Source organism: Ranitomeya variabilis, chromosome 2, assembly GCF_051348905.1.
Source record: "Ranitomeya variabilis isolate aRanVar5 chromosome 2, aRanVar5.hap1, whole genome shotgun sequence".
Taxonomy (NCBI): Eukaryota; Metazoa; Chordata; class Amphibia; order Anura; family Dendrobatidae; genus Ranitomeya; species Ranitomeya variabilis.
Window position 1 is genome coordinate 778992519 of NC_135233.1, and position 144179 is coordinate 779136697.

A 144179-nucleotide genomic window follows, 5' to 3' on the forward strand; every position below is an offset into this window, starting at 1 on the left:
AATGGTAAGTTGAGTGAAAGAAAAAGTGTGGTAGAAAAAGGTGCACAAGCAACCGGGATAACTGAAGCCTTGAAAGGATTGTTAAGAAAATGCTATTCAAAAATTTGGGTTAGATTCACAAGGAGTGGACTGCTGCTGGAGTAATTGCTTCAAGAGCCACCACACACAGACAAAGCGTCTTACCTGGGCCATGGAGAAAAAGAACTGGACTGTTGCTTAGTGGTCCAAGGTGTTGTTTTCAGATGAAAATATTTTTTTCATTTCATTAGGAAATCAAGGTCCCAAAGTCTGGAGGAAGAGTGGAGAGGCACACAATCCAAGCTGCTTGAGGTCTAGTGTGAAGTTTCCACAATCAGCTGTCTAGCATCACCGCTAGTCACTGAGGCTGTGCTGGCAGCAGCTCATTCACCAGTGGTTTTCAGCCTGGATGGTCGCATCTTGGTACCGTCCAGGTTGAAAACTGTTTATCTCCCAGACATGGATTACGGTGTGGGACAGAACGATGGACAGGTATGGCATATTGTTGTTTTTTATTTTACTTTTATTACAGGCGATCAAGGGCTTTGCTGGAAGTAGTCATTTAAATAAAAATGGAAAACTGCGTTTAGTCTTATTTCAAATAAAAGACTTTATTCTTGCTGTGTCTTTATTTACCATACATTTATAGGTATAGTAATGGATAGGTGTCTTATAGACATCTCTCCATTGCTAAGCTATGGGCTTGATGTCACCGGAAACTACAAAGGTGACATCAACCCCACAAATATGAACCCCACTTGCCACCGCTACAGGGCAAGTGGGAAGGGCCGGGCAAAGTGCCAGAATTGGTGCATCTAATAGACATGCCTTTTCTGGGAAGCTGTGGGCTGCTATTTTTAGGCTGGGGCCAATATCCATGGTACCTTACCAGCCTTAGAATACCAGCCCCCAACTGTCTGCTTTAGCAAGGTTGGTTGTCAAAAAGGGGGGGGACCTCACTCCATTTTTTAAATAATAATTAAAAAAACAGCATGGGAACCCTTCTATTGATAACTAGCTTTGCTGAAGCTGACAGCTGAGGGTAGCAGCCCTCAGCTGTGAGTTTTGCCTGGCTGGTAAGCAAAACTACAGGGGAACCCACGCCGTTTTTTTTAAATTATTTATTTACAGCGCAGGAGCAACTAATGAATACTCCTATCCGCCGCTCCTGGACTCGCTGTTATTAGCGGTGGCAAGTGTCACCTGGTGGGAGCTGTAGTCCCATCATCTGACACCAGTGACCTGAGGTAAAGTTTATACCTCCGTTCACAGCTGAGTGCTCCCACTGTCATTTGACAGCATGGGAACTGCAGCTCTCTGACCCACAGGGATGATTTCTCCACCGATCAGAAGTGGTGTTTGCTTAGCTGTCATGCACATGACAGCGTGGCAAACACCCGGTGTTCAGGCAGCCGAACCCAAACAGTAACACAAACTTCCTGGTGAAGGCCATGCTCAGTGTTCATGACCAAACAGTAGGTGTTCAGTACGGACACTGAACTTTACTGTTTGGGTTGCCCATCTCTATCCAAGCCGTGTGAGGTGAGCTCAGGCCACTCATCCATTTTGGAAGACCAAAATGTGAAAGGGTCCAAACCCTCCCTGATGGTATTGATATTCAGTTCTAGATACTCCTGCACCATCCTCTCCATTCGTTCACCACATTTAAGACTTGGACTCTGTTGTGCTGGTGCATGAGCTGGTCTAAAAGAAGTCTCAAAGGACTCAGAAATTGCTTCTTCCACTTACACTACTGCTGCTGCTGCTAAATGTTTTGGTATTGACGAATTGATGTGCCGGATGTTGGATGTCTAGAGCTGCGATGCAAACTGTGTGCTTCACTGCAGTCTTGGGGAAAAGCTTTCTTAAGGTTGCATAAAAGCGTGTTTCGATACTCCAGCATGCGCGGATCCCTTTCCAGGGTGGGAAGCATCTGGCAAAATTTGGTTTTATAATATGGATCTAACAGAGTGGCAACCCAGTAGTCAGAACTATTTCTAATCATATCTTTAAGGGGATCATGTTGCAGATATTGCCTCAAGAAGGCACTCATATGTCGGGCTTTACCATGAGGTCCAAGCCCATGCTGTGTTGGTGGCAGGGTAACCTTGATGCTTGTTTCCTCCATCCCCTCCAGTCAACCACAAACAATAGAGAGGGGAGTATTATCCTCTTCATCTCCTGACAGTTGCTCACCCATCACCTCTTCCTCCTCCATTTATTCCTTGGATCTTGCACCTTCACTAACAGTTTGTCTGCTATCACCAGCACCCTCGATTGCAGTAATCCATCCTCCCTTGGCTCATGCCTGTGTGATGACAGTCTGAAACTTTGAGACAATGTTATCCCTTCCTCATCATCCTCTGTGTCCTCCTCTTCTTCTGGGACCATCTTCTCCTCCCGCAGGCTATTCAAAGTCTGCTACAGCATATAGAGGGGAATAATGATGCTGATGACCGCGTCGTCAGCGCTAACCATCTTAGCAGCTATTTCGAAACTGTGCAGAAGGGTGCAGAGGTCGTTAATCTGTGCCCACTCCATATTCGTGAAATGCGCCACATCCGTACTGCATTGGCCCAGGTTATATAATGTGATATACTGTAGAAAAACAGAAAACTGGGCTGGAGTATGACTTGAAAAGATGCAGGACGAGGGGATGTCTAATCTCACCACTGCCGAGTTGACCACCTGAACCACTTTGAAGGGTCCTGCAAACTTAGGCCCCAGTTTTTTTAGAAGGGATTTTCAAACGCAGATTCCTGGAGGACAACCAGACCATGTCCCCAACTGCAAACAACGCCTCCCTTCTTTTCTTGTCAAAATATTTCTTTGACCTCCTATTAGCCTCTTTTAGATTATGGCGTACATTGGTCCAAACCCTGTCCAAATTTCCAGAAAAACTATCCTCCTCAGGCACCGCTGCCCCAATCTTAGAAAATGGAGCAAAAGATGGATGCCTCCCTGTACAGCAAAAAAAAGGAGAACACCCAGCCGAGGAAGACGTATGATTATTAAGGGCAAACTCAGCTAGTGGTAGATATTCCGACCACATCTCCTGATTGCTACAGAACATCTCAAAAATTGCTCGACGTCCTGGTTCTTCCTTTCAGTCTGTCCATTGTCCTTTTTTAGAAAAGAAAGCACAGGGATGCACCCCATCCTCTCCCTCCTGGGACAGAACTGCCCCCACCCCTACTGAAGAGGGATCAACCTCTACCAGAAATGGCTTGGTCTCATCTATCTGGATCAAAACAGGAGCAGAGCTAAACCTCTCATTGAGATGCTCAAAAGCCTTAACAGCCTCAGAGGACCATTGGACAGTATTAGAACCCTTCTTGGTGAGATCAGTTATAGGTTTAGCGATCAAAGAAAAATTCTTTATGAATTTTCTGTAATAATTGGCAAACCCCAAAAATCTCTGAACCGACTTCAAACATTCAGGCCTAGTCCACTCCAGCACTACCTGAACCTTCACCGGGTCCATCTCAAACCCATCACTGGAGACAAGGTACCCCAAAAAACTCATTTTCTGTACTGCAAACTCGCACTTCTCCAATTTAGCAAAGAGTGAGTTTTAACTCAAAATCTGTAGAACTTCGCGGACTCTCGGCCAATGCGACTCCAGATCAGGTGAATATATCAAAATATCGTCCAAATAAACAATAACACTCCTACTGATCAACAACCTCAGAATGTCATTAATGAAATTTTGAAAAAACACAGGCGCATTAGTAAAGCCAAAAGGCATCACCAGACAGTCAAAATGACCTTCCGGGGTATTAAAGGCTGTCTTCTATTCATCGCCCTCCTTCACCCACAGCAAATTATATGCCCCACGAAGGTCAATCTTAGAGAACCACTTTGCTTCAGTTAGTTGGTTAAACAAATCCGGAATCAGCGGCAAAGGGTAAGGATTGCGCACAGTGATCTTATTAATCTCCCGAAAATCCAGACACGGCCTAAGGCCCCCATCCTTCTTTTTGACAAAAAAGAATCCTACAGCCACAGGGGATTTAGAGGGTCTTATATGACCTGCAGCTAAACTAGTCTGTAGGTATTCCTTTAAGGCGTCTCTCTCTCTCGGGAATCATCAGATTAAATAAACGACTCTTAGGAAGTGTGGCACCTGGAACAAACTCAATAGCACAGTCGTAATCTCTATGGGGTGGTAGAGCTAGTGATTCGACCTCTGAAAATACCCTCCAGAAATTCTGAATGGCTTCAGGTAGCTCCTTCTTCACAATGGCAGAAATGTGAACATTACAACAATTACCATAACACCCCTGACCCCATGACCTTATAGTACTAGACGACCAGTCCAGCAAAGGATTGTGCATTTTTAACCAGGGTAAACCCAGGATGACTGGGCAAGCTAATTTAGCAAGAACAAACAAGTCTATACACTCCTGATGTTCCATATTCACAATAAGTGGGAACCCGGAAACCTTTTGAGAAATACACCCATGTTCCAGAGGAGTGTTATCAATAGCCACAACAGGAATAGGAGATGACAATGGTTCAGAATCAAACTTATATTTGTCTAGGAATTGTTGATCAATCAAATTAAGTGCCGAACCACAATCCACCATTACCTGAAAATCAATGGAATGACCATGATATGTGATAATACGAGCTGGAGTGTTACTCCTACTGACCTTTTCTTTTCTTTCCTTATGCGAACCTCACATTGCTTAATAAAATGGTCAGCCTTACCACAATACAAGCATAGCCCTTCAGAAAACCTCTTCTCCCTCTCCTGAGAATGAGAGGACATCGCCCCAAGTTGCATCGGTTCCCCGCTGTCAACAGGGCTATCCTGAGAGACAGGATCCAGCATTATAAGAGTCTTCTCTTCACTCCGCCTGTCTCTTAATCTTCTATCCACATGGATAGCTAACTGCATAGCATTTTCCAAAGTATCAGTTGCAGGATATGCAATGAGCAAATCTTTAACTCTTTCACTCAAACTTGCTAAAAACTGACTCTTGAGCGCTGGATCATTCCACCTGACCTCTGCGGACCATCGTCTGAACAGGGTGCAATACCTCTCAGCATCCAAAGAGCCCTGTTTAAGCTGTCTGAGCTCTGCCTCAGCTGATGTGACCCAATCAAGATCATCATATAACAACCTCATAGCAGAAAAAAAATGCTTCTACTGATGTCAAACAAGGATCTTCAGGATGTAATGAAAATGCCCAGATTTGGGGTTCACCTCGCAGTAAAGACATAATAATCCCCACACGCTGTAATTCACTCCCTGAAGATCTGGGTCTAAGCTGAAAATATAGTAAACATGCATTTTTAAATGTAAAAAAATTCCTGCCGTTTACCAGAAATAAACTCAGGTAATCCTACCTTAGGTTTTTCAGGGTGTGTTCCAGAGCAATTACTCACGTGCTGTTGAAGGTTGGCTACTTCCAAAGTTAACCCTTGCAAGCGTTGAGCAAGTTCCTGGACGCTGCACATATTTAAAGAATACGGGAATTTTTTTTTTTATATGTGTGGTTGGACAAACTGTTATGAAACTGCAGCACAGAACTAGGAGAGGTGGGGGAAAGCTGACCCTGCACTAAGATTAGGCTGAAACCCTACGATGGAGTGAGCGACCCATTCCATGCGAATAGACCCACCGACGATCCTAGTCTAAACTCAGCGAAGACCTATAGATTAGGGAAAGGAGGTCCCTAAAAGATCTAAGGACTGGGTACAAAAAACAGGTCACCTCCTAATAGGAAACACAGAAAAGGCTGCAGAAACCAGCTGAAAACAGAAACAAAAGATAGCAGAACCGGAGATCCCAGAACTGCAAAATATCAAACGCAGAAAGCTGTCTAAGCACCTAGCCAGAAGTCTAGCGGATTAACACTGTTGTCCAGCAAGGAATGGGAGGCAATTGCTGTGTAATAAAGCGTGATACAATCACCTGACCAAGACAACCCAGCACCAGGGGAGAAAGACCAGCAGCCGGAAAACCACAACAAGATGGTGGATGGTCAAAACAAAACAGATTCTAACATTATGCTTTTTTTGATCAAAAACAGTGTTTACTAAATACCCTATGTTATTTAATGCACTTGTTTTTTAACATATTTATTTTCATTAGGGTATATGGACACATTGTCTTTTCTTTGTTTTTGTTTGACATACTGTGTCAGGGCTCGTTGCTGCTGCCACAATCGCTGCAACATGTACAGAGTGGGATTCCATCATGTTGGCACATCACATATCAACCTGTTAACTGGCATGGACAAAGACCTCTGTATTGATGACCTGAAGGGAGCACACAGCTTCCATGCTTTCTGAAGCAGCTCACCCAGGCCAGAATAGTGGAGGAGAAAATGTTAAACCACCAGGTTGAGGACGTGAGCCTTGCAAGGCCAGTGTGTGAGCTTGCCTCGCCATAGGGTCGCCACCAGGCTCACACCGTGAGGGGCAGCACCGGCAGTTAGCGCAGTCTGGGATAGCCACGTAGTCGGTACGCAGGAACAGCAATGTAGTTTGAAGGAATATGCAGTAATTGTAGTCAAGGAAGCGAGAGGTCGTTTACCAGGAGCAGCAGTGTCATTTGAGGGAATAGCAGGTGGAAGGAAGGTTGACTAGAGACACGTAGCTCAATAATCATGCAAGGAAATGAGAGCAAGGACAGGTTTTAATAGGGTGTGCAATCAGGATGAGACAATCAGGAACTCAGGGTGGTGACCAACAGGAGTTCAAGGTGGAGACATCTGCAACAACATAGGTACAAGTATTTGGGTTAGCACAGAACTTTCCAGTGAGCTGAATAGCTCAGAGGGAAGAGTTGCCATCTGGTGCACAGAAGCTGCTGGGTCGAAGACCTGCATCTCAATAGATGGCACGGTAACAGAGGAGGAGGAAGAAGCAGCAGAAGCGATTGATTGGGTGGCTGATGGTTGTTGAGGTCCACTGGTCCATATTTTAGCACAGTGGGATTACCTGAGTAACACATGTTGATTGCGCATGTGAAGGTTCATATGTGTAGTAGTCAAATTATTGCACTTTTTACCTCTACACAGTTTAACTTTGCAAAGTTAACAGAAAACGTGAGTTGGCTCATCCTTTGCAGTGTCAAAAAAGGCCCAGGCTAGGCAACCCTTGCCACCCCTGCAAGCTGCAGACCCACGAACACTGCTAGTCATAGAGTTGTGGCTGAGGATGCATTGCTCATCGTGGCTTCATCACTATGTGTCTGCGATGTACGGCACAATGTAAGCTCCTCGTCTTTCTCCTCAGATGACCTATTCAGCTGTGTGGCTCTATGTTCATACCAACTGGGATCTAACACCATATCATCATCATCCTCTGTGTTATCACATTCCTCGCCCTTGGAGTGGCCCTCCTCCTCTTCCTGCCCTGACAGCACAGTACAGTCCGCGTGAGCCTCAGATATCTGAGTCTCATCAGGATCACCCCCCAGGGGATAATGTCTGATGATGACGGTCAGGATGCTGGGCCGACCCTACTTCATCCTGTCCCGGATCTAAGCTAAAAAATTTGGAGCATCAGTGCAGATTATCTCTTCTCGACTCTGTGAAGCTGTTGGGTACACTTCTGATGACCATGGCATATAATCTGTGAATAGCTCTTCAGACTGTGTGAGTCTGTGGTTCTGTACATTCAGTTGTACGGTTGAAGAGTTGGGACGCCGAGGGAAGCAATGGTAATTTGGGTGCCACTTCTGTGGACTGTACTGGGTGTGATGTTGAGGTGGAGGAAGAGGCAGAGAGGCCACTTGAAGCTGCACTTGCCATCCACTCGAGCATATGTTCTTTCTGGGCCTCATCAACAAGGCGTACCACTCTTCGTCTGTCAAAGGAAGGTAGTGGAGTAGCCCATCCAGTTGCATAAGACGTGACATTGTTAGTTCACTAGTGTTTCACAAAGATTACCACCTACCCCACATACACCTTGAACACCAAGCCTAATCCCCCTTCCACCATGGCCTTACTTTTCCCCAGTCGTGTTGCTCAGATAGTGTGGTAGGAGCACACTATTAGCATAAAAAAATTAGATTTTAAACTCTGCACCACCTCTGCAAACAGCTGAATTTCAGCAGCAGTAAACTACAAGGTGAAATATGGCGTGCTGAATCGCAGTAGTCACAGAAGAAAGAACTGTGTGAGTGTGGATGAGGCCTGTATGACAAGGAAGATATGCTCCAAACAATTTGAAAGTGAGATGTCCCCTACTGTATGACGTTAGTAACAGAAGAATTTTTGGGGTCTTGTGGATGAGGCCTCTATAGCATAGACTAGATGCTACAAACAATTTGAAAGTGAGATATCCACTACTGTATGACGTTAGTAACAGAATAATTTGTTTTGGGCCTGTGGATGAGGCCTCTGTAACATAAACTATATGTTACAAACAATTTGAATGTGAGATGTCCCCTACTGTATGACGTTAGTAACACAAGAAATATTTTTGGCCCTATTTATGAGGCCTCTATGACATAGACTAGATGCTGCAAACAATTTGAAAGATAGATGTTTCCTACCTTTTTTTATTGTGGGTGACACCTGTATAACCTAGAAGATATGCTCCAAACTATTTCAAAATCGGATTCTGCCTGCTGTATCATGATTGTAAAACCAGAAACTTTTTTTTTTTTATGTGCAACATCTCTGCACACACAACAATTTCATCACAACAAAATTACAATATGGGATATTGTGGGTTGTATCACGTTTAGCAACAGAAAAAATATTGTTTTATATGCATGAGGTCTGCAGTCAGCTTAATTTCAGCCCCAAAAAATTACAACGGGTGATATGGCGGGCTGAGTCATGTTTAGCAACAGAAAAAATATTTTTTTTAATGTGCGTGAGGTCTGCAGGCAGCTTTATAACACTGACACAAAATTACACTGTGGGATACAACGGTCTGTATCACATTTACCAACAGAAAAAAATATAATTTACTTTTCATGTGTCACCACACCAGTAAATGACAAAGTGGGTTATGGCATGCTGTTTCACATTTAGCTACTGAAAAAATAATATTTAGAATGGAATACTCGTGCATTGAGCACAATAGAAGCAGTGCACAACACACATGTATGACATGTGCCCTGCTGTCTTTGTCTGTGGACCTGATTGACATATGAATAAGATCTCTCTCAATCACCTGCAGCAGCGCTGGGGATGGCGCCGGACAAACCACATCTCCAGCTATGGTCTCCAGCCAGCTTTTTAAAGTTTATTTTCTATGAAACATCCGAGTATTTAAAAACCAAGTATACATAGCTGCAATCATGTTGCCTGTGATTTGACAGGTTTCCTTTAACCTGTGTATAGGAGTGTGTGCAGACTTAAATTTTGCCATGGGTGCAGGAAAACCTAGATTCGCCTCTGGAAATTGCATACGTATTATGACAGGCTACAATCTAAGGTCCGATTTTCTTTAGTAATTGTCACTTTAAGCCAATTACTGTTGCATTTAAGAAATATTAATCATTGTTACCTAACACTAGAGTGCACTGTTGGGGTGTCAAATTTCTGTTGGTATAAAAACAACACATTAACTGGATACATATGCCCATGATTACCTGGTATTTCCACTACCTGTACAAATATTCTTGTTATTCATGAAGCAAACAAAGAACTGCAAAAGTTTTATTGTAATAAGGAGATTTGTGATTATTTTGTCTAAACTACAACATGGAAACCTTCATATATAATTAATGTTTTTAATCGAAACAATAGTTATTATTTCTAGCTGCATAATAGAAGAAAAACAAAACCCCTTTTTATGTGTAGACAACTTATCTTGCAAATGGATTGACCTTCTGACTAGAAACACAACCGAGCTTGTGTTTGCAAAGAAATAGGACTGCACAAAATTGGGTATTGAGTTGACTCATGAAAATGTGTTTTTGCAATTACCCACGTACAAACATTTATAATTTCCATTTTAGTATAACAGATTCAAAGTTGTTTATTCTCTAACTTTCTTACTGAGACATAGACTCATCTCCGCAGACCTTAAAATATTTTTACCCAATGAGCTTTCATTTTTACCAGTGGAAAACTGCATTTTTATTGTTTGTTGCTGATCATTTTGTGCATTTAAACAAGGCAAATTTTTATGAAAAACACTTGAAAATCCACTTTTGTGCTGTTGCTAGACAGTAATCTGACTCACGCAACCCATGATCTGATGCTCACTGGATGCATACAGTTACTGTTCAGCAGAAGTGAATGCAGCCAGTGCTCACAGAGGGAGTGTTTACATGAATACATCCCACAGACCGCCAGCCCCAAATGTTTACGTAGCCCCTACATGAGCTGTAAGGGACATTTAATTCCAAAACTGTGGTATGATATAAAGACTGATAGAGGTTGATGTGTCTTAATAATTACTTAATTAATTACTATTACAGAAGATAGACTCTCCACTCTACTCTCAAGATGGCATCTCACCACCTGTGCACTTGACCCGATCCCTTCCCACTTCATCCCAAGCCTCGCCACAGTCTTCATCCCAACTCTAACCCATCTCTTCAACTTATCACTAACAACTGGTGTTTTTCCCTCAAGCTTTAAACATGCCTCAATCACACCTATCCTCAAAAAGCCCTCTCTTGACCCATCCTCTGTATCTAGCTATCGCCCTATATCACTTCTCCCCTATACCTCAAGTCTTGAACTGTCCTCCCATCTATCTTCCTGCTCCCTTTTCGACCGCTTACAATCAGGCTTCTGGTCACAACACTCCACTGAAACTGCCCATACTAAGGTCACCAATGACCTATTAACTGCCAAGAGCAAGCGACACTACTCTATCCTCCTCCTCCTGGACCTGTCCTCTGCCTTTGACACAGTGGACCATTCCCTATTACTACAGACCCTCTCATCCCTTGGCATCACAGACTTGGCCCTATCCTGGATCTAGTCATACCTAAGTGACCGAACATTCAGCGTCTCCCATTCACACATAACCTCCTCACCTCGCCCACTATCTGTCGGAGTCCCGCAAGGTTCAGTTCTAGGGCCCCTACTCTTCTCCATTTACACTTTTGGCCTGGGACAGCTCATAGAATCTCACGGTTTTCAGTATCATCCAAATGCTGATGACATACAGATCTACATCTCTGGACCAGATATCACCACCCTACTAACCAGAATCCCTCAATGTCTATCCGCTATTTCATCCTTTTTCTCCGCTAGGTTTCTAAAACTTAACATGGACAAAACAGAATTCATTGTCTTTCCCCCATCTCACGCGACCCCCCCAACGAACCTATCCATTACAGTAAATGGTTGCCCACTCTCCCCAGTCCCACAAGCTCGCTGCCTCGGGGTAATCCTTGACACTGATCTCTCCTTCAAACCGCATATCCAAGCCCTTTCCACTTCCTACCGCCTTCAACTCAAAAATATTTAATGGATCCGTACATTCCTAAACCAAGAATCGGCAAAAACCCTAGTCCATGCCCTCATCATCTCCTGCCTCGACTACTGTAACCTCCTGCTCTGTGGCCTCCCCTCAAACACTCTCGCACCCCTCCAATCTATTCTAAACTCAGCTGCCCGACTAATCCACCTGTCCCCCCGCTATTCACCGGCCTCTCCCCTCTGTCAATCCTTTCACTGGCTCCCCATTACCCAGAGACACCAGTACAAAAGCCTAACCATGACATACAAAGCCATCCACAACCTCTCTCCTCCATACATCTGTGACCTCGTCTCCCGGTACTTTCCTGCACGCAACCTCCGATCCTCACAAGATCTCCTTCTCTACTCCCCTCTTATCTCCTCTTCCCACAATCGCATACAAGATTTCTCTCGCGCATCACCCTTACTCTGGAACTCTCTACCACAACATATCAGGCTCTCACCTATCATCGAAACCTTCAAAAAGAACCTGAAGTCCTGCCTCTTGCGGCAAGCCTACAACCTGCAGTAATCACCGATCGACAAAACCACTGCACGACCAGCTGTATCCTTACCTACTGTATCCTCACCCATCTCTTGTAGATTGTGAGCCCTCGCGGGCAGGGTCCTCTCTCCTCCTGTACCAGTTGTGACTTGTATTGTTCAAGATTATTGTACCTGTTTTTATTATGTATACCCCTCCTCACATGTAAAGCGCCATGGAATAAATGGGGCTATATTAATAAATCATAATAATAATAATACTGTATAGATGCAATCCTCAACACTGAAATTGCAACACCAAGAAGAAAAAGTTGTGCAATTATAGAAATCACATAATCGTTAGACATATTAATGATATGCAAGTGAGAAAATGGCAACAAAATGTCCAATAATCTTGATTAATTCAGCATTGAGCTCTATACACAGGAATACACGCACACACCTTGGCATGCTTTCAGTGAGATTAATAATGGTTTTTTGAGGAATTTTTTGCCATGCTAAATGTAATTGGTACACAAATCATCAAGTTCCACTGCTGGCACCTCCCTTTCCAATTTCTGACCAATAATGTTTTGAAAATATTGCTTCTAGTTTTTCATCATTTGTGTTACTAACATGTTTATGGATCCTATGATCTCCATAATTCCATAATTTTTCCTTCTTGGTGTTGCAATTTCAGTGTTGAGAAGAGTGTAATTTGTGTAATGTTTTGTGTGTAATGGTTTAAAAAATCCAGTCTCATCTTTTGAATACCATTGGAGTCTTAGTGTAACAGATTGCAGTTGCACAAATTTGTACAGTTGTCCATTTTATTTATTTATTCATCCATCCATCCATAATACCTTCATAACAGTCACTTAGGATATTTTAATTGCAGCAGGATTTCATATTTCTTGAACTATTTCATATCATTGTCACAAAAAGTAATTAGATGGAGTCACATTTAAATTTTCACCTTTGGCAATACCTACCTTTCCTCTACAAGACTCCATCACAGACACAGTCATTTTATTAGTTCCTGCAGTTTGAATCCATGTACAGTATATTCCTTTTCTCTAGTCAGACTATGAGAAATACAGCCCTCTCCTTCTAATAAAAATAACTTAAATCTCCGAATGAAAATAAAAAGAATGTATAATTTCTGGAAATGTTGATTACCCACATATTTAGAGTTAATGGCGTTATTGTCTCCCTGTAGAAAAATATTAAGATTTGAGAGTCCTCAGTGGTTGATACCTTTTAATGGCCAACTGAAAAGACAGCCATGTTCAGTTAGCCATTGAAAGATAACAATCACTGAGGATTCTCAAATCTTAATGTTTTTCTATCTACTGGCTAACACGGTACAAAGATTTATTTCTCCCTGTAGCTACTCATTTCCAGTCTTGGGGAGGTGTAGGGAGTAGTTACAGTCACGACTCACTATACTGTAATGGCGGGTGTAATCACTCCTCTGTACATTGAATGACAGGCACCTTTGCAGTGTGTTTATACAATGTGTGTGTACAGAGCAGCACGTTGTCAATCAAAGTGGTGGTGAGTAATTAGAGCTTTCTCATACAATAGACGACTGTAACCACTCCCTGCACCACTCCAACAGCTACAGGGAGAATATAATTTCATTTTCTCCCTGGATCCGCTGCTCATCTATGCCTGCTAGACATAAATAAAATACAGTTTTCCTGAATATAACATATCACATTATGGAAAATAGTATTTCTGGATGTCACAGGTTCCCTATAGCCTGCTCAATGAAAAGTAAAGCAATTTATCCCCTTTCTTCCTCTCAGAAATTTGTCTGCATCCTGTATACCAATTCCTAAAAGTGAATTTGAGACAGTACATTTTTACCATATCAACTCTACTGAACCCCAGGGATTATAAATTTTGCATTAAAAAACTAGACAAGAGGCCACCAAATATAATACAGACAAGATGTGAGTTCACATATGGTACGCATACTAACCAATGAGTTGTTGAAGATAAAAAATGCATCTGGTGATTTAATGAGGTCATTAATCCACTTAGAAATTGCAAGTGGAATAGAAATTACCTCTCTTCCTGGTGATTTTTGTAAAACTTTGTAATTGAGAGAAAAGATTCACAAGAAACTGGTACAGCGAACATGTCGGTAATCCGTGGCTGCCAGACCAGAACACTGAAAGCCTCCTCCGACCTATGACATCCCTGATGCCCTTTCTGATTAGTACATGACATCATTATGTTATGGTGTAATGCATGCATGGTGAGCAACTTACTAATAAGAAGACTGGCAAAAAGATGATTATAACCTAAGGGATATAACCAAGTTCTGACTAATCAAAAGAATTCCACACCCCCAATAAAAGTAATGATTGCACCTAAAAATAAAAAATGCCATTGAAATTTATCAGGAGGCATTTGAGGGTAATTCAGAGCAGCTTCTTGGAATCATGATGCCTAGATATCAGCAGACCCTCTAGGGTTTGGTCAGTAGCCATATAAACCTGCTTGTGCTGCTGCATAAACAAACACAGCACCTATATGTGTTCTATGTTTTCTATCCACATCAGATTACGAAGTATCTACTTTGGATAATCACTTTATTTATATCTATGGATATTTTGTCTTCTTGATTATTTTGAGAATTCATCTGGAATTCATCTGGAATAAGGGTGATTTTTGAACACGAGGCTCCCTAAGGTTTCCTAGGACTTGATTACAGCGAGTGGGTGAACTAATCTTGCGTGGTGTATCTAACCTTCGCAGGCAACCTTCACAGGCAAGTAGGGCTATTGAGAGGGCATTGTCTAAAGAAAATATCAGGCCCCTTCATTACCCTGTCCCCTGAGCTACCTAGTTCTGTAGTTCACTTGGCACAATAGTCGAGATTCAAACCATGTGAGCTATTTTATATTTGGATAATTTGGGAACTTCAATGGCATTTTTTATTTTTAATTGTTATAAATAAAGGTTATCTACTAATCAAAAGAAAAGGTTATAGTTTCACAAGAAGTAAGAGGTTTGCAGAAATTTTCTTTGGCAGCCACCAACTACCAATGTGGCCATAGAACCAGGGTTCTGCAAATCTTTTTGCTAAACCCTACTATATCATGGCTTAATGCCATTACAACTAGTATCATAGCTATACCAGCACCAATGGACTGGACATTGTATAAAACTAGAATGACATAATCAAAAAATGTCAATTTTACACTGATGAGCAAAAGGGTAACAATGTTTTGACATGTTTTGCTTATCTCACCATCCACTACTGCTTTGAACTTGAGACCCCCATCATTTTATAGACAATCATCTTGGCTATCTCTTGCAAAAATTTTACTTGCAACTATTTTGTATATGATAAGTTATGCGGATTCTTGTCATGTAACTTCATTGTTACTGTTTTGCTCTTGGTAGTAAAAAAATCTTTTTCTTCCTGTATACTACAAATTGCAACCTGTTCTCACATTTCCTAATAGCTCAGTGTGTTATTAGGTTGATTCCCAAGTGAAAGGTCATTGGTTCAAAGCAAGGAGCAGCCATGAAGAAGATTTCCAAAGAAAAGAAAAACAGCATCATCCAGCTCATCGATGGCTGTCTCTTAGCCAAGAAAATTGCCAAACTGTATCTTGTGAGTGCCATGGCAGTTGGAAGAATACAAAATGAAGTCCATCCATCCATTCAAAAGCCAAAAGATGGAAAAAAATTGTAGTGGTCTGTGGAGCACCGAGATAAGGGATACATGTAGGGACAGCAATCTAGTTAACAAACCTTTATTAACCCTTCGATCTCCACAACACGATTCGATAGCATAACACTATCAATATTCATCAGGTGGTACAAAGTGGATTCACACTAGCCAGCTTCATGGCCTGATTTGTATCCTATTCCCTGATCACGTGACCAGAACCCGGAAAGTGCTGGCCAGCAGTGGTGATGCACGGCAGTCTCCAACAGTCCTTAGGGATCATCCCTTCAAGTGTAAACTGGGGCTGTGCAGGAATGCACAATCCCATTAGCTGAGTGGCCACTTGGCCCATGTTTGATAATTCACTAAATCACCAGATTTACACATTTTGTGCTCCTTGTTTTTGTTCTCATTACATAAAAGATGGATTTTTGGAACTCACCAGTAGCATAGCTACCAGAGGAGGCAGAGGGGGTGGTCGCCCTGGGCCCGTGCTCTGAGGGGGCTCACCCAGAGCTATGCTATGTAACTGTATTGGCATGCACAGCTTGCTGATGCAGTTACACTGCAGCAGAGCAGGGAGACACAATCTCCCTTCTCTGCCACCCGGCCGCTATGGGGCCGTTGAGCAGGCGGGGGGCCCGGTTCCAGCAGTGGATCCCCAACCTGTCATCGCAGGTTTAACTGGATGCCAATACAGCTGACCACATTGATGAGAGAAGGAGCGTTATGCTCTCTCTCCCATCATCCCTCTCTCAGCGTCTGACATCACCGATACTGACGGGTCGCAATGATATCACTACTTGGCGCCTGCTGTCAGGAGATGTGCAGGCGCTCGGAGTAGCGGAGGAACCAGGAGGAAGAGAGGTGAGAATTAGCATTGGTTAGCACTGCAGCCTTGCAGCGCTGGAGTCCTGGATTCAAGCCCCACCAAGGACAACATCTGCAAAGAGTTTGTATGTTCTCTCCATGTTTGCGTGGGTTTCCTCCAGGTTCTCCGGTTTCCTCCCACATTCCAAAGACATACTGATAGGGAATTTAGATTGTGAGCCCCATCCGGGACAGCGATGATAATCTGTGCAAACTGTAAAGTGCTGTAGAATATGTTAGCGCTATATAAAAATAAAGATTATTATTATTTATTGTTTCTATGGGGCTGCATTATACTATAGAGTCTGCTTGTGGGGTGGAGTGGGCATTATGAAGTCTGCCTTCTGCAGAGTCTGCCAATGGTGGGGGACTGTATTATACTATAGAGTCTGCCTGTGGGGGGTGCATTATGGAGTCTGCCTATGATGGGGGATTGTATTATTCTATAGAGTCTGCCTATGGGGTGGTGCATTATATTATAGAGTCTGCCTATGGGGGGTACATTATACTATATAGAGTCTGCCTATGGTGGGTGCATTATACTATACAGAGTCTGCCTATGGGGGGTGCATTATACCATATAGAGTCTGCCTATGGGGAGGTGCATTATATTATAGAGTCTGCCTATGGGGAGTGCATTATACTAAATAGAGTATGCCCATGGGGAACGCATTATACTATAGTGGCCTACGGGTAATGCATTATACTACAGAGGCCTATGGAGAGTACATTATACTATATTGAGAACAATCTCATGCATTATACTATATGGAAACTATCTAGAGGGTTATCATACAGTGTGGAGATTACAGTGAGGAGGAAATCATAGTGTTGAAGCCATTAAGCAGTTTGGTGGCTACTAAGGGGTTAGTATACTGTGTGGGTGGTACTATACAGTGAGGGGTCATTATACTGTGTATAGGGGGAGACAGGACATTATTAAATGTAAAGTGGGCACTTATTGTTATAAGGGAACTCGGGTTACTGTGACTGTTAAAGGGACACACTGGGCAATATTACTTTCTAGGTTGCTAGTGGGCAAGACATGGGCACCAGTAGCGTAGCTACCGGGGCAACAGAGGAGGCGGTCACCCAGGGCCCCGCCCTCTGAGGAGGCCCACCCGGTGCTACGCTACTGTAACTGAATCGGCGCATGCAGCGTGCTGATACAGTTACATTCTGCGGCAGAGCAGGGAGAATCGATCTCCCTGCTCTGCCGCCCGGCTGCCATGGGGCCCCTGAGCACAGTGCCAGCAGTGGGCCCCTTGCCCATCATCGGAGGTCAGCTGTATCGGCATTTAGCCATTACAGCTGATCGCATTGATGGGAGAAGGAGCACCACACTCCTTCTCCCATCATCCCTCTCTCAGCGTATGACGTCACCGGTGCAGACTCTGACAGGGGGCGCGATGACATCATTAGCCGGCGCCCGCTGTCAGGAGAAGAGCAGGCGCTCAGAGCTGCGGAGGAAGAGAGGTGAGTATCTATTTATTTTTTACATGTGCTGCCTTTAACTACAGGGTCTGCCTATAGGGGTGCTGCCTTATACTACAGATATGCCTATAGGGGTGCTGCCTTTTACTACAGGGTCTGCCTATAGGGGTGCTGCCTTATACTACAGGGTCTGCCTATAGGGGTGCTCCCTTATACTACAGGGTCTGCCTATATGGGTGCTGCCTTATATTACAGGGTCTACCTATAGGGGTGCTGTCTTATAATACAGGGTCTGCCTATAGGTGTGCTGCCTTGTATTTCAGTGTCTGCCTATAGGGGTACTGCCTTATATTACAGTCTGCCTATAGGAGTGCTGCCTTATATTACAGGGTCTGCCTATAGGGGTGGTCTTATACTACAGTCTGCCTATGGGGGTGCTGTCTTATACTACAGGATCTGCCTATGGGGTGCTGCTTGATACTACAGGGTCTGCCTATGGGGTGCTGCCTTGTGCAATAGAGTCTGCCTATGGGGATGCATTATACAGTATATAGTAGGCCTATGGGGAGTGCATTATACTATATGGAGGCTTATGGGGAGTGCATTATACTACATTTAGGACAATCTGGTGCATTATACTACATGGAGGCTATCTAGGTGGTCATCATACAGTGTGGAGATTACAGCGAGGGGACCATCGTACAGTGTGGGGATTACAATGAAGGGGCCATCATACAGTGTTGGAGCCATCAAACAGTTTTGGGTCTACTAAGGGGTCTGTATACTGTGTGGGTGGTACTATACAGTGAGGGGCATTATACTGTGTATAAGGGAGCTGTACAGGGGGCAGACTCAGGACTTTATTAAATGTAAAGTGGGCACTTATTGTTATAGGGGAACTCAGGTTACTGTTACTATCAAAGGGGCACACACAGGGCATTATTATTTTCTAGGGGCAAAATATGGGCACTGTTTTCTAGGGCACTTGCACCTGACATTACTATATTATAGAGGGTTGCTTTAGAATTTAGAGTGCAAAGAAAACCACACAGCAGGTGGAGTAATAGGGACACATATGGCAGCAAAGGCTCAGTATTGAGATATCAGCAGGATGAGGAGTCTGTGCAGGTTGGGAATAGATGGTGATGGCTGGAATATGAGAAGTGAAATGTGTCTTTGTTATATTCTCTGCAGATGAGTCCTGGGTGGAAGAAGTTGTCATGTCGGTCTGGGCCAGATGGAAAAGATGGGAAAAATGAACGATTCCATCAGAAAGAACATCAGCGGTAAATCATTATCTGTAACTGTGCTGTGATCTCTTATATGTTCTGTAGGACTGGTATCTACCACTGACCATATGTCGGTAATGTCCATGTTGATCTTTATATAGAGATTATCTTCAGTAGCAGCACGGTCATCTGCTGATGTTCTCCTCCACTCACCCAGTTGTAATCAAGGTTACCTGGTTAGGGGCCCACTCAGAAGCTTCGCCCCCCCTGAACCAAAACCCAAGCTACGCCTCTGGTGGGCACTGTTTCAAGGGCACTTGCATCCGGCATTGCTATACTCTAGAGGGTTGCTTTAGAATTTAGAGGGCACACAGAACCACACAGTAGGTGCAGTAATAGGAACACATAGGGCAGCAGCGGCTCAGCATTAGGGTATCAGCAGGATAAGCAGTTTGTGCAGGTTGGAAATAGATGGTGATGGCTGGAATATGAGAAGTGAAATGTGTCTTTCTTGTAATCTCTGCAGACGAGTCCTGGCTGGAGAAGTTTTCATGTCGGTCTGGGCCAGATGAAAAAGACAGGAAAAGTGAACGATTTCATCAGAAAGAACGTCAGCTGTAGGTCAACATGTGCTGTATTCACTTAAATGTTCTGTAGTACTGGTATTTACTAGTGATGAGCGAGTATGCTCGTTGCTTGGGTTTTCCCAAGCACGCTCTTGTGGTCTCCGAGTATTTGTGAGTGCTCAGAGATTTAGTTTTCCTTGCCGCAGCTGCATGATTTGCGGCTACTAGACAGCTTGATTACATGGGGGGATTCCCTAGCAACCAGGCAACCCCCACATGTACTCAGGCTGGCTAGTAGCTGTAAATCATGCAGCTGTGTCAACAAAAACTAAATCTCCGAGCAGTCACAAATACTCGGAGACCACCTGAGCGTGCGCGGGAAAACTCGAGCAATGAGTATACTCGCTCATCACTAGTATTTACCACTGACCATATGGCAGTAATATCAATGTTGGTCTTTGTATAGAGATTACTTTCAGCAAGAGCGCGGTAATCTGCTGTGGTTCTCCAACATCCACTATTAGGGTGCATCACCAAGTTGTAATTAAGGTTACCTGGTTAAGGGCCAACTCAGAAGTTTCCCCCCCGAACCAAAACCCTAGCTATGCCTCTGGTACTCACCATTAAATCTCCTTCTTAGAGCCTTCATTGGGGGACACAGGTAACCATGGGTGTATGTTGCTGTCACGAGGAAGCTAACACTAGGCAAAAAAAAGAATTAGCTCTTCCACAGCAGTATACACCCACCGACAGACAAAAAGTTTGTCTGTTGAAAAAGCAGTAATAGAAGCAACCATAGAAACAAACCATGAACAGGCCCAATCGAAGGCACATAGGCTCAGCATAGGCACAAAACAGGAAAGGTGCTGTGTCCCCAGTGAAGGCTCCAAGAAAGAGATTTTAAGGTAATTATTAGAAATCCATCTTTTTTTACAGCTTCATTGGGGGACCCAGGTGACCATGAGATGTCCTAAAGCAGTCCCAAGAGAGGGAATAAAATAACTCTGAGAGCTCAGGTTGGACAGTGGACTACTGCCATTTGCAAAACCTTTTTTCCCAGGCTGGAATCTGCCAAAGCATAAATATTTATTTGGTTAAACCTTGCGAAAGTGTGAAGGGAAGATGGCCAAATAGCTGCTTTGCAAATTTGAGAAGCAGAGGCCTTGTGACAAATAGCCCAGGAGGCCCCCACTACCTGAGTAGAGTGAACCCTTTCTGCCGGAGAGAGTGGTCTGCCCTTAAGCTGATATGCCTCCAAGATAGACAAACGAATCCAGCGAGTGATGGTAGATTTTGAGGCAGGAAGACCCCTTCGATGACCCTCAGGAATGACAAACAAAAAGTCAGAGAGCCGAAAAGCAGCTGTCCTAGAAAGTTAGAGGCGAAGAGCTCTGAACAGATCACCCTCATGGACAGACCTTTCCAGAGGATGAAATGGGGTAGGGCATAAGGAAAGCAGAACGATATCTTAATTGATGTGGAAAGGGGAAACTATCTTAAGAAGGAACAAAGGAAATTGTCTGAGGAAGATCTTGTCCTGATGGAGAATGAGAAAAGGAAGGAGAATGACATGAGAAAGACGCCAGTTCCAAAACTCATCTGATAGACTTGATAGCCACCAAGAAGGCAACTTTCCAGGAAAGAAGGGAAGCTGTATTGCCCTGGATAGATGGGTTTGAATGGAGAGTGCTGAAATCCCTGTGAAACCAGATCAAAAGAGCAGAGACTTGACCTTAAGAGTGCTGAGGGAAAGCTTTGCATCGAGACCAGATTGGAGAAAAGAGAGGATGGAGAGAAGTGAGAAGAACACGGGAGAGGACTGATTGCCTTCACACCAGCAAAAATAGGTTCTCCATGTTCGATGCGAGAAGACGCGAGTTTTCTCGCACTGATCATGGTCTGTATGATCTGAGGTGTAAAACCTGCTTCCTTCGGAATGATGGCCTCAATGGCCATGCCATTAAATTAAGCAAAAGTGAACTCTGGTGGAAGAAGGGACCTTGCAAAAGGAGATCTGGATGTATGGAAGTTTCCAGGGAGTGTCTGAAAGCATGTTTACTAGCTCTGCGTACCAGGCCCGTCTGGGCCAGTCTAGAGCCACCAGAATTATGGGTATTCATTCTGACTTGATCTTCTTGATGACTCTCAAATGGAGAGGTGGTAATAGATATGGAAGGTGAAAGAGAGACCAATCGCTAGAGGGTCGTTGGACCTAGCTACTAAGTGGGGCACTTTGGCATTTATCAGAGATGCCATCAGATCTATGTTGGGGGGTGGTCCATTTTTGACAGATCTGGTCAAACACTTTGGATTGAGTGACCACTTACCCGAGGTGTGACCGTGGCGACTTAGAAAGTCGGCGGCCCAATTTTTTACTCCTGGAATGTGAAACGTTGATTACTGTTACGTGATTTTCGGCCCAGACTAGTATTCTGGAGACCTACACCAGAATAGATCTGCTGCGCATTCTGCCCTGGTGGTTTATGTACGCCAAGGCTGTGGTGTTGTCCAACTGAATGTGAACCTGATGACCTGCAAGGAGGTCCTGCCAGTGCAGAAGGGAAAGGTAGATTGCCCTGATCTCCAGGAAATTGATTGGTAGGGTAACTTCAAGAAGGCTCCTGGGGCCCTGGGCAGTGTGATGCAGAAAGACTACTCCCCAACCGAGAAAACTTGTGTTGGTTGTGATGAACTTCCAATGGAGAGGAAGAAAGGATCTCCTGAGTTGAACAGATGAGTGAAGAGTCTACCATGTAATGACTGACGTACACGAGAGGGAAGGATAATTGGATGGTCTAAGGATTATACTTTCTTGTACCATGCTGACAAGAGGGTCATCTGAAGTGGACGAGTGTGGAAATGGGCAAAGGGCATGGCCTCCATGGCTCTGATTCTCTTCCTCAGTACACTCATGTATAGTCGAAGGGGGTGAGCGGATGGGCATTCCCGAGAATAGATTCCTAGGTGGAGAGCTGAGATGTTGTTTTCACGGTGAAAGACTTTGGCACAGGCGGTGTCAAACAACATCTCCAGGAAAATTATTTGTTGTGCCAAAATCAGCAAAGACTTCGTGAACTGATAATGATTTCCCTGAACAGAAAATCTGAGAAATCTCTGATGCGGCATGCAAATTGGAATGTGAAGATAAGCATCCTGAATGTCCACTGAGCATTGGGTTCCATTGAGGTGATTACCAAGGGGAAGGACTCCATTCGGAAATGGCAGATGCGCACTTGTCGGTTCAAACGCTTGAGGTCCAAGATTGGACAGAGATAGCGGTCCTTCTTTGGTACAACAGAAAGATTGGAATAGAAACCGGAAAAACATTCTTGGAAAGGAACAGGGACTATGCCTCCTACTTGGAGAAGGGATGAAATGGCTTGAAAGAAACCTGGGACATGAGCTGGATGTCTTGGCAGATGAGACATGAAGAACTGCATTCCCGGGTGGATGAGAATTCTATCTTGTAGCTGAAAGTCACTATCTCTGACCCAGGCATCATCTACTACAGACAGCCAAGCATTCAGGAAGAGAAGAGGACGGCCGCCCACCCTGGGAGGAGTCCATGGGTGACCCATACGTGAAGAGAATCTATTAGATCTGGATCCAGAGGACTTTGAGGGATGACCGTTGGGATGCCAGTTAAGGGCTAGCTTAAACAATGACTTACATCTCTCTCGCTGGGCGGGAAGATGATCCTGCTGGAAGGGGGTCCCTGTAGAGAGAAAGTGCCAAAAGGAATGAAATTGAAGAGAGCACCTCCTTGGAAATGGGTGCTTGGGTTGTGGAAGGAAGGCGCTCTTACCACCTGTAGCATCAAATATTATTTTATCCAGTTTGGTGCCGAAGAGTCTGAGAGAGTTAAGGAGGGACTGAATCCTCGTTCCAGGTCTTGAGCCAGAGAACTCTCCGAACCGACGATATTGCAAATAATGCGGGCAGAACAGCGACTAAAAATGTGGTGAGCTAGTACTTCACCGTGTGAGCAATCTGGTCAGCCAACTCATTGGGAGGGACAGATGATAGTATGCCCTGCTGGAGGAGTTTGGCCCAAGTGGAAACCGATTTGGCCATCCACGCGGAAGCAAATGCAGGGAAGAGAGACGTGCTAGCAGCCTCGAAGGCAGGTTTGGCTAAAACCTTAACCTGTCTGTCAGTGTAATCCTTAAAGGAGGAGACATTGGGAAGGGACAAGACCATCTTGGCAGACAGCGGTGAAACAGGTGGATCGACAGCCGGTGACTCAGACAACTTGGTAATGAGATCAATGTGAAAGGGGTATAGTTTATCCATCTGATTTCTACCTGACATTGGTTTCTCCGGATGTTACCTGTGAGTATCCCTTCAAATTCCATATGATTGGAAAACATCCGGGAAGGGCATTTCACTCTCTTAAAGGAGACAGAGTGATTCTGAGAAGAACACTCATCTTCCTTAACATTAAGTGTTTGGTTTACTGCCAATATAAGGCTGTCAACCATATCCTGGATCTTGGTGGTCTGGTCCTTGTTGTGCTCAGGATCTGACCCGGATTCTGAGTCGGACCCCAGGGCCAACCCAGTCGTTGTGGCATGGGCCATTGAGTGGATGGAGTTGAGGCCGTGGACGCTGATGGAGAGCTGGAAGAGGAGCTCGAATATATCCGTTTCCTAGACCTGACCCTTGATCTGCCCTTGTGAGAGTGGTGACGGGGTACCTGAGAATTGTCCCGAGGAGTGATTGGGGCAGTGGTGGTAGTGGGCAGGTTAGTTAAATGTTCTAGGACCTGGACCAGGGCCTGAGAAACCCTGGTGACCTCAAACACAGACTGAGACATAGCCATGGACCACTACTGGGAAGCGAGTGTGAACTCATCCCGGATGGGGGTTCCTGTGCTGCCTGCATGGTAGAAGGAGGGAAGGATTGGCAGTAGACTGAAGCCTGACCTGTGGACCCCTTTCTTTTATAAATGGTGCAGGTGTAGTAAATGATTGTGGGCATGGGATGGGAGAGAGACTCCCCAGGGTGGGGTGGAATATTTGAAAATAGCACCAATCGGAGCATTTGCAGGATCTCTGATGCAACCCCGCTACCTGTGGAGGAAGTGGGACAGTACCTGATAGGTGAGTTCTGATTCCTTCTCTTCATACTTGAGGATGTCATAAGGGGCCCCCTTCAGAAAAAGGTGGGCATCCTGGTATTGATAAAACCTTCCTGAACTGTCCAAGTTTTTGATGGTGCAGAAGATGGTGTTGATGCCTGAGGAGGGGGAAGGTCACCAGAGATAAGGGCCACCATCTTCCTTCGAGGAGGAGGCTGGGTGGGGAATTAGGCATGGGCCAGCCACCATGAATCTCCCTGGGCAATGTGAAGTGGCAGGGTATAAGTTCCTGCCTGGCGAGACGAGAGTAGACAGTGTGGGTGATGCTACAGTGCTCTCTCAGAAACAGAAAAAAATTGGAGTTCTATACACAATAGTAAAATCTGAAAAAAAGTACTTTATCACACATAATGAAAAATACACATAAATATGTCAATTGAAGCACCAACAATGAATATAGAAACCCTAGTGAGAAGCACATGGGTCCAAGGCATAAGGAAAAGTATTGATTCCCTTTTGAAAAAGCCTACGTCAAATGCGCATCAGGGGGTGGACTGGGTTACTCGGCATTAAGTCACTTCCATAATGGGTAAGCAATTTAGCTATTAAGGGCACTTCTTTTTCCTTTTTGTGGGGGCGTATTGTCCCTGTGGCAGCCTCAGGGAATTCCTTATGAATTGTGCAGTTTCACTATATGGTTGTCAGCATTAAAGGATTATATGAAAGCTTAACTTGATATTGATCTATATGGCTGACACTATATATATTTTTACAATCTATAGTGCCTCGCACTAATACCATGATGATTTTCATTATCAATACTTTTCCTTATGCCTTGGACCCATGTGCTTCTCACTAGGGTTTTTATATTCTTTGTTTGTGCTTCATTTGACATATTTTTGTGCATTTTTCATTATGTATAATAAAGTACTTTTTTTCAGATTTTACTGAGTGTGAGTGAATGTGAATGTGAGTTTGATTACATTACAGTGCTCTCTCAGTTGAACGCAAGTGGGAAGGCAGATTAAATCTACACCCTGCTGCCCTTGAAGAATCTAAAAGAGAAAGGAAAAAAGATTAATTGGAAAAAAACAATGAAACCTGTAGGAAAAAGATGGATCTGCGATCAGATCCAGGTCTGCCTCCTCCAGATACTAAGCTTAATCTGACAAGCTTTGTGTCTGTCGGTGGGTGTATACTGCTGAGGAGGAGCTAATTATTTTTAGCCTTGTGCCAGCCTCCTAGTCATAGCAGCATACAACCATGGTTAACTGTTTCCCCCAATGAAGCGATTAAGAAAGGTTGACATCCAGACAAAATATCGGAGTCAACAAATTGGCTCATCACGAGGTCTATCAGTTCTGGAGCGGCATACACAAGAGTGGAGGTGGCTCATTTGTTTCGTCATAGTGAAATCACAGATGTTCATGCAAGCACCATGCTACACACATTACACAACTCTGGAATGGTGGCCAGAAAAAAGTTGAAGAAGCCTCAATTCCAATATCGTCATAAGAAGCGTCAGCCCCAGTTTGCAAAAAAGTACAAAAAGTAGACAGCAGAAGATTGGAAATGGGTAATTTGGAGTGATGAGACTAAAGCCAATAGACTAGACTCTGATGGATGCAAATGGGTCTGAAAAAACAAGGGAAAATGGGGCTAACAGATCGAGAAATTGAAGGAGCTGTAAAGTTTGGTGTAGGAAGCCTGATGATATGGGGTTGTTTCACAGCCAAAGGCTTTGGATACTTGATCAGGAATGATGGTGGTCTGAATTCCTAACTATATGTGAGTATTCTACAAGACGAGTTACTTTGTACACTTGAGTACTATTAGGCTAGGTTCACATTGCGTTAATGGGTGTCCGCTAGCGGACTCCGTTACATGGCGAAATTGTCGCAATTAACGCCATGTAATGGGTCCCTTAGTGCACCCATTGACAGCAATGTGCTAACGGGTCGCCAACGCATCGCTAGCGCATGTCATTTTCGGCACGCGCTAGCGATGTCCCGTTATTTTCGGACGGACCTCTAACGCTGCTTGCAGCGTCCGAGGTCCGTTCCTCGCTAGCGCAGATCGGGCATCTGCGCTAGCGGAGATCGGGCATCTGCGCTAGCGGGATCGGCAAACGCAATCCCTAAAGTGACATTGCGTTAGCGCAATCCGCTAGTGTATGCGCTAAACGGATTGCCCTAACGCAATGTGAACCTAGCCTTAACTTGAAAAGGGCGACACAGTGTTCCAGCAGGACAATGACCTGTAGCATACATTGAGACTGGCAAAGAAATGGTTCAATGACAATGAAGTTGAGTTGCTTGATTGGCCACCACAGTCCCCAGATCTCATCCCATTATAACACTTGTAGGTACAATTTAAGAAAAAACTGTATGCATACCCAGATGAGTAGACCTGTATTCACCAACTTTGGGAATGTGTAGTAGAGATCTGAAATCAGATTTCAGTTGAGACATGCTTGAATCTGATTGAGAACATACCCAGAAGGATTCAGGCAGTGTTGAAAGCCAAAGGTGGATTTACAAAATACTAAGAAAATAATAAAAAATACAATTTAGATTTTTAGGAGCAAAACAGTCACAGTGCAGTGACATGACAAGAATCTGCATGACTAATCATATGCAAAATAGTTGCCTAGTTAAATTTATGTATGAGAAAGCCAAGATGATTGTCTATAAAATGATAGTAGTCTCATGTTCAAAGCAGTAGTGGATGGTGAGATATGTAGCTTGAAAGGCAAAAGTACAAAACATTGGTACAATATTGCTAGTCAGTGTATGTTGTAAAGTAAACATAATAATACAGTATTTAAAGTAATAACTGCATTTTTAATGACCCAGGGGATGAATGTTGGATTTGTCTAACCAAAGTCCAAACTCTGCCATGCTAAAATGGAAAATACATACAATACTGTAAAATATTTAGATTTTTACTTTCATGTATCTTAGTTCTATTACAAGTGGGTTGAGTCTTAATTTGGCCTACTTTTTCTCTAATCTTTTCTGACACGATAATAATAAAGGGAGGTTCTGTTTTGCTGTCTTATGAGTTGGAACTAATTGAACCATTATTCTCTTAGTCTTCGAGCTGTCCAACATTGGGAAGACAGGAGGTCTTACAGAATTGATGCCACCTGACATAGCACCAGTTTTTGTATTTTGCGATGATGTAACCCAAGCAACTTTTTTTGTAAAAGTGTCTCTCCCTCCAGGTGGCTTGAGTTCAGGTAGAGTGGACGGATGTGATGCTTCAGATACTATTTGTCTTTCCTGCTGTTGATGGCAAATAAACAGAACATTTTCAACTGCAGATTTTTGGTCTTTGAGTCTTACTCCTTTCTTTGGGGACAGCAAAGGATTATTAGCATGTCTGTTTACAGGCATAGACTTTGCCTTTACTATATAAGAAGTAGATGGATCATGCACCTGGAGATTTTGAACTTTGGCAAGTTGATCCTTTTTACTTATTGCAGAGTTCTGGCTTTCAGCCATGTTTGTGATGTCTTCTTGATGGACCTCTTTCTGATTCAAGTCTTTATTGCTTAAAGGAGTTAATCTTGGGCTTGTATACATTTTTTGTTGCTTCAAATAATCTGGGGGCTCCAAAAAAATGATCTCTCTATCGGCAAACTTAGATGCTGCAATTGGAACAAAGTAGTTTTATATCCTTTTTAAGAGAAAATGTGAGATGATAAAAACATATCATTAAAAGGTTATTCCCAAAATAACAAGTTATCCCCTAGCTACAGAACAAGGGATAGCGTACTGATTGTTGGAGGTCCAACCACTGTTTTAACCAACAATCTCAAGAATGGGGTTCAGGAACCCTGAAAACTGAAGCACTGTCTTGCATGGAGCAGAGGTGTGCATTCTCAACCTCCAGTCCATTCAATGTCTATGAGACTGACGGAAATGTCTGAGCTCTGTACTCAAATTTCTCTGGCAGTCCAACAGGTAATGAATGGAGCAGAGTCAAACATGAAGGCCCAGCAACTGCACCATCATTAAATAGCACGTAATCCAATATTCTTTGAATTTTGGGATAACCTTTTAAGTGTAGCAATGTATAAAAAATAAATAAATATATACTGATTAAAAGCAAAAAAAGAAATCTAGTGAATATACACACAAAGTCACAGAGCGAAGGATTTACACTATCACCATATTTAAAACTTAGTAACACACAGGAGTATTCTCTGCCCACTGTATCTGTAATTTTTTTATGTTATGCTATATACAGTTGTGGCCAAAAATATTGACACCCCTGCAATTCTGTCAGATAATACTCAGTTTCTTCCTGAAAATGATTGCAAGCACAAATTCTTTGGTATTATTATCTTCATTTAATTTGCCTTAAATGAAAAAACCACAAAAGAGAATGAAGCAAAAAGCAAAACATTGATCATCTCACACAAAACTCCAAAAATGGGCCAGAAAAAAGTATTGGCACCCTCAGCCTAATACTTGGTTGCACAACCTTTAGCCAAAATAACTGCGACCAACCGCTTCCGCTAACCATCAATGAGTTTCTTACAATGCTCTGCTGGAATTTTAGACCATTCTTCTTTGGCAAACTGCTCCAGGTCACTGATATTTGAAGGGTGCCTTCTCCAAACTGCCATTTTTAGATCTCTCCACAGGTGTTCTATGGGATTCGGGTCTGGACTCATTGCTGGCCACCTTAGAAGTCTCCAGTGCTTTCTCTCAAACCATTTTCTAGTGCTTTTTGAAGTGTGTTTTGGGTCATTGTCCTGCTGGAAGACCCATGACATCTGAGGGAGACCCAGCTTTCTCACACTGGGCCCTAGATTATGCTACAAAATTTGTTGGTAGTCTTCAGACTTCATAATGCCATGCACACGGTAGCGCAGTCCAGTGCCAGAGGCAGCAAAGCAACCCCAAAACATCAGGAAGACTCCGCCATGTTTGACTGTAGGGACAGTGTTCTTTTCTTTGAATGCCTCTTTTTTTCTCCTGTAAACTCTATGTTGATGCCTTTGCCCAAAAAGCTCTACTTTTGTTTCATCTGACCAGAGAACATTCTTCCAAAACGTTTTAGGCTTTTTCACGGAAATGTTGGCAACTCCAGCCTGGCTTTTTTATGTCTCGGGGTAAGAAGTGGGGTCTTCCTGGGTCTCCTACCATACAGTCCCTTTTCATTCAGATGCCGATGGATAGTACAGGTTGACACTGCTGTACCCTCGGACTGCAGGGCAGCTTGAACTTGTTTGGATGTCAGTCGAGGTTCTTTATCCAACATCCGCACAATCTTGCGTTGAAATCTCTTGTCAATTTTTCTTTTCCGTCCACATCTAGGGAGGTTAGCCACAGTGCCATGGGCTTTAAACTTCTTGATGACACTGCGCACGGTAGACACGGGAACATTCAGGTCTTTGGAGATGGACTTGTAGCCTTGAGATTGCTCATGCTTCCTCACAATTTGGTTTCTCAAGTCCTCAGACAGTTCTTTGATCTTCTTTCTTTTCTCCATGCTCAATGTGGTACACACAAGGACAAAGGACAGAGGTTGAGTCAACTTTAATCCATGTCAACTGGCTGCAAGTGTGATTTAGTTATTGCCAACACCTGTTAGGTGCCACAGGTAAGTTACAGGTGCTGTTAATTACACAAATTAGAGAAGCATCACATGATTTTTCGAACAGTGCCAATACTTTTGTCCACCCCTTTTTTATGTTTGGTGTGGAATTATATCCAATTTGGCTTTAGGACAATTCTTTTTGTGTTTTTTCATTTAAGACAAATTAAATGAAGATAATACCAAAGAATTTGTGTTTGCAATCATATTCAGGAAGAAACTGAGTATTATCTGACAGAATTGCAGGGGTGTCAAAACTTTTGGCCACAACTGTACCGTAGTAGCACACCCAAAGTACTTGAACACGTAACATGTTTTAAGCTTTGACTAGATGGTAAGATAAAAAAATGGTGCTCTTATTCTGGGCTTGCACAAAGAATGTTAGCCAATCTTAGCTGTGATGTCCCATTACATGCCAAAGTCAGGCATATATCCTGCAAATGCTTAAATAATTTCCCTATTACATAAGCGTGGATCTACATGTGTTTCATTTTATAGAAAATTACCACGCAACATGTCAAAAGTGAGAGACTGTGCTAAGCAGGTGACCAGACAGCAGGAGCTTTGGTGCATGTGACCCTTGCCGTATAATTATTTGCCTAGTTAAATCAACACTTGTGATGTAGAATTGCATTGGATGACACATTTCCTATTACGTTATGATAGAATGTACCTTTCTGAAGGTTTTCTTGATTATCTAAAGTTATTGCAATTTCATCTTCTTGGATTGGTTCACACAAGATTGGACTTTTGACTGTTTTGCTTATGTTTTTCACTGTATCTTCAGCAAGTTTTATATTATTTTGTTCCTCGGTACAATTACAATGTTCTCTAACATATTTGTCATCTGCAGTGCCATTCTGTGGAAAATAATACAATCAATATAAGTTGCGTTGTCTTTTGAAACATGTCTAAAATGAACCAAACATAGGGAGAAGCTCCTTTCAAGCAAAACACTAATTTTGTTACAGCGCCTTTTAATAATACTGGTAAAGAGGACTCTGGATTTATTTAGTGAATGATCACTATTATATTTTTCTTTGATCTAAGTTATAAGCACTTCTTATTCAAGAAGGGGTAGACCACATGTATGGACATGTGGTCTACTCCTTCCTGAAGAAGAAGTGCCTGTAACTTCAAAACACGTGTGGCAGTCTCATTGGGAATAAGAATATTTTTTGTTTTTCTTTGTTATAAATTTATTCCTGATATTTTGATGCCAACTATTATATTCTATAGTATATGTCAATCTGTTTAAGAATCTTTACCACCAAAAGATGCCTTTGATTAGTAGTGTCCATGGACTCTGAACATGGTACTGTAGAAGGAGAAAACCTTTCACTGCTCTCTATTACCTACAAAAAAGACAATAATAGTTCCATGTCAACGTGTACACCACTTAACATATATACAAACAGCATATGAACAAATGGGTGCATATGATCTCTAAAATTATAGACTTTATTGAATTCAACCAATGAAAAACATAGAATCAACAGAGTAACACAATGGAGGACCAGATGAATGCATTTACATAGTTGAACCTAATGTCACTAGGGTTAAATCATTACTAGTCTGCACGTGCCATCCTAAAGTATCCCCAGCCAATGTCTGGGAGACACTTTTTATTTAGGGCACTTACACCTCTTGGGAGGTGCCTGAGTAATGTGTATACTCTGCTTCTTGCTTGCTTGCTAGTTCTCATGGAACAGGGACTGGGCTAGTTCACTATTTAATGCATATATATATATATATATATACAGTATATATGTATGTATTTAACCTTTTTAAATGTTTGCTTGAAATGTACAGTCGTAGACACAAAAGATGGTGACAATCAATTTGTCTTAATTTTTGTGATATGCTGTACATATTTTAAATGGTAACTAACAGCATCAAGAGCATAAGTCATGAAAATGATAATATCTAGAGACATATGGAAACTCAACATGCCCCCTGATGAAGCTAGGGTGAAACCTATCTTGGGGTACCAGGACCACATACCACATCAATCTGCTGGATGTGTAACACATTTTTGTTATCTTCTAGTATACATGCCTCACAATACCATCTGTTTAGGCATGTCAGAATTATTGTGTAGTATAATGTATATATTTTGCCATTAAGGCTTTGATTTGAGTGTATTGCTATTTATTTAATGGCTTTACTCATTTGCTAGGGCATCAACCTCTGCAGGTAGGAAGGGACATTTTTCAGTGTTTCACTAGGGTGAGATAGAAATTTATACCTATCTTTAGACACTTAGCTCTATATAAATTGTAAATTGCTTGTACTTGTTTTTCTGCTCTGTTGACTATTTTAATATTATGACTTTTTTATGATAAGCAGTACGCGCCAGTATACCAACTGTTCACGGCAGCACCTGCTGTATTCCTGCTGTGCCTGCCTGTACCAGTGGAGCTTTCCCTTTCTAGGTCATTCCAGCTCCATTTCCTTTGGGGTCAGCTGCCATGCATCCGAGGTTCATCCTGGAGAAGCATCTGGTGTCCATCTGGAGCCAAGTCTAACACCACCATTAGTGGCTCTAGTGAAGTTAGGGTACACCCCTGCAGGCTCTCCTCAGACAATGCCGCAGTGTTTACACCACTATATGCATTACAGTGTATTAAAAACACATTTCTTAGACTAGCTCTTTCTTTTTCTTTATAACAGTCATTTACTTTAGTTAATAGCTTTTAGTTAGAACACTCAACACACTTTAAGGTTATGTTAGAGTAACCTTCATCATCATGGAAATATATGCATTTTACATGTAATATTCATGCATGTCACATCTAAGAAAAGCAGCAAGAGGGGCTTCATAAAGTTGGTCTTTGAAGAGCTCTTTGCCTGACTGACTTTTGGACATACCAAATGAGAGACTCCCTTTTGTCACTTTAGAATGTTTCAAAAAAATATGCCTCTAAGCCAGACTGTCCATGAAAAAGGTTGTTTCTGACTGAACTATTGATGGGATCATCTGAAAACTGCTTGAGACACAGGCAAGGACTAAACAATTTATAGGACAAAACACAATAGCCCTCTGCACTGCTTAATGACTGCTACACTTTATCTCCCACCGATCTCATATCTTACAGATCATCACTAGTTTAGTCCTGGACAACCCCTTTAAGTGACTAAAACAATTTTTTCACAAATCAGTAATACTGATCTGTATAAGACTTGATTGTTTGAAAAAATTGGACGAAAAGATTACCTGTAAGAGTTCAAACTCCATCTGCTGCTTGTTGATTTTTTTCAGAAGTAAACAATAAGAAGCCAGCAATGGTGATGGTTTGTTATTAACTAGAATACTAGTCATTTCAGACATCTTGACATTCAAGGTGGTACTCATATATTTCAAAACAATGGAATCCAACTCATCAGGGCGAAGCCTATGGTACAGAAACACAAAATTATAAAAACTACTTGTTAAAATGGGTTCATTATGTAAAGAATATAGGAGATATAAGTTCATGTCAATCATTTATATCTTATGTGGCATTGGAGTTTAAAACCTCCTTCCCATGTGCAGCTGTAACAGAACACCTAGCAGCAGCAGGAGGGTCAAGCCTTAAAGGCCGTCAGTGACAGATCACCTTGAGAAGCTCAGCTTAGGACAAAAACTTGCTTACAAAGACTTGCGTGCAATATAGTCATGCTGAAAAGCTGCAGAAACCTTCCAGAACATTCCAGAAGCATAATTCCAAGGGGAGTTATGGAGATATTATGAATCCTAGACATACATTGTGTATATTTCCGAGATCCCCAGAACATGGCGATCACATGCCTGGGTCTTGACCAGTTCTAGCACCCAGTGGTATGGAGATACATAGAATAGCTAATAGGAACCAGATAGACAAGATGTGTTTAGTCTCAATGCGTTGCAGGGACCCGGTCAGAACTGATGGCAGCAAAACTGCCTCCCTAGGACTGTCCATTAAAGAGTTATGAATCATCTTAAGTTTTGGAGTTTTTAGCTGCAGAGGCAAGGGGAGAGGCTTTAGTTTCTTCCCAGAGGGCAGGAGGGAAGTGAACCAAAAGGGATAAAGGCTAGTGTAAGGCCATGTGGTCTCTCTCTCTGTTATGCATGTTGTCCACTTCGACAGTGGGGGCAGCGTTGAGTAAAGTTTAATGAAGGACCTAAGAGCCAGCTGGCAGTAGATGTCCTCTGTGGCCCAGCCCACCAATGATCTGACATGCACTCGATAATTAACATGATCCATCTGCTTACATCTTTGGTCCTACCACTATCTGTATTTGCATATATGACCATTTTATATGTATAACCATCATGTATACAGTGTATTGTCTAGAGTGCCTTTAAGGTGATTAAATACGTAGTTTAAACTTTGGCTGCTCCTTTATCTCGATCCACGAATCCACACATCTGTTTCTCAGTTTAACTTTCCATGCTACCGAGGCTGGTTTCTGGCCCAATATAATCCAGTTAACGGACAAGGCTTAAATCTAATGAGGAACTAGTGGCAATTCTACCAGTCTGGTAGCGCTCTGTTTCACTGGTGCTAGTGAAAGGGCCTCTCAGCCTGTTGGGGTTGTGGGCAAGTGTGCTGCCATGTCAGCAACTGTAGGACACATACTCTCCCACCCCGTGCCTCCCTGGGCCCATTTGGACAGGAAGCGTCTGTGTAAAACTGTAAAAAGCAGACCTTATGTGTAACCAGGGGGTGCGGAATGTCATGTTGTTTAAAGTGGGGAGAAAGCACTTCGTGATTCGCCTGACGTAACAGTGACATCAGGTGGGGTGGTGAGGTGCAGGTTCCTCACATGTGGTAGCAGTAGTGGGATCCTGCATGATCTCTTTGGTGCCATCCTTCACAAGTGGTGGCAGTGTTGGAATTCTGTGTGATCTCTCTGGTGCCATCCATCACCAGTGGTGGCAGCAGTGGAATTCTGTGTGATCTTTCTGGGGCCATCCTTCACAGTGATGGTTTGTTATTTACTAGAATATTGGTCATTTCGGACATCTTGACATTACTCATAGATTTCAAAACAATGGAATCCAACTCACTTGAGTAAAGCCTATGATAAAGAAACACATAATTATAAAAATTCTATGTTAAAATGGGTTTATAAAAAAGACAGCATAATCTGGACACCCCATTTAGGTAAAGAGAATAATGCGAGGGATAAAATAGAATTGGAAATTTTAAAAAATTATGCAGTTCAAGAGTGTACCTGCTAAAATTTACAGAGCCAGAATTTGTGCCAGAGCCAATCATGTGAGGTGTTGCGTAACTGCTGCCAAACTGGCAATAATTTAACACAGGCCCTTAATATTATTAAGTATAAAGCATGTCAAGTTATATTCAGGCATATTTCTAATATTCCAAGCTGTATTGAGTATCAAATGTAATATGCAGAGTGCTACCTACCTAGTAATGAAGACCCGATCAGATGCCAAAAAAATTCAATCCATATTCAGTCAGTCAGTATAATTTACAGAGCCAAATCAGGTGTGAAGAATAATATTTAAATCCATGTCTGGTGCCGAGTCTAATGTGCAATATCAAATACGATGTGAAGTCTAATTTACAGAGCTTTACTAGGAGTCAAAGTCTAATTAACAGTATTATATCAGGTGCAAGTCTAACGCAAACATTAAAACTGATCCAAAGTATAATATACCTAGCGATATGTGAGCTACCCAGGAATGCAAGCATTAGCCAATACCTGGAGTGCTGTTTAATTTGATTATTATGCTTATTGTTATATTTATTAATAATATTAATTTAACTGTTTTTTATATATCACAAGAGTCATGTAATGTACGAAAAGTAAAAAAAGCCAATTGCCCCAATTCATCATTGTTTTTGCGCCTTTTTTCTAGAGTAAAATAGTTCTAATAGTGACTTTTACATTTGCGCCAATGTCCAGCCTTCATTAAAAACTTTTTAACTCCTTAACAGCATTGGACATACCGGTACATCTAATGTTAGCTCCCTGTCTTTGATGCTGGCTCAGGAGCTGAGCCCGCATCTTTTTCGGCAGATCTTGCCTGTAGTATACAGTCATAATCAGCCTCTAATAGTCGTATGTGGAGCAAAGCTACAGCTGTTGCTGATACCTTACTAGAAGTTGCTGTTAATCCCTAATAGCGGTATTTAATAGCGGAGATTTGCGCTGTTTTAACCTTCTATTGATGCTCCAGCGACGCAATTGTGGGATGGCGATAGGCTGCTATGTTGGCCAAGGGTCTGTTTAATTGTATTTTTGCTCAGTTGAAGACTATCGTGCATCATTTTAAAAGATGCAACTTTTGGCTCTAAAGATGCGCAAAAAAAGGTAAAAAACAAAAAAAGCATCTTTGCTTTTGCGCAACATTCATCAACCTGCCCACATCATTTTGTGAATTTTGTGAATTTGACACTTAAAAAGGCAATGAATATCACAAGACAAAAAAGAATCATCATTTTAAAAAAGCGCAAATGATGAAACAGAGTCATTAGACGCTATCTATTAGAATGAGAGGGATAAAAGAAATTCAGAGGTTCATAAATCTTTCTTCTTAATCCTATTGAAAGGAATGAATTGCTGCAATGGGCAATGGAAGGTTTAGTTAGGGGTAATTAAATTATATTTATTTCTGCTAAATATAATTCCCCATTTTACTATGCTTTCTGCAAAGGTTAGAAAATAATTGGGATTGCAAGGTGGTAATGATAACAATCAAGTTATTATTGTTCCCTGTGCTTTCTCCTTATTCCTAGAGTTGTTTTATTTTCTTTCTTTTCGACTAATGTTGCCCTTGCCACCTCGAGCAATCCTCTAAAGCATGGCCATTCAGTTTTACTTTGTGTCTTTTATTATATCACGCTTTGCGAGTAACAAGGTGTTATGAAAACAACATGGTTTTTACGATTTCCTGCATTTAAATCCAAACATTTAAGCAACATGACTCTTTTCTATGGTTATTATCATCTCATAACACCTGCTGTTGAACTCATGACTTCCAAAGTGTAAATGTGCAAATACAAGAAATAGTGCCGTGCTCACAAAATAATACTTTCCAAAGGCCTAAGAAAGCTGGTAGGGAATCTGTTCTCCATCATTTAGCACTGTACATGATGATAAACAGCAGCAGACCACAATCAGGTTGCTAACATTTCCTGTGCCCACATTTACAACCCTCAAATACAGGATAAAAACACTCACCTGGGCATGTTTTATTATTCCATATAAATTATGTGTAGGAAAATGTCACATTAAAATGCAGCGGAGATATTTTTTATCTCCTAAAGTTTCTGGATAACGACTTATTCAGTAAATGAAGGACATACAATTTAGCTGAGTCTCTAACAACCTGTAAATATTTTGATGGCTCAGGGCTGGTTTGTTGAGGTTCTCCAAGACTACTAAAAGTGGGAATTTATTGGTAGCCCACGCAGAGCATTGTAAATAAATAAAAGTGGCTGAGCCAGTGATTTATTGTTTTGCTCTTTTGTTGCATATGGACAAGTCTTGCCCCATTTCTTCAGGGACACATTTGACACTAGTCCCATTTTTTTAACTTTTTTTTTAACAAAGAAATGTTCTCCAATATAACAGTCTTACTTCACATGAACAAAATAAATGTGCCTATAGAGCGGTTGCAGCTCTTTTTCCATCTAGATCTTTTAATTTACAGTTCATTTGTTTGATGGACCTATTCATTCCAAAGAGTTTTTTGGAAGAGAGTACATAAAATGTAACAGTTAAAATAATGCTAGTTGGAAAAATTAATTAAAAACTATATAGTTACATAGTTAGATAGTTACACAGGATGAAAAAAAGACACAGGTCCATCAAGTTGAACCTTTCTCCATCAGTTATACATTCTTTGCTTTCATAACAAAAAAAAAATAATTGTTAATTTTAAACAGTAGCTAACCCAAATTTTTCACATACTAGCTGTTCCACTGCTTATTTTCTGGCCCTCCAGAACCTCAGTTGTAGTCTATTCAATAGGGAATGGAATACTTTTACCATGAACAGGATCACATTTCTGAAAAATGATGACTAGCCTTTATTCTTCTATTCTGATGGCTTTTCATTCAGATTGCTTTATAAAAATTTATTTGGCCATAGTGCATAGGAAATGTGCAATGATATTTGCCCTTCGAAAGTCAGGGAATACTTGTCATCTCCAATGACAGCAGTAATGTAGCGATATGAGACATTTTCACTTAATCAAATTGAGAGCAGCTGATCTAACTAAGAAATGGCTGGTTAGAATTGTTAATAAAAATATCTGTAAACAAATCAAATTATTACCTGTTTTTATATGAAATAGAACTCAAAGATGTCCATGAGTCATTGAGCCATTTGTCATTCATGGCTTCCTTAAGAGTAGGACGTTTTTGGGGATCTGGCTGGAGGAGAGTGTGTATTAAATGAACAGCACCTGCACAAGAAGAAATTTAAAATGTTATACGCTTATGAAAACTAAAATAAAATGGTAGGGAACTTCTACCAATTAATCAGATTTCTACATTAATTTTTAGCATTCAAAAATAAAAGCCAACATCTGTTTAATACGGTCAACAACCCCACTCTGGTGGAACCTGTATGACAATATTCAACTTCATTAACCCCTTTCCGATATTGGGCATAATAGTATGCCCATGTCGGACCCCTCCTGTTTGGTGTGGACTCACCTTCCTGGGCACATGACAGCTGATCTATACAGATCACATGTGCCTGCAATAGCCATGAGTGGAATTGCGATCCACCCGCGGCCGTTAACTAGTTAAATGCCGCTGTCAATCTCACGTGTTTACAGGAAGCACATTGCTAATTCCACCCATCGGTGACCCCATCACATGATCTTGGATCACCGATGGGTTGGCATGACAACCAGAGGTCTGCAGCAGACCTCTATGGTTGTCACTGCCAGACTGCTATGAGCACTGCCCTTTGGTCGGCACTCATAGTAAGTGAGCATTTCTGCTACACCCAGGCGATCTGATCATCACCTGTGTGTAGCAGAGGCGTTCAAAGTATTGCAGCTTCTAGTCTCCCATGGAGGCTATTGAAGTGTGCTAAAAGTAAACAAAAAATGTTTTTAAAAATATTTAAAAAATAAATATATAAAAGTTCAAATCACCCCCCTTTCGTCCCATTCAAAATAAAACCATATAAGAAAATCAAACATACACATATTTGCTATCGCTGAGTTCAGAATCACCTGATCAATCAATATAAGAAAATAATTAACCCGATCGATAAACGACGTTACGAGAAACAAATTCAAAATGCTAGAATTATGTTTTTTGTTTATGGCTATATTGCAATAAAATGTAATAACGGGCGATCAAAAGATCATATCTACACCAAAATGGTATCAATAAAAATGTCAGCTTGACACGCTAAAAATAAGCCCTCACCCAGTGCCAGATCACAAATAAAGCTACATGTCTCGGAATATGGTGCCATTTTTTTAAACAAATTTTTTTTTTTTATTCACCATTTAAATAAAAAAGAACCTAGACATGTTTGTTGTCTGAGAAATCATAATAACCTGGACAATCATAATGGCAGGTCAGTTTTAGGATTAAGTGAACATGGTAAAAAAAAAAATAGCAACTGTGGAATTGCACTTTTTTTGAAATTTAACTACACTTTGATTTTTTTTTCCTGTTTTCTTGTACACGATATGTTAAAACCAATAGTGTTGTACAAAATTACAACTTGTCCCACAAAAAACAAGCCCTCACATCATGGTCATATTGACCGAAAAATAAAAAAGTCAAGGCTCTGGGAAGATGGGGAGCAAAAAAACGGAAATTCAAAAACTGAAATACCCCAGGCCCTTAAGGGGTTAAAAAAGCCAAACTATTGACACCTATTTGCAGATACTAATTGTTTTTTATTATTTTAATTATTACTTTACTTTGCAAACCTCAAATGTGGCTTTTTTTCCAAATTCGTCAAAAAAGTGTTTACTTGCATATGAACTATATTAAGACTGATAAAAGCAGCACATGTTTAATCATCATCAAATGAATACATACAGTTTATATTACAAAGCTGTACAGGCTTTATACCAATACCATAAATATTACCACATTTTTTTTTAGTATAACAGCATAATATTTTTATTCAAAGTCCAAATGTCTGCTTTTTGTCATCCCAATGCTAAAAAGAATGCATAAGAATAAATGGGAAAGATCTTCCAAATAATTGGACAATTCTCAAAACCAAAAAGTCCCACAAGATTTCATGAATAGTGGCCTCCCTTTTCCAGAGCTTAAGGAAAAACTTGTTTGGGCTCCAAATAACTATTTGCAAAATAATTTTTGGGTGATCGTAATGTCACCTCTCTAGGGGCACTTAACAGCTCTGACTTTAAAGCTGTCTGAATAATTGATAAGTGTAAGCCTCCTTTTAATTTAATGTACTTATCCATGACAATAGCCACAACTAATAACATACTTTATTTATTGAAAGCCTGAGTGTGCTTTGTTCCACCCAATTGATTCAAGAAGTGCTCATTCTGAATGCAATGTCTAGGGCCTCATAACGTGCAGGTGTGTAGCATAGTGGCAGGCAGACATAAAGAGTTCCATTGCACCAAAGCTTTAAACTTTACTGCTTAGGCATACTCAGGCAGAATAAAGCATAGCTGTTGCATCAGTAAACATATTTACAAATGCATATGATTACAGTCTTTAAATATAAGGGAATGTAACCCCATTGCATCTGAATCTGTCACCACATGGGGTCATGAATAAAGGATTTAGAGTTTATTAAGGTACTAGCTGTACAGCCTGGCGTTGCCCGGGCATAGTAACTAACTGTGGATAGTTATAACAAATTTAATGATTATATTGCACATAAAAACATTTCACATCATATATTCAACACTACAGATTTGCAACACAAATTAACTAATTGAACGTGTGAATGTGGTCTTATACACAGCCTCCATCTGCAGCGCCTCACTCTTCTCTATACACAGCCTCATACTGCAGCAGTACCTGGCTTCTCTCATTTTCCCTGTCACACCTCTCATTTTCCCCCTCACTCCTCTCATTTTCTAGACACGATGGCGCTAGATGTGGCCTGTGCCTTCTACGCACTGATACTCTGAAGGCGGTGGACCTGATTGTAGTTCGCAGCAGCTGGGATGTCGCAGCTGGTGAGTTTTGCAGGGTGGCTTTCGAGGTGAATGTGTCTCCGCCCGTGTGCGCTAACAATGTGGGCCATATGGACTGGGCTTGTGTGGAGTGAGTGTGGCTATGTGGAGTAGGTGGGGCTATGTGGCGTGATAATGGCTTGATACATTCACACATGCACTCAGCTTTATATATAGAGATTGTTTTGATTTTTACACTTTTTGGTTACTTTTACTTTAAAAGGGTTTTCCCCACAAATAAAAGTTCATTTTAATCAATACTTCTTGTAATAATAATAATTTCCACAATGGGATGTGTTTACATAAAATGTTCCTGTGCTTAGATAATGTTATAAATGTGCCCCTGCTGTGTACTTTGTAATGGCCATGTCTGACCGTACAGGAACATAGTCTAATCATACCACAGCTCCTTGGCAGGGGGGAAGCAAAAGAGTATATAATTAATTTATGGGTTGGAACCCTACCTGGGCACCTCTTCGTACTACAGGAGTGTTCATAGAATCATAGAATCATAGAATATTAGAGTTGGAAGGGACCTCAAGAGTCATTATGTCCAACCCTCTGCTCAATGCAATGATTCTCATGGTATTCTGTTTCTCATGGTATTCTCATTGATCACCCTCACTGTCAAAAAGTTTTTTCTAATATCTAAACTGTATCTTCTCCTTTTCAGTTTAATTCCACTGCTTCTCGTGTTTCCATGTGCAAATGAGAATAATGATGATTCCTCTACACCAGGGGTCTCAAACTGCATTCCTTGAGGGCCTCAAACGATGAGTGTTTTCAAGATTTCCTTAGCATTGCACAAGGGGCTGGAATCATTCTCTGCAGGTGATTAAATTATCACCTGTGCAATACAAGGAAATCCTGAAAACATGACCTGTTTGCAGCCCTCGAGGAATGCAGTTTGAGACCTCTGCTCTACACTGTGACATCCCTTCAGATATTTGTAGACAACTATTAAGTCTCCTCTTAGCCTTCTTTTTTGCAGTCTAAACATTCCCAGATCCATTAACGGTTCTTCGTAGGACATAATTTGCAGTTCATTCACCATCCTGATAGCTCTTCTATAAACTTGCTCCAGTATTCCAATGTCTTTTTTAAAATGTGTTGCCCAGAACTAGACACAGTATTCCAGATGAGGCATGACCAAGGAGGAGTAGAGGGGGATAATTACTACTCGTGATCTAAACTTCATGCTTCTTTTAATACATCCTAGTACTGTGTTTGCCTTTTTTGCTGCTGGATCATACTTTTGGCTCATGTGCAGTCTGTGATCTATTAGTATACCCAAGTCTTTTTCACAAGTGCTGTTGCTTAGTTCTATTCCTCTCATTTTATAGATGTAATTTCCGTTTTTCCTGCACAGATCTAGAATATTGCATTTCTCACTGTTAAATACCATTCTATTAAGGTACCTTCACACTAAGTGACTTTACAATGATAACGATAGCGATCCGTGACGTTGCAGCGTCCTGGATAGCGATATCGTTGTGTTTGACACGCAGCAGAGATCTGGATCCAGCTGTGATATCGCTGGTCGTTGCTGAAAGTTCAGAACTTTATTTGGTCGTCAGATCGGCGTGTATCGTCATGTTTGACAGCAAAAGCAACGATGCCAGCTATGTTTTACAATGGTAACCAGGGTAAATATCGGGTTACTAAGCGCAGGGCCGCACTTAGTAACCCGATATTTACCCTGGTTGCCATTGTAAAAGTAAAAAAAAAAACAGTACATACTCACCCTCTGATGTCTGTCACGTCCCCCGGCGTCCGCGCTGCTGCTCAGAGCTTCCTGCACTGAGTGTGTCAGTGCCAGCAGGAAAGCAAAGCACAGCGGTGACGTCACCGCTCTGCTGTTAGGGCCGGCACTCACACAGTGCAGGGAAGCGGACGCCGGGGGACACGAATGTAAGTATGTAGTGTTTGTTTTTTTACATTTAGCACTGGTAACCAGGGTAAACATCGGGTTACTATGCGCGGCCCTGCGCTTAGTAACCCGATGTTTACCCTGGTTACCCGGGGACCTCGGCATCGTTGGTCACTGGAGAGCTGTCTGTGTGACAGCTCTCCAGTGACCAAACAGCGACGAAACAGCGACGCTGCAGCGATCGGCATCGTTGTCGATATCGCTGCAGCGTCGCTTAGTGTGAAGGTACCTTTAGTCACTGCCCATTGTTCAAGCTTATCTAGATCCTTCTGAATCCTTTTTCTGTCTTCTCTAGTGTTAGCTATCCCTCCTAGCTTTGCATCGTCTGCAAATTTGATTAGTTTACCTTCACTTCTCTTATCTAGATCTTTTATAAAAATGTTGAACAACACTGAGGCCAGGACAGAGCCTTGTGGTATCCCACTTGAAGCCCTTTTCCAATTGGATGTGCAACCACTTATTACCACACTTTGAGTATGATCTCTGAGCCACTTATGAATCCACCTAACTGTAGCCTTGTCAATCTCATACTTGGTCAATTTTTCAAAAAGGATACTATGAGATACTTTATCAAATGCTTTGCTGAATTCGAGATATACTATATCTACTGCATTTCTTTGATCCACCCAGTCAGGGATTCCATCACTGACAAAAATTAGTTTAGTCTGGCATGAATTGTTTGCTACAAACCCTTGCTGGTTCTGGTTAATTACTGTATTCTTATCCAAGTACTTACATGCATGCTGTTTAATTTTTTTTCAAAGATCTTTTCTGGTATAGATGTAAGGCTCACTGTCCTGTAATTTACTGGCTCCATTAGTAACTCAATTTTGAAAACAACATCCTTGATATAATTCATCTAGGAGTTTGTTGAGTATCATAAAACCACAGACCACAGATGAAGACCAGTGACCATTGGCCCGTGAAAGTGAAAAATATTTATGGCACTAATATGTTCCTTTTGTCCCATTTTTTTCATTCATACAAGGGTAGCAAGAGAAATTGAACTTTCACATTTGTTGTTCTAGCACATTTGTTCTCCTGAGCAGGGCCGGGCTGGCCATCTGGCAATTATGGAAAATGCCAGAAGGGCCTGTCTTGTCATGGGCCGCCTTGTCTGCTACGTTGTTAACAGAATCGTTGTTCTCAAGACACCCACACTATTAAGATTTGTGATGGAGCACAAAGTCGCTGACTCCTTCACTTACCCCACCAGGCCATGGGTATCATTAGAAATATTGGTCTTGTAGAAAATCTTCATTTCCTCCATCCAGTGTAATATTAGTAATATATCCCATCTGGTTCATGGGGATGGGGACAACATGGGCCTGTGTGATTTTAAATGCCAGTACTGAATTTCAGACCCAGTCCGTGCCTACTCCTGAGTACACTGATATCCCATATGTTGTCAGAAACTACTGTTTGGGTGCACGACAAGGCTCAGAAGGGAAGGAGGGGTGTTTGACTTTTGGTGCACAATTGGCTGGAATAAATTGTGGGCACAATTTTACATTTGAAGATCTTCTGAAGTGTTAAAATATCAGAAACATGCATAAGTGACCACATTTTGGAAATTAAATCCTTCAAGGAATTTATCTGGTGGTGCAATGAGCATTTTGAGCAAACAGGTGATTCATAGAATTTTGTTATAATGAGCCGTAAAAATGAAAATTACATTTTTAACACTAAAATATTGCTTTATCCTTAAATTTCAAATTTTTACAAGAAGTAAGAGGATAAAATGGACCCCATCATTTGTAATGCAATTTCTCCTGGAATGCAACAATACTCCATGTGGTTGAAAACTACTTTTTGGATATACAGCAAGGCACAGTGCGCTAATTGCCTTTTGGAGGGAAATTTTGGCTGGAGTAGATTGTAGACTTCACATAGTATTTGTATTGCCCCTGGAGTGACAAAACAGCAGAAACTCCCTACAAGTGACTCCATTTTGAATACTACATCTCTCAAATAATTTACCTATTAGTGTAGTGAACATTTTTAATGCAATGGTGCTTCACAGAATCAAGAGCACCTGCATTCATTTTTATTCACCGCAGTTCCAATGTTTTGATGCCTAGTTGAATTTATTTCCATGTCGAAGGAAATTTTTGGCCGAAATTCATTCATGAAGACGACTGTTGGCCAGAATTTCCAAACAGTAGGTGGGTGTAGTTGGGTCCCATTGCTTACTGCCAGTTGTGAGCTAGACATCTTCCAATTTCAAAGGGAAGTATTCTTTCATACTGTATGCAGCAATAAGTTTCCTTAGCCAACCATTGCATCTATGGTGTTCTGCATTGCACATTTCTTAGTGTCCTGAAAGCTTAGAAATACAGGCAGATGCTTTTCTATCATGCAATACCATCAGAGAGGCATTTGATTGGCTCCAAATGTATTCTGTAATAGGACAATGACTCAAAATATATAAATAATGTCATTTAGAATTATCTTCAGGGAGAAGAGCAAGGAATCCTGGAAGTGGATTATATGGTCTTCACAGAGCCTCTGTTGGGGCAATATCTCTTCTTTTTTTTCAAAAGGACACAAAACTGTGGTTGACTGTGCTTAAGTGCTTTCCTAAAAGGGTGGGCCACTGTTGGGAAAGGGGTCAGATTGAGTCTAAAGTTACTTCATCTGCAGCATTACAGTGAATATGGTTCCATTAGGGTTATGTTTGAATCCTGTGTTTCAAATATTTAGATGGAAACTCCAAGGTAATTGCTCGGTGTAGAGCACAGGATAAATTTGAACCAAACCTTTTTGAGATATTTCGGTAGCAAATTTTAGAATTGCTTTTACTTTTTGTAAGCTGTGCTTAGAACCAAATTACATTGATTAGGAATTTGCAGGTTTCCATTGAGTCAACCTACTTACACAAACATCTAAACCTTCTGTCTATAACATACCGACTCCATACTTTCACAATAGCATCGTGCACTGCACGTCGCTATGTGTCGTTTTGTAGAAAAAACGCATCCTGCAAAAGTGCTTGCAGGATGCGTTTTTTCTCCATTGACTTGCATTAGTGATGCAGTGCGACTCATTGCCACACGTCGCAGCCGTCGTGCGATGGTTGCGTCGTGTTGCGTCGGTCCGTCGCCACCAAAAAACGCTGCATGTAACGTTTTTTGGTGCATCATTACCGTCTTTTCCGACCACGCATGCGCGGCCGGATGTCTGCCCCCGCCTCCCCGCACCTCACAATGTGGCAGCGGATGCGTTGAAAAACAACATCCGCTGCCCCGTTGTGCGGCGCATTCACTGCTAGCGTCGGTACGTGGCAACGACGCAATTCGTCGTGCGTCGTACGACGCTAGTGTGAAAGAAGAATTTAGTGTCTTTCTTCAAATCATTGATAAAAACAGATGCTGCATTTGATCCTAGCTTAAACTCCTGGAAGCCACATTGTTAAAACTTTTTTTTGGATTAGAAAACACAAATAATGCTTTCCCAACTCAAGTGCCAGAAAAAGTAGCCTCAGGAATTCAATCTAGTGCAAACTCTGTATAAAAGAAAAGGGAACTCCAAGCAGAAAGCCCAGCATGTCAGAACTTTTGCAATAGCTTAGAGACAATGTGTCTGTACTCTAGTATTTTCATAGACAGGCTCTTACACCCCTTTCCCCGCAAGCTCAATAATCATTTGAATTATGGAACCCTTAGAAGAGCAAGCGAGGATATAGGAGAATGAGGAAACTTATGGCACCACAGTTCCCTTCCATTATTCACATTTTTTACTACTGAGGAACAGATGGTATGCTTGCTTTAAACAATATCGTCTATAAATAGGTGTCTGTGGGTACTTGACACAAGTAATGTTTCATAACCAATAGGCTTTTTTCATACACAAATTTTTGTAGCATGTTTTGGGTTCATAACACAACTAAAAATGATATATTTTTTAAAGGCTACATGCATTTTTTTCAGGCATTTTTTTTAGATGTTTAGCATTATCAAGTATACACAAATTGTTATCATAATATACTGTACACTGCTCAAAAAAATAAAAGGGAACACTTAAACAACAGAATATAACCCCAAGTAAATCAAACTTCTGTGAAATAAAACTGTCCACTTAGGAAACAACACTGTTTGACAATCAATTTCACTTGCTGTTGTGCAAATAGAATAGACAACAGATGGAAATTATTGGCAATTATCAATACGCACTCAATAAAGGAGTGGTTCTGCAGTTGGGACCACATACCACATCTCAGTACCAATGCTTTCTGGCTGATGTTTTGGTCACTTTTGAATGTTGGTTGTGCTTTCACACTCGTGGTAACATGAGATGGACTCTACAACCCACACAAGTGGCTCAGGTAGTGCAGCTCATCCAGGATGGCACATCAATGCGAGCTGTGGCAAGAAGCTTTGCTGTGTCTGTCAGCGTAGTGTCCAGAGGCTGAGGTGCTATCAGGAGACAGGTCAGTACACCAGGAGATGTAGAGGGGGCCGTAGGAGGGCAACAACCCAGCAGCATGACCGCTACCTCAGCCTTTGTGCAAGGAGGAACAGGAGGAGCACTGCCAGAGCCCTGCAAAATGACCTCCAGCAGGCCACAAATGTGCATGTGTCTGCACAAACGGTTGGAAACCGACTCCATGAGGATGGCCTGAGTGCCCGACATCCACAGATGGGGGTTGAGCTGATGTGGTTGGCCCTGGGTTCCTCCTAATGCAGGGCGATGCCAGACCTCATGTGGCTGGAGTGTGTCAGCAGTTCCTGCAAGATGAAGGCATTGAAGCTATGGACTGGCCCGCCCATTCTCCAGACCTGAATCCGATTGAACACATCTAGGACATCATGTCTCGCACCATCCACCAACATCACATTGCACCACAGACTGTCCTGGAGTTGGTGGATGCTTTAGTCAAGGTCTGGAAGCAGATCCCTCAGGATACCATCCGCCGCCTCATCAGGAGCATGCCCAGGCATTGTAGGGAGGTCATGCAGGCACGTGGAGGCCACACACTACTGAGCATCACTTTCTTGTCTTGAGGCATTTCCACTGAAGATGGATCAGCCTGTAACTTCATTTTTCACTTTGATTTTGAGCATCATTCCAACTCCAGACCTCCGTGGGATATTATTTGTGATTTACGTTGATCATTTTAAGGTTTTATTGTTCTCAACACATTCCACTATGTAATGAATAAAGATTTACAACTGGAAAATTTAATTCAGTGATAGCTAGGATGTGGGATTTTAGTGTTCCCTTTATTTTTTTTTCTGCTCTGCCGCAGAAAGTAACAGTTACAGTTACAGTAGCGTAGCTCCGGGTGGGCCCCCTCAGAGCACCAGCGCCCGCACCCTCTGCCCCCCGGTAGCTACGCTATTGACTAACACTCATAGATATGCCCAATTGAATGTAGTGTGCATGCAATGTAGACATACAGTACAAGCCAGCACAGCACTCTATGGTGTCCTGCACCAGTAGCTCCGATCTAACTCACCAGGTTCCCGGGGTGTAGTAGATGCACAGAGAACCCTGATGAAGAAGGACTAAGCTCCTACGAAACATGTCGGATACCTTTTGGCCCCAGCATCACTCCGTAGCTCTTGTGGCGTCACATGCTGAGTGCTTTCATCGGCCATTTTTTCCCTGTCTGTATCTAGGGAAGCCACTGGCCAGGGCGTTCTCTGGCTCTACGCCGACTCACCGCCACGCCGTTTCACTGCGGCTGCGGTCAGCCCCACTCCATTGCCCGATCCCCACCTGACAGGACCGCCATCAGGAAACCTGACAGCCGTCCAAGCATCCAGAGCCCTGTGCATCTACGACACCCTGGAAACCTGGTGAGATAGATCGGAGCTACTGGTGCAGGACACCATAGAGTGCCGTGCTGGCTTGTACTGTATGTCTATATTGCACACACACTACATTCAATTGGGCATATCTATGAGTGTAAGTAGATAGTTTCCTTGCATTTTGCCAACACGTTTGTTGTTTAGCGGTCCATCCTGAAGCGCGGCATCAATCCTTTTCACTACTATTAATTTTGTGTCAGCCTTGGTACCTGGCTGTTTGATTACAGCTGCTAAGTATAGTACTCACATAAGGGAGCGCTGGTGTTTTTCTTTTTAAATATTGAAGAAACCAAATGTTGAGAATAAAGCAAGTAAAAAATTTCAGAATTTACTGAATAATCAAAATTATATTAGTAAAAATATTCACATTGATATCTCATGTCACAAATAGTGTTGAGCATTCCGATACCGCAAGTATCGGGTATCGGCCGATACTTGCGGTATCGGAATTCCGATACCGGGATTCCGATACTTGCCGCGTATCGGATACCGGAATCGGAAGGTCCAAGATTCAAAATGCAGAAATTCAGCCAATGAGAATGATTCCAAGTGTGGGCACATCCTGTTTAGCATGGAGGGCATGAAACTACTGGCAAGGCTGTGATTGGCTGCTGAAATGATGTCATGCTGCAGTTTAAAAGTCGCTGGCGCCATTTTGCGATCACTCTGCTGTGAATTCAGTTAGTGACAGGACGCTGTTTGCTGACTGAGGGACAGTTTAGAGATAGCGATTTGCTTCTTTGTGCTTTCCAAAGGCTAATTTAGCAACCGCTGTGTTCACCTACTATTCACCTTGCTTTTGCCTTGTAGCGCTGTTTTCACAGCGATCTGCAAGGTCTGTGTGTGTGTGTGTGTGAGTGCAGCCCACTCTCTAGTCTGAGTGCAGCCACATAGGCCATCCATAGCTGGTTGTATTCAGTTCAGGGAGGGTGGTTCATTGTCTCATACTGTTCTTTTTTTTTTTTTTTTTTTTTTTTCAAGTAGTGTAGTCTGCTGCTAATTTATTCAAAAAAATTCTATTAGTGTCTTTCCACCCGTCTCCAGCTAATTTGTGGAAAAACACTACATAGGATAAAGTAGAGGAGGGTTTTTGGGCCTTGCAGCGCCGTTTACGGCTGTCTGCACGGTCTCCGTGTGACTGCAGCTCGCCCTGTAGTCTGTGAGCAGCCATAGCCTGGTTGTCTCCAGCTCAGGGTTGTTCACTGCGTCATACCGCCAAATCAATTTTCATTTTTTTTCAAGTAGTGTAGTCTTCTGCTAATTTATTTAAAAAAATCCTATTAGTGTCTTTCCACCCGTCTCCAGCTAATTTGTGGAAAAACACTACATAGGATAAAGTAGAGGAGGGTTTTTGGGCCTTGCAGCGCCGTTTACGGCTGTCTGCACGGTCTCCGTGTGATTGCAGCTCGCCCTGTAGTCTGTGAGCAGCCATAGCCTGGTTGTCTCCAGCTCAGGGTTGTTCACTGCGTCATACCGCCAAATCAATTTTCATTTTTTTTCAAGTAGTGTAGTCTGCTGCTAATTTATTTAAAAAAATCCTATTAGTGTCTTTCCACCCGTCTCCAGCTAATTTGTGGAAAAACACTACATAGGATAAAGTAGAGGAGGGTTTTTGGGCCTTGCAGCGCCGTTTACGGCTGTCTGCATGGTCTCCGTGTGATTGCAGCTCACCCTGTAGTCTGTGAGCAGCCATAGCCTGGTTGTCTCCAGCTCAGGGTTGTTCACTGCGTCATACCGCCAAATCAATTTTCTTTTTTTTTCAAGTAGTGTAGTCTGCTGCTAATTTATTTAAAAAAATCCTATTAGTGTCTTTCCACCCGTCTCCAGCTAATTTGTGGAAAAACACTACATAGGATAAAGTAGAGGAGGGTTTTTGGGCCTTGCAGCGCCGTTTACGGCTGTCTGCACGGTCTCCGTGTGATTGCAGCTCGCCCTGTAGTCTGTGAGCAGCCATAGCCTGGTTGTCTCCAGCTCAGGGTTGTTCACTGCGTCATACCGCCAAATCAATTTTCTTTTTTTTTCAAGTAGTGTAGGTTGCTGCTAATTTATTTTAAAAAATCCTATTAGTGTCTTTCCACCCGTCTCCAGCTAACTTGTGGAAAAACACTACATAGGATAACGTAGAGGAGGGTTTTTGGGCCTTGCAGCGCCGTTTACGTCTGTCTGCACGGTCTCCGTGTGACTGCAGCTCTATCTGTTGTCAGTTCAGCCCCCAAAAAAGAAATAAATAATAAAGTTCACCAAACACACCAGTTACACCACTTTACATTTGTGTAGGCCACATTAGCTCATATTAAAGTCTAGTCCACACTTTAGAAAATTAGTGTTTCTTATACCTGTTAGGAGGAGTTGCTCAGGAATAAGCACACAAATCCGTTAGTACTTTTCTGCTTATCTTTATCAGTCAACCAAGATGAAGAAGGCAGTGAGTAAGGCACGTGGGCGTGGGAGCCGTCGCGGAGCAGGGAGGGGACGTGGGGATTCTGTGCCTGCTGCGTGCACCGGTGAGTGGTGACTCATCAGCACCCACTTTCACCAGGCAACAGTCATTCATGCGCAGCTTTGTGTCAGAGCGCCGTACACCGCTGCTGCGTGAAGAACAAATTGAAGCTGTTGTCGGATGGATGGCAGCTAATGCATCAACTTCCATTAGTGCCACATCCTCTCAGACACAGAGCACTGGAGAGCAGCCATCTGTCTCTTCACCACCTGCCAAATTGCCCAGGCATACAGAGAGCCCAGGACAGGAGCCATCTCTACTTCTGTTCTCTGAATCTCTTGGCTTGGAAACAGGGGGCCAGCCAAGCAGCATTGGAGAAATGGAAGAAGAGGCAGGGTGCAGTGATGCCCAACAGCTTTTTCTGTCTTCCTCTGAAGAGGCGGGTGGGCCAGTGGCTCCGGTCACCACATCGCAGGCCGCATCAGCTGATGATGACACTCAGGTGCCACTTACTGGTGCGTGCTCTGCTGCTGAGACTACCCAGGAGGAGCAGTTGGGGGCAGAGGGTAGTGTAGATGATGAGGTCCTCGACCCATCTTGGCGTGAGGGACAGGAAGGTGGTGGGAGCAGCTCTGAGGAAGAGATTCCCCGTACGGCCCAAAGAGGGAGAGGGAGGGGGAAGACTGCGGATCCTGCAGCCTCCGCTTTGGCACCCGTTAGGAGCATGTCTCTTCCAAAAGCCAAAAAGGGCGCTCCCAAGACTTGCAGTGCCTGGTCCTTTTTTGACACAGTTGCAGATGACATTTGCTATGTCAGATGCAAGGTGTGTCATCAAAAAGTCAAAAGAGGTCGAAATGTCAGCAACCTCAATACCTCCAACATGTGGAAACATGTGCGCAACAGGCACCCGGCGGAGTTAGAAAAACACACTGAAGAGGTAGGCCAACCAACAGCGGCAGCTACCACCTCTTCAGCTCGTGTTGCCTCTTCCTCTAGCTCACACGCAGCTGGTTCGGCTTCCTCCCAGGATCGCCGTGGAAGAACCTCTGGCCCTGTTGTCCAGAGACCCGCTGTAATTCCACCCGCAGCACCACTTTCCCAGTCATCCACACACTCCCAGCCCAGTCTACAGCCATCGGTAGTACAGGCATGGGAGAAAAGGCGGCCTTTCTCGTCAAACCACCCACGAGCACAGGCTCTGACTGCAGGCATTGCCAAACTTCTGTCACTGGAAATGCTGTCATTCAGGCTGGTGGAGACTGACAGCTTCCGTGACTTGATGTCATTGGCAGTCCCACAGTACAATGTGCCCAGCCGCTTTTACTTCAGCAGGCAAGCCGTCCCTGCCCTGCACAAGCATGTGGAGGGACACAAAACACGCGCTACTGAACGCCGTCAGTAGCAAGGTCCACCTCACCACCGATGCGTGGACCAGTCAACATGGACAGGGCCGATACCTTTCCCTCACTGCCCATTGGGTTAATGTCGTTGAGCCGGGTACAGACCGTGCGAGTGGCGCAGGACGTGTCCTGCCCACTCCAAGGATTGCAGGAATCCATTCTGTACGCATTGACTCCTCCTCTTACACCAGTTCCTCAGAATCATCGCTGCAGGAGCCGTCACAGTCCACCTCCACATGGACCCGTGATGAACGTGTACCTGTTACGACCGACATGAGCACAGCCGTGGCCAAACGTCAACAGGCCGTCTTGAAATTAATTTTTTTGGGGAATCGTAGCCACACAGCGCAGGAGCTCTGGAATGCCATCAAGCAGGAGAGCGATGTGTGGTTTGTGCCAGCGAATCTCCAGCCAGGCATGGTAGTGTGTGATAATGGCCGAAATCTGGTGGCAGCTCTGGGCCTCGGCAACCTCACTCACATCCCATGTCTGGCACATGTGCTCAATTTGGTCGTGCAGAGCTTTTTGAGGGACTATCCGGATCTTGATGCACTGCTGCACAAGGTCCGCCTAGAGTGTGCTCACTTGCGGCGTTCCAGCACGGCAAAAGCGCGCATTGCGGCTCTGCAGCGCCGACACCGCCTGCCGGAACATCGCATCATATGTGACCTACCTACCAGGTGGAATTCCACGTTACATATGTTGGAGCGGTTGTGTGAGCAGCAGCAAGCTGTAATGGAGTACCAGCTGCTTCAGGCGCAAAGAAGTCACAGTCAGCGCCGTACAGACTTCACAACCACAGAGTGGGCCACTATGAATGACGTCTGCCAGGTTTTGCGTCCCTTTGATTATTCCACGCGGATGGCGAGTGCAGATGATGCACTAGTCAGCATGACTGTCCCCCTTATCTGCCTGCTTGAAAAATCACTGCAAGCGCTAAGGGATGATGTTGTGGAAGAGGTGGAGGATGAGGATTCACCATTTCCATCATCTTCTGGACAGTCAGCGCCACGTGGTTCCTCACAAACGCGTAGGCAGGGGACAGTTTGTGAGGAGGATGAGGAGGAGTCAATGGAGGAGGAAGACGTCCGTCCAGAGGAGGGAGTTACCGAATTGTCCAGTACTCAGTGTGTACAGCGAGGGTGGGGTGATGACGAGCAGGCAGAGATCACGCCTCCAGCAGGGGACAGCGTTTCTTGGGCAGTTGGCAGTCTGCAGCACATGGTGGATTACATGCTGCAGTGCCTGAGAAACGACCGCCGCATCGCCCACATTCTCAACATGTCTGATTATTGGGTGTTCACCCTCCTCGATCCTCGCTACCGGGACAACGTAGAAAGCCTCATCTGTTGTGAAATTGGATTCTGGGCTCCCCCGGTGGCCACTGGTGGAATTGAACTTGTGTGCATCATCCTCTCTGTTCACCTGTTCCCATCAGGATGTGGGAGTCTCTATATAACCTTGCTCCTCTGTCAGTTTCATGCCGGTCAACAATGTAATCAGAAGCCTTTCTTTGCATGTTCCTGCTACTAGACAACTCCCAGCTAAGTTGGATTTTCGTCCTTGTTTGTTTTTGCATTTTGTTCCAGTTCACAGCTGCTGTTTCGTTACTGTGTCTGGAAAGCTCTTGTGATCTGAAATTGCCACTCTGGTGTTATGAGTTAATACTAGAGTCTTAAAGTAATTTCTGGATGGTGTTTTGATAGGGTTTTCAGCTGACCATGAAAGTCATCCAGCAGGTATATACTATATACAGGAGATGACATACAGGTATATACTACAGTTATATGAAAAAGTTTGGGCACCCCTATTAATCTTAAGCTTAACCCTTTCGCGACATGCGCCGTACATGTACTGCGCATGTCGGGTCCCCTGCTTTGATGTGCTGTCATGATTCTCAATGGCGAGAGAACATAGCCCAGCATATATAAGAACTAGCTCTTGGAAGATGGAATCTAAACTGACCATGAACTAAACCTGCCGCACAATTAACAGTGGCCGGGTAGCGTGCCTACGTTTTATCCCTAGACGCCCAGCGCCAGCCGGAGGACTAACTAATCCTAGCAGAGGAAAATACAGTCCTGGCTCACCTCTAGAGAAATTTCCCCAAAAGGCAGACAGAGGCCCCCACATATATTGGCGGTGATTTAAGATGAAATGACAAACGTAGTATGAAAATAGGTTTAGCAAAATCAAGGTCCGCTTACTAGATAGCAGGAAGACAGAAAGGGTACTTTCATGGTCAGCTGAAAACCCTATCAAAACACCATCCAGAAATTACTTTAAGACTCTAGTATTAACTCATAACACCAGAGTGGCAATTTCAGATCACAAGAGCTTTCCAGACACAGTAACGAAACAGCAGCTGTGAACTGGAACAAAATGCAAAAACAAACAAGGACGAAAGTCCAACTTAGCTGGGAGTTGTCTAGTAGCAGGAACATGCAAAGAAAGGCTTCTGATTACATTGTTGACCGGCATGAAACTGACAGAGGAGCAAGGTTATATAGAGACTCCCACATCCTGATGGGAACAGGTGAACAGAGAGGATGATGCACACAAGTTCAATTCCACCAGTGGCCACCGGGGGAGCCCAGAATCCAATTTCACAACACTCATCACACCGTTGAACCGGGAGCGAAAAATGCGGGAGTACCAAGACACACTGGTGAATTCCATCTTCTTCTCCATTCCAACTGAGAGAAGTGCTGCTAGTGCATTACAAAGCAGCTCAGTGCGTCCAGGCAGTGGTGGAGGCTCTGCACAAAGAGGGAGCAGAAGCAGTGCCTCTGCCCAAGGCAAGACCAGTATGGCCCAACTGTGGCACAGTTTTCTGTGCCCCCCACAAAAGTCTACACCATCACAGACGGCTCCTGTCAGCAGGAGGCAACGGTTCCGTCAGATGGTGACAGACTACATGTCTTGCCCTCTTGCTGTACTCCCAGACGGCTCTTCCCCTTTCAAGTTTTGGGTCTCAAAGCTGGATACATGGCCAGAGCTAAGCCAGTATGCATTGGAGGTGCTGTCTTGCCCTGCGGCCAGTGTATTATCGGAACGTGTCTTTAGTGCTGCAGGTGGTGTACTAACTGAACGTCGCATGCGACTATCCTCCGATAACGTTGACCGGCTTACTTTCCTGAAAATGAACAAGGCCTGGATCTCGCAGGAATTTGCCACTCCTCCTCCTGATTAAATAATTAGGTCACTGTATACGTTATCCAGGTCTCCTGTTGTGTTCATCTTTCTACCACCTGAACTTAAATTCCTGGGCTCCAACACCGCCAGTTGAGGCTCAGAAGTGCCGTCTGCACAGTCAAAACATACGACCCAGTGTTATTGGGTTTCAGTAACGTCAGCTGATCCCCAGCTGTGTAGCCGGCAATGTGTCATGCGACCGCCACGCTGACACAACAACTGAAATGTAAGGGAATCTGTCCCCCCCCCCAAGGCGTTTGTTGCTGAAAAAGCCACCTTGTGCAGCAGTAATGCTGCACAAGGAAAAGGTAGCTATTTTTGTTTAGCTCCTTGCACACGCAGAACTTAACACTTATAAAATGTGTCCACTGATACCGTAAAACCGTCCCGGAGGTGGGACTTTCCTTCGTAATGTGACGCAGCACAGCTGTCATTCCTACCCCCCCGGCGCCGCGCACCGGCTCCTCAGCGTTGTTTGATTCCGTCCCGGAGCCTGCGCTGTTATGTTATCCTGTGGCCAGGCACACTTAGCGCTGCCCGTCTTCTGGCATCATTTGGTGTCAGGATGGCTGCGCCTGTGCGGCCGCGCTGGCAGAGAGCCCGCCTCGCAGTGTCTTCTGATTTAATCCCACTGGGGGCCTGGGGTCCATGGACATGCGCAGTGCATATCTGAACCTCCACCTCTCACTCATCTCCCTATGGCTTCTTCAGACTGTTCGGTGTCAGCTGGTCCCTAATAGCATGCCACGGCCGTGACACCGCACAGTCTTAAGAAGCCGTAGGGAGGGGAGTGAGAGGCGAGGATATGCACTGCGCATGTCCATGGATCCCAGGCCCCCAGTGGGATTAAATCAGAAGACACTGCGAGGCGGGCTCTCTGCCAGCGCGGCCGCACAGGCGCAGCCATCCTGACACCAAATGATGCCAGAAGACGGGCAGCGCTAAGTGTGCCTGGCCACGGGATAACATAACAGCGCAGGCTCCGGGACGGAATCAAACAACGCTGAGGAGCCGGTGCGCGGCGCCAGGGGGGTAGGAATGACGGCTGTGCTGCGTCACATTACGAAGGAAAGTCCCACCTCCGGGACGGTTTTACGGTTGCAGGGGACACATTTTATAAGTGTTTAGTTCTGTGTTTGCAAGGAGCATGATGAAAAGAGCCACCTTTTCCTTTTGCATCTTTTGTGCTGCACAAGCTGGCTCTTTCAGCTACAAACGCCTTGGGGGGGGGTTAAAGGTTCCCTTTCGACTTTCTCAGGCTTCGGCCTACATTGTGTTCCTCTGCTTTTCCACCTGTCCCTGGGCTCCAACACCGCCAGTTGCCGTCCAGAAGTGCTGTACGCACAGTCAACAGTCGCTCCTCTGTTATTGGGGTTCAGTAACGTCAGCTGTTCCCCTGCTGTGTGTGTGGCAATCCCTCCTACCTCCTCCAACCTCCTCCTCCTCCACCTGTCCCTGGGCTCCAACACCGCCAGTTGCCGTCCAGAAGTGCTGTACGCACAGTCAACAGTCGCTCCTCTGTTATTGGGGTTCAGTAACGTCAGCTGTTCCCCTGCTGTGTGTGTGGCAATCCCTCCTACCTCCTCCTACCTCCTCCTCCTCCACCTGTCCCTGGGCTCCAACACCGCCAGTTGCCGTCCAGAAGTGCTGTACGCACAGTCAACAGTCGCTCCTCTGTTATTGGGGTTCAGTAACGTCAGCTGTTCCCCTGCTGTGTGTGTGGCAATCCCTCCTACCTCCTCCTACCTCCTCCAACCTCCTCCTCCTCCACCTGTCCCTGGGCTCCAACACCGCCAGTTGCCATCCAGAAGTGCTGTACGCACAGTCAACAGTCCCTCCTCTGTTATTGGGGTTCAGTAACGTCAGCTGTTCCCCTGCTGTGTGTGTGGCAATCCCTCCTACCTCCTCCAACCTCCTCCAACCTCCTCCTCCTCCACCTGTCCCTGGGCTCCAACACCGCCAGTTGCCGTCCAGAAGTGCTGTACGCACAGTCAACAGTCGCTCCTCTGTTATTGGGGTTCAGTAACGTCAGCTGTTCCCCTGCTGTGTGTGTGGCAATCCCTCCTACCTCCTCCTACCTCCTCCAACCTCCTCCTCCTCCACCTGTCCCTGGGCTCCAACACCGCCAGTTGCCGTCCAGAAGTGCTGTACGCACAGTCAACAGTCGCTCCTCTGTTATTGGGGTTCAGTAACGTCAGCTGTTCCCCTGCTGTGTGTGTGGCAATCCCTCCTACCTCCTCCTACCTCCTCCAACCTCCTCCTCCTCCACCTGTCCCTGGGCTCCAACACCGCCAGTTGCTGTCCAGAAGTGCTGTACGCACAGTCAACAGTCCCTCCTCTGTTATTGGGGTTCAGTAACGTCAGCTGTTCCCCTGCTGTGTGTGTGGCAATCCCTCCTACCTCCTCCAACCTCCTCCAACCTCCTCCTCCTCCACCTGTCCCTGGGCTCCAACACCGCCAGTTGCCGTCCAGAAGTGCTGTACGCACAGTCAACAGTCGCTCCTCTGTTATTGGGGTTCAGTAACGTCAGCTGTTCCCCTGCTGTGTGTGTGGCAATCCCTCCTACCTCCTCCTACCTCCTCCAACCTCCTCCTCCTCCACCTGTCCCTGGGCTCCAACACCGCCAGTTGCCGTCCAGAAGTGCTGTACGCACAGTCAACAGTCCCTCCTCTGTTATTGGGGTTCAGTAACGTCAGCTGTTCCCCTGCTGTGTGTGTGGCAATCCCTCCTACCTCCTCCAACCTCCTCCAACCTCCTCCTCCTCCACCTGTCCCTGGGCTCCAACACCGCCAGTTGCCGTCCAGAAGTGCTGTACGCACAGTCAACAGTCCCTCCTCTGTTATTGGGGTTCAGTAACAACAGCTGTTCCCCTGCTGTGTGTGTGGCAATCCCTCCTACCTCCTCCAACCTCCTCCAACCTCCTCCTCCTCCACCTGTCCCTGGGCTCCAACACCGCCAGTTTCCGTCCAGAAGTGCTGTACGCACAGTCAACAGTCCCTCCTCTGTTATTGGGGTTCAGTAACGTCAGCTGTTCCCCTGCTGTGTGTGTGGCAATCCCTCCTACTTCCTCCAACCTCCTCCTCCTCCACCTGTCCCTGGGCTCCAACACCGCCAGTTGCCGTCCAGAAGTGCTGTACGCACAGTCAACAGTCGCTCCTCTGTTATTGGGGTTCAGTAACGTCAGCTGTTCCCCTGCTGTGTGTGTGGCAATCCCTCCTACCTCCTCCAACCTCCTCCTCCTCCACCTGTCCCTGGGCTCCAACACCGCCAGTTGCCGTCCAGAAGTGCTGTACGCACAGTCAACAGTCGCTCCTCTGTTATTGGGGTTCAGTAACGTCAGCTGTTCCCCTGCTGTGTGTGTGGCAATCCCTCCTACCTCCTCCAACCTCCTCCTCCTCCACCTGTCCCTGGGCTCCAACACCGCCAGTTGCCGTCCAGAAGTGCTGTACGCACAGAGCCAAACACCTCGCCAATGTGTTAGTGGGGTTCAGCACCGCCAGCTGTTCCCCTGCTGTGTATACGGCAACGTGTACTGCGACCGCCACGCAGGCACAACAAGTTAAATTTAAGGGAACCTGTCCCCCCCCCCAGGCGTTTGTTACTGAAGGAGCCACCTTGTGCAGCAGTAATGATGCAAAGGGAAAAAGTGCCTCTTTTCGTGGTGCTCCTTGCAGATGCTGAACCTAACACTTATGAAATGTGTCCCCTCACAGCGTTCAACCGTCCGGTAGGTGGAGTCTTTCCTAAAGACTGTTCGGTGTCAGCTGATCCCTAATAGCATGCCACGGCCGTGACACCGCACAGTCTGAAGAAGCCGTAGGGAGGGGAGTGAGAGGCGAGGATATGCACTGCGCATGGCCACGGATCCCAGGCCCGCGGTGGGATTACATTACACGACACCGCGAGGCTGAATCTCGGACAGCGCACCCACACAGGCGCAGCCAGCCTGACAGCAAATGATGTCAGAAGACGGGCAGCGCGAAATGTGTGCATGGCCAAGGGGTAACCTAACAGCGCAGGCTCCGGGACAGATTCAAACAACGCTGATGAGGCGGCGCACGGCGCCAAGGGGGTAAAAATGACGGCTGTGCTGCGTCACATGACAAAGGAAAGTTCCACCTACCGGACGGTTGAACGCTGTGAGGGGACACATTTCATAAGTGTTAGGTTCAGCATCTGCAAGGACCATAATTAAAAGAGATAAGTTTACCTTTTCCAGCATTAGTACTGTACACGATGGCTCTTCCAGCTACAAACGCCTGGGGGGGGGTTAAAGGTTTCCTTTCAACTTGCTCCAGTGCAGGCTTCGGCCTACACTCCGCTCCCCCTGCTCCTCCTGCTGACCCTGGGCTCTAACACCGCCAGTTGGGGCCCAGATGTGCTAGCTGCACAGAGAAAAACAACTCGCCAATGTGTCAGTGGGGTTCAGCACCGCCAGCTGTTCCCCTGCTGTGCAGCCGGCAACGTGTCCTGCGACCGCCACGCAGACACAAGAACTGAAATTGAAGGGAACCTGTCCCCCCTCCCCCAGGTGTTTCTATGTTTTACAGCCACCTTGTACAGCAGTAATGCTGCATGTGTGCAAGGTGGCTCAGAAACTTATTCTCCTTGCACTCGTGGAACTGAACACGTCTAAAATGTGTCCTCTGTGACCATTAAAACGTCCCTCAGGTGTGATTTTACTTTGTATTGACACGCAACAAGCTCCTTGGTAACGCTGCCCGTCTTCTGGCATCATTGTTTGGCTGGGTGCGCCTCTGCGGCCGCCTTGCCCCACACAACGCCCCTCGGTGTCTTATTTATTTTGACTGCGAGGGTGTGATTGACGGGCATGATCAGTGCATCAGTTCGCCTGTCCCTCATCTCCTTCCGCCTTCTTCGGACTGTGCGGCTTCATGGCCGTGGCATGCGATAAGGGATCAGCTGACGCCACATAGTCTGAAGCAGGTGTAAGAACCCAAGCGAGAGGCGAACATATGTACTGCGCCAGGCCATGAATCCCAGCCCCGCAGTGTTTTAACTATGTCAAGACACTGCGGGGCTGTGATTCATGGGCATCGCGAACCGCACCTGCCGACATCAAATGATGTCAGAGGACGGGCAGCACTAACAGCGCAAGGCCAAGGGATAACACGACAGCGCAGACTCCTGTGCAACACATAACGATGCTCAGGAGGCCGCGCAAAGCACCAAGGTGGCATTTTTGACAGCTGTACTGCGTCTCTTTACGAAGGGAACTCACGCCTCAAAATCAGTTTGACTGTGTAAGGGCCTAAATGTTATACGTGTTTCATTCAGCGTGTGCAAGGAGCGAAATTAAAAGAGCAACCTTTGACTTGTGCAGCACTACTGCTGCATAAGCTGTGGCTCTTCTACTTTGTAACCCCTGAGGGGGGGTTAAAGGTTACCTTTGAAATTGGTTCAATTAGGCTTCGGCCTACACTCTGCTCCCCCTGCAGAGCCCTGGGCTCCAACACCGCCAGTTGGGGCCCGGTACTGCTAGCTGCACAGAGAAAAACACCAGCCAATGTGTCAGTGGGGTTCAGCACCGCCAGCTGTTCCCCTGCTGTGCAGCCGGCAACGTGTCCTGCAACTGCCACGCAGGCACAACAGACCCAAAAGCTGCCGCCAGTGCAGGCTTCGGCCTACACTCTGCTCCATCTCCTCCTCCTGCTGAACCCGGGCTCCAACACCGCCAGTTGGGGCCCGGTACTGCTAGCTGCACAGAGAAAAACACCAGCCAATGTGTCAGTGGGGTTCAGCACCGCCAGCTGTTCCCCTGCTGTGCAGCCGGCAACGTGTCCTGCAGCTGCCACGCAGGCACAACAGACCCAAAAGCTGCCGCCAGTGCAGGCTTCGGCCTACACTCTGCTCCATCTCCTCCTCCTGCTGAACCCGGGCTCCAACACCGCCAGTTGGGGCCCGGTACTGCTAGCTGCACAGAGAAAAACACCAGCCAATGTGTCAGTGGGGTTCAGCACCGCCAGCTGTTCCCCTGCTGTGCAGCCGGCATCGTGTCCTGCAAAAGCCACGCAGACACAAGAACTGAAATTGAAGGGAACCTGTCCCCCCTCCCCCAGGCGTTTGTACGTTTTAAAGGCCACCTTGTACAGCGGTAATGCTGCATCTGTGCAAGGTGGCTCATAAACGTATTCTCCTCGCACATGTGGAACTGAAAACACGTCTAAAATGTGTCCTCTGTGTGACCATTTAACCGTCCCGGTGGTGTGACTTTCCTTTGTAATGACACGCTGCAACCCCCTTGGTAGCGCTGCCCGTCTTCTGGCATCATTGTTTGGCTGCCTGCGCCTCTGCGGCCGCCCTGACCCACACAACGCCCCTCGTTGTCTTATTTATTGGGACTGCGAGGGTGTGATTGATGGGCATGATCAGTGCATCAGTTCGCCTGTCCCTCATCTCCTTCCGCCTTCTGCGGACTGTGCGGCTTCATGGCCGTGGCATGCGATAAGGGATCAGATGACGCCGCACAGTCTGAAGCGGGTGTAAGGACCCGAGTGTGAGAGGCGAACATATGTGCTGCGCCAGGCCCTGAATCCCAGCCCCGCAGTGTTTTAACAATGTTAAGACACTGCGGGGCTGGGGTTCATGGTCATCGCGAACCGCACCGGCCGACATTAAATGATGCCAGAACATGGGCAGCGCTAACAGCGCTAGGCCAGGGGATAACACGACAGCGCAGACTCCTGTACAGCAAATAACAATGCTCAGGAGGCTGCACCCAGCACCAAGGTGGGATTCTTGACATCTGTGCTGCGTCTCATTACAAAGGGAACTCGCGCCTCCAACACAGTTTGACTGTATAAAGGGCTAAATGTTATACGTGTTTCATTCAGCGTGTGCAAGGAGCGAAATTAAAAGAGCAACCTTTGACTTGTGCAGCACTACTGCTGCATAAGCTGTGGCTCTTCTACTTTGTAACCCCTGAGGGGGGGTTAAAGGTTACCTTTGAAATTGGTTCAATTAGGCTTCGGCCTACACTCTGCTCCCCCTGCAGAGCCCTGGGCTCCAACACCGCCAGTTGGGGCCCGGTACTGCTAGCTGCACAGAGAAAAACACCAGCCAATGTGTCAGTGGGGTTCAGCACCGCCAGCTGTTCCCCTGCTGTGCAGCCGGCAACGTGTCCTGCAACTGCCACGCAGGCACAACAGACCCAAAAGCTGCCGCCAGTGCAGGCTTCGGCCTACAGTCTGCTCCATCTCCTCCTCCTGCTGAACCCGGGCTCCAACACCGCCAGTTGGGGCCCGGTACTGCTAGCTGCACAGAGAAAAACACCAGCCAATGTGTCAGTGGGGTTCAGCACCGCCAGCTGTTCCCCTGCTGTGCAGCCGGCAACGTGTCCTGCAACTGCCACGCAGGCACAACAGACCCAAAAGCTGCCGCCAGTGCAGGCTTCGGCCTACACTCTGCTCCATCTCCTCCTCCTGCTGAACCCGGGCTCCAACACCGCCAGTTGGGGCCCGGTACTGCTAGCTGCACAGAGAAAAACACCAGCCAATGTGTCAGTGGGGTTCAGCACCGCCAGCTGTTCCCCTGCTGTGCAGCCGGCAACGTGTCCTGCAACTGCCACGCAGGCACAACAGACCCAAAAGCTGCCGCCAGTGCAGGCTTCGGCCTACACTCTGCTCCATCTCCTCCTCCTGCTGAACCCGGGCTCCAACACCGCCAGTTGGGGCCCGGTACTGCTAGCTGCACAGAGAAAAACACCAGCCAATGTGTCAGTGGGGTTCAGCACCGCCAGCTGTTCCCCTGCTGTGCAGCCGGCATCGTGTCCTGCAAAAGCCACGCAGACACAAGAACTGAAATTGAAGGGAACCTGTCCCCCCTCCCCCAGGCGTTTGTACGTTTTAAAGGCCACCTTGTACAGCGGTAATGCTGCATCTGTGCAAGGTGGCTCATAAACGTATTCTCCTCGCACATGTGGAACTGAAAACACGTCTAAAATGTGTCCTCTGTGTGACCATTTAACCGTCCCGGTGGTGTGACTTTCCTTTGTAATGACACGCTGCAACCCCCTTGGTAGCGCTGCCCGTCTTCTGGCATCATTGTTTGGCTGCCTGCGCCTCTGCGGCCGCCCTGACCCACACAACGCCCCTCGTTGTCTTATTTATTGGGACTGCGAGGGTGTGATTGATGGGCATGATCAGTGCATCAGTTCGCCTGTCCCTCATCTCCTTCCGCCTTCTGCGGACTGTGCGGCTTCATGGCCGTGGCATGCGATAAGGGATCAGATGACGCCGCACAGTCTGAAGCGGGTGTAAGGACCCGAGTGTGAGAGGCGAACATATGTGCTGCGCCAGGCCCTGAATCCCAGCCCCGCAGTGTTTTAACAATGTTAAGACACTGCGGGGCTGGGGTTCATGGTCATCGCGAACCGCACCGGCCGACATTAAATGATGCCAGAACATGGGCAGCGCTAACAGCGCTAGGCCAGGGGATAACACGACAGCGCAGACTCCTGTACAGCAAATAACAACGCTCAGGAGGCTGCACCCAGCACCAAGGTGGGATTCTTGACATCTGTGCTGCGTCTCATTACAAAGGGAACTCGCGCCTCCAACACAGTTTGACTGTATAAAGGGCTAAATGTTATACGTGTTTCATTCAGCGTGTGCAAGGAGCGAAATTAAAAGAGCAACCTTTGACTTGTGCAGCACTACTGCTGCATAAGCTGTGGCTCTTCTACTTTGTAACCCCTGAGGGGGGGGTTAAAGGTTACCTTTGAAATTGGTTCAATTAGGCTTCGGCCTACACTCTGCTCCCCCTGCAGAGCCCTGGGCTCCAACACCGCCAGTTGGGGCCCGGTACTGCTAGCTGCACAGAGAAAAACACCAGCCAATGTGTCAGTGGGGTTCAGCACCGCCAGCTGTTCCCCTGCTGTGCAGCCGGCATCGTGTCCTGCAAAAGCCACGCAGACACTTGCTCTTGTACCTTCTGCTCCCCATCCTGGTTCCAGTACCGTCAGCTGGTTCCGGGCAGAGCCTTTGGCTTAGGTGCCTCCCTCTGGGTATCCGAGTTCCACCAACGTCAGGTGGTCCTTGGTAGTGCTTTCAGGCACGGGTACCTCCTGCTTAGTAACCGGGTTCCAGTAACGTCAGCTGGTTCTCGGTAGTTCCATTGGCTCTTGGACCTTCGGCTACCCATCCGGGTTCCAGCACCGTCAGCTGGTTCTCGGCACTGTCTTTTGCTCTTGTACCTTCTGCTCCCCATCCTGGTTCCAGTACCGTCAGCTGGTTCCGGGCAGAGCCTTTGGCTTAGGTGCCTCCCTCTGGGTATCCGAGTTCCACCAACGTCAGGTGGTCCTTGGTAGTGCTTTCAGGCACAGGTACCTCCTGCTTAGTAACCGGGTTCCAGTAACGTCAGCTGGTCCTCGGTAGTTCCATTGGCTCTTGGACCTTCGGGTAGCCATCCGAGTTCCAGTTCCATCAGCTGGTTCTCGGCATTTTCTCAGCCTTCTTGTACCTTCTGCTACATTTCCAAGTTCAAGAGACTAAACACGATGACCCGGAAGAACACCCCTAAGATGACGACGACACCAGAGACGACAACCACCGTGATGACGACGACCCTGGAGACGATGACCCTGAAGACCACCGTGATGACGACGACCCCGGAGACGACGACCCTGAAGACCACCCCGATGACGACGACCCCGGAGACGACGACCCTGGAGACGACGACGACCTGGAAGACCGAGAAGCAGAAGAACAAGAGGCTGCAGAACAAAGAGCAGAAGAACATTAAGCATAACACTAAATATCAGAGCAAAAAATATTATCTAAATTATAAGCAGAAGAAGACTAAGCAGTGTATGGGGGTGAGTCCGTTCCTCCTCGTGGTGCCCCTGGATAAAGCCTGATGCTGCAGGCCAAACTGAACGCGGACAAATGTAACTGTTTTGTGACAGGCAGAACGGAAGGTGTAATCTTCAAACTTTTATAGATAACAACTACGGGAATGCCTGTCACAAATAAGAATATGATGAAGAAGTAGAATATGATGAAGATAATAGTAAAATAAAAAGAATATGAACAATGTAACCCAAAAAATAATAGGTAGAAGATGAAGAAGAAGATGAATAAGGTGAAGAAGTTGATGTCAAAGAAGCTGATGATGAGGATAATGAAGAAGAAAGCGTGGGAGAAGTAAAAAAGAAGGTGAAGGGCGTTGAAGTAGTGAAACATCAATATCTGACATAAAAAAAAAAAAAATAACATAGTCAAATTCTTTCTAACGCCGAACGTCATAAAAAAAAAAAAAAATCCTGCTATTCTATTACATTGGGCTAAACCTCTGTGCCTTTAATGTCTCCGCCACGTCCCCCAATACATCCTACATTATTCTTAGTTGTTTTCCTTCATGTAGAATGAACCTACAACTTTATAAAGGGTTTATTTTAATTCCGATATTTTCGTCCCATTGACTTGCATTGGGATCGGGTATCGGTATCGGATTAGATCCGATACTTTGACGGTATCGGCCGATACTTTCCGATACCGATACTTTCCGATATCGGAAAGTATCGCTCAACACTAGTCACAAACCATCATGTGTGCTATAAAATTGTAAAGAATATCTTTGTCAATGTATTTTCTTATGAAACTATACAATAATATAATACCTTTAGAAATGTCAGGTGGAATTGGAGTAATGTCTCCATTTTTCATTTTTTGAAGCAGTTGTTTAATATTGAATGGTTCCACGGCAAAAGGAAGGGTTCCAGTTAACATTGCAAAAACACAGACTCCTCTGGGATTGAACAAAAGAAAACAAATAAGAATATAGCCATGATACAAATATTACAAATATAATTTATGCAATAAATACATTTAAATAATACATTTGTCTTTCTTTGAAAGCTATTCCAGATATGCTAGCATTGTCTATCACTAAAAACAATCTAAAGAAAAATTGAACATTTTTTTTTAAATAATAAAATTAAATTTATAGTATGGATTGCCTTTCATTCCAAATGCTTAGATATCAAACTTTTAACCTAACTATCTCTGTGTGGCCCATTCAAAAAACAAACCATAATCAGGTTCCTCCCATCATGTTCTCACATGCTTTATGCATTTAATAGCCCTCTGTGTCTGTACTGTTACATACTTAGGCCAATAACCGGTTCATGCAGCATTACATGAACACCCGAGCCTTACACTATGGCTGGTCCAAACAACGAAAGCAGTTACCATCCACCTTTCGTGTCTCCCCTTTTTCCTCATAGATTGTAAGCTTGCGAGCAGGGCCCTCACTCCTCGGTATCTGTTTTGAACTGTGATTATTGTTATGCTGTAATGTCTATTGTCTGTACAAGTCCCCTCTAAAATGTAAAGTGCTGCAGAATATGTTGGCGCTATATAAATAAAAATTATAATTATTATGATTAGCTATATTAGTATGGGGTCTAGTAATTTAATGCTTGAAAGAAACCTGTCAGCAAAAAAAAGAAAGAAAAAGAAATACATATTAGTTGCAGTCATAGTGGGAATCTGCAGATAAATACCATGGTAAACATGAGCAGCAGTCTAATTGCAGATGTGGCTGCAGGGAGAAAATGAAGTTATATTTTCCCTGTAGCTGTTCACTTCCAGTTATTGGGGCGGTGCTGGAGGCAGTGAGCTGTCAACATTCATTACACAGTGAACATGCTTAGTAAACCAAAATCCACTAGGTACAGACTACTCATAGAATTAAGGCCACATGTGGGCAACACCTGATTTGCCCCAACTGCCCTAGGAAGCAACTCCATACTAGACAATGTTTAGGAAAAAGAAAATTTGGAGTCTTTAAATGCTTCAAAAGTACAAAATATTTTATTAATGCACAACATTGAAAAATACATAAGAACAGAGTATAAAATGATCACAACAAAAGACTTACAAAGTGTCTGTTGCCAAAATGTCACACAACAGATCTGATATCCCAGACCAACAAGAATTGCAATCATGACCTTATAGTCCTTATTATGAAATAAATGAACCTTTGTGGGTTAAAGTTATATGCATTTAATGACTCAATCTGATACACTATGAAATAATTAACTACACTGTGTTCCAAATTATTATGCAAATAATATTTCCTCATATTTTCTCTAAATTACCTATCTGAATTGCAGTCATTGTTATTTTCCAGTCATCTACTATTCTAGTATAATTGCAATGTTTTGGAACAAACTGCCTATGAAAATCTTTTAAAAAAAAATAAACACTCAAAATGCATGTTCCAAATTATTATGCACAGCAGAGTTTTCAACCCTTTTTTTATTTTGAACAAAAAAATGGTCAATTGTGAAGTTATAAGCATTATCAGCTTATTAGAAAATGAAATCAAACAGTTTTCAAGTGAAAACTTTATTCTAGGTGATGTTAAATTTGCACATAGGACCCCTTGTTCGAAAGAAGTTTCTGAACTCTCTCGTCCATTGAATTTGTCAGTTTTTGGATGGTTTCTGCTTCAATTGTTTTGCATGTGGACAGAATACCCTCCCAGAGCTGTTGCTTAGATGTGAACTGCCTCCCGCCATCATAGACACTCCTTTTGATGATGCTCCAGAGGTTCTTAATGGGGTTGAGGTCAGGGGAAGATGGTGGCCACACCATAAGTTTGTCCTCTTTTATACCCATAGCAGCCAGAGATGCAGATGTGTTTTTTGCAGCATGAGACGGTGCATTATCATGCATGAAAATGATCTTGCTGCGGAAAGCACGGTTCTTCCTCTTGAACCATGGCAGGAAGTGTTGTTTTAGAAACTCCACATATATTATGGAGTTCATCTTTACCCCTTCAGGGATCATAAAGGGGTCGACAATCTCTCTCCCCATGATTCCAGCCCAAAACATTACTCCACCTCCCCCTTGTTGGCACCTTAGCCGTGTTTTCATGGGGTGTCCATCAACCAGCCATCCTCCACTCCATCCATCTGGACCATCGAGTGTTGCACGGTGAACAAAACAGTTTTGAAGTCAGTCTTCATGTATCGTTTGGCCCACTGGAGCCATTTCTGCTTGTGTAGTGTTATAATGCACTGCTCGTGGCTGTAAAACCCCGGGGAATGAATGGAGTGCAGGGGAATGTCCTGTAGTTACCTTGAGTCGCGGTGATGCGCCCTCTGCTGGATGTCCTCATATGAACTCGAGCCTGGGAATTTTTCCCACGCTCGAGTTCATATGAGGACATCCAGCAGAGGGCGCATCACCGCGACTCAAGATAACTACAGGACATTCCCCTGCACTCCATTCATTCCCCGGGGTTTCACAGCCACGAGCATAGCTGCTTTAGCAGAGCTCCTGGGTGTAAAATGATTTAACCCCTTCAGATGGATTTACATCGTGGGACGTGACCTGAACGCCGGAAGGTATGGGATATTGTTGATTTTTTATTTTTCCTTTTTTACAGAACGAGGGTCTTCAGGTGGATTAAGAGTCTAATAAAATATTACAACACCCTGTGTCTTTATTTCATTAAAGTACTTTGTAATAATGAGTGTGTGTTTTATTAACCACTTCGTACTATTGGATTAATAATGGATAGGTGTCATAATTGATGCCTCTCCATTATTAATCTGGCTTAATGTCACCTTACAATAGCAAGGTGACATTAACCCTTCATTACCCCATATCCCACCGCTACACAGGAGTGGGAAGAGAGTGGCCAAGTGCCAGAATAGGCGCATCTTCCAGATGTGCCTTTTCTGGGGTGGCTGGGGGCAGATGTTTTTAGCCAGCGGGGCCAATAACCATGGACCCTCTCTAGGCTATTAATATCTGCCCTCAGTCACTGGCTTTACCACTCTGGCGGAGAAAATTGCGCGGGAGCCCACGCCAATTTTTTCCACGATTTAACCCTTTAATTTAATAGCTAGAGGGCCCAAATTTTGCACATACACACTACTAACATTAGTAGTGTGGAATATGCAAAAAAAAAGGAATATGAGATGGTTTACTGTATGTAAACCATGTCTCATATCCTGTCGGGTTTGGGAAGGAGATAGCAAAAGCCGGCAATTGAATTACCGGCTTTTATGATATCTAGCGCTGTATGAAATATAAATATAAATATATATATATATATATATATATATATATATGTGTGTGTCTCACTAACATATATATATATATATATATATATATATATATATACACTCACTGGCCACTTTATTAGGTACACCTGTCCAACTTCTTGTTAACAGTTAATTTCTAATCAGCCAATCACATGGCGGCAACTCAGTGCATTTAGGCATGTAGACATGGTCAAGACAATCTCCTGCAGTTCAAACCGAGCATCAGTATGGGGAAGAAAGGTGATTTGAGTGCCTTTGAACGTGGCATGGTTGTTGGTGCCAGAAGGGCTGGTCTGAGTATTTCAGAAACTGCTGATCTACTGGGATTTTCACGCACAACCATCTCTAGGGTTTACAGAGAATGGTCCGAAAAAGAAAAAAAATCCAGTGAGCGGCAGTTCTGTGGGCGGAAATGCCTTGTTGATGCCAGAGGTCAGAGGAGAATGGGCAGACTGGTTCGAGCTGATAGAAAGGCAACAGTGACTCAAATCGCCACCCGTTACAACCAAGGTAGGCCTAAGAGCATCTCTGAACGCACAGTGCGTCGAACTTTGAGGCAGATGGGCTACAGCAGCAGAAGACCACACCGGGTACCACTCCTTTCAGCTAAGAACAGGAAACTGAGGCTACAATTTGCACAAGCTAATCGAAATTGGACAGTAGAAGATTGGAAAAACGTTGCTTGGTCTGATGAGTCTCGATTTCTGCTGCGACATTCGGATGGTAGGGTCAGAATTTGGCGTAAACAACATGAAATCTTTGGGATGTGGTGGAACGGAAGATTCGCATCAGGGATGTGCAGCCGACAAATCTGCGGCAACTGTGTGATGCCATCATGTCAATATGGACCAAAATCTCTGAGGAATGCTTCCAGCACCTTGTTGAATCTATGCCACGAAGAATTGAGGCAGTTCTGAAGGCAAAAGGGGGTCCAACCCGTTACTAGCATGGTGTACCTAATAAAGTGGCCAGTGAGTGTATATATATATATATACCTATTCTATGTGTAGACATTTATTCTACCTATTCTATTCTGTTCTATTCTGTCAGTGTGATTTTACTGTACACCGCACTGAATTGCCAGCTTTTCTTTATAACACCGGTGCGTATTTCTCGCAAGTCACACGCATGGTCCGTGTGTAATCCGTATTTTTCTCGTCCCCATAGACTTTCATTCGCGATTTTTTTGCGCAATACGGTGACAAACGCAGCATGTTGCGATTTTCTATGGCCATACAAGACCGTATAATACGGATCAGTAAAATACAGCAGATAGGAGCTGGGCCATAGAGAATCATCGTACCGTATGCAATCCGTATTTTCTGCACCTCTCATACGTCCATAAAACACGCTAGTGTGACACCGGCCTTAGAGGGATATAAAGTGTCAACAAAAGAAAATAAAATTACAAATATTTTATTAGGTAACACAATAAAAAAAAATTTCGGACATGATTTAAACATAAGGGTATTTCATTAAAAATTTAGCTAAAGGGCAAAGAACTCATACATGAAGGACTTTATCAGCACTCAAAAATTTCTCTAAATGATGTATTTCTCAACTATGTAAATACATATAGTCATTTGCAAGGTGCAATACAAAAATTAAATAAATAAATCAATGAGTCCTCTTCTGATGGTGGTGCATCTCTCTTTCAAATTCGCATAATCAAATTACACGGTGGGAGGGGGACGGAGCCAGAGGGTACAGGGATGCCGTAAGTACCGAGGGGGCTCAGGGGACCCCATTTCTCCTCTTGTATGCTAGATCATATCAGAGGATGGAGAAACGAATGGAAAATCAGACTTTTTTTTTGCGATCACCGTTATTCGATGAATAATTGAAATCACAAGACTGGGGACAGTAAAAACTGACCCTATTCATGTTCTCTGTGGTCTCAGGAACCCCTGGTACCTGAGATCTCAGTGATTTTCTGATGCTGGGGAGTGCTATACACTTATTTCTCAGCGCCGTTAAAAAACAGTGCTGAGGATTAAGTTCCCCTAACTGCCTCCGTTAAATGGCGTATAGGCGGTTGTTAAGGGCTTAGTGATATTGTTTGGTGTTTGGCTTCATATCACAAAAACAGAGCTCCAACTAAAATAAGCACAATGTTAAAAAAAATATTTCTATATTAATATCACTGAACATCTGTGCTTCGTTGCTTTTGTTATGTTTGTACTTATATATTTGTGATTGTAAGATGTATATGTTTTCTCTGGTCACAAGATAACAACAATATATAGTATGACTAATTATGTCCACTCACATTGACCAGGCATCAACTTTTGGACCATACTTCTTATTGGCTAATAGTTCTGGAGCAGCATAAGCAGGACTTCCACATTGTGTATTCAGTAGCTCATGGGAAAGGCCATTACATTGGATTGTGTTGCTTAACCCAAAATCTGTATTAACAAAGCAGAATAAAGAATCTAAATTGAAACCTTTACTTTGTTAGGTATAGAATAAGATAGCATTGTAATCATAGATCAATTGTTATCTATCTGACATCATGAAATATTAGAGTTGCACATCCACATTCATATTTTTGAGGGCACTTTTACCTGTAGCAACTAGAAACAGTTTTGTGGATGCACTAAATAAGTGGAGTGGTTGATTTGTATGGTTTCTAAGTATGAACGTCAAACATTGTTCTATATGTATCATAATGAACAAACCGGTCACTGATCAGCCATAACATTAGTGCCACCTACTTAAATTTGTTTAGTCCACTCTTTTGACACCAAAGCAGCCCTGAACACTTGAAGCACAGACTCCACAAGACCTCTGAAATTGTTCCAAAATGCTGGACCTCAAGACAATACCAGTAGATCCTTTAACCAAGTTGTCACCAACCTTTGGCTCCGGAGACATGTGGCTCACAAGCCTATGATGTGTACTTTGTGGCTTGTCTACTAGCTTGATGCATTTGCACATTGTATAAAGAGAAGATCTCTAGATTTTTTTTTGTGAGTAGTCCTGCACAGGACAAGGTTCTGGATGTGCATGTACGGGCTGGCAAAAGTATGGGGGATAGATATGTTAAGCTGGAGATAGGATGATAATGATTGAGGTGTATTTGCAGGGAATATGTCAACAGGATCAACTTTCCTGACATCTAAATGGGCTTATAGGTCATATGAAGCTGAATAAAACTATGATTTCTGCGATTCAATGTCTTATTCCAGAGAGTATCCATGTTTTTCTTCTGTTAAGATCTATGGCCAGATATAGATCTCCCCGAGAATCTGCCTCCAGAGCTTGTTTTTAATAAAAAGGGTTCATGCTTTATTTAAGAATTCTGAATGGTGGTAAAGTGGGAACCCCTGGATGCAAGTATACTGCCTCTAAGTGAGGGGCACAAGTTGCTTTTTGTGGAGAAGCTGTGACTGTAATTATACTGGAAATTGGGGGCTTTCTGTGTGACACTACAGTGAGGTATGGATGAATGGCTGGATGTAGCTCACAGCCTTCTCTTAGAACTGATGTGACTCGAGGTAAGAAAGGTTAGGGACCACTGCTTTAACCCCTACCCTTCATGGCCATTTTTAGATTTCACGTTTTATTTATTTTTTCCCTTTTTCAGTATCCCGAAATAGCGATATAAGGGCATGTATTTTGCAGGACAAATTGCTGTTTTCAATGACACCATTTACCATAAAAATATACTGAAAAAATGGAAAAAAATTAAAAGTACAGAGAAATAAAGAAAAAAATGTTTCTTTGTTTCAATGACTACCATGATCCTGTTGCAGGGTCACTGATTATATATCCTTGCTATTACTATTTCTGGTAGGTATTAACTGCTGAAATCCGGGAGCCCCCTAAAGTATCTGACATTTTATAGATGCTCTGACTCAGTAGCCTAGATTCCAACACAATTAGGTTAGCAGTGAGCTGCAACACCTAATTTTTAATTTTACACTACTTGTATGGAAAAAACAATGAATGAGACTACGGTAATTAATATATTTCAATAATGTTGTAAAGTAAGTACTAAGTAATTATTATGGTAATGTCACCCATGAAGATCAACAATTAAGGGATAGTTTACCCACCTACAATTTTAATGTTGCTATTTTCATCCAGTAGAAAATTTTCAATTTTGAGATCCCTATATGTGACAAAGGAAATCAATAATTATATGAACAGCAATGACGATTGGAATAAGGGTCTATTCTATGGTGCAGCACAATCAAAACATTATTACATGATTACAATGGAGATTAAATTCAAACAAATCAGTTTCCCCTTTCCATGCGAAGATAGATTGATATTAGGTTGGTGGGTTAGATATTGGACAGAAATTTCTGTGCATGAAGCCTGTTAGCAACAATGGTATTAAGTGCAATTTTGAGCCTATATTATCATCAACAGTCATAGCCCTTCCACTGGTCAAGTAACTCAAGCAGAAATTTTTATACAGATGTATGAGAAACGGACTTAAAACTTAATTTGCAAGTTTAGCAAAGTTACACATTGACTGCATTATGGGTCGCTAATAGAGATGTGGGACTCTGGTCCAGTGGCCAGGTCAAAACAGGAGGATTGTGAATCTCTTAGGGTATGCGCAGATGATCAGTAAAGGCTGTGGGTTGGAAGCTGCATACTTGTGCAGCTTCCAACCCACAGCGTCCATTTGTTACAGCATAGTGGATGGCCCATTATGCGTCCAGAGATGCTCTTGGCTCACCCGCGGAGACGGACATCTCTGCAAGAGAAATTTCACCCATACAATCTATTGGACTCAGTAAATCTGCACGGTTTAGTGAAAACATGCGGATTCACCTGCGTTGAATAGACGGTAGCAAACATAGGCTTCATTCAAAGCTTTGCCAGTTCCGGATCGTTGGCACATACCCTTAGTGTCGCTGGTGAGGCATTTGATCTGTCAGGGCTGGCACAACATCATCTGTGAGTAACATCACACAGATGTTGCGCCAAACCTATATAAATCAAATGCTGCGCTATGGACGCCGGAAGGTAAGAGATTCGCGATCCTCCAGTCTACAGGTAACACTGACCTGTCCGACAGCCAGATGTTCCACAAATTGATCCACTCATCTCTAGTCGCTAATACTTTTATAAAAACCTCCTACTTTCTGGAACATACTTTGCTATTACTCCATGCATTGGAAGATATAATTTATTTCTCAAAGATGAAAATAAAAACATTCCAAATGCCTAGGTGTGACCCTTTAGCTGTTACAATATGCTACACTGAGGCTAGTTTCATATTTGTGGTTGAGTCTGCAGCGTCTTGTCCGCAACCGCAAACGCATGCCAACGCATATTTATGCAGCGTTTTTTATCCGCATCAGCTTACGCATGATGGCAAAAAAACTCTGCATTTGCATGCGTTTGTATGCGTTTTATGCCTGCGTTTGCGCCTTTTATACGCATGCGTTCGATATTTCTAGGAGGGCGTGTGTCAATGGGAGTGTAAATCAGTTCCTGGACATACGCAGTCCGAAGTACGCAAGCGCAGCAAACACATGCCTCCGCAAATACATGCGTACACATGCATTCCCATAGGCAGTAATGTGTTTTTTAACGCACTCAACCGAATAACATCACAAGTTCCTCTTAAGATACAGTTAATGAAACATACAGTAATCATTAAAAAAAATATTATACCTATGGACAATTCCATGTCGGTGTAGATGTTCAACAGCAGACATGATCTGTCTTGTATATTTCCTTACATCATTTTCTTCCAGTTTCTTTCTTTCACAAATCTTGTCCATGAGATCTCCACCTGGACACAGTTCCATGACCATATAGTAAGAGTTCTCTGTCTCCAGAGTTTCATAAAGTTGTACAATATTTGGATGCTTTATCATTTGATGAATACGTGGCTCTCGCTTCATATTCTTTAACACATATGAATCTTGCTTGGCTTTTTTTTTATCAATGACTTTCATAGCAACCTTTAATACAGAGCACATACGTCATCCAAAGTAGGCAAGCATTCGTTTCTGCAAATTCTAACTGGTCTCAAAAGAACATTGAATGTAGGAATAATCTAATATTTTTACAGAGCTCATGAATATTTTAAACTTGGAAACCTAAAGAGTCAATGATTTTTCTGCTTTTGCTTCCAATGTTTCTTTAAACAGTTCACATGAGATTTAGATATCAAGAAAATACACATTTGGGGCCTCTTTGAAAATAGACTATTTCATTGGAGAATTAAAGTATGATATTAGATTGCAATTGGGAATTTAGTTAGTCAGATAAAGATGCTAAATATCACTTATAAAACTGGAAGAGAGACGATGCTGTTTTGCTGTAAATCATCATTAATAACATTGTGCAGCAAAATTGCAGACACTTTTTACTGGATGAACCAGAAAGAAATAGAGTGGTTACATAAACTGTGCGAAAACTGCCATTGTTTAGATTGTAACCCTTGTTTTAATTTTTTTTTTCATAAGTCAATATTATTATTTTATTTTTACTTATTTCTTTTTCAGATTATATAAAGGCTGTGGAGATTCCTTGGACACATGACACGTTCAATTATTCAAGATTCAAATATATATATAAATTACATGTCTTTTTTATATTTTTGTATTCTTTTTTAAATTTTCTTCATTGCAATATTTTGCACAATTTTTAATTTGTATTTATTCTTTATTGATTTTTTGTATATAGGCAATGAAATTCTCTCTAGTATCCCTTTGGACCAGATATGCATGTAGTTAAGAAAATGTTATGAGAACATTATTTGAATTATATAGGCTTTAATTAAGTAAGCTTATCCAAATGGGAAATAGAGGTTGAGAATTGCATTCCCCAAATGGGGATGCATATCTCCCACTGTTCCATTGGGCAACAGGTTGCCAGATCCAGCAAATGGGAGGTGTTCTTTTACCAGTTGGTGTGGATTGGTAGCCTTAATTCAAATCTCAGAAGTAATTAAAAAGCCCAATCCAATATGCATAGATCCATAAAAGGTTACATTAATATAATTTAGATGTTGTAATTAGCCTAGAAATGGATTAAGTGAACTCTGAACTTGGAATATGTATTGGTCATATGTGCCTGTATTAAAAATTAGGTTCTTTGATTTGCACATATCGAGATATAGGCCTTTGAATATTTTCCTACCTTTTTCTTTTACTTCATAAGATTATTGCGCCTTTAACCAAGATGGCGCACGCTCAAAGAATCATGTATCATGTGACTCTGACATCACAGTGCCACTCTACCAGTGCCAAGATGGTGCTGGATGCTTCAGAGCACGATCGCGCATGCACGGTGTGGCACTTTCTCTTGTAACTCTTTTTTAACTTCCTGACAGTGCATTTGATTGAATAGAATGTTGATATTGGCGCTAATATGAATGGAGGGAGTCATGTTGTATAATAACTCTATACTTGTATATTGCTTGAGGAAGGCTCACACTTTGGAGCTGAAATGTCGCCACATGGGCTATTAAACTAGCTTTTTTTCACGGATTATGGTGTGCTGCTTCCATACTTTTTTTTCTATCTATCTATCTATCTATCTATCTATCTATCTATCTATCTATCTATCTATCTATCTATCTATCTATCTATCTATCTATCCATCTATCTATCCAAGACTGTTATACTATTAGTAGTTTACTAATACCAGAGTCCTTGTGTTGTGACCTTGCATTTTTAGCTCACTTCATGGTGCATAGCAATAATAAATTCTTTAACAAGCCTGGCTGATCCTCTCTTTTACTTCAGTATAAAATCATTGGCCTGGATTGATTGGCTGCTTTATACGCAGTTAACCCCTATGACAGACCTGTGATCGCAAACACAAAACCTTTCAACAAAAATTAAGTTACCAAGAAACCCAAACTCTTAAGCTTGACTATTTCTTTCCAGCACGTGTCATCCTGATTTGATGACTATTTTTTGTGTATATATATTTAATTCATATTAGCAAATACCTGGGAATATAAGCTTAACATTGTTACAAAATACAGAGGAAAAAAGAAATATGTGCATAAATTTCAACCAAAGGAAATTTAATTCAGTCTGCCAGCACAAAATGACTGCTAAAATCAAGAACATACTATTGGTGAATCATGGCGGGTCCAAACATTTAAGTGCAGTTTACCACCTGCTTTTTTCCCATAATCTCCACCCCTGCATCCCCCTAATTTTTTTCTTTAACAGAACTGACTTCATAGAGCCAAAGAAGGGCAGAGAAAGAAATCAAGCAGGTGGGAAGGTGCCCTTAAATGTTTAGCCAAACCATGGTGCCCTGGACAGCTGTACTAGGTTTGTACAATTATCAGACACCCAGTCCCTTTAAATCAGTGTTTCCCAATTCCCTTGGCCCCCAACATGTCATGTTTTCAGGATTTCTTTAGTATTGCAAAGACGGTGAAAGCATCATCAAGGCATCAGAAATTCTCTGACCTGTGCAAACACTATGGAAATCCTGAAAACGTGACCTGTTGGGAGCGGTGAGGACTGGAGTTTAGGAAACACAGCTTTAAATGAAGATGAGTACAGGTTCAACCATAATGCATGAACCAATCTACTTTGAAAGAGCAAATTTTCCTTCCTTATAATGAGTGTTGATTGACCGGATCAACAATCAGAACAAGAAATTTACATGTGCAAACAGGTATTAACCATCTAATTCCTTTTAGAATCCATCAACCGTTTCACAGAATAAAATTTCTCCTTGTGGAGAGTGCCAAACTGGAGTAAGGAAACTTATAGGAAATACAATTTTTCTCTTGAGCAAGGAGAATGGACTAGAACTCTAGTGGCACCTCTTTGTAGTAGCAATCCTAAATGTCAATATGAGCCCCTTAGTGAGCCTTGCCATATGACAGGACAAAAAGTCAAACCAGACAACCAGACACTCCATTTGCCTGGGCATGTTTCAGGGTGCTAGCCTCTTCATCCATTCAAAGTATTATATTTGAGTGGCTAGGTAAGAGGCCTCTCACAGAGATCTGAGTGGGAAAGTTGCTCCTTGATGACAATGCCAATACAGCAAAAGGAGACTTATAGGCCATGCAATGCTCTTCTGGGAATTTAAATATGCAAATATGAATATTTGCATATTTAAATTCACAGAGAAGCCTTGCATGGCTTATAAGGCTCTTTCGCCCAACTTGACACTCTCTAAATTGAAAAACATTTCCCTTTAGACATTTTTTCCATATGACTTGCATTTATCTGTGTTTAGACAGATGCCAGCTATGTATTATAGCAGTTAGCAGATGAAGCCCCCTCAACACATCCATTCTAATGTGGGAAGGATTGATATTTTTTCATGGTAAAGAACTTTTGACAAGAGCCTTTTATTCTCCAAATTGGAGAGTGCCCTTTTGCCATTAGAAGGAAGTTTGCATGAACCAACTTTTGACCATATTTTTGTATGGTCTATTTATGTTTTTGTGTCTTTACATTTCACGCACTGAGAAACCTAAGCTATAGTGGGAGTGTGTTCTCTCTCTAGGTGTTGCTACCTGCTTATGATTGGGTAACTCATACAGGGAGAAAAAGTACACGTTGCAAGTGAAAACTATCTAATAACAACCACTTGGTCTTAACAAAAGTTAAGTCATTAAGTGACAAATACTTAGATTGCTAATATCTCAGCAACAGAGAGATTAAATTAAAATATTTATATTTTTTCCTGCTCAGCAGCCACTCTTACTGTACATCCAGTATCTTGTTCAACATGAAAAATTTGGTGAAAGGTCCTCTTTAACCCTAAGGCTATGTTCACACATTGCATTTTGGCTGCTTTTCTTTGAGTCGCCCACCAGGGCAGTGGGGTACTCGGTATTGGGTCCGGTCACTCTTAAAGGGGATGTCACGGTGGCTGCAACCCGGTATGTGGCCCTGGGACTCAATTAAAGGGGAACGGTCTTTTAAGGGGTATTGTGAATGTCTATTTTCGTGACGAATGAAGTGGGGTCCCCAGGGCCCCCAAGGTATTTGGCAGGGATGATGTGTTGCCGGTAAATAGCAGAGGACTCAGGGTTGCAGTCTTTACCTGGTTTACTGTTGATAGCAGGCCACAGTCCAGGGCACCAGCAACAGGTACAGAAGGAGTCCAGGCAGCCCAGAAACAAGAAGAAGTCCCCTTGGCAGGTCAGGTTTGGAGCCTTCCACTTTGCGCTCACTATTAGTCCCTTGCTGCCTGAAGTATCCTAACAAGGTCCTCATTCTTTCCTGTCCTGGGACAGTGCCTGTATGGTAGGCAGCTTGAGCCATTCCTTCTGGGGTCTCTGCATGGTGACTCCAGGCTCCAGAATGCTGCTGTACCAAAGGCATAATACGGGCATCCTATGCCCTCCGGTTCTGTCATGTGACTTATAGTCTCCCACGACCTTGGGCTCACGGTGCCTGGCCTCTGTGCTCTGGCTCTGAGGGTGCCTGGTAGCAGTTCCCCTCTGAGCCTTTCTTCCTTCTCACTGTGCTCCTCTCCTGTCTCTGTCTGACTACACTCAATTCCACTGATCTGACTCCTCCTCCACACCAGGATCTTTATTCAGGGAAGCTGCCCTAAAACCGGGGTTTGAGCTCCTCCTCCTGGCCTGGATTCAGAAGGTGTTGTGTGTGAGATTACCTGCCAAAGGGATCCCTCTTGTCTCCAGGCATAGCACTACCCTCCCCGAGATGAAGGCATCACTACTGTGGTACCTGAACTCCTGGGGTGCCACATTTTCTTCAATCAAAAACAGACCTCTTCCCAGAAAAAAGGCTGCAGCCAAAACATAGATTTTGCTGAATTGTTTGTTGCTTTTCTTACTGCTTTTTAGCTGCATATTTTAGAATCCCAAGGTTCATCTTTTTTCCACCTTGTTAGCATAAACAATAGGTGTTAGGCCAACAATGCAAGACAAGTGTGGAAACATTAAAACATTTTTTTTTTTAAAAAAAAGGGCAATTTGATCAAATTATTTAGGGGAAAAGTTTTTACTATTTTTTAGGCAGTGCATTGTTTACTTTTAACACATGAATCATTTACTTATCACTAATTCAATTACACTATGCTAGCTGTGGGTGGAAACAAAATGTTTGCTTTAAAAAAAAATTATTTCTGAAAAATAGTGAACTTTTTAACAAAAATGCTGATTCATGTATGCAGCCATAAACTAACATTACATCAGTGATGCATGAAAAAACATACAACGAATTGGTAGGGCATGGTTTAGTTTAACATTTATCACTAACTTAATTTTCACTAATATAATTAAACTATGTTTTGAGCGAGGAGAAACAAATAGATTGCTTTAAAAAATTAAGTGCAAATTACATTTATAATAAAAAAAAAAACTAACATCCATGCTCATGTGACAATACCAAGACATTATGGTTTATACTTGGAAAAATAGCAAAAATAAATGTTTCACATTCTGCTGTATCTGCATTTTTATTACCCAATATGCTTCGAAAACTAATAGCATTTTTGCTGCATTTTTTTTTAACTTACTTCGGTCAAAAAAACACTAAAAGAACTGACATGCTGCAGTTTTCTTAAACGCAACAGTCATCTAATTCAGTCAGGAAAAAGAATAAGCAGTTGCATGAGATTTATAAAAAAAAACTCATAGCCTTTGCTGGTACTGTAAAAAGCAGCTATAACATTACATCAATTACTCAGCAAAAAATGCTGCAAAAGTGCAACAGCTTTACTTCTGGGTCATTGGCACTCTATGGCTTCTCCCGGCGTATTACAGAACTTTTCTCTCACCTCAGCAGGGCAAAGTGAAACACTTCAGGAGTGAAATTGGGGACACTGTCTGGATGACATAGGATGCATCAAACACATGAAGCAAGCAGGAGGACGGTGTTTACGATGAGAGAAGCAAGACCAGCGACACCCATTGGACCAGGCCACCTCAAATGGGGGATTGTAAAGGAATTTCTTCTACTATGCAGAGGGGATTAGGGACTCATATAACACTTACCAGAATACTGTAAAAGAGGCCTTGAAATTAGTGGCTGTACATTATTTTGGGAAAGCCTGGTCAAAGTTTCCTTTAATAAGCATACATTGGTCCAAATTAATCACATTTTAGAAATACTGTATATCTTTTAGCTTTCTAACATCTATGTATCTCACATCTATCTATCTATCTATCTATCTATCTATCTGTCTGTCTGTCTGTCTGTCTGTCTGTCTATCTATCTATCTCTGTCTCTCCCATGACTAACAAGTAATAGTATACTGGATACTGGGTCCACCCATGTGAACTCATGCAACACAGCTACCCATTTGACCATTTTTAAATATTGATGGCTCTGTTATATGAGCCAGTGACCCTTTCGGTAGTGCACCTTCACACCTCTCTAAGGCATGACCTACGTCTGTAGCTCTATTACCATATTTCCTCCTCAACATCTTCTCCTGTACTGCATATATTAACAAGATAAAACACATAGTACCAGTATTTAGAATGAAATGGCCATAAGTTTCTATATATAATAACACCTGTATAGGAGGTAATGTCAGCATTTTAATACAATGACAATGCTTTGCTCTCGCACTTATGATGAACAGTGCATGGTTTTTATAAAAGGAATCTTTGGTATACTATTATAGATGTTGACTAAACTGTTTATTCTGAGCACAAAAAATTATCAGTTACAAAATCCACATATAGTGATAAAGAGCAGAAGGAATACCAGTCACATATCAGCCAAAGGATGTTAAAAAGTAGTTAAAAATATACCTCTGCATCTTTAATTTAATTACTACTGAGTACATTTTGTTATTAATTATGTCCTACTTAGGTTCTCTATAGACTTTATATGTGAAGAGAAGTGAGTAAATCTTGCAGGCAGTACATCTGATTAGTACCCCATTATATGATTACTATCAGTAGTACAGAATCTAGTATTCTGTAACTGACATCAATAATTACTTACAGACATGCTTTACCTTTTGCCCTGTGGGAACATGTAAGCCCTCCATCACTTTTGCGAATGAACCTTTATTGATCATTCTTCCAACCAAGTAGTTTCCCACTCGTTTAGTGTGAGGAAAGTTCTTCACAGCATCTGGAGGCATCTGGGAAAGGCAGGAGACCAGCTGCATTTCTTTACTGCATCTTTCACATTCAGTCAATAGTCTATCAAAAGTGGTCCCATCCAAAACAGAGTTTCCAACGGCAGGCATCTTTGACCTGAGAGTGACTACAAATATTTCATTTGACAAAGTATAGCCATAGAAGAAGAACACATTTCTATTTGTAGCAATTCCACAAAAGTAAATTAGTCCTTTAACAAGGAGAAGAGACATCTCCTCAATGGTCCCTGCACACAGTCATGTAGATTTGCTCAAGCACATCCAAGCAGTAGATTATTAGACAAACCTGATACACACAGTCATTACTGAGAGGCTGCATGTTAAAGTGACACCTAACACCACCGTCAACATGAATAGATCGTACATTTCACATAGTACAAAAAGAGGCCCAAATGTTAAGTGCATTAGTACTTTAGGCTCGCCAATCAATGTGCTAAATGTTTATCCAATCATTTTAGTATCTTAAAAAAAAAAAAGAAATACATTTAAAAACAGGTGCAAATTTTAAATATTCTGAATAAGAAAATTTCCACCATTTACTGTCCAAAATGTAAAACTATCAAACTATTCTACTAGAATATTCAATATAATTTTACATTAGTGAAAAATAGCAATGATAAATACAAAAAAAAATGTGTAATCTTTAACTTTAGGTCTTTAAGAAATTATTTCATCTTCAACTTGCTTAACTAGAGATGAGTGAGCCTTTCAAGGTTTGGTTCGGTTCGGTGAACATCCCAATGGCTGCCAAATGGTTAGTCGAACTCCAAGTAGAAATATTATAATTTTGCAGCATGGATGCATGGGACAGGGGTTGAAACAGCATTTCTAGCTGAAACATTGATCAGTAACAGGTGGATGACTGACAGGTGTAGGCTTAGTGCTCTGAGAGGTCTGCCAAATTTAGGTAACACACATCAAGGAGACCCAACTTTGAGTCCAAACATTTCTAAAAACTAGGGGCAGACACCAGGAAAAGTGATATCAATGGATTAACAGTAGAAATGTTATAGTGGCACAACAGCAGTCAGCCATGGGCCATGCATGAGGTATCAGGGTCTGGGCTAGCATTTAGAGCTTTGAATTGGTTTCAATTAAGACAAGGTGGGTGAGGGAGCTCAAACAGCTTTTTTACTAAGCCACACTCTGGTGGCACAAATATCAACTTGGTCGATCACAAATGTTAAAAAAATGTAAGGATAGTAACACAGGTCATTGACTGATCAATTCACCCACAGTACAAATGTAACAATGGTACAAAAGCAGTCAGCCATAGTCCATGCGTGAGATATCAGGGTATTGGCCAGCATTTAGAGCTTTGAATCTAAGTTTCAATTATGATGAGGTGGGTGATGAAGCAGTGTTAGAAAGCTTTGCTGGGAACCTTGATACCTCATGTAACAGCTCAAACTAGATTTTTGCTCAGCCACACTCAGGTGGCACAAATATCAGTTTGGGAGACCACAAATATTATAAAAATGTTAAGATAGTACCACAGGTAGTTGACTGATGATCAGATCACCTACAGTAGAAATTATAGAATGGCACAGCAGCAGTCAACTGTGGGCTTTGAATGAGGCATCAGGGACTAGGCCAGCATTTGGAGCTTTGAATTGAAGTTTCAATATAGATGAGGTAGGTGAGGGAGCAATGTAAGCCTGTTTTCTGGAAGTCCTGATACCTCATGCAACACCTCAAATTGGATTTTTACTCAGCCACACTTAGGTGGCACAAATATCAGCTTGGTAGACGAGAAATGTTACAAAAATTTAAGGATAGTAACACAGGTAGTTGACTGAAAGTAACTGCATGCCTGCCACTCTGGGACCCCTAATGCTACAGGCAAAACACATGAACGATACCCAACTTGGAGTGCAAATATTTCAAACAATTATTCCCACCACCACTAAAGTGGCATCAATTTTCCCAAAGTAAAAATTGAATAATGGGTCTCTGACACTTCTTCCACTACAGGCAACCCACCAGATGGAGACCCAACTTGGAATCTCCACATTTAAAAAAAATATATATATTGCTGCACACCACGAAAGTGGCATCAACTTTCCCAGAAGAGAAATAGTATAATGGGCCTCTGACACCCCCTCAACTACAGGCAGCAAACCACATGGAAACCCAACCTGGAGTCTCCACATTTCAAAAAAATATTGCCACACATCACTAAAGTGGCATAAATTTCCCCAGAGTATAATGGGCCTCTGACACCCCTTCCACTACAGACAATTCACCAGATGGAGACCCAACTTGGAGTCTCCATATTTCAAAAAATTATTGCCACACACCAATAAAGTTGCATAAATTTTCCCAGAAGAGGAATAGTATTATGGGCCTCTGACACCTATATATTTCTTCTGGGTTTTTTCTATGTTAGCTGTTTTTTGATATTAGTGGTAGGACCCGCAATATTATGAGGACCCTTGATGTTGGGTTGCGGGCTTACTTTATTTTGGCCAATATATTAAACCAATACCTCATATAGTGTATGTGTTTATCATATGCATGCATTTTTTTGCACTATATCATATCCTTTTTTGCAGGATGTGGCCAGGCCTCTATGTTGGTTAGTTTTTTCTGGGGCGTCTGTCACTGTGTGCTGCATATTATAGTGCTGGGCAGACCGCCTGTTAATACAAGGGGCGTCATTAATAGGTTGCATACCAGACACTGTGCACCACACTTATCAGTGTGACTGGCATCCTATGTGAGTTATATCAATGTGCATTTTTTCTACTAGGCAGCCAACCCCTGCAATGTTTGGAGGGTGGTTGTTTTTATCAAGTAGTTTGCATCTGTGCCGCTTCTAGCCTTTATCAGTGGAGGCCTGCTGCATCCTGCTAAGTGTGCATTTGTCATCAGACAGGGTTTTGGGAAGGCCGTATCTCATTGTATGTATTTTTTCTGAGTTTTTTCTATGTTAGCTGTTTTTTGGGCCTCTGACACCTCCTCAACTAGAGGTAACACACCAGATGGAGACCCAACTCAGAGTCTCCAAATTTTAAAAAAATATTGCCACACACCACTAAAGTGGCGTCATTTTCCCCAGAGTAGAAATTGTAGAATGGGCCTCTGACACTCCTTCCACTACAGGCAATTCGCCAGATGGAGACTCAACTTGGAGTCTCCACATCTCATAAAATTATTGCCACACACCAATAAAGTTGCATCAATTTTCCCAGAAGAGAAATAGTATACTGGGCCTCTGACACCCCCTCAACTACAGCCAACACACCAGATGAAGACCCAAATTGGAGTCTCCACATTACAAAAAATATTGCCACACACCACTAAAGTGGCATCAATTTACATAGAATAGAAATAGTACAATGCAACATCAACAGCAGTACCAACAGAAGGCAAAGAAGCTATGACAAAGGTGTCACAGGCTGCAATAACACGAGATCAATTCACGATACTAAAAATGACAACATCGCCTAGTCTGCCCAGTCTGTGACTGGGGTTCAAAAGTCATTGGAGATCCTTGACTTGTTCAACTTGATGAAAATTAGGCGGTCTACACTTTCAGGGGAGAGCCATATGCGCTTATTCATCAGGACACCACATGTAGCGCTGAAGACACATTATGAGAGAAAGCTGGCTGCCAAGCATGACAAAACTGCCAGGCGTGAAAGGCGAGCTCAGCTCACTGTTCCATTTTTGAAGACCAAAATGCAAAAGGGTCCAAATTCCACCTGATGGCATTGATATTGAGCTTGAGATACGTCTGCACCATCCTCTCCAGTTCTTCACAACGTGTCAGACTTTTACTCTGTTCTGCTGGTCTAGAAACGTGAAATGACTCATCAAGAAACTGCTTATGACATGTACACTGGTGCTGCTAATGTTTTTGCGTTGACAACTCGACGTTCCTGGAGTTGGAAGTCTATAACTGCGATGCACACTCTGTGCCTCACTGCTGCCTTGGGGAAAACCACTCTTAAGATTGTTTACAAGTGTGTTTCGATACTCCAACATGAGCTCTTCTCTTTCCAGGGGGGAAGCATCTGGCATAATTTACTCTTGTACCATGAATCAGAGTAGCAACCCAGTAGTCACTACTATTTCAAATCTTAACAGTACGGGCATCATGTTGCAGATAGTGCAGCAAGAAGGCACTCATGTGTCGGGTGCTTCCATGATTTCCAAGTCCATGGTGTGTTGGTGGACAGTTAAAACTCATGCTTGCTTTCTCTGTCCCCTCCCGCCAACCATAGACAACAGAAAGGGGATCATTATCCCCTTCATCTCCTGACTATTGCACGCCCATCACTTCTTCCTCATAGCCCTCCTCCATTTGTTCCTCGGTTCCTGCACCTTTACTAACAGTTTGTCTGGCACCATAAGCCCCCTCGATTGCTGTAATCCACCCTCCCATGGCACCGCCTGTGCGGCAACAGACCGAAACTTAGAGATATTGTTATCCCTACTGCATTTTCCTCTGCTTCCACCTCTTCCTCAGGGTCAACCACTTCCTCCCGTAGACTTTTCCACATGTGCTCCAGCATGTAGATGACCGGAATAGTGATGTTGATGATAGAATCATCAGGGCTAGCCATCATAGTAGCCATTTCAAAACTGTGCAGAAAGGTGCAGAGGTCCTTCATCTATGTCCTCTTCACAAGCGTGATCTGCACTAAGGCCATACTCTGTTGGCCCAGGCTATGCAAAATGACATACTGCACCAGGGCTCATTGTTGCTGCAGCATGTGCAGAGTGGAATTCCACCATGTTGACACATCGCATATCAAAAGGTTAACCAGTAGGCTGAAAGACCTCTGTAACAATGCAAGTCGTTGATCTGCCAGGTGTGATCAGCGGAATGGAACACACAGCATCCATGCTTTCTGCAGCACTGCATCCAGGCCGGGAGAGTGGTGGAGAAAATGCTGTACCACCAGGTTGAGGACATGAGCAATGTAAGGCTTCTTTCACACTTCCGTTGGTACGCGGCCGTCGCTAAGCATCGGTGAGACGTACCGACGGACGTTGTGAAAATTCGGCACAATGTGGGCAGCGGATGCAGTTTTTCAATGCATCCGCTGCCCATTGCAAAGTCCTGGAAAGGAGGGGGCGGAGTTCCGGCCACGCATGCGTGGTAGGAAATGCAGGATCCGACGTACGAAAAAACATTCCCTTGAACGTTTTTTCGTGACGACGGTCTGCCAAAACACGACGCATCCAGTGCACGACGGATGTGACGTATGGCCATATGTCGCAATCCGTCGGCAATACAAGTCTATAAGAAAAAAACGCATCCTGCGGACACATTTGCAGGATGCGTTTTTTTTCCCAAAACGACACATTGCGACGGCTGCCAAACGACGCAAGTGTGAAAGTAGCCTACGGCATGTGTGTGAGGTTGTCCCGGTGTAGGGTTACCACCAAGTTTTCACCATTATCGCACATGGTCTTTCCTGATTCCAGGTTCAGTGGAGACAGCCATTGCGCAACTCAGCCTGGATAGCTGTCCGCAACTCTTGAGCTGTGTGACTGCTATCTCCAAGGCATATTAATTTAAACAGTGCCTGATTGTGGTGAGCGCTGGCTGTGCAGTATGAAGATGGGGAGATTCTCTCTGCACTGTTTGAATGCATGTCTCATTATGGAGAGGTTGAACATGCAGTTGGTGGCCCTAGAGGAGGTGAAGGAGCCTGAAGCAGTGGAGTAAGTGCTAGATACAAAGGCTTGTCCCACAAGCCTTGCAAATTCAAAGACTTTTGGAGAAGCTTCTTGTCCGCCTGCCCCCACAGCCACCAGAGTCTCCCAGTGCACAGTCAGCAAGATGTAAGGCCCCTGCCCATGTTTGCTCATCCAGGTGTCAGTGGTGAAAGGCACCCTGGCAGACATAGATTTTATCAGGAAACGGTCGATGCTCTCTGTGCTATGCTGGTGTAGAACAGGCACATCTTTCTTAGAGAAGTAATGGCAATTGCTATGGCCATCAGCTTTTGGAAACCTATATCCACCAAGCAGAAAAGCAGCATTTCCGTGACCAACAGATTGGAGATGATGGAGTTCAAGCTCTTAGCTTCATCATGTTTAGGAGGAAACATTATTTTATGTGACTACAACTGCGGGACTGAAGGCTGGCTGCTGTGCTGATAGAGGATTGAGTAAGGTGAACAGGACAAACTGCTGAACTGTGAGTGAGGTGCAGGTGTAGATGTTTTGGTGGATTGAGAAAGTTGTGGTGTGCTTGGTGAAGCAAAAACAGTAGGCATCTCCACTTATGTAACAGATGATGGGCTTTCACTCACCCCGACTGTAGAGGGTAAAGAAGTAAAGGTTCTGTGGCCAGAGACCTGTGTGAGAACACTTGCCACAGTGACGGACAAGGAAGAAGCAGCAGATGTGGTTGATGGTACAGCTGGTGGTTGGCCAGGCACACTATTCTGCATTTTAGAGCAGTGAGATTCACAGACTAAGGCATGTTGATTGAGCATGTGGTGTTTCATGCATATAGTAGTCAAAATATTGCAATTTTTGCCTCTAATGAGTCGTTTTTTGCAAAGTTGGCAGATAACATGAGTTCAGTCATCCTTTGAGGGTCTCCAAAAAGGCCCAGGCTAGGCAACCCTTGATGCTTCTGCAGACTATTTAATGCTGCTTGCCACAGCCAGAGTGGTGAATGAGGATGCAGTGCTTGTCGTGATTGCATCAGTCCGTGTCTGTGCAGCAAGCTGCACAGGTTTGACTTGACAGGGGGTGACTTGACATCTCTTGGCAAGTGTACAACAGCTCCATGGGTCCTGATGGGATGGGGAATGTTAATTAACCCTGCTGTGGAACTATGGTGTCATATAGACCCCAGCGCTGAATAAATTGAAATATTTCTAAAAATGGTCAATCTTGACCTTCTATGTATTTTCAAGTAACATATTTCTACTTATGTTGATTATATTTTGAATTTGTTTTTCAATTTTGTTTAAAGTTATTTTCAATTTTTTGTGCTTGGGACTCTCCTGACTCCATAGTGGATCGCCCCCAGTAGGGCAGTGGGGTACTCGGAGCCGGGTCCTTCGGTTCTCAGCAGGGATGTCACGGTGGCTAACCCGGTCCGTGGCCTTAGGGACGTCTATATAAGAAGGGAAAGTGTTCGTGACGCCACCTGTGGTATTCGGTCAGGGTGACCGACGCTGCTTAGGGGTGCGCTGGGGTGATGTTATGGCAGCTTGATGGTATACCTTCCCACAGGTGAAGTGTATCCCCAGGGCTTCCCAGAGTGTAGATGGTGGATGGTGTGAGGCGCAGTGAATAATGAGGACACAAGGTTGCAGTCTCTTTACCTTTACTGAAGGCTTCAGTGTCCTCAGTCCAGGGCACCGGATCACAGGGTGGGCAGAGTCCGGCCGGTCCGAAGGCAAATCCAGAGTCCCCTTATCCAGGTGGAATTCAATAGCCTTCCTATGCGCACAGTAACACAGTAGGTCTTCACTTGCATAAGCTCTAATAAGGTCCTCACTGTTATTACTCTTCTCCCTGTTCCCCGTGGTCGGATAGAACAAGACACGTATGACTAGTGGCCTTAGGCTTTTTATAGGGACCCTAGAGACGCCCCGGCCCCACAAGTTGCCACCGTGTCTCCTGTGTATAAAGGTTGGGCAGCCAACTTGGAATTGACTGTCCTGCCAGTCTCTGAAGTAAAGCATAGAGATCCTTACTCCCTCAGTGTTCTGGCCACTGGTATTCCTGCGCTTCAGAAGGAGGCAGCCTCTCACAGGACAGAGCTCCTTCTGATTTCCTCTCCTTTTGCTATGCCTTCATTTCTCACTCACAATACACTTCCTTTCAATGTCTCTTTCCTAGGATGCTGCCGCACATGGGGCAGGCGCAGCTCCATGGACCCTCGTCCTCCTCAGACCGCAGGCTGGATCTGACTGGAACTCACTCCAGCCAGCTCGGTCTGGAGACCTTTCTCTCTCGGTCTCCAGCCAGGAACTCTCTAACTTTCCCTCCAACTACCAGTTTTACCTAACTGTGAGCAGTGGCCTAGTAGATATAACCTTTGCTCCCCCTGGTGGCTGGAGTGTGAAGTGTGTTGTGTGTGGTTGTTATACCTGGACAGAAGATCTCCTTTATTGCTCTCAGACGTAATATCGCTCCCCCTGGTGGAAGAACAACATTACTGCAACATCCAGGACTCTGGGGCGCTGCACTAGCACCTTTATTGTCTGACATGTTTTTTAAATAAATTCTGTTTATTCACAGGTTTTGTAATATAATTGTAAATAAACAATGGCTAGTTCCATGTGACACCAGCAGTGTTACAGGACAGCGCAAACGGTGCTATTTTTGTCCTCGATCGAAGGACAAAAAGACGAGATTTGTTTGCAATGACTGCAAGAAGTTCATTTGTGAAGAATATGGTACTCTGACGTGCAGTGAATGCAAGGGCAAAATGTATTGCCAGATCATTCGTTGTCATTATGTTTTTACTAAAATCCACACAGTTGCAGTTATTGTGCATTTTTTTATTGAATTTGAATACTTTAAGTTATTAGTAAAGCATTTTGGTATAAGTTTGTTTTTAATGATGACAAATAAATCACTTCAAAGTGACGTTTGATTTCATAACTGTGTTCTGAAATGATGAGAGAATAAAACTTGATTTTTCTGAACAGCCAGCATGTTCGTTTTAATGAAATATGAGGATTTTGAGCCTGGGGTCTAATAGACCCCATGGTACCCAAGCAGTGATGTTTTTCATTGTTCCACAGCAGGGTTAAAGGGAACCTTCAGTGTCTCCCTCCCCTACACCACCTCCTCACTTTGCCCCTTGTCTGTCAGTGTTCCTCAAGGCTCTGCTCTAGGACCCCTACTCTTCTCCATCTAACCTTTGGCCTGGGACAGCTCATAGAATCCCACGGTTTGCAGTACCATCTCTACGCCGATGACATGTAGATCTACCTATCCGGACCTGACCTCACCTCCTTACTTATCAAAATCCCACACTGTCTGTCTACTATCTCAGCCTTCTTTTCTGCTCGCTTTCTAAAACTGAACATGGATAAAACAGAATTCATTATCTTTCCCCCATCTCAGTCCACCCCTCCACCAGACCTATCCATCAATGTTAACGGCTGCTCACTTTCCCCAGTCCCACACGCCCGGTGCCTCAGGGTGATCCTCGACTCTGCCCTCTTTCAAGCCACATATCTAAGCCCTTGCCTCCTCCTGCCATCTCAAACTCAAAAATATTTCCTTGACCGCGACACCACAAAAACACTAGTGCATGCCCTTATCATCTCCGGCCTTGACTACTGCTACCTCCTACTCTCTGGCCTCCCCTCTAGCACTCTGGCACCACTCCAATCCATCCTACCCTCTCCTGCCCGACTAATCTACCTGTCTCCCCGCTATTCCTCAGCCTCTCCCCTATGCCAAGCCCTTCACTGGCTTCCTATCTCCCAGAGACTCCAGTTCAAAACCCTTACAATGACATACAAAGCCATCCACAGCCTATCTCCTCCATACATCTGTGACATGGTTTCCCGGTACTTACCTACACTCAACCTCAGATCCTCTCAAGATCTCCTTCTCTGCTCCCCTCTCATCTCTTCATCCCATAACCGCATCCAAGACTTCTCCCGTGCTTCCCCCATACTCTGAAACTTTCTACCCCAACACATCAGACTCTCGCCTACTATAGAAACCTTCAAAAAGAACCTGAAGACTCACCTCTTCCGACAAGCCTACAGCATGCAGTGATCCTCAACCTACTGAACCAAAGCACAACCAGCTCTACCATCTCCTAGTGTATCCTCACCCATCCCCTGCAGACTGTGAGCCAGACCGTACATACCGGTGCCATTGGATCATTTACCCGCATCTCTTGACTCCAGCTGTTCTTGGTCTAGCGCTAATCTCTAAGGTATTTAATATGGCTATACGTTCACTGCATTCATAGCCCCTGAAAAAGCCAGTGTTTCTGGCGACACGTGTTGGGCGTTTAGTGCCCTGGTTCACCCTTCCATTCCTACCCCTTATTGCATCGATGCGTCTGACAGGGACCCTGCTCAGGAAGCCTCGTTTACAGGCTCAGATTGTATAGGCTGCTGTATTGTTTAGTACCTTTTCCTAAAGGGATGGTTGAGTGGGTAATATTGCACTTTATAACCCTTGACAATTGACTCTTATTATGTATGCATTTGTTGCACCATATTGACATGATGATTTTGTTTTCCTTGTGTGGTTACCTATGAGTGATCAACAGCATCAGTTACATTAATCTTTGCTTAGCGTGGGACAGTGGCTTGACCTTATAATGTGCCTTTGTATTTACTGTGGTTTGTAATTTTAAATGTTTTTAACTTTTGTGCAGTGTTAGTGTTTTTTCCAATAAAATTATTTTCTTTTGATACTCCTGAGTGGTGATCCCTTAAGAAATGCATGCTACTCTGTTGTCTTCTGTTTTGGTTGCTGCAGACTGTGAGCCCTAGCGGACAGGGTCCTCCCCTGTGTGCCTTGTTTTCTGCTAATGTTTAATGTATTTGTCTATATTTGCCCCCTTTTCACATGTAAAGCTCCATGGAATAAATGGCGCTAAAAAAATGTATAATAATAATGATAATAATAATAACCTGTCACCCCCCTGGCGTTTTTAACTCAAAGAGCCACCTTGTGCAGCACTAATGCTGCATTCTGTCAAGGTGGTTCTTTTAGTTGGGGTCCTTTCCAACGCTAAAATATTCATTTTTATAATTTGCCCCTCATACCTGTAGTCTGTCCTGGGGGCACATCTTTTCCCCATGGACACAAATGCCTCCCAGCCCTCCCTCAGCCCCTCCTTGTGCCGGGTGCTGTCTCTGCAGTCATTAACATCCCTGGCGCCTGCGCAGTAAGGTCTTTTTGGGCATGCGCAGTTTGCTCTGCGCTTCGACTGCCATCACATGATGGAAACTTACAGCGTAGGCGCTGGGGACGTTAATGACTGCAGAGGAGGCGGCACCCGGCGCACGGAGGGGCTGAGGGATTGGTTGGGAGGTGTTTGTGTCCGGGGGAAAAGACATGCCTCCCCGGACAGACTACAGGTATAAGGGGCAAATTATAAAAACGAATATGTTAGCATTGGAAGGGACCCCAACTAAAAGGGCCACCTTGACAGAATGCAGCATTAGTACTGCACAAGGTGGCTCTTTTAGTTAAAAACACCTGGGGGGGGTGACAGGTTCCCTTTAAATGCTGATAGATTCAGTACAATTTTCACCAAAAAGAGGCTTAAATGATAGCAGCATTCAAATCATATATATATATATATATATATATATATATATATATATATATATATATACACCTTAAAAAGTGATAGGTTTCAAGCCCACAAACACCTATCTGGTCATGAAAAGCTTAAACAATGAATTGCTATGTCTAAATAACCTGAGAGATAATCCAGTGTTCAATTCTAACAATGTATTGAGAAATGACACAATGAATTTCATTACAAAAATATAGAAAATTTCCCTTAAAATTGGAAATGTATCAATAACGTAATAAGAAAATTCTTTCAGTATATCTTAACCAAAGTAATGTCATATTTGTAAAAGTCAGCTAAGGAGGTTTAGCCTTTTATAGCAATGGTTTCAGATAGAAAGATATAGTGCCACCAAATGGCTGTTTTCATAATTACAAGATGCAAAAAGCAGCCCTGGAATATGTTATATATATTTACATGACACGGTTTAATTTTTCTATATTAGTTAAAGTTTACTGTAAACTATTTGTGAAATTAAATAATAAATATTTAGCAATATATTCTACTGAATTTAGAGATTTCTTTGCTCAGTAAACTGTTTTAGTAAAAAAAGTGTTAACTGTGTTATTGTCAAAGTCAAAAGTGTCATCATACCATATGTATTTCCAAACTATAATAGTACAAATTAGAGTGAGGGCGAGGCCAATGTTTCAGAATGGATAGGTATGGAAGAATGAGAATGCCACTAAGAAAAATCGCTACATTATGGGACACATCATTTCCTTTGATGCATATGTTTAGAAAATACAGTTCCTTAGATATGTATTCATAACAAGTATTTGTAAAGTGTAAAAGAAAATACACGATTTCTAAATATTTTAAAATATTAACCTGAAAATTGTATTCAGCCCCCCTGTAGTCTGATGCCTCTGAAAAAAAATTCTAAATGACCAATTGCCTCCAGAAGTCACATAATAAATAAATTGAGTACATAAGTGTGTAATTTTTTCTCAGTATAACTACAGCTATTCTGTGAAGACCTCAGAGGTTTGTTTGAGGACATTACAGACAACCCTGGCACAATAACATCACTAAAAAGCTTCGGCAAGTATCCAGAATTGCAGAACGGTGTTGGAAGAAAACGCATTCGCAAGATGATTTCACTACACTCAAATAAGCAACACTCGCTTTCAAATCAGCTCTCACCTCTGCTAAACAGACCTATTTCACATCCCTCCTATCTTCTTTATCCCACAACCCCAAACAGTTGTTCAACAACTTTATCTCCCTCCTCCGCCCACCACTGCCCCCTCCGACTTCCTTGATCTCTGCTGAGGACTTTGCCACACACTTCAAAAATAAGATAGACCAAACAAGGCAAGTCTTTGTTGTCTGACCACCACAACCCCTTTGTATGCCTGACCAATGCACTAACCCCATCACTTCCCTCCCCAAAATCACTGAAGGACAGCTTGCTCATCTTTTCTCCAAATCACAAATCACCACTTGTGCACTTGACCCCATCCCATCCCACCTCCTCTCCAACCTCACCACTACACTAATCTCATCCCTAACCCAATCTATCACTAACTTCTGGTACCTTCACCTCTGCTTGCAAACATGCCACAATGACACCTATCCTCAAAAAGCCTTCCATTGACCCGAGCGCTATGTCCAGCTATCGGCCCATATCTATGTCCAGCTATCGCCCCATATCTTTGCTCCCATTTGCTTCCAAACTACTTGAGCAGCATGTCCACGCTGAACTTTCCTCTCACCTTGCATCTAACTCTCTCTTCGACAGCCTACAATCTGGCTTCCGTCCCCACCATTCCACTGAGACTGCCCTGACCAAACGTACAAATGACTTACTTACAGCCAAAGCTAACAGACAATTCTCTATACTACTCCTTCTAGACCTGTCCTCTGCCTTCGACACAGTTGAACACTGCCTCCTACTACAGATCCTCTCTTCCTTTGGTGTCAAAGACCTTGCCCTATTCTGGATCTCCTCATACTTTACCAACTGCACATTTAGCATTTCCTACTCCCATACTACCTCTTCATCTCTCCCCCTCTCTGTTGGTGTCCCTGAAGGCTCTGTCCTAGGTCCTCTTCTATTCTCAATCTATACCCTTGGCCTGGGACAACTCATAAAGTCCTATGGCTTTCAGTACCATCTATATGCCGATGACACTCAGATCTACCTCTCTGGCCCAGATGTCACCTCTCTGCTGTCCAGAATGCCAGAGTGTCTATCAGCCATATCCTCCTTCTTCTTCTCTCGCTTCCTCAAACTCGATGTGGACAAAACCAAACTAATTATCTTTCCTCCAACTCGCACATCTTCCCTACCTGATCTATCACAGTAAATGAATTCACACTTTCCCCCGTCCAGGTAATCCGCTGCCTCGGAGTAACCCTGGACCCTGCCCTGTCCTTTAAACCGCACATCCAAGCTCTCGCCACCTCCTACCGCCTCCTGCTCAAAGATATTTCCAGAATCCATCCTTTCCTCAACCCTCACTCTACCAAAATGCTTGTGCATGCCCTATTCATCTCTCGCCTCGACTACTGTAACATCCTCCTTTGTGAGCAACTCTCTAACACTCTGGCACCCATCCAGTCCATCCTTAACTCCGCTGCCCGACTAATTAATCTCTTATATCGCTGCTTATATCCACAGTTCAGGTAGGAGATTTTTTAACCTTTTCGACACACTTGTACTTTTTTTGCCATTTTCCCTTACTCTATATGGTAAAATGAATAATGTCATTCAAAACCACAACTCTTCCTGAGAAAAAACAAGTACTTATATGTCTATGTTAGTGGAAAAATAAAAAAAAAGTTATACCTATTTGAAAAAGGGGAGAAAAAATGGAAACACAAACATTGGCTACTTCTTTGAAGAGGACCTGTAACTAAGTCAAAAGCGGGCAATTTTTATTCTTATTTTATTCCCACTGCATGATGTTTTAGCGCATTTATGCATAGACAGTTATAAAGTGCAAAAATGAGACTGTAGAGATGTATTACATTTATTTTGTAATACTGTATATAGCTTTTTACTTTTTATTAAAGATAATTTTTGTATTGTCATTTGCATGAACTGTAATGTGCAAAAGTTTTAGGCAGGTTTGGAAAAAATTGTGTAAACTAAAATAGAAGTGTTAATAGTTTAATTTTAACTATTACAAAATATAAAGTGCATTAACCAAAGAGAAATATAAATAAAACCATTATTTGGAGACCACCCTTCACTTTCAAAGTAGCATCAAAGCATTAACTCTTCTAGTTATACCTACACACAACTTTGGAAAGAACTCTGCAGGTTAGAAAGCAAAAAAGCCAGAATTGTGGTTTTTAGTCACATTGCCCCCCAAAAAATGGAATCAAAAGTGATTAAAAAGACACATGCACCCTAAAATTGTACCAATAAATCTAACATTTGTCTCAGAAAAGTAAGCCCTCATACAGTTCAATCAATAAAAATCTTATGGATTGCAGAATATGACAATACAATCTTTCCCTTCTGAGCCATGCAACCAAACAGTAAAGTATGGCAAAAACTTGCACAATTAATTATGAGGGATTTTTTTTTATTTACCTCTTATAAAAATGATAATTAATTTTGAGATAAATTTATAAAATATTGTAACATTGGCATTTTTTTAATTTAATCATCCCCATGATAAATAAATCTTTAAATGTTTTCTAGATTTATAGATTTATTTCTGAAGTGATTAGTCTCCAAAATATCATTACTTCTGTGGCCTTTCTATTGCATTGTTTTCTCAGAGGATCTGCAAATGTTATACTGTATGTTGACCGATATTGATGCCATAAAAATTTTTGCTCCAAAAGTCAAGTGACTCTTCTTCCCCTCTGAGCCTTGCCATGTGCCCAGACAGTAGTGTATGATCATACATAGGGGATTGCCACACTCAGAAGAAATTTCATAACAAAGTCGCTGATTGGTCGCGGCAAAACGGCCATGACCAATCAGCCACGGGCACAGTCCGTCAGCAAAATGGCTGCTTCTTACTCCCCGCAGTCAGTGCCCGCTCCATAATCCCCTCAAGTCAGCGCTCACACAGGGTTAATGGCAGCTGTAACGGACCGCGTTATGCCGCGGTGTAATGCATTCTGTTACCGCTGCTATTAACCCTGTGTGACCAACTTTTTACTATTGATGCTGCCTATGTGGCATCAATAGTTAAAAGATCTAATGTTAAAAATAATAATAATAAAAAAATAAATCGTTATATACTCACCGTCCGTCGGCCCCTCGGATCCAGAACTGGCCTTTCCCGCTCCTCACGATGCTCCGGTGACCGCTCCATGCATTGCGGTCTCACGATAAGATGACGTAGCGGTCTCGCGAGACTGCTATGTCATCATCTCGCGAGACCGCAATGCACTCTTGGGACCGGAGCACGCGAGGAGCATCGGTAACCGCTTTGCCTGGATCCGGGGCCAACGGAAGGTGAGTGTATAACTATTTTTTATTTTAATTCTTTTTTTAACAGGGATATGATGCCCACATTGCTATATACTGTGTGGGCTGTGCTATATACTACGTGGGCTGTGCTATATACTACATGGGCTGTGCAATATAATACGTGGGCTGTGCAATATAATACGTGGGCTGCTATATACTACGTGGGCTGTGCAATATACTACGTGGGCTGTGCAATATACAATGTAGGCTGTGCAATATACTACGTGGGCTGTGCAATATAATACGTGGGCTGTGCAATATAATACGTGGGCTGCTATATACTACGTGGGCTGTGCAATGTACTGCGTGGGCTGTGCAATATACTACGTGGGCTGTGCAATATACTACGTGGGCTGTGCTATACACTACGTGGGCTGTGTTATACACTATGTGGCCTGTGTTATACACTATGTGGGCTGTGTTATACACTACGTGGGCTGTGTTATACACTACATGGGCTGTGTTATACCCTATGTGGGCTGTGTTATATACTGCGTGCATGGGCTGTTATATACTACGTGAGCTGTGTTATATGCTACACGTGGGCTGTTATAAACTACGTGTCTGTGCTATATGCTATGTGGGCTGTTATACACTCCGTGTGCTGTGCTATATACTACGTGGCTGTACTATATACTCCGTCGGCTGTGTTATATACTACGTGGCTGTGCTATATAATCCGTGGGCTGTGCTATATACTCCGTGGGCTGTGCTATATACTACGAAGCTGTGCTATATACTCCGTGGGCTGTGCTATATACTACATGGCTGTGCGATATACTACGTGGGCTGTGCTATATACTACGAAGCTGTGCTATATACTACGTGGCTGTGCTATATACTACGTGGTTGTGCAATATACTACTTGGTTGTGCAATATACTACGTGGCTGTGCAATATACTATGTAGCCTGTTATATACTACATGGCCGGCCGCGAACAATCAGCGACAGGTGCAGTCCGGCTGCGAATTGGCGCGGGATTTGAACCACTCTTCGCTAATTGGTGGCGGCCGGCCGAATTCTGTGTATTCAATGTATTATTCTAAAATCTTCATAAATAAACTACATACATATTCTAGAATACCCGATGTGTTAGAATCGGGCTACCATCTAGTATAAGAAATAACTGTGTTCACTATACCCCTGGATAAAATGCTAAAAAATATAATTTCCAAAATGAGCTGCATTTTTTGGGGTTCATGCTATTCTGTTACATCAAAAGCTGTGCAAATGTGAAATGTTGCCTAGAAACTAGTCCAGTAGAAACAACATTCCAAAAGCCAAAAATCATGGTGCTCTTTTACTCTAGAGCAGTGCTCCCCAAAACTGGTCATCAAGAGACACCAACAGGGCATGTTTTCAGGATTTCCTTAGTATTGCACAGGTGACAGAATTATTGCCTGTGCAGGTGATTCAATTATCACCTGTGCAATACTAAGGAAATACTGAAAGCATGACCTGTTGGTGGCTCTTGAGGACCAGAGTTGGGGAACACTGCTCTGGAGCCTTGCCATGTTCTCCAACACTAGCATACGACCAATAGGGATGTGGATCTATTAAAATGTAAAGTTGCTGGCCGTGCAGAATTTTCCCTAGCAATTCAATTCATGGCAAATTATTTATTTAACTTACCAGGCTAGCAGAAAACAGCATCCTATTTAGGCATACTGCAGTTTCAGAATTTGTAGGTTACAAATATTGTATAAACGTCTAAAGATTATCCCTTTTTGGGGCAGATGCATGCTCTGTTGTTTATTAACAAACATTGCAAATGCAAGAAGCAATTTAATTATCACACAGTTGGGTATACAAATGATGCATGTTTGGAGAGTATCAAAGCATAATTCTTTGATTAAGAAAAGAGAGATAGCTTTTTTTCAAAGCTGTCCAAAAATTATCCCTTCAATTAGGGAGACATAACAGATCTACTATTTTGAATGTGAAGAAGTAATGACTTCTCAACTAGAAATGAAAAAAAATCCAATTGTTAAGATCCACAACAGTTTTGCTAGTCACGAAATGATTAGATAATTATAAAGATGTTTTATCAAACCATCTAAAAATGATGCCCCTTTTTTCTGGAGACAAAACGGGTATGCTATTTTGAATGTGAAAAATTATGGCTTCTCAACTGGGAGTGAAAACTATCCTTTTTGTTGTTCATCAATTTTTCAAATCACAAAACAATGAGTCAATTACCAAAGATTTATATCACGCCATTCAAAAATCATCCCTTTTTATGGAGATAAAACAGGAATACTGATTTCAAGTGAAGAAGCTATGACTTGTTGTCACCAAGCTTTTTAGGAAAAATAGCATTATTTTAGGTTTGTATACCCTCGAAAGAGTACATTTCCCAGCAGAAGTAGTACTGTTTAATATTATAAATAATAGTGGGCAGTTAGGTGATGTAGCTGGTGTGACTCTGCAATGGCTGTTGCAGGAGCAGCAGGGTAGAGTGTTGAATAGCAGCTTATATGGCCAACTAACATGGTAACAATTAATCATACAGTAATCCGTACCAGTCATGAGAGACTTAAAGACCCGTCATCAAATTCATAGTAACAACACAGCAAAAAGGATGATAAAGGGTCAAGCAAAGTACCGTAACCAAAACACTTTATTGACTATAATTAAAACAAGTGTACGAAAGACAATGCAAAAATGGCGACAAACATGAGGACATTGTAAAAACAGCAGGAGGCTCATACCCAGGAGTGCACATCCATATACAGATTAATTTTGCTCAAAGTAGAAAAAAATTAATAAAATCTTATAACAAAACATAAAAAAATGAAAAAACAAAAAATAATAAAGTAGGTGTATAGAATAATACCTATTGGTAAGGGGCAAAATCTGCATAGAAAGGCCAGGAACAATCCCTAAAGACCGCAGTCCTATAATCATATAAGGTGAAACCAAAGACACTAATCGAATGCAAATTCAATACAAAAAAGTTAGGTCATATAATAGAGACCGCTGCAGAGATTACCCACCACACAGTAGACTGACAGTCCTGGGGACGCGCCTCCGCCCCAACGCACGTTTCGGAAAACACAACCTTCGTCAGGGGGCATGGGGGTATCTGGACCCGTTGAAGCACTACTTGTGCGAAACGGCCGTCGTCCGTACTCCAATACCGCACCCTCCTTATGCACCTGATGTCCTGATGGATGTAACAGCTTGTCTTCAATAAAATTCACGATTTACACAGCTTCATCTGGGTGAGTGCCGCATCTTTTTCTGCATCTTTTTCTGCATTGTGGATTTCGTTGTTGTTAATTTCATGCAGAGCACCACATACCCACAGCTGTCGTGATACCTGCATGCTGGTCACCCGTTGAACAGCCCTACTCAATGGAACTCGTATTTTTCTTGTGCCGTCCCATTATTTCTCTATGACTGTTTCTATTATACTATGACCTGACTTTTTTGTATTGAATTTGCATTCGATTAGTGTCTTTGGTTGTACCTTATATGATTATAGGACTGCGGTCTTTAGAGATTGTTCCTGGCCTTTCTATGCAGATTTTGCCCCTTACCAATAGGTATTATTCTATACACCTACTTTATTATTTTTTGTTTTTTCATTTTTTTATGTTTTGTTATAAGATTTTATTAATTTTTTTCTACTTTGAGCAAAATTAATCTGTATATGGATGTGCACTCCTGGGTACGAGCCTCCTGCTGTTTTTACAATGTCCTCATGTTTGTCGCCATTTCTGCATTGTCTTTCGTACACTTGTTTTAATAATAGTCAATAAAGTGTTTTGGTTACGGTACTTTGCTTGACCCTTTATCATCCTTTTTGCTGTGAGGGTAGAGTGTTGGTATCAAGCAGGCATAGAGAGATGTGGCACTTTAAGGCCAGTAGTGGCAGCCACTCTGGCAGTAGTACTGTCTAGCAGTATGAAACACAGTGCACAACCAGGAGATGTTTTCCTAGTGAGGCTGTGCTGTAGCAGCGGCAGTAGCACTGTGGAGAATTACAATGGGGCAGGCAAGGAGATGTCTTAAAATGCAGGGATAGAAACTGAATCCACCTGCAGCAGAAGTACAGTCTAGTAGTGTAAAACACAGTGTGCGGCCATGATGTGTGACTGTGCAGTGGCTGCAAAGAGAGCAGTATGATAGAGGGTTAGGACAGGAAAAGCAAAGGAAATGGTTGACAGTTTAGGGCTATCAAGGACAGTCCTTGCACAAGGAGTAGCACAGTATAGAAGACATGATGCACAGGGCGTAGATGCCAGACTGAATCTGTTCCATCAGCACTGGTGGCAGCAGAGCAATGTAGAAGGAAGTCAACAAACAGTCACGATGACAGATGATATGGCTGATTTAATCATTGTCATCAGCCGTCAGTGCATGAAAGTCTGGACTGAACCATGCCTGATTTATTTAAAAAAAAAAAAAAATTGTTTTTCGTGCTTGTGGCAGATTTCCTGATCCCCTTTGGTGGGAAAAATCCACCAGACATGCTTAATACCCTCTCTAACATGACACTGAAGACTGGACATGACATTATAGCAAACCAGCTAGCTTGTGTCATGGATCCTATTTGCTGACTCAGACGTCCATGTGATTGGGGATTAGGGTATATACCTGATAAAGGACACAGTCTACAGTATGTATGACTGAACTTGGCTGTTCAGCTGATGTGTCTGTGTGTCCTGAAGTGCACCAGTTAGATAAAACATATTGTCCATCATGTGAAAAATACAGTAGGTGTTGCTGCTGACTTTGTTGGCATGGCTCGTTTCCAGTATTTGATCCGTTGACCTCTTGCAGCATGGTCAGCTTCCCTCTCTGCTGAGCCACAGTCTGCATGATCTCTGTCCAAATGTTAATAGTGCTCTTGTCTTTGCCTTTTGTTCCTTGGTTTACTTCTACTCAGGTGTCTTTCACTTCCCATTTTGTTCTGTCCTAGCACATCTGTTATGATCTGGTGGCCTAGGAGCAGCATGAGACGTACTCTGGAGAAGGTGGTACCTGTACTGACCGCAGACCCTGAACTTAACACCGCAACTAGAAGTAGTCGTGGAATGTACCTAACACTCCCTAGACATATCGACACAGCCGGAGGACTAAATACCCCTAGAGATAGAAAAGGGAAAACTATCTTGCCTCAGAGAAAATCCCCAAAGGATAGACAGCCCCCCACAAATATTGACTGTGAGAGGAGAGGGAAATAACATACGCAGACTGAAATCAGGATTTAGCAAAGGAGGCCGCTTCTAGCTAAATAGAAAGGATAGGACAGAGTACTACGCGGTCAGTAATAAAACACTAGAAAATATCCACTACAAAAAATACAAAATTTCCACATCTAACTAAAGATATGGAGGGTATATCTGCATCTCCAGAGATACCAGCTTGGCTGAACAAATCCTTATACAGACCAAGCTGGACAAGACAAAACATGAAAAAGAACTGAACAATAAGGCCCACAGCATGTGGACTGCAAAAAACAAGGCCAGAACTTATCTTTGTTGAAAAGAACAGCAAAGCAGGAGAGACCAGGCAGGGATGGGAATCCTACAGGAACAATGGACAACTGGCACTGACTAAAGGGTCAAGCAAGACTAAATAGCCCAGTAAGAATTGCACTAAGTGGACACACCTGATGAATGCTGCGATCCAAAGACAGCAGCACTACCACTTATAACCACCGAAGGGAGCCCAAGAGCAGAATTCCCAACAGTACCTCCCCCCTTGAGGAGGGGTCACCGAACCCTCACCAGAGCCCCCAGGCCGATCAGGACGAGCCAAATGAAAGGCACGAACCAAATCGCCAGCATGAACATCGGAAGCAACAACCCAAGAATTATCCTCCTGGCCATAACCCTTCCATTTGACAAGATACTGAAGCTTCCGCCTCGAAAAACGAGAATCCAAAATCTTCTCAACCACATACTCCAACTCCCCATCAATCAACACTGGGCAGGAGGATCAACAGAGGGAACAACGGGCACCACATATTTCCACAACAAAGATCTATGAAAAACATTATGAATGGAAAAAGAGGCTGGAAGGGCCAAACAAAAAGACACTGGATTGATAATCTCAGAAATCCTATAAGGACCAATAAACCGAGGCTTGAACTTAGGAGAAGAAACCTTCATAGGAACATGACGGGAAGACAACCAGACCAAATCCCCAACCCGAAGCCGGGAACCCACACACTGATGACGGTTAGCAAAACACTGAGCCTCCTCCTGAGACAACACCAAATTGTCCACAACATGAGCCCAAATTTGCTGCAACCTGTCAACCACAGAGTCCACCCCAGGACAATCAGAAGGCTCAACCTGCCCTGAAGAAAAACGAGGATGAAAACCAGAATTACAAAAGAAGGGTGAAACCAAGGTAGCAGAACTAGCCCGATTATTAAGGGCAAACTCGGCCAATGGCAAGAAAGCCACCCAATCATCCTGATCAGCAGACACAAAGCATCTCAAATAAGTTTCCAAAGTCTGGTTAGTTCGCTCGGTTTGGCCATTTGTCTGAGGATGAAATGCGGAAGAAAAAGACAAATCAATGCCCAGCCTAACACAAAAGGCCCGCCAAAACCTAAAAACAAACTGGGAACCTCTATCGGACACAATATTCTCCGGAAGGCCATGCAAACGAACCACATGCTGAAAAAACAACGGAACCAAATCAGAAGAGGAAGGCAATTTAGGCAAAGGTACCAAATGAACCATCTTAGAAAACCGGTCACAAACCACCCAGATAACCGACATCCTCTGGGAAACCGGAAGATCTGAAATAAAATCCATACAAATATGCGTCCAAGGCCTCTCAGGGACCGGCAAAGGGAAAAGCAACCCACTAGCGCGGGAGCAGCAAGGCTTGGCCCGCGCACAAGCCCCACAGGACTGCAAAAAAGAACTCACATCCCATGACAAAGAAGGCCACCAAAAGGACCTACCAACCAAATCTCTGGTACCAAAAATCCCAGGATTGCCAGCCAACACAGAACAATGAACCTCAGAAATCACTTTACTAGTCCATCTGTCAGGAACAAACAGTTTCCCCACTGGACAGCGGTCAGGTTTATCAGCCTGAAATTCCTGAAGAACCCGCCGTAAATCGGGGGAGATGGCAGAAAGAATCACCCCTTCCTTCAGAATGCCGACCGGCTCAAGGACCCCAGGGGAATCAGGCAAAAAGCTCCTAGAGAGGGCATCAGCCTTAACATTCTTAGAACCCAGAAGATACGAGACCACAAAATCAAAACGGGAGAAAAACAGGGACCATCGGGCCTGTCTAGGATTCAGCCGTTTGGCAGACTCGAGGTAAATTAGATTCTTATGATCGGTCAAGACCACAATACGGTGCTTGGCCCCCTCAAGCCAATGTCGCCACTCCTCAAATGCCCACTTCATAGCCAACAACTCACGATTGCCGACATCATAATTGCGTTCCGCAGGCGAAAACTTTCGAGAAAAGAAGGCACACGGTTTCATCAAGGAACCATCAGAATTCCTCTGAGACAAAACGGCCCCTGCCCCAATCTCAGAAGCGTCAACCTCAACCTGAAAAGGAAGAGAAACATCCGGCTGACGCAACACAGGGGCAGAAGTAAATCGGCGTTTAAGCTCCTGAAAGGCAGCAACAGCCGCAGAGGACCAAATCGTCACATCAGCGCCTTTCTTCGTCAAATCGGTCAGGGGTTTAACCACACTGGAGAAGTTGGCAATGAAACGGCGATAAAAATTAGCAAAGCCCAAAAATTTCTGAAGGCTCTTCACGGATGTGGGCTGGATCCAATCATGAATGGCCTGAACCTTAACCGGATCCATTTCTATAGATGAGGGAGAAAAAATGAAGCCCAAAAAAGAAACCTTCTGTACTCCAAAGAGGCACTTAGACCCCTTCACAAACAAGGCATTATCACGAAGGATCTGAAATACCATCCTGACTTGTTTCACATGAGACTCCCAATCATCTGAAAAAATCAAAATATCATCCAAATAAGCAATCATGAATTTATCAAGATAATTCCGAAATATATAATGCATGAAGGACTGAAACACAGATGGAGCATTAGAGAGTCCGAATGGCATCACAAGGTATTCAAAATGGCCTTCAGGCGTATTAAACGCAGTTTTCCATTCGTCACCCTGCTTAATACGAACAAGATTATATGCCCCTCGAAGGTCAATCTTAGTAAACCAACTAGCCCCCTTAATCCTAGCAAACAAATCAGAAAGCAAAGGCAAAGGGTATTGGAATTTGACCGTGATCTTATTCAAGAGGCGATAATCAATACAGGGTCTCAAGGAGCCATCCTTCTTGGCAACAAAAAAAAAACCTGCTCCCAATGGTGAAGAAGATGGCCGAATATGCCCCTTCTCCAAAGACTCCTTAACATAACTCCGCATGGCGGCATGTTCTGGCACAGACAGGTTAAAAAGTCGGCCCTTAGGGAACTTACAGCCTGGAATCAAGTCAATAGCACAATCACATTCCCTATGCGGTGGAAGGGAACTGGATTTGGGCTCATCGAATACATCCTGGAAATCTGACAAAAACTCAGGAATTTCAGAAGAGGGGGAGGAGGAAATTGACATCAAAGGAACGTCACCATGAACCCCCTGACAACCCCAACTAGTCACAGACATAGATTTCCAATCCAACACCGGATTATGCACCTGTAACCATGGGAAACCCAGCACAATAGCATCATGCAAATTATGCAAAACCAGAAAACGACAATCTTCCTGGTGAGCTGGCGCCATGCACATGGTCAGCTGTGTCCAAAACTGAGGTTTATTTTTAGCCAACGGTGTAGCATCAATGCCCCTCAAAGGAATAGGACTCTGTAAAGGCTGCAAGGGGAAACCACAACGTCTGGCAAATTCTAAGTCCATTAAGTTTAAAGCGGCGCCTGAATCCACAAATGCCATGACAGAAAATGACGATAATGAGCAGATCAGGGTCACAGATAACAGAAATTTAGGTTGTACAGTACTGATGGTAACGGAACTAGTGATTCTCTTGGTACGCTTAGGGCAATCAGAAATAACATAAGCAGAATCGCCGCAGTAAAAACACAACCTATTCTGACGTCTGAATCCTTGTCGTTCAGCTCTAGACACAATCCTATCACACTGCATAGGCTCAGGACTCCGCTCGGAAGACAACGCCGTAGTGTGCACAACTCTGCGCAAGCGCCGATCAATCTGAATGGCCAGAGACATAGAATCACTCAGACCAGCAGGCGTGGGGAACCTCACCATAACATCTTTAACGGATTCAGAAAGACCCTTTCTGAAAATTGCCGCCAAGGCATCCTCATTCCATTTAGTCAGCACAGACCATTTTCTAAATTTCTGGCAATACGATTCTGCCGCTTCTTGACCCTGACACAGGGCCAACAAGGTCTTCTCCGCTTGATCCACTGAATTAGGTTCATCATACAATAACCCAAGCGCCTGGAAAAAGGTATCTACATTAAGCAAAGCCGGATTCCCAGATTCCAGGGCAAATGCCCAATCCTGGGGGTCACCACGCAGCAGAGATATGACAATTTTAACCTGCTGGTTGGGATCACCAGAGGAACGGGGTTTCAGAGCAAAAAACAGTTTACAGTTATTTTTAAAGCTCAAAAATTTGGACCTGTCCCCAAAAAACAAATCAGGAGTTGGAATTCTAGGCTCTAAAACCAGAGTCTGAACGATATAATCGGAAATACCCTGTACTCTAGCAGCAAGTTGGTCCACACGAGAAGCCAATCCCTGAACATCCATGCCAGTGCCAAACTCCTGAGCCACCCAGAGGTAAAGAGGGAAAAAAAAACACAACAGACTACAGAAAAAAAAATGTCTCAGCACTTTCCTTCCCTTCTTCTGAGATGCGATTAACTCATTGTTTGCCAGTTGTACTGTTATGATCTGGTGGCCTAGGAGCAGCATGAGACGTACTCTGGAGAAGGTGGTACCTGTACTGACCGCAGACCCTGAACTTAACACCGCAACTAGAAGTAGCCGTGGAATGTACCTAACACTCCCTAGACATCTTGACACAGCCGGAGGACTAAATACCCCTAGAGATAGAAAAGGGAAAACTATCTTGCCTCAGAGAAAATCCCCAAAGGATAGACAGCCCCCCACAAATATTGACTGTGAGAGGAGAGGGAAATAACATATGCAGACTGAAATCAGGATTTAGCAAAGGAGGCCGCTTCTAGCTAAATAGAAAGGATAGGACAGAGTACTATGCGGTCAGTAATAAAACACCAGAAAATATCTATATGGAGATATGGAGGGTATATCTGCATCTCCAGAGATACCAGCTTGGCTGAACAAATCCTTATACAGACCAAGCTGGACAAGACAAAACATGAAAAAGAACTGAACAATAAGGCCCACAGCATGTGGACTGCAAAAAACAAGGCCAGAACTTATCTTTGTTGAAAAGAACAGCAAAGCAGGAGAGACCAGGCAGGGATGGGAATCCTACAGGAACAATGGACAACTGGCACTGACTAAAGAGTCAAGCAAGACTAAATAGCCCAGTAAGAATTGCACTAAGTGGACACACCTGATGAATGCTGCGATCCAAAGACAGCAGCACTACCACTTATAACCACCGAAGGGAGCCCAAGAGCAGAATTCCCAACAGTACCTCCCCCCTTGAGGAGGGGTCACCGAACCCTCACCAGAGCCCCCAGGCCGATCAGGACGAGCCAAATGAAAGGCACGAACCAAATCGCCAGCATGAACATCGGAAGCAACAACCCAAGAATTATCCTCCTGGCCATAACCCTTCCATTTGACAAGATACTGAAGCTTCCGCCTCGAAAAACGAGAATCCAAAATCTTCTCAACCACATACTCCAACTCCCCATCAATCAACACCGGGGCAGGAGGATCAACAGAGGGAACAACGGGCACCACATATTTCCACAACAAAGATCTATGAAAAACATTATGAATGGAAAAAGAGGCTGGAAGGGCCAAACAAAAAGACACTGGATTGATAATCTCAGAAATCCTATAAGGACCAATAAACCGAGGCTTGAACTTAGGGGAAGAAACCTTCATAGGAACATGACGGGAAGACAACCAGACCAAATCCCCAACCCGAAGCCGGGAACCCACACACTGATGACGGTTAGCAAAACGCTGAGCCTCCTCCTGAGACAACACCAAATTGTCCACAACATGAGCCCAAATTTGCTGCAACCTGTCAACCACAGAGTCCACCCCAGGACAATCAGAAGGCTCAACCTGCCCTGAAGAAAAACGAGGATGAAAACCAGAATTACAAAAGAAGGGTGAAACCAAGGTAGCAGAACTAGCCCGATTATTAAGGGCAAACTCGGCCAATGGCAAGAAAGCCACCCAATCATCCTGATCAGCAGACACAAAGCATCTCAAATAAGTTTCCAAAGTCTGGTTAGTTCGCTCGGTTTGGTAATTTGTCTGAGGATGAAATGCGGAAGAAAAAGACAAATCAATGCCCAGCCTAACACAAAAGGCCCGCCAAAACCTAAAAACAAACTGGGAACCTCTATCGGACACAATATTCTCCGGAAGGCCATGCAAACGAACCACATGCTGAAAAAACAACGGAACCAAATCAGAAGAGGAAGGCAATTTAGGCAAAGGTACCAAATGAACCATCTTAGAAAACCGGTCACAAACCACCCAGATAACCGACATCCTCTGGGAAACCGGAAGATCTGAAATAAAATCCATAGAAATATGCGTCCAAGGCCTCTCAGGGACCGGCAAAGGCAAAAGCAACCCACTAGCGCGGGAGCAGCCAGGCTTGGCCCGTGCACAAGCCCCACAGGACTGCAAAAAAGAACGCACATCCCGTGACAAAGAAGGCCACCAAAAGGACCTACCAACCAAATCTCTGGTACCAAAAATCCCAGGATTGCCAGCCAACACAGAACAATGAACCTCAGAAATCACTTTACTAGTCCATCTGTCAGGAACAAACAGTTTCCCCACTAGACAGCGGTCAGGTTTATCAGCCTGAAATTCCTGAAGAACCCGCCGTAAATCGGGGGAGATGGCAGAAAGAATCACCCCTTCCTTCAGAATGCCGACCGGCTCAAGGACCCCAGGGGAATCAGGCAAAAAGCTCCTAGAGAGGGCATCAGCCTTAACATTCTTAGAACCCAGAAGATACAAGACCACAAAATCAAAACGGGAGAAAAACAGGGACCATCGGGCCTGTCTAGGATTCAGCCGTTTGGCAGACTCGAGGTAAATCACATTCTTATGATCGGTCAAGACCACAATACGGTGCTTGGCCCCCTCAAGCCAATGTCGCCACTCCTCAAATGCCCACTTCATAGCCAACAACTCACGATTGCCGACATCATAATTGCGTTCCGCAGGCGAAAACTTTCGAGAAAAGAAGGCACACGGTTTCATCAAGGAACCATCAGAATTCCTCTGAGACAAAACGGCCCCTGCCCCAATCTCAGAAGCGTCAACCTAAACCTGAAAAGGAAGCGAAACATCCGGCTGACGCAACACAGGGGCAGAAGTAAATCGGCGTTTAAGCTCCTGAAAGGCAGCAACAGCCGCAGAGGACCAATTCGTCACATCAGCGCCTTTCTTCGTCAAATCGGTCAGGGGTTTAACCACACTGGAGAAGTTGGCAATGAAACGGCGATAAAAATTAGCAAAGCCCAAAAATTTCTGAAGGCTCTTCACGGATGTGGGCTGGATCCAATCATGAATGGCCTGAACCTTAACCGGATCCATTTCTATAGATGAGGGAGAAAAAATGAAGCCCAAAAAAGAAACCTTCTGTACTCCAAAGAGGCACTTAGACCCCTTCACAAACAAGGCATTATCACGAAGGATCTGAAATACCATCCTGACTTGTTTCACATGAGACTCCCAATCATCTGAAAAAATCAAAATATCATCCAAATAAGCAATCATGAATTTATCAAGATAATTCCGAAATATATCATGCATGAAGGACTGAAACACAGATGGAGCATTAGAGAGTCCGAATGGCATCACAAGGTATTCAAAATGGCCTTCAGGCGTATTAAACGCAGTTTTCCATTCGTCACCCTGCTTAATACGAACAAGATTATATGCCCCTCGAAGGTCAATCTTAGTAAACCAACTAGCCCCCTTAATCCTAGCAAACAAATCAGAAAGCAAAGGCAAAGGGTATTGGAATTTGACCGTGCTCTTATTCAAGAGGCGATAATCAATACAGGGTCTCAAGGAGCCATCCTTCTTGGCAACAAAAAAAAAACCTGCTCCCAATGGTGAAGAATATGGCCGAATATGCCCCTTCTCCAAAGACTCCTTAACATAACTCCGCATGGCGGCATGTTCTGGCACAGACAGGTTAAAAAGTCGGCCCTTAGGGAACTTACAGCCTGGAATCAAGTCAATAGCACAATCACATTCCCTATGCGGTGGAAGGGAACTGGATTTGGGCTCATCGAATACATCCTGGAAATCTGACAAAAACTCAGGAATTTCAGAATTGGTTGCATTGATTAAGATCGGCAGCGATCGAAACGCGTTGCATGGGCTCTGTACCCCCACATTTGTACTACAGCAAGGATCTATTATGTCACTGGATTTTAACCATTAATAAAGAATCTCTTTTATTGGAGCTGGAGCACCTTCTGTTTCTACTTTGTAATTAGCCCCCTTAATCCTAGCAAACAAATCAGAAAGCAAAGGCAAAGGGTATTGGAATTTGACCGTTATCTTATTCAAGAGGCGATAATCAATACAGGGTCTCAAGGAACCATCCTTCTTGGCAACAAAAAAAAAACCTGCTCCCAATGGTGAAGAAGATGGCCGAATATGCCCCTTCTCCAAAGACTCCTTAGCATAACTCCGCATGGCGGCATGTTCTGGCACAGACAGGTTAAAAAGTCGGCCCTTAGGGAACTTACAGCCTGGAATCAAGTCAATAGCACAATCACATTCCCTATGCGGTGGAAGGGAACTGGATTTTGGCTCATCGAATACATCCTGGAAATCTGACAAAAACTCAGGAATTTTAGAAGAGGGGGAGGAGGAAATTGACATCAAAGGAACGTCACCATGAACCCCCTGACAACCCCAACTAGTCACAGACATAGATTTCCAATCCAACACCGGATTATGCACCTGTAACCATGGGAAACTGTTATGACCCCAATGGCGAGGGTCTCAGAGGAACGTGGAAGTCTGCAGAGTACAAAAATCCAGCTCATAGGGCAGTGGTAACTGGGTTGACCATATATCTACTCCTAACACCAACACTAGAAATAGCCGGGGATCATTCCTACGTTGATTCTAGATGACACGTGCCAGCCGGAGAATCTAGCTACCCCTAGTAGAGGAAAACAAAGACCTTTCTTGCCTCCAGAGAAGGGGACCCCAAAGCTGGATAGAAGCCCCCCACAAATAATGACGGTTAGGTAAGAGGAAATGACAAACACAGAAATGAACCAGGTTTAGCACAGAGAGGCCCGCTTACTGATAGCAGAATAAAGAAAGGTAACTTATATGGTCAACAAAAACCCTATCAAAATCCACACTGGAAATTCAAGAACCCCCGAACCGTCTAACGGTCCGGGGGGAGAACACCAGCCCCCTAGAGCTTCCAGCAAAGGTCAGGATATAGATTTGGAAAAAGCTGGACAAAAATACAAAACCAAAACAAATAGCAAAAAGCAAAAGGCAGACTTAGCTGATATAACTGGAACCAGGATCAGTAGACAAGAGCACAGCAGACTAGCTCTGATAACTACGTTGCCAGGCATAGAACTGAAGGTCCAGGGAGCTTATATAGCAACACCCCTAACTAACGACCCAGGTGCGGATAAAAGGAATGACAGAAAAACCAGAGTCAAAAAACTAGTAACCACTAGAGGGAGCAAAAAGCAAATTCACAACAGTACCCCCCCCTTAGTGAGGGGTCACCAAACCCTCACCACGACCACCAGGGCGATCAGGATGAGCGGCATGAAAGGCACGAACTAAATCGGCCGCATGAACATCAGAGGCGACCACCCAGGAATTATCCTCCTGACCATAGCCCTTCCACTTGACCAGGTACTGAAGCCTCCGCCTGGAGAGGCGAGAATCCAAGATCTTCTCCACCACGTACTCCAACTCGCCCTCAACCAACACCGGAGCAGGAGGCTCAGCAGAAGGAACTACAGGCACAATGTACCGCCGCAACAAGGACCTATGAAATACATTGTGAATAGCAAACGACACAGGAAGATCCAAACGAAAAGATACAGGATTAAGGATTTCCAATATCTTGTAAGGCCCAATAAAACGAGGTTTAAATTTGGGAGAGGAGACCTTCATAGGAACAAAGCGGGAAGAAAGCCATACCAAATCCCCAACGCGTAGTCGGGGACCCACACCGCGGCGGCGGTTGGCAAAGCGCTGAGCCTTCTCCTGTGACAACTTCAAGTTGTCCACCACATGATTCCAGATCTGCTGCAACCTATCCACCACAGAATCCACCCCAGGACAGTCAGAAGGCTCCACATGACCCGAAGAAAAGCGAGGATGGAAACCAGAGTTGCAGAAAAAAGGCGAAACCAAGGTGGCGGAACTAGCCCGATTATTAAGGGCAAACTCAGCCAACGGCAAGAATGTCACCCAATCGTCCTGATCAGCAGAGACAAAACACCTCAAATAAGCCTCCAAAGTCTGATTGGTTCGCTCCGTCTGTCCATTAGTCTGAGGATGGAAAGCAGACGAAAACGACAAATCAATGCCCATCCTACTACAAAAGGATCGCCAGAACCTGGAAACGAACTGGGATCCTCTGTCTGACACAATATTCTCAGGGATGCCGTGCAAACGAACCACGTTCTGGAAAAACACAGGAACCAGATCGGAAGAGGAAGGCAGCTTAGGCAAAGGAACCAAATGGACCATCTTGGAGAAGCGATCACATATCACCCAGATAACGGACATGCCCTGAGATAGCGGAAGATCAGAAATGAAATCCATGGAGATATGTGTCCAAGGTCTCTTCGGGACAGGCAAGGGCAAGAGCAAACCGCTGGCACGAGAACAGCAAGGCTTAGCTCGAGCACAAGTCCCACAGGACTGCACAAATGACCGCACATCCCTTGACAAGGAAGGCCACCAAAAGGACCTGGCCACCAGATCTCTGGTGCCAAAAATTCCCGGGTGACCTGCCAACACCGAGGAATGAACCTCGGAAATGACTCTGCTGGTCCACTTATCCGGGACAAACAGTCTGTCAGGTGGACAAGACTCAGGCCTATCAGCCTGAAATCTCTGCAACACACGTCGCAGATCCGGAGAAATAGCTGACAAGATAACTCCATCTTTAAGAATACCAACAGGATCAGCGACTCCAGGAGCATCAGGCACAAAGCTCCTAGAAAGAGCATCGGCCTTCACATTCTTTGAACCTGGTAAATACGAGACAACAAAATCAAAGCGGGAGAAAAACAATGACCAGCGGGCCTGTCTCGGATTAAGGCGTTTAGCAGACTCGAGATACATCAGATTTTTGTGATCAGTCAAGACCACCACACGATGCTTAGCACCCTCGAGCCAATGACGCCACTCCTCAAATGCCCATTTCATGGCCAACAACTCCCGATTGCCCACATCATAATTTCGCTCGGCAGGCGAAAACTTCCTAGAGAAAAAGGCACAAGGTTTCATAACAGAGCAACCAGGGCCTCTCTGCGACAAAACGGCCCCTGCCCCAATCTCCGAAGCATCCACCTCAACCTGAAAGGGAAGTGAGACGTCAGGCTGGCACAAAACAGGCGCCGAAGTAAACCGGCGTTTTAACTCCTGGAAAGCCTCCACGGCAGCAGGAGCCCAGTTAGCTACATCGGAGCCCTTCTTGGTCATATCCGTCAAAGGTTTCACAATGCTAGAAAAATTAGCGATAAAACGACGGTAGAAGTTAGCGAAGCCCAAGAACTTCTGAAGACTCTTAACTGACGAGGGCTGAGTCCAATCAAGAATAGCTCGGACCTTGACTGGGTCCATCTCCACAGCAGAAGGGGAAAAAATGAACCCCAAAAAGGGAACCTTCTGTACACCAAAGAGACACTTTGAGCCCTTGACAAACAAAGAATTTTCACGCAAAATTTTAAAGACCAACCTGACCTGCTCCACATGCGAATCCCAATTATCAGAAAAAACCAAAATATCATCCAGATAAACAATCAAAAATTTATCCAGATACTTCCGGAAAATGTCATGCATAAAGGACTGAAAAACTGAAGGCGCATTGGAGAGCCCAAAAGGCATCACCAAGTACTCAAAATGACCTTCGGGCGTATTGAATGCGGTTTTCCATTCATCACCTTGCTTAATGCGCACAAGGTTGTACGCACCACGAAGGTCTATCTTGGTGAACCACTTGGCACCCTTAATCCGGGCAAACAAGTCAGACAACAGTGGTAAAGGATACTGAAATTTTACAGTGATCTTATTTAAAAGCCGATAATCAATACAAGGTCTCAAAGATCCGTCCTTTTTTGCCACAAAAAAGAATCCCGCACCAAGAGGGGAAGAAGACGGACGAATATGTCCTTTCTCCAGAGACTCCTTGATATATGAACGCATAGCGGTATGTTCAGGTACCGACAGATTAAACAGTCTTCCCTTAGGAAATTTACTGCCTGGGATCAAATCTATAGCACAGTCACAGTCCCTATGAGGAGGCAGTGCACTGGACTCAGACTCACTGAAGACATCCTGATAATCAGACAAATACTCCGGAACTTCCGAAGGCGTAGAAGAAGCAATAGACACAGGCAGGGAATCCCCATGAATACCACGACAGCCCCAACTTGAGACTGACATAGCCTTCCAGTCCAGGACTGGATTATGGGTCTGCAACCATGGCAGCCCCAAAACAACCACATCATGCATTTTATGCAAAACTAGAAAACGTATCACCTCGCGGTGTTCAGGAGTCATGCACATGGTAACCTGTGTCCAATACTGCGGTTTATTTGCTGCCAATGGTGTAGCATCAATACCCCTAAGAGGAATAGGATTTTCTAATGGTTCAAGAGTAAAACCACAGCGCTTAGCAAATGAGAGATCCATGAGACTCAGGGCAGCACCTGAATCTACAAACGCCATGACAGGATAAGATGACAGTGAGCAAATCAAAGTTACAGACAGAATAAATTTAGGTTGCAAATTACCAACGGTGACAGGACTAACAACCTTAGCTATACGTTTAGAGCATGCTGAGATAACATGTGTAGAATCACCACAGTAGTAGCACAAGCCATTCCGGCGTCTATGAATTTTCCGCTCATTTCTAGTCAGGATTCTATCACATTGCATTAAATCAGGTGTCTGTTCAGACAACACCATGAGGGAATTTGCGGTTTTTCTATCACATTGCACCGAATCAGGTGTCTGTTCAGACAACACCATGAGGGAATTTGCGGTTTTGCGCTCCCGCAACCGCCGGTCAATTTGAATAGCCAGTGCCATAGTATCATTCAGACCTGTGGGAATGGGAAAACCCACCATAACATTCTTAATGGCTTCAGAAAGGCCATTTCTAAAATTAGCGGCCAGTGCACACTCGTTCCAATGTGTCAGCACGGACCATTTCCGAAATTTTTGGCAATACACTTCAGCCTCGTCCTGCCCCTGAGACATAGCCAGCAAGGCCTTTTCTGCCTGAATCTCAAGATTGGGTTCCTCATAAAGTAAACCGAGCGCCAGAAAAAACGCATCAAGATCAGCCAATGCCGGATCTCCTGGCGCCAGCGAAAAAGCCCAATCCTGAGGGTCGCCCCGTAAGAACGAAATAACAATTTTTACTTGCTGAGCAGAATCTCCACATGAACAGGGTCTCAGGGACAAAAACAATTTACAATTATTCACGAAATTCCTAAACTTTAACCTGTCTCCGGAAAACAGTTCAGGAATCGGTATTTTAGGTTCTGACCTAGGATTTCTGATAACATAGTCTTGTATGCCCTGCACACGAGTAGCCAGCTGGTCCACACTTGTAATCAAGGTCTGGACATTCATGTCTGCAGCAAGCATAGCCACTCTGAGGTAAAGGGGAAGAAGAAAAAAAAAAAACTCAGAATCTTCTTTCTTATAATCCCTCTTCTGCAATGCATTAAACATTTAATACTGGCCTGGCAAACTGTTATGACCCCAATGGCGAGGGTCTCAGAGGAACGTGGAAGTCTGCAGAGTACAAAAATCCAGCTCATAGGGCAGTGGTAACTGGGTTGACCATATATCTACTCCTAACGCCAACACTAGAAGTAGCCGGGGATCATTCCTAAGTTGATTCTAGATGACACGCGCCAGCCGGAGAATCTAGCTACCCCTAGTAGAGGAAAACAAAGACCTTTCTTGCCTCCAGAGAAGGGGACCCCAAAGCTGGATAGAAGCCCCCCACAAATAATGACGGTTAGGTAAGAGGAAATGACAAACACAGAAATGAACCAGGTTTAGCACAGAGAGGCCTGCTTACTGATAGCAGAATAAAGAAAGGTAACTTATATGGTCAACAAAAACCCTATCAAAATCCACACTGGAAATTCAAGAACCCCCGAACCGTCTAACGGTCCGGGGGGAGAACACCAGCCCCCTAGAGCTTCCAGCAAAGGTCAGGATATAGATTTGGAAAAAGCTGGACAAAAATACAGAACCAAAACAAATAGCAAAAAGCAAAAGGCAGACTTAGCTGATATAACTGGAACCAGGATCAGTAGACAAGAGCACAGCAGACTAGCTCTGATAACTACGTTGCCAGGCATAGAACTGAAGGTCCAGGGAGCTTATATAGCAACACCCCTAACTAACGACCCAGGTGCGGATAAAAGGAATGACAGAAAAACCAGAGTCAAAAAACTAGTAACCACTAGAGGGAGCAAAAAGCAAATTCACAACAGGAAACCCAGCACAATAGCATCATGCAAATTATGCAAAACCAGAAAACGACAATCTTCCTGGTGAGCTGGCGCCATGCACATGGTCAGCTGTGTCCAAAACTGAGGTTTATTTTTAGCCAACGGTGTAGCATCAATGCCCCTCAAAGGAATAGGACTCTGTAAAGGCTGCAAGGGGAAACCACAACGTCTGGCAAATTCTAAGTCCATTAAGTTTAAAGCGGCGCCTGAATCCACAAATGCCATGACAGAAAATGACGATAATGAGCAGATCAGGGTCACAGATAACAGAAATTTAGGTTGTACAGTACTGATGGTAACGGAACTAGTGATTCTCTTGGTACGCTTAGGGCAATCAGAAATAACATAAGCAGAATCGCCGCAGTAAAAACACAACCTATTCTGACGTCTGAATCCTTGTCGTTCAGCTCTAGACACAATCCTATCACACTGCATAGGCTCAGGACTCCGCTCGGAAGACAACGCCGTAGTGTGCACAACTCTGCGCAAGCGCCGATCAATCTGAATGGCCAGAGACATAGAATCACTCAGACCAGCAGGCGTGGGGAACCTCACCATAACATCTTTAACGGATTCAGAAAGACCCTTTCTGAAAATTGCCGCCAAGGCATCCTCATTCCATTTAGTCAGCACAGACCATTTTCTAAATTTCTGGCAATACGATTCTGCCGCTTCTTGACCCTGACACAGGGCCAACAAGGTCTTCTCCGCTTGATCCACTGAATTAGGTTCATCATACAATAACCCAAGCGCCTGGAAAAAGGTATCTACATTAAGCAAAGCCGGATTCCCAGATTCCAGGGCAAATGCCCAATCCTGGGGGTCACCACGCAGCAGAGATATGACAATTTTAACCTGCTGGATGGGATCACCAGAGGAACGGGGTTTCAGAGCAAAAAACAGTTTACAGTTATTTTTAAAGCTCAAAAATTTGGACCTGTCCCCAAAAAACAAATCAGGAGTTGGAATTCTAGGCTCTAAAACCAGAGTCTGAACGATATAATCGGAAATACCCTGTACTCTAGCAGCAAGTTGATCCACACGAGAAGCCAATCCCTGAACATCCATGCCAGTGCCAAACTCCTGAGCCACCCAGAGGTAAAGAGGGAAAAAAAAACACAACAGACTACAGAAAAAAAAATGTCTCAGCACTTTCCTTCCCTTCTTCTGAGATGCGATTAACTCATTGTTTGCCAGTTGTACTGTTATGATCTGGTGGCCTAGGAGCAGCATGAGACGTACTCTGGAGAAGGTGGTACCTGTACTGACCGCAGACCCTGAACTTAACACCGCAACTAGAAGTAGCTGTGGAATGTACCTAACACTCCCTAGACATTTTGACACAGCCGGAGGACTAAATACCCCTAGAGATAGAAAAGGGAAAACTATCTTGCCTCAGAGAAAATCCCCAAAGGATAGACAGCCCCCCACAAATATTGACTTTGAGAGGAGAGGGAAATAAAATACGCAGACTGAAATCAGGATTTAGCAAAGGAGGCCGCTTCTAGCTAAATAGAAAGGATAGGACAGAGTACTATGCGGTCAGTAATAAAACACTAGAAAATATCCACCACAGAAAATACAAAATCTCCACATCTAACTAAAGATATGGAGTGTATATCTGCATTTCCAGAGATACCAGCTTGGCTGTACAAATCCTTATACAGACCAAGCTGGACAAGACAAAACATGAAAAAGAACTGAACAATAAGGCCCACAGCATGTGGACTGCAAAAAACAAGGCCAGAACTTATCTTTGTTGAAAAGAACAGCAAAGCAGGAGAGACCAGGCAGGGATGGGAATCCTACAGGAACAATGGATAACTGGCACTGACTAAAGGGTCAAGCAAGACTAAATAGCCCAGTAAGAATTGCACTAAGTGGACACACCTGATGAATGCTGCGATCCAAAGACAGCAGCACTACCACTTATAACCACTGGAGGGAGCCCAAGAGCAGAATTCACAACACACATCTAACCATCTTTGCTGGATATACTCCAAAGTTATTAGGTGTTTGGAGTTCCAGCTCCATACCTAGAGATCAACTTTTTGTAGTAATCACAGTTGATTTCCTGCGGTCTGTTTGTTATTTATCCTCCCTAGCACCCTTTCTTTTCTTCCATGTTTGGGGTCTGGGAGGATTAAACTTAGTACGTTTATTTTTTAGTTCCTTGTATTTTCCGCTGTCCATTCTGTGTGAACATGGTTAGCTTCTTACCCTGGGTCCTGCTTTTTCCCTGCACGCTCTCCTTTGCAATTGTAAAATTTGTGTGTGGCCTTCCCTCTGGTTCCTCAGTAGGTACGAGAAACCATTCAATGGCCTTTCAGGGAGCCAGATCCGAGTAGTTATGTTTTAGTTGTACGACTAGGGACTTTTCTAGTCTTTACAGGAACGAGTTGGTTGTAGGTTTGACATCTTCTTTATTAGTCCTTTCCTTCGTCTGTTATTTTGTGTGAGTGTGCAAACATGTTCATAACAGTTGTTGGAGCTCTAATGTTTGCACAGATGGAGGGATGTTGTGTCTGCATGGATCGCAGAGTGGTCTGTTGGTCAGTCATGAGGTAATTAGACGTTAGTTGAGCAAAAGTCTTGCAGAGCAGGTAACATGACTTATCCTGGTAATAAGCCCATTTGGATTCACTTTTGGAAGCTGTAAAAAATTCCCTCATTTTGCTTTTAAAACCCATGTCTAAAAGCATGGCTATCCAATACTCATGTCTTTGCTTCACAATTCGCTTGTTCTCGCACAAGCATTGCAGCATACAGCATGCCATATTCCCTAGCATGACCAAAGATTCTGTTGTTTTATTGTCATTTCCCTGCTGTGAAAATTGGTTATGGCCAGCATTGTCATAATTTTATATCTGACTGCTTCTTCATCTGCCTGAGCAAAAAGAAAGTGGTCGGTGTGTGGAATCAACGAAGTACCATGTGGCTGTTGGTATTAGAGTCATGTCACTTGAATAGGATCTTGAGGAGGCATAGAAAGTGTAATACAGAGGGGTTGGTGCAATGTGACAGAGAGGAAGGGATCACAGGAAAGTTCACATCAAATGTGTTTAATGTCCAAACAACTAACACAGTGCACAACACACAGTATCCTCCGGATCGCAGCCGGGGCATCACAACAGTCCATACACGAGACCTGTTGCTGAGGACGACTGCACTACCGTATCATGCTGCGGGGTGCCAGGTGTCCACTGCTCTTGGCTCTGTGTTAGGTCACACAGGCTAGAGACTACAGAGCCACCTGCTCTGCTACTTGCAAACACTGACACACCCAAACCCTTTACTGCAGGGTTTTTAACTGGAATCTGTGGCCATGGGCCACCTGTAAGACCTGGCTTGGAGAAAGCGGACCACCCCACTACGATCCTGTAGTCCGCTTCAAAAATAAGCGCCCTTGCTGGGTTTTCCTGAACTTATAATGGAAAATTGATATTTGCTGTTTTGAGATAAGAATGAGGCATAAATAGCAAAAGATGGCTGAAGTCAAATATTTATTTGCAACACTACTAGAAAACATACAATGGTTGAGAAAAATTATTTCTTTGGCCTGATGGCAATTATTTATGTCCTAGATTACTAGAAAACACACAGTGCCTTAAAGGCACAGTACTTCCACAGGCGGGGGCAGAGTACACAAAGTGGCTTAAAGGCACAGTACTCCCACAGATGGAGTGTGCAGAGTACCAATGGCAGCTTAAAGGCACAGTACTCCCACTTGTGGAGGGTGCAGGGTACACATTTCGGCTTTTTGGCACAGTATTCCCACAGATAGGGGTTGCAGAGTACACATGGCAACTTTTAGCCCAGTACTCCCACAGATATGGGTTGCAGGGTATACACAGCGGCTATTTTGCTTCCTGTCCATACACTAATAATAGAAGAATGGTGACAGAACTCGTGATCCGGCCTTTATACAGGCCGGGTCACGTGCTGCGCCAGCCAATGACAGCCATGCCAATACTTGGCATGGCTGTGATGGCTTTGGAAGTGCCTACAGTCTAAAAGCTTGTTGATTGGCTGCGAACCCAAAAGGGAAAATGGATGTACAGTAAAAAGTCCATGTTGAGGGTTCGGTACAGGACACTGGGTACCGGTATGGACCACAAACTTTACCGTTCAGGTTTGCTCAACCCTTTTTATCAGCTGTTTAATGTAAAATAATAGCCATGTGAAAAAAAACTATGCAAACCCAAAGCTGACATATAGTACTATTTTTGCATGGTACCTTTTAAGGGCTGGGAAATTAAAAATTTGAGAACTGCAATTTTATCATTTTTTGTAATTTCAGTGAAATGAAAATGTATTGATATGAATTTAACATTTATCCAAAGTACAATGTGTCACAAGAAATCAGTTGGATATGTAAAAAACATTTCAATGTTATTGTGTAGAGAAGATGGACAAGAGAGACTGAGTAACTGTAACACACAGGAGGGATTTTTTTAATATAAAAGGCCTGGGATGGCAGAGAAGGGCAGTTGGCGCCAGAACCTGCAACAGGGAAGGTTGTATTCTTGCAATGTAGGCTTGCAGCCACCATTGCCACAGAAAGTCCGAAAGCGGTCAGATGCCAGAAAAGGCTTGAGCTGTGAGTAAGATCCATGGTCCAGAGCTGTGATCACGGACGCCACAGCCGAATTACTGGGACGTGCTTGGAGAGTGAGACAGGTGGGATGTTGTGAGCCAGTGAGTGAGATTCAGACAGATCCAGTTGAGTTCTGGGATCCAGACTACGCTGGTCAAGTGCCAAAGAACAGAGCATTGCCGGATAAGACCCGGAGCCCAAACAACACCAGTGAAGAGTCGATAACCAACCCCCCACTTTACCAGATCGAGGAGATGCCCTTCGGCGGTTAAGCACTGAAGATGCTCGAAGAATATGCAACGGGACACTCTCACCTCAGCTGGTGATGCGAAGGAGGATGCTAGTGAGCAGGGCCGTTGCTTTCAACACAGGCTCACGGTACCAGGTGTGGACAGGGGGGAGGCTGCAGATGAGACCCGGCCTGGCTGATGCTAAAGCAGCCCAGAAAGTATTATTAGACTTTGATAGGGCCTGGAATGATGCAAGGGTGCCCTAGATACTGTTTCCGCTAAAAACAGCATTTCTCCCCTTCCCGGTTAGACCAAAGTTGGACTATAGACCCTGAACTGATCTTAAGGACATATCTCTTGTAATGTACTAACCAATATATCTCTATGCATATAATTGATATTGCCTGTAAATTATACTGTGAATATAGTTCTTGTGCAATTTATCTCTAATAATAATCTTTCTATTTAACACTGTTAAGGGGTAAAGTAGATGTAGATTGTTGATCCCGCCTGTTGTCTCCGCTGTTACATTCAGATCACCTGCATTACATTTGCTATGTACAGTTTTAAAACTGATACAAATTTAGGTTTTCTCCAAATTTACTGCTTCAGTGTTGTTAAATATTTTAATCAGACATTTCTATGGTTACTGAAGTACAATTATAAGCACTTCATTAATGTTTTTATTTTTATTGACAAATGCATCAAATTTATCCGAAGACTAAATAATAATAATAATAATTTTATTTCTATGGCACCAACATATTCCGCAGCGCTTTACATTTTAGGGGGGACTTATACATACAATAGACATTACAGCATAACAAACACATAGATCAAAACAGATACCAAGAGGAATGAGGGCCTCACTAGCTTACAATCTATGAGGAAAAGGGGAGACAACGAAAGGTGGATGGTAACAATTGATTTCGTTGTTCGGACCAGCCAAAGTGCAAGGCTCGGGTGTTCATGTAAAGCTGCATGAACCGGTTATCAGACTAAGTATGTAACAGACACAGAGGGCTATTAAATGCATGAAGCATGTGAGAACATGATGCGAGGAACCTGCTTATGGTAAAAAAAATTTGAATGGGCCACACAGGGATAGTTAGGTTAATGCGTTGAGGCGGTAGGCCAGTCTGAACAAATGCGTTTTTAGGGCACGCTTAAAACTGTGGGGATTGGGGATTAATCGTATTAACCTGGGTAGTGCATGCCAAAAAATTGGCGGAGCATGTATAAAGTCATGGAGACGGGAGTGGGAGGTTCTGATTATTGAGGATGTTAACCTCAGGTCATTAGCAGAACGGAGGGCATGGGTAGGGTTATAGTGTTGACGCTTATTTTTCAAAACTTCTGCAATTCGCCTTGGCATGCTGGATATCAGCTTCTGGGCTTCCTGACTGATGACATCACCAATACATTCTTTCCTAATCAGTTCTTGGAGTTTATCAAACTTTCTGTGTTTTTGAGGATTGACCACAAGTCCTCAATGGGATTGAGACCTGGGGAGTTCAATTGCCATAGGCCCAAAATTTCAATGTTTTGTTCACCGAGCCACTTAGTTATCTTGTGACATGGTGCTCCATCATGCTGGAAAAAACATTGTTCATCAGCAAATTGCTCCTTGGGCCATTGTAAAAAGTTGCAATTGGAGGATGTTTAGTTGCCATTGTTTATTCACGGCAGTGTACTTACAAAACAGTAAGTGATAGAGCATTCTAATCCTATAGTCTCTGCACTATATCCAGATTAGGAAGTGTTTACAAAAAGTTTATAAAATGAATATCTTTATTATAAACAGCTCTAAAAATACATGTAAATGCAGATAAAAAATAAACAAGGTGACTCAAACCAGCCACATATACGCAAGAGGTCAGCTAGAGCATGGCGCATATATACACAGGGAAATACTGTATCTATGTGAGATGAAATACATGAGATGTTGTCTGCCTCAAAGCAATTACAGAGATGCAGTCATAAGCTGTTGTGATAATCCAATGACCACAGCTGATGCCCTATATTTGGCATAGTATTCTCTGAGCGGCGCAGACCCAGGTAATATGTGTATGGCATGGGGTACTAGACCTTTTCTACAACTGTAGTGTATTTGAGATATACTGATGGCACTTTGTGATGTGGGTCAACATTGCTATAAATATGGATGCATTTGTGCAAATATAGGGCATTAGCTGTGGTCATTGGATTATCACAACAGCTTATTACTGCATCTCTGTAATTGCTTTGAGGCAGCCAACATCTCATGTATTTTATCTCACATAGATATTTCCTCTGTATATATATGCGTCATGCTCTAGCTGACCTCTCGTGCATATGTGGCTGGTTTGAGGCACCTTTTTTATTTTGTATCTGCATTTACATGTATTTTTAGAACTATTTATAATAAAGATATTCGTTTTATAAACTTTTTCTAAACACTTCTTAATCTGGATATAGTGCACAGACTATAGGATTAGAATTTTCTATCATTATTTGAAGTGTTGCCCATTCCTTGCTTAGGGAAAATGGGCATGAGTAGTATGTTTACCAAAACTGTAAGTGAGCCTAATTCCTTGGTGAAAAAGCAACCCCATGTATGAATGGTTCCAAACTCCATTTGCTAAAATGCAGCCCCAAACTTGCAAGTAACCTCCACCATATCCTCAATACTGAGAAATATAGGCAGATACTTATTTATCATGATGTATCATCAGAAAGGTGTCTGGTTGGTTCCAAACTTATTCTACAGCTGGAGAATGACACTAAATAGCCAATGTCATTAAGAACTATCTTCAGCATAAAGAAGAACAAAGAGTTCGGGAAATGACTATATGGCCCCACACAGAGCCTTGATCTCAACATCATTGAGTCTGTCTGGGATTTCATGCAGAAACGGAAGCATTTCTAAGAGCCTATATCCACAGAAGATTTGGGGCTAGTTTTCCAAGATGTTTAGAACAAACTTCCTCTCGAGTTCCTCAAAAAACTATGTGTATGTGTACTTACAAGAATTGATGTTTATCTGCTTTTCTGAAGTCAAATGATGGTAACACTAAATTTTGATTTGATTTACATTTCTCTTTTGTTCATTCACTATTTTTAGAATAATTCTTACCTTGCGGTATTTTTTCTAAACCTACCTTTACATGGTATATTGTATTGAACACTACATATTTATTGGACAATTGGTACTCCTTTTGCCTCACAGGTATTTTTATTATCTTCTGGATAAACATTAGTTTGTGCACAGTGTCAAGTTTAGATTTTTTTAAAATTAAAAATTTATTTTACCAATTATCATAATAAATATTACTATTATTATATTATGAATGAAACTGTTCAAATTAAGACTTTAAATAGCCCCTAACTCTATGGGCATCTTAGCTCGCTCTATTCCCTGGGTTACTTCTGATGATGAAGATGCCGGGGCCACATACCTTGCCTTAGCTCCTGAACCTGCTCTCAGTCTGTACCCTTCCGCCACCCAGGGAAGAGGGGAGTACTAGTGTACCATGATACATCAACCAGTCAAACAAGGTAATACGAACAGGGGTAACGAAAAATACTAAACATACAAATATACACACATAAGCAACAGAGGTATGCAGTGGAGAGAGGTGGATGGGGTTAAACCAAAGTAGGAGAAAGAAGGGAATTATCGCACACTCAAAACCTAGCAACAGTCACAGATAAACCCACCAAATACCTTTCTCCAATAACCACAGCAAACTCCAGCCATGCAGTAAAAGCTAGCTATGACAATGACTGCTAGCCAAGACTCAGTTTATATAGGAGATGTTAGTGGCCAAAAGTACACAGCTGAGAGCCTTAGCACCAGGATCTCTCAATTGAGCAGATTAACCCCTGCACTGCCCAAAGAAATATACACTTTTTAACCCCTTCACGACATGCGCCATACTAGTACGGCGTATGTCGTGTCTCCCCCTTTGATGTGGGCTCTGGCGGTGAGCCCACATCAAAGTCGCGACATGTCAGCTGTTTTGTACAGCTGACATGTGCACGCAATAGCGGCGGGTGAAATTGCAATTCACCTGCCGCTATTAACCTGTTAAATGCCGCTGTCAAACTCTGACAGCGGCATTTAACCGGCGCTTCTGGCCGCACGGCCGGAAATGAGCGCATCGCCGATCCCCATCACATGATCGGGGGTCAGCGATGCATCAGGATGGTAACCATAGAGGTCCTTGAGGAAAAAAAAATCAAATATACACATTTTCTGCATTTAGAATTGCCCGATCTATCAATATAAAAAAGAATTAACCCTATCTTTAAACGGTGTAGTGAGAAAAAAGTCAAGATGCCAGATCCAATCCAGTGGTGCCAGCTTCTAGCCTCCCATGGAGGATTTTGAAGCATGACAAAAGTTAAAAAAAGTTTTTAAAAATATGAAAAAAAAAATATATATAAAAGTTTAAATCACCCCCCTTTCGCCCCATCCAAAATAAAACAATTAAAAAAAAAATCAAACCTACACATATTTGGTATCACCGCGTTCAGAATCGCTCTATCTATCAATTAAAAAAAGCATTAACCTGATCACTAAACAGCGTAGCGAGAAAAAAATTTGAAACGCCAGAATTACGTTTTTTTGGTCGCCGCGACATTGCATTAAAATGCAATAACGGGCGATCAAAAGAACGTATCTGCACAAAAGTGGTATCATTAAAAATGTCAACTCAGCATACAAAAAATAAGCCCTCACCCGACCCCAGATCACAAAAAGTGGAGACGCTACGGGTATCGGAAAATGGCGCATTTTTTATTTTTTTTTAGTAAAGTTTTGAATTTTTTTCACCACTTAGATAAAAAATAACCTAGTTATGTTAGGTGTCTATGAACTCGTAGTGACCTGGAGAATCATAATGGCAGGTCAGTTTTAGCATTTAGTGAAGCTAGCAAAAAAGACAAACAAAAAACAAGTGTGGGATTGCACTTTTTTTGCAATTTCACCACACTTGGAATTTTTTTCCCGTTTTCCAGTACAAGACATGGTAAAACCAATGGTATTGTTCAAAAGTACAACTCGTCCCGCAAAAAATAAGCCCTCACATGACCATATTGATGGAAAAATAAAAAGGTTATGGCTCTGGGAAGGAGGGGAGCGAAAAACGAAAACGCAAAAATGAAAAAGGGCCGAGGCGGGAAGGGGTTAATAAGAAGGTGAAGTGCTTCTAATCCGTGCAGGAGAAGGAGAAATCAGACACTGCGGTCTTCTGGCTCCTCTCTGCTGCAATAATCCTGTGACACCTGATATGCCATAGAGGGTCTTTCTGATCACAATTTTTATTAGGCAGTATCTGGTAAATTGGTAAATGTTAAATCACTAAGGTATCTTCAGTAGTTGTAATTACAGCAAAGCTATAGTAAAGGAGGGGGGTAATTTATTGATTACAAAATGAATAAAAGTGAATTTAACACAACTGTATTTTTGTATGACATTTTCTGATGACTCATTGCTTTTTAAACAGTTCATTTCCCAAATAATATTAGCATTTAATTTACATGCGTTCTGTAGCTATTCTACCATAGCTACCTATTGTCATTTAAAACCAGATGATTGTATATATACGTATATATATATATATGTATTAAATGAACAACATAAATCTAGTAGAGCTTTTACTTCATTGTTTGTCTAAATAGTATTCTTCTATAATTATCTATTACTGGACGTGTTGACCATCTGTCTGAATGCATGCTTTAACTTGTTAAAGCCATCCGTTTGGATGGTGATCATGTGAAAACAGTTGCCAATATTTTGCTTTGCTTCCAGGAAATTAGTGGTCCAGATTTTATGTGTAAGGTCAGCAACACAAATTTCTTTAATTTATCTGCAATGAGGGGAGAGCCAGTAAAGCAATCAGATCAAAGACTACAGTTATAAGCCTGTTTATATACTGAGATTTTTTCTTCTAAATCCAATTTAGTTTATTTTACATGGTAGATTGCTTGTCAGCAAGTAGTCTGGCATAAGCAGAAATTCAAGATGCTGAAGGTGCTTATAAATAAACTTGCAGATAATAACCACTGGCTATTTCTCTAATACCAGCTGTCCCGTATTTTATGATATGATCTGTCCTAAGTTTTTCAGTAGTTTTTCTTTGTTGAGCTGTGGGAGTATTATGTACAACTGAATAGGCTGACTGACAACCTTGGAGCGTAAAGTGAGTGAAGAATATTCCATAGGTAAGTTACTCTGTGGACTATATAAATGTGCAGAATGATTGACACCGCTGTAGTATTAAAGTCATCAAATAGTATTTCAGTTGTAGGTTACTCTGGAGCTAACCTAAATTGCTTGGAATAACGCAAACGTATGATTCAACCCTTTTAATAATTTTATTTCTATAAAATTCATCTGTTTAGGTGAAAAAGCTATCTACACAGCAGAGCTGTTGAAGGTGATAAAAGAACAGACCGATCAGTGGCTCTACTCGCTGAACCTCCAACCAGGTCTGGTTGTGTGCAATAATGGGTGTAACTTGGTGGCGGCTTTAAAGCTTGGCAAGCTGGTAAACACGTTCCATCCATGGCCCATGTGCTGAACTTGGTTGTACAGCATTTTTTAAAAACATACCCTGACTTGCTGGACCTACTTGCCAAGGTTCGGTGTGTCAGCGCACCTTTCCGAAAGTCATCTCAGGCTTTGACCAGACTAGCTTTGCTGCAGCAGCGCTTTAATTTGCCTCATCACCAACTGATTTGTGACCTGCCCACACGCTATAATTCAACCTTTTATAATAATAATAAATAATAATAGTTTTATTTCTTTAGTGACAACATATTCTGCAGCACTTTACATTTTAGAGGGGAGTTGTACAGACAATAAAGGACACTACAGAATAACAATAATCACATAAACATCACATATCAAGAGGAATGAGGGCCCTGCTCACAAGCTTGCAATCAATGAGGCAATAAGGGGGACACGAATTGCTTGCATTGTACTGTCCAGCCATCAATGTTATAAATAGGGTGTTCACGTAATGCTGCATGAACCAGTAACCAACCAGTATGTGTAAAAGTACAGACACAAGGAGTTTTAAATGCATAAAAGGTGTGAGAACAGATGATAAGACGCTCCAGGTTTTGAAAAAAAACATTATCTGGGCAAGACGGATAGTTAGATAAATATTTTAACGTGGTAGGCCAGTCTAAAGAAATGCATTTTTAGGGTACACTTAAAACTGTGGGTATTATGGATTAATCAAATTGTCCTAAGTAGTGCATTCCAAGGTGAGAAGTCTTGGGGACAGATTGGGAAGTTCGGATTATTGAGGATGTTAATCTTAGGTCATTAGCAGAAAAGAGTGCACGGGAAGGTTGGTAGACTGAGATGAGGGAGGAGATGTATGGTGGTGCTGAACCATGGAGTGCTTTGTGGGTGAGAGCGATAAGTGTTTATTGCTCTCTTGAGTGGATGGGTAACCAGTGCAATGACTGGCACAGGGTAGAGGCATTGGTGTAATGGTTGGTAAGGAATATGATCCTGGCTGCTGTATTCAGGACAGATTGGAGAGGGGAAAATTTAGTAAGAGGGAGACTGATTAGTAGAATGTTACAATAGTCCTGACGAGAATGAATAAGAGCTACCATGAGATATTTTGCAGAATCAAAAGTAAGAATAGGTTTAATTCTAGAAATGTTTTTGAGGCGTAGATGACAAGAGCGAGTGGGTGATCGGATATAGGGAGTGAATGAAAGATTTGAATCAAGTATGACCCCAAGACAGCGGGCATGTTGCTGGGGAGTAATGGTAGAACCACACGTGGAAATAGCCATGTCAGGCATAGGTAGGTTAGTGGAGAGAGGAAACAGAAGGAGTTCAGTTTTTGACAGGTTCAGTCTCAAATAGAGGGTGGACATGTTAGAGACAGCAGTAAGACAATCACTTGTGTTTTGTAATGCAGGCATGTCAGGAGCAGAGGTGTATAATTGCGCTTCATCAGCATAGAGATGGTACTGAAAGACAAATCTACTGATTGTCCAAATGGGGGTAGTATACAAGGAGAACAAGTGGGGGCCTAGGACTGATCTTTGAGGAACCCTGACAGTAAGGGGAAAAGGAGAGGAGGAGGAACCAGCAAAAAATACAGTGAAGGAGCTGTCAGAAAGGTAGGAGGAGAACCAGGAGAGAACAGTGTCCTTGAGGCCAATAGAGCGGAGCATAGTGTGGAGAAGCTGATGATCCACAGTGTCAAAAGCTGGAGAGATCCAGGAGAATCAGCATGGAGTAGAGAAAAGAGAAGAATTAGCTGGGTAGAAGGGTAAAATGAGCTATTGCTATACACAGTGCTATATAATATAATGATTGCAATATAGCAACATTACCAACTTTAGCAACACACCCCATGTTTATTCGGTGCATCCAACAGGGACTTCTTCCAACCTGGTAAACATGTAAATTAAAGTTCACACGCTACTGCAACAATTGCAATCAGAGTTTAATCTCTTAGATCCCACAGTCAATATTGACTGATATCTTAGGGTACCGTCACACAGTGCCATTTTGATCGCTACGACGGTACGATTCGTGACGTTCTAGCGATATCCATACGATATCGCAGTGTCTGACACGCAGCAGCGATCAGGGATCCTGCTGAGAATCGTACGTCGTAGCAGATCGTATGGAACTTTCTTTCATCGCTTGATCACCCGCTGACATCGCTGGATCGTTGTGTGTGACAGCGATCCAGCGATGTGTTCGCTTGTAACCAGGGTAAACATCGGGTAACTAAGCGCAGGGCCGCGCCTAGTAACCCGATGTTTACCGTGGTTACCAGCGTAAACGTAAAAAAAACAAACAGTACATACTCACATTCCGGTGTCTGTCCTCCGGCGTCTCAGCTTCTCTGCACTGTGAGCGCCGGCAAGCCGGAAAGCGAGCACAGCGGTGACACGGTGACATCACCGCTGTGCTTTCCGGCTATGGCGCTTACACAGTGGAGAGAAGCAGAATGCCGGGGGACAGACACCGGAATGTAAGTATGTACTGTTTGGTTTTTTTTACGTTTACGCTGGTAACCAGGGTAAACATCGGGTTACTAAGCGCGGCCCTGCGCTTAGTAACCCAATGTTTACCCTGGTTACCCGGGGACTTCGGCATCGCTCCAGCGCCGTGATTGCAACGTGTGACCGCAGTCTACGACGCTGGAGCGATAATCATACGATGCTACGACGTCACGAATCGTGCCGTCGTAGCGATGTAAATGGTACTGTGTGACGGTACCCTAAGTGGTTCATTCCCAGTTGCCTTTCAAGGATGTGAGGTGGCTGGGAGAGAAGAAGTGTGGAAAGGTAAAAGAAGCTGCAGTTATTTATTCCTGCCACCATCACCATCAGGTGGCGAAAAAAGCTGTGGTAAGTGACCTTAAAGAAGCACTCCTGTCAAAGTTGTCATCTTCTTAATACAGTCATATGAAAAAGTTTGGGCAACCCTATTAATCTTAAGCTTAATGTTTTATAAAAATGGTTATTTTTGCAACAGCTATTTCAGTTTCATATATCTAATAACTGTTGGACACAGTAATGTTTCTGCCTTGAAATGAGGTTTATTGTACTAACAGAAAATGTGCAATCTGCATTCAAACAAAATTTGACAGGTGCATAAGTGTGGGCACCCTTATCATTTTCTTGTTTGAAATACTCCTACCTACTTTTTACTCACTTACTAAAGCACTTTTTTTGGTTTTGTAACCTCATTGAGCTTTGAACTTCATAGCTAGGTGTATGCAATCATGAGAAAAGCTACTTAAAGTGGCCACTTGCAAGTTGTTCTCCTGTTTGAATCTCCTCCGTAGAGTGGCATCATGGGCTCCTCAAAACAACTGTCAAATGATCTGAAAACAAAGATTATTCAACATAGTTGTTCAGGGGAAGGATACAAAAAGCTGTCTCAGAGGTTTAACCTGTCAATTTCCACTGTGAGGAACATAGTAAGGACATGGAAGAACACAGGTACAGCTCTTGTTAAGGCCAGAAGTGGCAGGCCAAGAAAAACATCAGAAAGGCAGAGAAGAAGAATGGTGAGATCAGCCAAGGACAATCCTCAGGCCACCTCCAGAGATCTGCAGCATCAACTTGCTGCAGATGGTGTCACTGTGCATGGGTCAACTATACAACGCACTTTGCACAAGGAGAAGCTGTATGGGAGAGTGATGCGAAAGAAGCCGTTTCTGCAAGCACGCCACAAACAGAGTCGGCTGAGGTATGCAAAAGCACATTTGGAGAAGCCAATTTCTTTTTGGAAGAAGGTCCTGTGGACTCATGAAACCAAGATTGAGTTGTTTGGTAATACAAAAAGGCGTTATGCATGGCGGCAAAAAAACACAGTGCGTTGTATAGTTGACCGATGCACAGTGACACCATCTGCAGCAAGTTGATGCTGCAGCTCTCTGAAGATGGTCTGAGGATTGTCCTTGACTGATCTCACTATTCTTGTTCTCTGCCTTTCTGATGTTTTTCTTGGCCTGCCACTTCTGGCCTTAACAAGAACTGTACCTGTGTTCTTCCATTTCCTTACTATGTTCCTCACACTGGAAATTGACAGGTTAAATCTCTGAGACAGCTGTTTGTATCCTTCCCCTGAACAACTATGTTGAATAATCTTTGTTTTCAGATCATTTGACAGTAGTTTTGAGGAGCCCATGATGCCACTCTTCAGAGGAGATTCAAACAGGAGAACAACTTGCAAGTGGCTACTTTAAGTAGCTTTTCTCATGATTGCATACACCTGGCTATGAAGTTCAAAGCTCAATGAGGTTTCAAAACCAAAAAAAGTGCTTTAGTAAGTCAGTAAAAAGTAGGTAGGAGTATTTAAAACAAGAAAATGATAAGGGTGCCCATACTTATGCACCTGTCAAATTTTGTTTGAATGCAGATTGCACATTTTCTGTTAGTACAATAAACCTCATTTCAAGGCAGAAACATTACTGTGTCAAACAGTTATTAGATATATGAAACTGAAATAGCTGTTGCAAAAAAAACAATTTTTATAAAACATTAAGCTTAAGATTAATAGGGCTGCCCAAACTTTTTCATATGACTGTATATTGCAATCATTATATTATATATCACTGTGTACTTACAATAGCTCATTTTGTCCTTCTACCCAGGTAATTCTTCTATTTTATCTGCTCTACGTAGAAACAGCAAGTCTCTTTTCGCTGCATTTATCATTCCCTTCTTGAACTTCTGACCCAGCTGCTCCCTCCTTCCCCCTGCCAGGAACTTTTGCAATGACTCATGACTCATACAGGGAAAATTGACCTCCTGCTTCTACCTAGAGCATAGAGGGATTCAGCTAGTCGGTTATTAATCCCATGATGTCATAGACCTAATGTAAAAGAGGAGAATTAACTGGATAGAAAGGCAAAATGAGCAATTGTAAGTACACAGTGCTATATAATATGATTATTGCAATATATTAAGAGGATACAAAGTTTGATTACAGTGCTTCTTTAATGACATCCTGTTTAAGGGGTTGATTAGCTGTATAGGGAGGAAAGAAGACAATGTTTACTTAAAGCAAATTGCAAAAGTAGTTGAGGCTTAAAAATATATGTTTATAAATTACATTTTAAGTATCAGACAACCACTTTAACTGATTTCTTCTGTCGGAGTCTCATTTGAAATATATAACATGGAATAAACACAGAAAATTGGAAACCGCTACTCACTGCCCTAAGCCTTTACATAGAAGTAAGAAAAAATAATGTCTCTAAGCAAGCTGAAAAACTTTCTGGCTAAGTTCCCTAATCTGCTTGGTGTGTCTATACTTTTACTTATTTAATTTAGGCTTTGACAAATCCTTTATCCCTAGTTGTCATATCACAAAAAAATGCTTAGTAATTGCTGTTTTGGGTGTGCACAACTATATTATGTTATCACCTCTAGTAACACACCTAACTTGGTGGGTTTATTAATTGTTTTTGGTATTGATGTCTTGTTCATGTAAAAAAAAAAAAATATACATTTTCTAATGAAAGATTGTGTTTTACAATATTGTTTCCTGGTTGCTGCTTTACGCACACTTTTTTTTTTCTCTTGCCATATCATATTAAACAGGGATCATGGCTAATCTATCTAAAACTTTCATTATTTCTTCTTTCTAATTATTTTAACCACACTAGTTTAAATTTTAAATGGGAGAATCCATTCACAAGACTCCAGTCCATTTCATTATCTCTTCTTTCTAATTAATTCTAATTTTAACCACACTAGTTCCAATTTAAGATGGTAGAATCCATTCACAAGACTCCAGTCCATTGGCAAACTCAGTAATTTGTGACTTCTGGATGGGAGCTCTATGAATCTCCTTACCTCCCGCCATTCCCAGCTCTTTTTTTGTAGAGCTAGAAACGCCAGGAAGTAAGGAGATTCACAGCGCTCCCATCCTGTGGTCACAGATTACGGACCAAGCCGATGGACTGATGAGCTGCAAAGCAATTCTCCCAACCCTAGTGTCTATGCTGCAAGTTTCCAGTTCTGTTATGATCTGTGTTGTAACGAGATACTAATGGATCCTGATGGATCCCACTGATCCTGTTTTCTTTTACTTCCTAGATAAAATAGTGTAGAAACACTATACTGACCATCAAAGAGTGACAGAAACGTGACAGGAAACTATGAACAGACCCTAAAACTGATATCAAAGTGCATTAGATTGTATCAGTTTTCATCAGTCCTACCATATAGTTCATTCGGGGGTTGACCCACAATTTAAAGATTAAAGAAAGTGAAAAGGTAACAATGTAACCCGACTAAAGAAGCAAACACCTGCACTATTCAGACCGCATATTATTATTATTATTATTATACATTTTTATAGCGCCATTTATTCCATGGCGCTTTACATGTGAATACGGGGCAAATATAGACAAATACATTAAACATGAGCAAAAAACAAGGCACTAACAGGTACATAAGGAGGGAGGACCCTGCCCGTCAGGGCTCACAGTCTGCAGGGGATGGGTGAGGATACACTAGGAGAGGGTAGAGCTGGTTGTGCGGCGGTTCAGTAGGTTGAGGATCACTGCAGGCTGTAGGCTTGTCGGAAGAGGTGGGTCTTCAGGTTCTTTTTGAAGGTTTCTATGGTAGGCATAGGCGCATACCTTATGCTGTGATCAGACGAGACTTTTCTGGTAGCTGGCCCACACCGTAACAAATAGGTGCTCAACCCAAAGGAAAAGAGTCTTGATTGCAGATGGTATAAGTAGCTTACTCAGCAAAATCTTGATATTTTCTACTGTATGGTCTAAATATGGTGCTCCAATTTGAGGAGTATTTATGGCATCAAATTACAATTTCTACTTTAGTACCTGCTGTATTTTCAGGTTTATGCAGTTTATGTTGAACAATAATCAATGCAAGTGTGAAGCCTTTGCTACAGCTAATGCAAAAGACAGACACTTTCTTCTCAAGAACGAGCAATAAAGTCCAAGAGAAAACAATCCGTATGTTAATAACTTTCAAGCATGGAGGTGATCAAAAAATTTAACCCCTCACTGTTTGAAAGCATTACCAAAACGGTTCGGTGACAGTATACATTCACTTGGGTGAAGCCTGTGTAATAAAGACATTTGTAACAGATACAAATACCGGCGATTTTAGATGCTCGGTACACTTAAAGTCAAAATAGGCAGCTCTTTATAATTAATTGCCAAGAGGCTAAGAAAGATGTTGACTTGAAGTCTTCACAGCTACACTGGTAATACAGAACGTATGGAGCAAGGTCCAAGCTGCTCCGTCCAAATTGGAATGTAAAAGAAATGTGTTGGAAGGTGATGACAGAAATGAAGTAAAACAGTTGTTTCCTGATCCGAGTGCCAGATGTGTCACATACTGTGATAAATAAGATCTGTGTCTTGCACTCCAGATATTGGGGAATATTGCAAGCGTTTATTATAATGAGGTACTAGAATTACTTTGTTTCTGCTGGCACCAAACAGGGAGCTGTTATTGCACAATGCCTGGAGCTGCTAATTCTTTTGTTTAGGTTGAAGCCAACATGGCCTATTAAAAGCTTAAGTTCAATTTTATTGTTCAGGTATTTATTAACTGATTATGAAAAGACATTAAAAAAAACTCATAATTAAGCTACCAATTGTTCTTAACATTAAAAATTCAGTTTTTTTAAGTCCCCTTTTCAAGTATTCACTTCAAGCGCGTTGTATGTCACTGTATTTATTTTCACATTTTCCTCCAGCAGCTGGCCTCTAAACTAAGTAACCGCAGTCCTTAAACCATAAAAATATAGCTATAACCACGGAAGTTAAGGATTTTACAGAAAAAAAATGTGCTCTTATACTTGTCACACACGTTTTCTCTCAGCTGCCGTGCAGTTTTGGTCTGCCCGAACTATACATGGCTGTACTGTTTAAAATATAAAAAAAAACAACGGAATTCTTTTTTATTGCTTTGCCACAACTGTCTTGAATGATTGTGGGAGAACATACAGCTATTAATATTGTACATTCCCAAGCAGGCATAATATGGCTTAAATTTACTATAGGGTAGATGGGGTTTAGTTTCAGGCATGCAATAAGTGTTAGGAAGGAGATCCACTCATTTGTAAAAGCAGTAAGGTGTCTGCTGCTTGCAAATGTATAAGAACAATCCTGGGGGAAGGTTAAAAGTTACATACACGTACAACTGTATATATAGATTTAATACCCCATATAAAGATACTATTGTAAACCTCTCAGAGACACAAAAAACTGCAAAATCTGACCTATGTAAGGGTAGCTCAGTATGGAGACAGGTCTGTGCTAATAACAAAAATGGCACAAAAAAAACACTTTACTATTTGACTAAAAAGAATACACTAGACATATAGTAATGAGTCTGGTGTATTCATGAGGCAAGCCCTCCACCTATCTCTACACGCCCCTCTCAATGGTGATTGTTGACTAATTGTTTTGAAGCAGGGATTTGTGTCATTTGCTCTTTTCTCACATTTTGATCAATTTGTATTTGAAAATCAATAAAATGACTACATCAGAATACCACAGTTGTTTCCTTATTATCTTGAATACATAATTTAAGGGCTGTGGCATATGTCCCTTTTGTTGATATGATGTCCTCCATCAAGGGCCCCTTCCTGGTATAATGTCCCGCATCCTGAGCCCCTTCTAGTAATAATGTTCCCCATCTTGGTCCCTTCTTATAACAATGTCCCCAATCCTGGTATAATGTCTCCAGTCATAGGCCCGTTCTTGACATAATGTCCCCCATTCTATAATGCCTCAGAAGCACATCCAGCTGAAATAGTTGTTGGCGTTGAAGGACTCTCCTCCCATACAAGTCTGGTTGCATTCTCACCCTCTGTGACTGTGATCGTTACACCTCTGTTTAACCCCTTCATGACATGCGCCGTACTAGTACAGCCCATGTCACATCTCTCCCTTTGATGTGGGTTCCGGAGGTGAGCCCACATCTTTCCCGGGACATGTCAGCTGTTTTGAGCAGCTGACATGTGCCCAGAATAGCCGTAGGTGGAATTGTGATCCACCCGCGGTTATTAACCTGTTACATGTCGCTGTTAAACTCTGACAGCGGCATTTAACGCGTGCTTCCGGCCACTGGGCAGGAAATCCACCCATCAGTGACCCCCATCACGTGATCGCGGGTCACTGGTGGGTTGGCATGACAACTGGAGGTCTCCTGGAGACCTCTATGGCTGTCACTGCCGGCTTGCTGTGAGTGCCGCCCAGTGGTCGGCGCTCATAGCAAGTGAGTAATTCAGCTACATATAGGCTATCTGATCATCACCTGTATGTAGCTGAGCCGATCGGGTTATTGCATCTTCTAGTCTCCCATGCCATGAAGCATGACAAAAGTAAAAAAAAAAAGTTTTTAAAAATATAAAAAAATAAAAAAATGCAAAAGTTCAATTCACCCCCCTTTCGCCCCATTCAAAATAAAACAGTAAAAAAAATCAAACATAGACATATTTGGTATTACCGCCTTGAGAATCGCCCGATCTATCACGAAAAAAAGGATTAACCTGATTGGTAAATGACGTAGCAAGAAAAAAAGTGAAAATTCCAGAATTACATTTTTTTGGTCGCCACGATATTGCATTAAAATGCAATAACTGGCGATCAAAAGATCGTGTCCGCACCAAAATGGTATCATTAAAAATGTCAGCTTGGTGCGCAAAAAATAAGCCCTTGCCCAACCCTAGATCACAAAATATGGAGACACTACTGGTATCGGAAAATGGAACAATTGTTTTTTTTTAACAAAGTTTGGAATTTTTTTCGCCACTTAGATGAAAAAGAACCTATACATGTTTGGTATTTTTGAACTCGCCACACAAAAAACAAGCCCTCACATGGCCACATTGGCAGAAAAATAAAAAGCTATGACTCTGGGAAGAAGGGGAGCGAAAAACAGAAACGCAAAAATGAAAATGGGCATTGGCACGAAGGGGTTAAAGGCTGTTCTCAACTAGCCAAGATGTTGCTTATTAATAGGATAGGTAATATGTTGCTTGTGGTGCTCCAACAGCTGCACATGTGCACCAAGGCTCCATGCAGTGCAGTTTATATTTGTAGGAGTCTTAGTTATAAGCAAGTAATCACCTCTCCTGTGGATAGCCTTTACTGTAGGAAATAGCCCTTAAATTGACACATATCATGTGGTATAAAAGTGTAATTTACTGAGGAATAAGGTATACTTCTGATTCGCTCTTCAGTTTGGAGGGCATTAACCCAACTGCTTAATTTTTTTCAACACTTGTTGGACATGTTTTTTATTTGTACCCAATCTTATTTCTAGAACACTTGATCTGCTGTTATCATATGTATAATTCCGTAAAAGTCTACAAAAAAGGAGTGTAATAGCTAGTCAACATAAATACTGTATTTGCTATATATTCCAACGTCAACCATAGCTTGTTTGAAAATCAGGGTCTACCCCTTGTTATGTCCCATTGTGTGCAACTTGAAAAAATCTCTCTCTTATTTATGAATATGGAAGTAGTAGTAGTATGGTTGTAGAGGTGATTGTCTCCCCTTATACATTTTTTGAGATCTGATGTGCCAGTCATGAGAACTCTAGTGTAAAAACCATATGCAAATCAGTCTAGAAATGCAATGGGGTGTGGCACCTAATTTGGAGGCAGTAATGCCAGAAATTGACATGAACCACCCGAAAATAAACCGAACCAGAAAAAGTTGAGCACCAACTTACATTACACACTGTTTGCCTTTTTCTTCCTGAGAAGTATAATTTTTTCAAGAAAACCTCACTTTAGAATGTTTATCTTCATGCAGTAGTCATCATCTTCTGTTCCTGCTTCCTTTAAGTTGGTACCTATCTCTTTTGTCTAAATTTATATGAAATATACACTTTAGTAAACACTTTACCTGGTCTTTCTACCCTTGGAAGAATGAGTCCAAGCACAATAACATTCTTACAGCCTGATTTGCTTAAGATGTCTACTGTAGATTTCTCACTACCGGCTCATCAGATCTCTACAAAAGAAGAATAATTTTTTATAGGGTATAAACATCTATATAGCCATAATAGTACTTCAATGAGTAAAATATACTGAGAGGTTCTCAGAGGGTTGTCAAACAGTAAAATATGTTTTTTTCTTAGCCTTGAATTGATTAAAAACAATAAACATTGAGATTCTCACCTTCCAGTGTTCCCGCAGATACAATATAGATCTATTTCTAGAAAAAGTCTGGCCATGTAATGGTAATAAGTGATATGAACATTTTTCCCTTGTTCTACTGTATTCAACAGTAGTCTAACAATATGGGAAAATCACCTTTATACTAAAGGTGTACATATCACAGAGGTAGCCCATGTGATCTATATAGGTCCTTTTGCAAGGTGGGACTATCCATTATTTTACTTATTCTTTTTGATTCCGATTGGTAGGAATCTATGCAGGACACTCATCCTAGCAGCAGGCTATGCTACTATGGGCCTGTGAGCAGACGTGCCCAGTGCCGATGATAACTTTCAACGTTTTCTGTATCCAGGATACAGATACAGTTTAACACAATCATGGAACAGAGGAACATCAACTCCCTGTTCCATCATTCACTCTTTGCATCTTAGCTCTGACCCTAAGCACAGGAGGCGCAGTGGTTTCACTACATCACGCCCTCTGCGAGCAGCTTCAAAACACACGCTGCAGACATTCGAGCACTGAAGCATTGGTGAGATGTCAGTAGTTTATTTTTATTTTATTAATGAGTATGAGGCTGTCATTGTGTGAGTAGGGAATATAAGGTAATGTGTGTAAGGAACATACTGGGGGCTATAAAACTTTGTGAATGGATTTGTGGGGCCATTATAAAGTGTGAGGAGCTTTGGGGGCCATCAAACTGTGTGTGTGGGGCTGTGGGGGAGATCATACTGTGTGGAGGTTGTTGGGGGCCATTATACTGTTTGTGTGGCTGTGGCGGACATCATATTGTGTGTTGAGTTACCATACTGTGTAGGCGGCTTTAAACTGTAAAAAGGACTGTGAAGAGCCATTACACTGTGTTGGGGTCACTGTGAGGCTTGAAATAGGTGTGGGAGAACTGTGGGGATATCACTGTGTTGGGACATTATATTGTGCACATGGAGGGTATTGTGTAGGAATTCACTTAAATAGGGGTAAAATTACTTTGCAAGTGCCACAATACACATCCCTCACTCACAATCTGTCAGTAGGATAAACCCTAAAAAGTGATCTATATGGGCATGCAGGTCATAGGAAGCTGAATAAAATGATATCTTGATATGTGCTATCCGATGTCTTATTCCAGAGAAATCCAGGTTTTTCTTACATGTAAATGATCTATTAAGAACTATGGGCTGGACACTGAACTTTGTGAAGATCTGCCTCCAGAGCTTATTTTAAATGAAAGGGGGCACTACCAGGGTGAGACATGTAACTAACACAGAACAGGAGAACTGAACTTTGACTCATTGCAAACACGTGTTGCAGCTTTCCCAGCTCTGATGTATTGCAACACTTCATGCCTATGGAATGAAATCTGAAGGACAATGAGAGGACAACAGATGTGTTTAATGATGTCAGTTCTAATCACACACAGCTCTGCAGTAAAATCAGGAAAGCAGAGAGCAGCCATTACACATCACACTATTAACTCCCCTTTTATTTGAAGTTAGGGGAGGCAGATCCTCATGCAGATCAATGTTTGGATCATAGTTTGAACTGCTCATTTTCATAAAAGAAAAATGTGGATTTCCAGGGAATAAGACATCAGATTGCAGATCTCAAGGTATCACTTTATTCAGCTTCCTATGACCTGCATACCCATGTAGATGGTTTAGAAGGGTTGATCCTACTGAGAGATTCCCTGGGAGATATGCCCTTCTGTGACTATATCCATGCTCTGTGACCCCGCTTACTCCACAGAATATTTTTTTTTTGGGGGAGCAGGAGACATGGTTAGGCCTTCTGAAATGGTGCCTTGATTTCTATGTATGGCCTTGATATATTTACACATATATGGGGACCTTTTTTTTCTTAGCATGACCTCACTGTGTGATTTCATTAACTAACTACAATCATATAAATTTAAATACCAATAACAAAATAATATTTTACTATTGTAAAAATATAGCGTATATAAGAGAAGGAGGTTTGCAACCAGAATCAGTGCTTATGGTTACAATTTATGCAGCTTTATAAATGACCCTTTATGCTAGGTGAGACATTTCATTCTGCATGATCTTATTCATCAAAACCTAATGCAATAATAATAAAAAAAAATCTTGGAAATGTGTACAATAAATGCTGAATGCAGCTAATGGAAAGGATTAATAACAAGTATGCTGAATTAGTAATGCAAGTCATATTTCATAATATTACAGAATATACTTTGTCCTTGATATTAAATAACCTGTGGATACATTCCTATTTTATGACTCTCTTTTCAAACACCCCCTTCAAGTACAAAATAATACTGTTTCAGGTTAAATTCATTCCTACAGCTGGGCAACTTTGTGGTATGTTTGGTGCTTTCAGAGAAATGTACGTGTAATACACTGAAATCTTACAACTTTAACAGTTTACTGCATGAAAGATATTACATTGTTTTCTGCCAGTAACTTTTTAAGCAACATGCTGGAATTTTTCGTTTTAAAAAATTATTTATTTATGTTTTTATCTTCCACATGAAAGCAATGTAAAGAAATGAGGCCAACTGAGACCTATGTACGATACTACTACAGCCAAGATGGTTGCTTCCAACATTACCAGCAGTGGTGCCAGCCGTGACAGTGGGTTTTTATCCCCTTACCCTATCACATTTG